Below are 142,795 nucleotides of genomic sequence, written 5' to 3' on the forward strand. Positions count from 1 at the left end.
GAAAGCGTTGTTGCTTTTCTCAGAAAATACAGAAAATAACGACGAGAGCAGTAGGTGTGTAAAACGGTTACACGGGGAACGTGCGGCGGCGACGACGATCGTCGCGCTTACAATTTATCAGTTTCATTACCGTTTGATATGTTATTATAATATGATCATCGCCGTATAAGCGTATTTGTATAGTTTATAGACAATAGTTGTACAGGTACTACGACAGTATTATTACGGTCCAAACGTTTGCCAACCGGTCCTGTTAAATGTTTACTACGTTATTCGTGTTTCGAAATGAAATTTCGACGATCGACTGCAAAAAAAAATAACGCATCGCACACCGCGACGAGCTGATCCGAGCTCATTATTTTAATTAAAAAATTTCGAGTCTGTAATCCACACGAAATCGTCAATTAATAATATACCTACCTAGTGATCGGATTACGATTGTTGGCGGCGGTATTCAGAATAGTAAGTGATGGATATATTTTCGTTCGGTGAACGAATGTCTATAGTAGCTGATGTTACTTGATTTTTCGTTCAAAATGTTCGATTATTTTGATCGGATTTTACATTTGAGCTGCAATTGACTGTTGGCTGTTGACTGTTAACTATTTTAAACCGTGTTAACACTCACTAGCTGTTTCGTAAAGTGTAGCTATCGTCGTGAGAATAATAATAGTGTAAAAAATGGATCTATGTATATCAAAAAAGTTCGAGACTGAGAAAGCTAAGCCATACATATTAGTAAATGGTCATAAATATAGGGAATATAAAATACTTAAAAACGTAGGAAGTATCGGTGTACTAACAAAAATTGTCAACGAGTACCTATATAATGTGTTGACAATAATGTTACGAAAGTTCTTAGCATGCTTAATGAACACAATCATGATATTATTTCGGAAAATATCGTTAGTAGACAAATAATGAATTCTCGAATTAAAAGAAAATGTGAAAACGACTTATTCACAAGGCCGAACAAAATAATTGTAACTCAAAATTTTTAACCAAGCCAACAATTTAATTTTGTTGTCAGTCCTAAGCCTGTAAAGTTGAGAAGGAAAATTATTAAGACTTAAGAGTATTAAAAAAAATTACAAATGTCTATAAACTAAGTCCGTCTGTATTTTTAAATAGTGTATTGGAAAATTTTTAGAATATATATATTAGAGCGCAATCGTGTTGCGTTTTATGCAGGTAAAAAAGGTAAGACGGGCACAATAGTGCTGATTGGTCGAGCGCAATTGTATTGCATTTTTTGAATGGAAAAAGGTAAACTGGGCTCAATCGTGGTTCACCGCCTATTACCGATGTCTTAGGTTATATGTACCGCTACTACTACAATGGTGTTCAGTCAGGGAAGGGAAGTAAGCGCCACATGACCGTTCAAAAAGGCAGAAAAATAAAATAATTTAATTCATCATAATATTATATCAATAAGCAATAAAAGTTTTTTTTTATTTTAGATATAAATGATATAATAGGTAGGTATACTCATCAATAATTATAACTACTTCATTATCTATATTATAATTTTATAGTAATTGGTAAAAAAATTAATAAATTAAGGTCATATACCTATGCTATAAATTGACAGAAGAGCTTCAAATTTCATTACCTGGCTCGTATCTAGTGTGTATAGGATGCGGAGTGACCACGATTTTACGCAGCAGTTGGAAGCGCAATATCGCGCTATACCAAACTTTCGATAGTTGGGATTTTTTTTTTTTTATTAAACACAATATAATAATCCTAGTATTGTTTTATAATACTTCATGATTAGAACCAAAAAAAGATTTAGATTTTTATGATAAAGTTACCAATGTATTTATAAAAAAATATGAATGATTTTATTTATAAATAGGTAAATAAATACTATACATTATAAGAAAACTTTTTTTTTGCTTACCTAAATAATTAATAACTTACCTTTATAAGTAAAGATTTTTTTTACGCTTACCCAGTTTCCAATACTACTACACGCCGCTGTCGCTGTGTTGTAGTATTATTAACTATATAATATAGTAGCGGCTGCTATATAACTACCTTACACCTAAGCATTATAATTTTTAACAATTATCTACAAGTAAAACGTTATTTTATATCATGTATTTTTTTATTATTAAGACGAGGCTTATCACAACGTTTTCTGTTGAATTAAAAATGCATTGGTTTATAAAGGAGTAGCAGCTATGTAGGACATAGGTAGGTTAGACGGAGTATACGCCGCGTTTTCATCCGCGGCGGAAAACGCCAGTCGGCTTACATTTTGGCTGGCGAACGCCGAAGTAATAAAAACGCAAAATCCTTATTTTCCATTGTTTTAAATTAGGCGACGTTTACTATAGGAAATACTGATGACGGAAAATACCGCGGAATACGCTGTGTATAATCTCGGTCTTATTTATTATTCGCTTATTAAATCGTTGAATCATAATTTATTAAAATGGAATATTATAGTAGGAAACCTAAAGTGTATTGGCTGTGTATACAGATCATAACATTTGGGAAAGGTTGAAAAGTATAAGAGTCAAATTTATATTTAATATGTATATTATATGTCTTAATTTTCTGAAGAAAATATCGATACGTTAAATTATATACATATAATTATAAATTGATATAGACTATAAACACATCATACGCAATTATATAGTTATATATTATAATATTATATTATTATATTCGTACATGTATGCCGTATGGGAATACCTATACAATAAAGATAATAGGTAATTATTCTGATCCAACATAATATAAGTATGATTTAAAATATTATAACTAATTACTTCTTAGCTATAGGAAATTTGTCTTTTATCACTGTATCAGCAATAATAAGTACCGAATAAATAATCTCATATAGTAGGTATCCTTAGGATTTACAGTGCACCTATATATTTGACAGCGATACTTAGAAGTAAAAATAATAGAACACTCTCATTCGTACTCCTAAAAAGGTATACGGTCGACAAGGACCGCCCGCAATTATTTTGCACACATACATACAATTTTGATACTGGCTCAGGTAAACATTGCTTAAGGGTAGGTACCACCCGTCCACCCATAATATTAGGTAGACAAAGGCTGGGTACGCACCAATGCTGTGAAAAATTGACATGATCCACTGAATGCGACTACAATAACCTAGACGCCCCTTTTGCAGTGCTTTAGTGTGCGTGTTTCGTATTGCACACAACTATATAGAGATTAGAGACCAAACCACCAAACTAATGTTAGTACCTAGGTATTGGCTTATTTTTTAGAAAATAAAAATAAATATGTAATAATATAATGTTATTATAATATATACTTATATTACACCCACTATTACAGTAATTTATACTATTATTTACGTCTTCCATTATTGATTGATGACAAAAAATCAAAAATAGATAGTTATAATATGTAAGAAATTTTTAATTAATATTATGCCACTGGTATTATTGAATAGTAAATAATAATTACATGATGTACTGTCATTATTAAAACAGCCAACAAGTTATCTATTAGGATAGAAAATTATCTTGATATAATGTTATAAGCCTATATTATGACTGCTGACAATCGCTTTTAATGGTCAAAAATATTAATATAATTGGGCTGCAATTCGGATTAGATCTTTTACTTAGATATTTTTAGGACCCAATAAGTATGCAGGCATCGATTTAAATTTAAACGCGATGTGGGATATACAGTGCGTTTGTTTTATACCTATATATGTTTAGATTCCTAAATACACATTTTTCATGACATAGTGGGTATAAAATAAAAGGACAATTTCAGTAATAGGATAATATTTATATAGAGCAAATGGTATAGGGGCGTCTCGGATTTATAATATGGTACTACAATTTTTAAATATCTCATATAGTATTATTACACATATTATTCTTTAAGTCTAAGAATATTTTACTTACATAAAAATCTAATTCTAATGGTTTTAGTTTTAATTGTTTAAGATGAAAACTGAGTTGATTATTACCTATAGCAAAATCAAAGTTTATATTGCTCATTTACATATAATGATGATATAAAATTAGGTTTTTTAGTTTTTAATAAATCTGAATTGGACATATTATGTATGTATACATGTATACATGTAACCTATGTTGTGATAAACTTTTATAATTTTTGTCTGAAATTATTTTCTCTTAAAATGAAAGAGTTAATCTTATTGGTTTGTTATCAAATGTATAAAATAATATAAAGTTTATTGTTTCGAATTTCTTATCCACCATGTAGGGTTTTCTTTTTTCTTGTACTGTTGATTGGTGCTGCTTGATACACTTTTTTCAACAATTTCTGCCCTTCTGTGGTTGGAATTACCCTAGAATGACTTAACTGTTTCTCTTTGAAATCTAAATTGGAGTTTAATTAATTTTTGTTTACTAACATCCCTATAGTAAATTTAATAGGTGAGTAGGTATACTTACCTAAAAAGTATTGTTAAATTTAAATCTTACTAGTACCAAGTTGTTTATTCAATTACACCATCCTTAAGCTATTCAAATCAAAACTTGCATGTAAAAAATAGTCCATGTTGACAGTAGATGCACGGTTACAGCTGTACTTGTAGCTGTAAGTGCGGTAGTTGCTTTGAGTTAATTTCGAGAACTCACAATTTTGACCGGCGAATGGCAATATGACAACATTTTGAAATATATGGTACACCATTAAGTACTGTCTCATAAATGTTAGAATATAATTGTTTTTTGTTTTGTTTAAGTTCAGCGTAGGAATTGAATATTTATTTTTAATTATAAGAAAAAATTAAATTTTTATTCTAACAGTACTAGTTACAAAGGTGTGAGATAAAAAGTTTTATTAGCAATATAATAATAAAAGTTGTGTAATTTCACACATTACATTGATATGAAATAATTGAATTTTGTAAAATAATATTAAATATAAGACGAGATATATTAAATGTAGTAGTAATAATAGGATTTGATTCAACTGAGTCCCGCCAAAAAAAAGTAATAGGTAAATTGAGTCCCTTGTAAAAAAATTAAAGAGGTAAACAGAGTCCCTTTTAAAATATTTACCCTGATAAATTAAAAATTCTTATAATAATTAGTACCTATTGTCTAAATATGTCAACTTTGAATGAATAGTACATAATATAATAATTATATATTATTATTATATTATTTATATTTTTAATTAATTTTGTCAATAATAATAATAGTCAAAAATAATGTCAAATATATAGGTAATACATAATATAATAATTGTTAATAATTAATATTGTCAATAATTATAATAATATTAGATAGATAAATAATACTCTTGATATTAAACGGGTAAATATTTTAATGATACTAGCTTAATAAAGTCATCAAGTCTACTGATATCATTATTTTTGTACTTCGTCATTTTTGTTCTCTTAGTGACTTAGTATATTCTCCTTTTCTATAGTGTGTTTTAATTTTTTGCATAGTTCTTTACTTCTTATTTGAATATATATGTATTAGATAGTATTTCGTTGAGTACATCAATAAAAATATAAATATTTGGATGTGAAGTATAAAATAAACTATTCAGCTTCGCGTGAAATGATTCACAACTATTTGTTGTTTGATTAAATATTGTCGAAAATTAAGTTCAAAGATTAGGCGGGAAAGTAGAATCTGATGCAATGTATGTTTTCAAAATATAATTGGTAAATAATTTTATATTTTCATTTGCAGGAAGCTTTGGCATAATATCTTCAATGAAACAATGGATGGACAGTTGACCTAATATTTCGTATATTTTTTTTAATATAAGAGCCGTATATGACATGTATTTACGTTTTTTCTTTGTAATTCAGAATGTAAAAGTTTAGATGGCTTAGGTGTTAGGTACTTGAAATATTTTCGACAGCTTTTCGTTTGAGACCATTGCTAATATTTGTTGGTTCAAAGTCCATAGCTAGATTTCATTTTTTAACATTTTATGGAATCGAAATTTGTAACCACTAGAAAAAAAAAATTGTTTTATTGTGTCACTTTTCATTACGTCCTTTAATCATTATAATGTTGTTATAAATGAGCTAGTATGATGGCAATAAGTGATCGTGCACGACTGTATGTAAAGGTAGTATTGTAAACTATAATCTATAGCAATCGTGGCTAAATACGATACGATAAGTATCTTATATTAATACGTGACATTGGTGTGCTAATATGCTCGCAATAACTAAATAATGGTGCACGACTGTACGTATAGGTAATTTTGAAAACTAGTCTAATAAGTTTACGAGGGACTCTATTTACCACTTTAATTTTTTTACAAGTGACTTATAGTTTACCGCTTTATCTTTTATACAAGGGATTTATTTCACCGCTTTTGAAAAACAGTAGGTAATATATAGTTTGGGACTTAATTAACCTACGCCCGTATTAATATTATCTGCAGTATATTGTGTAGCGTGTACTACACAGGTTATACTGCTATTATACGAGCTCCCCTACGCAGTAACGTATTGTGTTAAAGAGGGTAGGTCTCCCTAAAACCGACGTCACCAATCTGTGGAACTCACGACGGTGCCGACCGATGACATAGCATCTGTATGCTTAAAACAAGGATGATGGTCGTGTGTACGTTTTATACTGTGCCTGAATCGTTCAAATAATATTATTTATATTATCATTTATTATTTTCATTTTAGTGTTTAACGTTTATCATTAATACTAAAATACACAAATAAGAATTTAATAGTATCGGCAGACAGAGTATTTTTAAATAGAACCAGTTCTAACTATTAAAAAAATTGTACGGTTTAAATATAACTAATTCGAATTACAATATTAAATTACACTATATTTTACACATGATATTACGTGATTTATTTTAGAATTTTAGATAACTGATAAATAACATAAATTATGCACGTTAAAAATACAATTTATAATTAAGTAGTTTTTTTATGTTTGAAATCAGTGGTTTAGCCATAACTTTGGATTGGTATGAGAGGGAAATCGGTATTATTTTTTAAGTCGAAACGCTTGTAAATATAATAATAATAATATTATACTATAATACAAGGTGTTCTTAATGAAATGTAAAATCAACAAATACGAATTGATGTAATTTTTTAATTTAAACAAAAAATAATGATACATAATTTAATCTAACAATTATATTAATTTTGTGAACTAAAAAAGTGGTAATTGCAAGGTCTCGAAGCTTTTTACAATTACGTGTATTATTATTTCCAAATTCCAATAAATAGTGAAAAACTGCTATAAGCAATATGATTATTCTACCTACCTATTATCATCTTATTATTTGATATTACAGACGATTCGGGTGCTACTTGTTTAGGCACGTTTACCTTTTTTACAATTATTCGTTAGTATATAAAAGCACATTTCTCTTCTCACTGTAGTGATATGTTCACATATTATGATTGTAAATTGATTATTTATTGAGTAAAATAAATAACGGTCAAGTTATCGCACACAGATAACCCTTATAACCCAAATATCTTAAATCACTGATGATAGGAACGATTTATATTATTTGGTCACGTAGGATATTATACGTAGTTGTGACAGTGTGACGTAACACATAATATGTGATCTATTTTGTGTGCCACCGAAGACAAAGGATGGTCCAATGAGGGTCTCTGTCGTCAAGGATAAAGACAATTTTTTTAGAAACATGGAGACCTTTGATGGGACCGCCTATGACTCTGACTGGCTTAACCAAATTGTCTCCTCTCATCAGTGCACGAGCACCCACCTAATCGATAAGTGAATGAGCATCAGCCAACTCCAACACACCGGATCCTGCAAGTGACAACTGGGCCTTTTCTTTTTAACGAAAATATAACAGCGGTGTATTTATTTGAATTCGAGTGTTTAAAACCTTTTTTAATCTTATTAAGTCATCTGCGCAATCAAACACAGTTGCGAATAAAGTAAGGTGCATGCGCATCATATTATCTACATATATATTCATTTTACAATTTAATTATTAACTTTTTATCACTACGATGTACTTGGTCATTCTCGAATTACGACCTTGAGAGCCCTCCGACAAACAGGAGGAAGGTAACAGCGCAAATTTAAATAACTTAATAATTATATATGATAGGTGACTGTATTCTACAACATTTATAAGTGTAAGGAAGATTCCCACAGATTCCGGCATTTATTCAAGGCTTGTGTCTCTTATGTTTGCCTAGCATCTCATTTATCAAAAGTACTTATATACTTTTATTTACTTTATTATTATAGATATTATATTATATTTTTATATTCTTCTATTTTTGCGTTATTACATGACTTTAATATAGGCTTAGAACTATTTGTTTTACACAAACGTGATTAAAAATGTGTGTGTGTATTTTTTCTAAATATATATATATAATATTATACTATTAACAGACAACAGTAGTCTATTATTTCTAATATTAAATACTGCTAAATAAACTAAAAAAATTACTGTACTAATTTCGAGTGGTAGTATTTAAGTCCGATAGGTTTGAATTAATTTCATATATCTATAATGAAAAATGTGAGAGATAGTATTTTCCAGTTCCCGGCGTATTAGTTTATTTGGTTTTATGTGTAAAGCGTTTTGAATTAACGCTTCAAATTACTTCTTTATTACTATACTTCTCGAATAATTGTTCGGTTGTCGTATTTGCAATAGTTATATGCCGTTTGTCATTTTTAAAATTTGTTTTGATTTATTTACTACATTACTCGTTGAACATTTTTAAATACATGAATAAATACAATTGAATTTTGAGTGAAAAAATTAGTGTGAATGAGTTCTTTATTGTTCTATTAGTATAAGCTCAGTTTTTTGTCGTCGTTTAATCATTATTTTCAAATTGAAATTTTTATAAGTTTCCGCTTTTCGGAGGTTTTCCTATTGACAGCAAACACAAAAAATATCAAAGATGCATAACATTTAATAAACAAACTATATAAATATTACTATATCTCTATATGTATAAGCTATTAAATTAATAGCCACATATTCATACAACACTGTTAAATACCTATAAATGATGCAATAGCAGACGGAACTTATTTATATAATCAATTAATTGTGTTAGTTGTGTAATAAGTAATAACTATTATTCTAGTTTTAAAAGTATTTTTTTTCTTAATTTAGATATTAAATTATGATTGTTAATTAGATAGGTACTATAATAAAAATTGAGTATTGATAAATTATTAAAATAAATAGAAATACTTAGTTAATTAAATTTATCAGATATAAATATTACACTCCGTATATTATGCTAAATGTAGGATAATTTTTCCCGCAGCTAAATTTTGTGTAATAATATATTTTTCACATAAATTAAAAAAAAATTATTTGAATATGATTTTTTTGTTTTATGTTTAATTTTGTGTTATTAAGTACAACAGAATAAATTTCTGTAAACTTCGATAAATATGATTATAGATGTACCTATATAATAATTTCGATTGATTATTGTCCATTTGAAACGATAAAAAAAAATAAAATAAATACCTAAGTTATGCTTACAATATTTTACAAAAATCCTTTGCAATTGTAGTACTGTATTAAACAATAAAATTAGATGGTAGTGTAGAAAAATGAAAAATGTAAAGACACTGTAACAACTGATCAAATGATTTAGAACGTAATATCCTGTACCAGGAGTAACCAATTAATATTTTTGGGAGTCCATATTTGGAATTTTGAAAATTTTTGGAGATAATCAAAATTCAAAGAAAATAATTTTAACATGTTATATAATAATGCAAAAGTAACATAGTGGCCAAGTGGTGTTAATAATAATAAATGAAACAAACCATAAAATGCAAATAAATTATAACTCTAAAAATAAATAGAAATTGGGTTACAATTAGTGAGAAATTTGACGTATATGATTTGAGCTCGCTGTATATTTTCATTATAATTTTAATGTGTTCGTCGGTAAATCAGGATCTGAACTTGCACTTAATATATAATATTAATTTTTTAAAAAGCGAACCCAGAGACATAATATTATGTGGAACCAAATATCGTACACATTTTCAGTATCAATTATTTTAGCGTCGGGTCGTATTTCTTTTCACAAATATATGTTAACCAAATTTATCATAAGAATCAATTTCAGTTTATAAATACTTTTCATTATACATATTTTTTAAAACATAATCAGTTTGGAATTATGTTATTTCCATTTGAATAGATGTTTTTTATATTTATTTAAATTTAATTTTTTGGACAAAAAAGTTTAATTAGAAAATAAAACTTCCGAAAATGACGTATTGTCATAATGATCATATTATATTAACATCATTATTTAATAATTGACACTAGTTAATACATACAGGTTTATATACAAACTTTACCTACTTATGTAAAAAAAATATGTATTTCCTGTCTATCTATAGTAAATTCTTCAACATTACATGCACTATTTAATTAAACAGATTAATCGTTTAGAAATTTTGTGTTTATTTTTAAAAAAACTAAATTTTTATCAAAAGTATAAAATTATAAATTATTTACGTACCTCTCACGTAATAAGCTAATACCCAAAAAAGTTTTAGTACGTCCAATATTGTGTATTGTCTTTTCTTCAAAGTCATGTTTATACGATTTTCTTAGTATGAATGTTTTTTATTTACTAGAAGATTATAATTAAATAGGTAAATTTAATTATATGTTTTTATTTTTATATGGTGGGGGCTAAGGATGGCTATATCCCCCCCTAAAATTATGTCAACCCACCTCAGAATTCTATGTCTGGACTCTTGTCAGATTTTCCATAAGGAAAAAAGGCTATAGCTCATCCATATGAATTTATCAGACTACGCCTATGATTCAGTGTGTTTCTAAAAAAATCAAAGTTGAGAAAACCTAAACTAACATTTATCATGATTTTTTTAGTTAATTGTACCTAATTCTTGAAAAATATAATTTTATCGATTTAAATAAAACATAAATTTAAAATTATCTACGAAAAACATTAATACCTACCTATGGTTTTATCCAAGATTCCATAAACCTATTAATCATTTATTAGTTAAATATTATTACAATCAATTAAATTAAATGGTTACAATCAATCATCAACTAAAATATTGTATATGTTTTATTTACCTAGTGGAAAAAATTATCAAAATGTTACAAAATAGTGTTACTATTACCTAGGTATTACGGAGAACAAAAAACATGTAGGTAATAAAAATGTAAAAATAAACAAACCTTCTAAATTATTAGGTGTATAAATAATTACTATTGTGTTAAATCTCAAGTTGTGTAGATATTTTTGATTATTACCTAATTATATTATAAAATTATAATTTAATTGATTAATATAGGTTTAATTACCTATACCTCAAAAACCATTACTATGATATTAATATTGTTAAATATGATCAAATTAAATGTCAAATTTTTTATGATAAACGTAGGTACCTATTTAAAATTGAATTGAATAAAAATGACATAAACTGAGAAAACAATTGTTTTTGGTAAAAAAAAAATTGTGAGATAAGAAAATTGTACTTTTCATATATAGGTATAATATATATGCACAAGTAAAAAACTATTATTACCTCCATATGGCGATGCATATTATGATAATCTTATCATTTTTTTTATTAAAAATTGATAACTAAAAACAGAGTAGGTGACTAAACTATCAGAATTTACAAAAACAAGTTGATAATATTATGATATAATATTGTATTACTAAAATACGGGTTTTAAAATTCTCCACTAGTATAATAATTAGGCGGGTTCCTGCTGAATTCAAATTACCTACGTAACATATGAATTTACATTTAATTTATGCCTATAGTCCAAACGCGACATTCACAATCGTCAACAAATAATGTGATTTTATATAATAATATCATTTATGTCGGATCAACGAAATCGATCTCTCTTATTTTCTCTTAATCCGTTCCCAAACCGTGATATTTAGATGCTTGCACGCATATTATTATTGTAATAACCGCTCGCTGGACTACGGTCGATCATCATGGACTTTTTCATTAGATGCGTAACTGGGATATTATTATTAATCGTAAACATACAACTAACCAATTACATTTGTCAAGGAGAACCAAAGAAACAACCTCATATTGTTCTCATTGTAGCCGACGATCTGGTTAGTATTATAATATTTAGTTTATGTTATAGACAAATAAAACTTCTATATTATGGAGGTAGGTGTAATTCAAACTTAATAAATTAATAAGCAAGTTAAATCTATAGCCTATACGTGTCGACAATTTATTTTTCCGGTGTTTTCGAATGCATGCGAAAATTATTATCAAGATCGAATTACGTGCGCGGTTTTCTCGCGATAGAGCCAAGTTTATGTGTGCCATTTTTTGCGATAGAACTGATTAGTACAAAATATTATGAGCGACATATTTAATAATTAGTTAAACCAATCAGATGTTTGAATACCAACAATTTTGAAATTAAAAAAAAATAAAGTAGTTATTCAATAATCATACGTTATAATGATTTGATAAAATAATTGCAGTACAAAGATTGTAGAAATTGAAAAAAATATAAAAATTTTAAATACAAAATCGAATTAAATTAAAAAAAAAAATACAAGTAGATAGGGAAACTTACAAAAAATTCATCATTATTTTTTTTTTTTTATTTGAATTCTAATTTGTATGTATTTTATTTTATATTGATCGTTATAATTTAATTTTTTATATATATAATGTTATAATCAAATCTAACTGCTATTCAATAATCTCGTATTGAGAAATTTTACTTTAAAGTATACAGAATTTATTAATATATATTTTTACTCTATGACATATTAAGTGTAGATTGGCAATCAATAGTCGTTTGTTCAAACTTTTATACCCGTAATTTTAACCTGACGCGAAAAATACGTAGATGCTATTCGGTTATTGTCGACCAAAATCGCTTTTTCTTATGGCATGCAATTCGGATACGGCCTATTTAGTTTTGTTTCATATGCAATTAAAATAGGTGTAAGTTCTAGTGAATGTATTTAAAAATTTAAATTAAGTGTACCTCGTCATTCAGCCGGTCACTGTAATTGATGTGTTAAATTTGAGTTCAATAATAAGTCATAATAACATATATCAAACTTTTTTTCGACGATTTCCCATTAGATTAATTTTTTTAAAAATCGAATAATTCATATTACTTATGCCTTATAAAAGCTCAAAATAGAAAATTATAACATACATAGGAAATGCATTTATAAACAAATAAATTAAAATTAAAAGTATCTACAGTTAATTATTTTTTAATTACTCCAAAGAAATAAAATTGATTTTGTCGAAAACTATTTTGTATAAATATTTTTGTTATTTTAATGTTATTTTCGAATAACAACGGTAACTCACAAGCATAGATATAAACCTCTCATGCAGAAAATCTATGTTTTTTTACTGCTCCAAAATACACAGCAAAAAATAATAATAGTAAATACTAAATGGTAAAATAAACTTATTTATATACTTTAGTGTTACCGCTCATAATCTAAACGCATTGATATAAATTTTCATTATTTTGAAACGATATATTATAATCAATAGTATTTATTTAGTACCTTGGTATAAAGTATAACGATATACCAGTTCTTAAATATTATCTTGGTATCCATTTATTTCTAATAAAATGATGTAGGTATAATTTATCAACTTATACATGCGGATTCCACATAAAATAATACTATACAACTATACAAGAATCGTCGAACCGACATTTTGATAGTTTATAGGTTTTAGTTTGTTTATTTCGTCATAAATGTATTTAAATAGCTATTTATTTAAACCCTAGGGTTGGAATGATGTTGGATTTCACGGATCTATACAGATACCCACTCCAAATATCGACGCACTTGCTTATAACGGTATGATATTGAATCGTCATTATGTTCAGCCAACGTGTACTCCGTCGAGGGCTGCTTTACTTACTGGAAAATACCCGATTCGTTATGGTATGTTAACATTGTCTATAATAATTCTTAATATAATTATATTTGTTTATTGACTGTAGGAATACAGGTAAGCATGTTTAGGTAATTAAATTATGTCTCAGCCATATCGATTATTTAGGCATTTAAACATTAATTAACATTAATAATTATAATGTATTAATATTAATTTATACGTCGTCAGGCTTTCAAGGTACACCCATTGCTGCCGGCCAAGCTTTAGCATTACCAACGACTGAAACAATTTTACCACAAGTAAACACGACTGTATATTTGTTTTACATTTATTTTTATTTTTGTTATAATTTCATAAGCTTGAGTAGAGTTATTAAAATAATTTTTTAAAATTAATTTTCAGTATCTGAAAAAGTTGGGCTATTCAACACACTTGGTGGGGAAATGGCACTTAGGTTATTACCAAAAACGTTTCACCCCCACACAAAGGGGATTCGATAGTCATTTTGGTTACTGGAACGGGTATATTGGTTATAGAAATAGCATACACGCTACGGTAAGCATAATTTGTTTACGGCTTATCAGTTTAAGTGAAAGTATTTATATAATGTATTTATTTATTATAATACGGTCGTTTCTAAAAATAATAATATAGGATACAATGAGTGGTATCGATGCTAGGCGTGGATTCAAAAGGGCAGGGAATGAAATGGACCACGATAGGTACGCAACTGATGTTTTCACAGGAGAAGCCCGTAAAATCATAGAATCAAGTAAACGGAAAAACACGAAAATGTTTTTAATGGTAAGTCATTTAGCTGTTCATTCTGGAAATAGAGGACCAAATCATTTGGAAGTTTCGAACAAAACCTACAACGACGAGGTATTTGGTTATATTAAAGATGAAAACAGAAGACTTTATGCAGGTGAGAACAATATTGTTGATTGTTGTACTTAGTGTTTATCTTATTTTACTTAAAGATTATTTTTTACACATTTCCCCATGTTTCTTAAACATTTTAGTAGAGTATATATTATATACAACTTACTTATTTATAGATTTTAAAATATTGTTTTAAATTCAAAAGAATCTTTATTATTTCGACTGTATTGACATATAGGTGATTTTAAATAAACAAACGCAGTACAAGATATAATTGATTAAAAAATTATAATTTACGTAGATACACATGTACTCGCATTGTGCGAGTAAACAAAAAAAAAAAAAAACAACGTGCTAATTTAGTTTGTGTGATAAATCTTCCCGTTACAATAATGTAGAAAGCAGATTTAATTTTTACAATTTTAGAATTAGAATAGTTTGAGGTTAATTATTAGGTACTATTAACTAGTTGTGTATATAGGGATTAATTTCAGGTGGGGGGGTTTAGGTTTAAACGGTTGAACCCCCCTATATATGCAACTGCTATTAACAAATTTTATATACTCTACATGTGGCTTGTGGTCAATAATACAATACATACAAATTATAATGAAACATAGTGTATGCATTTTAGGAATGTTGACTTCGTTGGATAACTCTGTTGGAAAAATAATAGAATCATTGGACGAAAACGAAATGCTAAAAGATTCTATCGTAGTGTTTATGTCCGATAACGGTGCACCAACGGACGATCCGTTATGGGGTCATGAAAACTTTGGATCCAATTGGCCTTTGAGAGGAGTATGATTGGTTTTGTGATGTTTTTTAAAATATTATGTACTATGTAGTAACATGGTTTACGTGTTATTTTATTGTTTCTAGTAACATGTGAGAAATTTTTAATCAAAAACAACTGATGATTTAAATAATTATAATTATTATTTTTTTTTTAAATAGTTAGGAAATTCGTAAAATAACAATAACTCGCAATTTAAGATATAAAAAAAACATTAGTTTTTTTTAGTTTTAGAAACAAAAATGATAATTTACCATGAAGAAGAAACGATTAACAAATTAATATTTTGTCAATAACAGATATTTTCTATTAAATTTAGAAAAAAGGATCAGTACTTGAAGGTGGAGTTCGTGGGGTGGCTGCGATGTGGAGCCCATGGTTGAAAGAAAAAAACAATGTTTCTGAAAATTTATTTCATATTACTGATTGGTTGCCCACTTTATATACGGCTGCAGGTAATTAAATTAAATACACTTTGTATTGATTATTTTGTATTTATTAATCTTACAAGGGTACATAATTACATAAAGTTTAAGACTGGGACTGGACTTAACTATATTCCTTCGTGTATGCTGATTAAATAAACCTATGCCACAGCAGATAGAAATAATATAATTGAAGTTTGAAAGTATAATAAAAATCACATAACACATACCAGATATCTAACAGCTAACATTCGATTGATGGATATATTTTTTTTTTTTGTAAATAAGAAGTTACATTTAGTTAATCATTTAACTAATGCAAAACTTAACGTTGCATATTAAATTTATTATTTAACATTTATTCTTTTTATTTAGTAATGCATATAAAATACCTTATCAAAATTATATATACATACAAATATACAAGCAGTTATCTAAGAGGTTAATTATATATTTTTTTTCAAAACATAACATAATACGCACCTAGGCGCTAAAAATATAATTGCCATTTAAACAATATTGCTTGGTTATATTATTTTATACATTATCATATTTTTTTTAACTTGTGTAATACTAACGTTTTTTTAGATATATCAATAAATTTGTCTAACATAATTTTAGTATTATGATGACATACCACGGGTAATAAGGCTAATTTATAAATAATTTAGTCTAACATACCCGAGCGTGATTGTTGGGCTAGCTAAGATCTATATTAATTAGTATATTATTAATTTTATAATTTACAATACAGTAGCCTAGTACCTTGAATTTAATATATACTATTTTAAATTATAATATAGTTGGTACTTAAATTTTAATATCCCATGTTTATTTTCTCAACATAAGGTATTTGAGCAATAATTATTATTGTTGTATGTCATTGATCTCGTTTATACATTTGATTGCCATACTAACTAGTTTTTCTGCATTATAAAAGTTTATTCATTATAGATATCAACCCTCAATATTATTATTATTTTTTTTTATCACAGGTTTTATGATAAAAAGAAAAAAAGACAATATAACAATATGAATAATATATGAATAAGTATATATTATACAACAATGATGTTATGTCATAGGCATATAGTCAAAAATTTAATTTTTATGCAATTTCACAATCTGCCTGGACATTTAGTTAAATGCCTATTTCAAGCCAGACATATAATTAAAATAAAACATTTTGTATTATTTTAAACATTTAACTGTATTTTCTATTAATTATTTATAGATATTTATTATTTATATATATATATATATAAAACTATGTATTTATATTAATATATAAAACACGCGGGCATATAAAATTATATAATTAATTCCATGCCCATCGTACTATTGTTTTTAGACTTAAATCATAAATATATATAGGTACCTAATTGCTAATTATAATTAGTAAATCTATATAATATGTGATAGTCCGAGTATAAAAAATGATTAAAAAGGTTATATTATAATTATAAATGTTTTTTAATTTTTATTTATTACCTACTTGTTGTTACATATACCTACTTACATGTTATTGTTTTGTGGCATTTGCTGGAACATTTAATATTTTTTTTTAAAACATAATTCAAAACTCAATATAGAAAGGTTCTCATACAACCAAGTAGGTAGGTACCTATGTTAATTTTACAAGGTAAAACTAATGGAACTTTTATTTTTATTTAATAAGAATATATTATAGTAATAGTACTCACTATTCACTACTCAGTAAATAGTACTTTATAAGGCTATTTGGTATATAAATATATAATATACTCATACTGTCGTCTACATCTATCATACCTAATTAGTAATTATCTATATTAGCCTATATTAGTACCAATGGATACGAAATTAAACATATTTCATATACCCACTTATTTCAAATATCCATAAATAATCCTACGCAATAATAACGTGATTGATTTTTTAATTTTAGATTCTTAGCAGAACAATGAATATATTGATATTACAATGATGGGTGTTTTTTTCTGTTTTTCATCATCTTTTGGAGCAGTAAAAATGCTTTGATTTTCAATTTTGAGGTGGTGAAGGGGGGAACGGAAAAAATTAAAATTAACAGAAGAAATTGATTTCTTTATTTAGTTAAAATAAATTCTAAAACAAATAACCGAATAAAATTAAAATTTTCAGTGTTGATATTATTATTTTCCATACATGATATAGTTTTCAAAATATTTTAATCCTTTTTAAGCAATTTATGGACAACTAAAAGTAAAAATATAAACGCTAGTTAAAATTCTCACCTGATCTAAATGCTCACGTATATATGAATATGATGAGGTTCCTCATAAGTTGTTCATTTACCAATTAGAAATTATCGATAATACATATTAACAATATTTGTTTATAAGCATCTAAATTTAAAATTTGAAAATTATTTTGTAGTATACAATTTATAAAAAATATTTAAATTTTGAAAATGAAATACAAAATAGGTTATTTGTATTAACTTTTATTTTACATGCATTTTAAATTCAACATCATGAGAAATTACAATCTACAAGTATAAAATTATTTTAAAGGTTAGGTAAATTATTGTAAAATCTACAATTATAATTATAACTTTCAAATTATAAATTTTGACACATTTTTACTAAAAACCACCTTCAAAGTTTAATACCGAATTTTTGAAAATACAATAAAAAGTAAACAAATTTTTTTACTGTCGAATAAATTTATTCTATGCTTCGGATCAGAACCTATAATATATTCTATAATATATATTTTATAAATTATAATTTTAATAACTGTGTTATATAAGTTTATTAAATTAAAATTAGAATGAAATGTTGTGATCTCACAAAAATTCTAATTTTTATAAACAATTGATTCATTTTTAGGTGGTGACTTAGAAGAATTAGGTGATATTGACGGTGTTAATCAGTGGAAAAGCTTAACTGATACTTCAGAGCAAGTAAGATCAAAGGTTTTAATCAATATAGATGAAGCACGAGGAGAAGAAGCCATAATTTTCGACCAATGGAAAGTTGTGAAAAGTAAAAAAATTATAAATAAATAATAATAATATACCTAATTAGTAAATAAAAAAGTAGGTTAAGTAAATAGGTAAATAATAGTAATAAATAAAGTTTATATTAAACGTTATTGTTAAAGTTTTAAAGCTTAATGAAGTAATAGCTACTAAAATACTTTATTTAACAATTGAAATTTTCTAAAAATTAAATAATATACTCAAATAAGTATAGTGCATTGATATTCTAAAATATTTTTGCTACTATGTTCAAAAATTTTTTTTTTAATTTTTAATTTTTTATTTATGTTACTAATACCTATTACTAATATGCGAATCGCAGTCAATTATTGAAAGGTTTTCTTCTATGTATGTTAAACTTAACTTTTGTTTTGCTTTTAACCTGCACCATTACAAGTATAGGCCATAGTTTTGTACGAACACTGTTCGTGTGTAGTGAAGTTATTTTCAGTATTTTATCATACACTCCAATTATCAATTAAGTTTGTTATTTTTTTTCATATACTTCTCACATAACAACAATCTGTTTAACAAACTCGTATTTCAATATTTCATTGTATTATTAAAACCTAAAATTCTTGTACTATTCTAGTGTTCAAATAGTGACAACGAAGAACAATATATTATTCACATAAATCATAATTTAGTTAGGTATTAGGGTTTTCTAAAATACAAATATGTTTATGTGTGGTTAGGTTATCTTTCGCTTATGCTATTACCAATTCATTAAACCTAAGCACTGTGATTAGAATTGACATAAACATATTTTGATTTGTACCTGTCACTCACTTGTGAACGTGTTCATCTCGTGTTTTAACAGGTAACCGTACGAGTAACTTGGCTATCAATCTCAAGTATAGCGGGGATCCTGGTAACGTAGGACCAGAATATGATATGTCCGGCATAATGGGAAGTGCCGTCGGTTTGCATCTATCGAAAATCAACTGTTTGACCGGAGACGTTTGCATGAACACGTCGGCAGCGCGAGATGTATTTTACGTTTCCCGTTCGCGGGCCAAAGTCGACGGTCAAACATGTCCAGAGCGCGTTTCTAATCTCGACCCTGACCAACAGTACGAGTGTTTTGACGGGTACTGTCTTTTTGACACCGTCCAAGATCCCTGCGAGTATCGAAATGTGGCTGAACAGAACCCTCAAATGTTGGACCAGATGATTGACATGCTGAAGCAGTTCAAAGGGGAAATGAAGATGCAAGCACCTAAACGGATAACTGATCCTGATGCGAATCCTAGTCGCTTTTCCGGTTATTGGGAGCCTTGGCTGGAACCCTTCGTCAAAAATTAAATATAATTTCCGTAATCTCAGTATTATTAAAATGCTATTATAATGTGTTTATTTTAAAAATATTATATTTAACGTTTATTATTTGAACGTGATAATTCCTAGAACTGCCATGCTAGTCGGATTTAAAATTTTTTTTTGCATTTTATAGCTATATTCTTCAAGAAGGTTGTAGGCTATTTAAGATCACGCTACGATCATTAATAGCTGAAATAAAATGAAAAAATCTGAAAGAACGCTAAGTGAAAACGAAATAATAAAGTGTGCGGGTGATAAGACGCACTGAGTCGGGGGGTCATAACGACTACAATGCCATTTATGATGTAATAAGTTTTTAAAAAGTCCTTTATAAAAGATTGTATTTTTTACGAACAACGTTGTACAATTTTAAAGATAACTATAAAAAAACTCGTATGTGTAGCGATACCGTTCATCCGAGGCCGTATTGCCGCTTAGGCTGTTTATAGGCTATACAGCCTACTCCCTACAGCTACAACAAAATAGTATATATTATATGATGTAATATAAAGTCTAAAAATAACTTCTTCAAGTCTAAGAAATAAAAAAAAAAACTAAAAATTAAAAAACTTTTTTTTATGGGCAAGCTTTTATACAAGTTTATTAAACCAAGAGCTTGAATCTTTTTCCACCAATTTTGTTATACTTCAAGGATATGAATCTTCATGTTACATCTTTGATATTATTTTATGACTTAGTAAATTCTTTGTTATTTATTATAATTGCTATGATACCCAAAAGTGCAGAATTAATTTGCGTTTTTGAATTATGAACTATGGTAGTGGGTTAAAAGCGCAAAAATAATGTATAGCCTGATACAGTATATTTTACCAATTTCACAACAAATCGCATCAAAAGTTATTGCATTTGTCTGCATTTTATTGTAAGCAAATCTTAAGTCATGTACATTATACAAACATGGAATTTTAAAACACACAAAAAAAATTTCTAGATTGGAATACTTGAAAACTGTGGTCTTCAAATTTTAAATTTAATTTTAAGGGTAACTAATATTATAATCAAAATTGTGATACTAGTAAATTTAAAATGATACCTCTCAAAATTATAATTTTAAATTTTAAAATTTGTTAACTGATTTCAATATTAAAAATATTAATACCATTGTAAATCCCTAATTAATTAACATAAATAAATATTAACATAATAACTACTATTTTAATAAAATACACTTCATTTTAGTAAAATTGATTTAGGCTTATGGTATATTTATTTTTGCGCTTTTGGGTTACGTTTACGCCATATTTTGGGCTCTTAATAAATGAAAAAGGTTTAAATCTTTAAATTCTCTCAAATCTAAGACAATGCATAACGTATAAATAACGTACCCTCTTTGGTGTTTAAAAATTAAGGTGGATAGATAAGTTATATCAAGTAAGTAATAAATATCCAATGGATATATTCATTATTCATTATTCATATGGACATTATCCATTCTTAATCAAAAATTGGAAATTTTATAAAAAAATTAATTACCTAACTCAATTAACTGATATTAGATACTTATTAGAATTAACTAAAAATAATTTAGTCTAATTATTTCCACTCTCGTGTAACTATAAGCAATGAATTCAAGTACTTAATAAGTAGACCTTTTAAATTCCCTAAAACAAATACCATTAAATGATAATAAGTAATTACCTACTCGGAAATTATAAGAGATAAATAACCAAAATATACATCTCCTATAATATATATATATTCCTTCAAGCTTTATTACTATTTACTTATAGTTACCTACAGTATTCCTTTGTTTTATTTGATAGTATACTATCTGTTTTTGGTCCAAATTAACCAGTTCGACAGTAATAATAATTTGTGAATAATTGATAAAACTAGAAGTATGATATTAAAATATTCAAACATAATTGTAATTCGAAAATTTCATTTATTTGTAATTCATCATGATTAAAAATTGACATAAAAAACACTCCAATATACATGTAAAGGTACATAGATTACATAGATTAGTAAATTACATGTTTATAAAATAAAACGTATAGTATAATCACAATATTTTAATAATTAACATTAAGAATACCATAATATGAGTGCAAATTAATCTTACTTTTAGTTATTTTTAAAATTAAAAAGTGCTAAATTTAAAATTATAAAACAAATTTAAAAAAATATATATGTTAGATTATTAGGTACTAGCGCACCGATTTTTGTTATTATTATATAAATACAGTAGAACATCGATTATCTAAACATCAATTTATCGGACTAGAAAATATTTTTATTTGTGTATTAACTGGTTAATCGTAATCGTTGATTATATTATAACCGCCTTAAAATCAATAATTTGTATATTGTCACAAATTTTTAATTTTATTATAAATAATAAATAAAATGTATATAGGTACATATTATAAATATATAACTTTTAATGTGTCATATTTCAATAATTATATGAACCATCTTTGACGATAATTAGTCCAGATAATCGGTGTTATATTTTGTGTTTAAGTATTTATGTTGTCATTTTTGCGAAAATACATACCGAAATATTTAACAAAATATCTTTTTACAGTTTATTGGTTTTTAAAATTTAAATCATTTACAAAAAAAAAAAAAAAAAGTATATTGAATATAAAAACAAACGAACGGAAAAGTTATTTTTGTAAATATAATAGATTGCATGATGGAATGAATCTGTTATAATAATAATAATAGACATGATGAAATCAAAAAATCAATTACCATTTTATTTATTTTTATTGATTACGACGTTCTATAATTTATATTATGATTTAAGATAGTTTGAACTTATTTTATATTTTATACAAAATCTCCTCATCTGAGTTTGGTCCCAAATATTAGGGTCTAATCACAATTCACAGGTAGATACTCTGATACTACAATAGTTAGGACCGGGATTATTTTAAGGAAGTAACAAAGCATCTTAAGTAAATATACAATACGAACGAAAAATATTTAAAAAAATGCTATATATAATAATGTTGAGGTGGGGCTATAGCTCTCATAGATTTTGTGCAAGTTACGCCACTGATTGATGGACACTTGTCATTTTTCTAATTTCTCATAACTTGCTACTAGCTATTTTAGTCGGATTTTACTTTTTTTGGTATTTTCTAATTTGAAAAATATCAGTGGCTCAGTGCCAAATTATTATCTCAGAAAACATAATGAATACCTTTAGAATTAGTACTGCTATAGCTTTTATGCCATGTTGATATATATACGGAACATTTTACATTTCTCGTATAGATATTGAAAGATAACTTTGTAAGAGTTATGGATAGAAAATTTATAAAAAATGTTATTACAGTGTATCAGTATAGTACTCACCAAAAGAAAATTAGGGATCCAATTAGGAAGCAACCCACTAAATAATGATTATTATCAATATGTCAATGAATAGATAAGTATTAAAATACGGAATACCTAATGTAGACATGCAGGTACTTGATGATAAAAATGCAAGGACATTTAAATTTAATATTATTTTTATAAATTTAAACGAAACAGCTCAAATTATTTTTATTTTAAACTAGTATATAAAAATGTATAATAAAGCAAATTTAATTTATAATGTTTATTATAAAATCTAATAATTTAAATAATTGTTATAAGTTTAGTATTAATTTTAATTTTAATAAATTGAAGTAAATATTCATAATAAGTTATTAATATAAATTTTATTAGCTAAATATTATTAAAAATTCTAAAAAAAAAGTAATTTTCTACTCTACTCGTATTTAAAACCATATTATACTTACTTAAGTTTATCATTAATAAATAGTTGTCTTAATATATTTGTACCTTAATGCTCATTAAACGGAACTAATAAATGATAATATGATTTATTATGATATAATTAATGAGATTATTAAATATTTTACATTACAGACGTATAGCAAATAGCAGTGTTATTTGCTATTGCTCCATGTATTAAAATTTGCATACAGAAATTAAGAGTATCATAAATATTAATATAAATAAAGTCATTATGAACTATGTTTAGATACTCGTAAGTCGTATTATTTAAAAATTCAAAATACATGACGTCATACTTAATAACATGAATAATAATGGCAGTATGTTATTATTATTATTATTTTTTTGTTTTATTTTTTTAGTATTGTTCTATATCATTTTAAAATGTTATACAAGTAATCAAGAAATCATATTATCAAAATTAAAAATTATAATTAATTTAGTTTAATTAAGCTAATTATAAGTTTAACTATAAAGGTGTTAATAAGTTTAGTAAGTTTAGTAAGTGTGTGGTTTCTCTTGGATTCTTCGTTGTATATCAACGGATTCAAATACATAGTCTATGTACTCTATGGCATCCATCGTGGTCTATACATTATCGCTGTAAAATTAATAACATACCATATATTATAATTAACAATATTTTCACATTTAAAAATCTTTAAAAACAATTTTTTATTGAATAGATGTTTATTGTATTAATATATCTCCTGAAAAATGTCGAATGCCTATTTATACAATTTTAAATTTATAAAAGAGATGTGTAATAAAACGAAATGTAAGATATCATTATTGAAGATATATACTGTAGGTAATATTGGTTTAATAATGTATTGTTATTTGTTAGTATAATTAAATTATCAATAAACCAAAACAATTGATGTATATTATATATATGTAAAATTAAGACAAAAATAGACTATGATGGCATTGTTCAATGTTTATGTATCACAAGTACGTTTCAAATTTCTGTGTATCTATCTTATAAATAAAATATAAATATATATGCAATTATTTACATATAAATTATGTGAACAATAACAAATTATTCGAATACCGATATATTACATGAGTATTTTATACATTATATTATTAATAAAAATATATTTTCAGTATTTAGAAAAATAAACTAACAACACTGATACAAACATTTTTTTATACAGATACAATTAGATATGCAGAACATAGATATTGTCTTTTTAATAATGTTGGGACTTGGCAACTTATGGCAGGGTATGAGATACTCTGAGGTCATATTATATCAATTTATTTTTGAAGGGTACCTATTATTGCGTTGATTTTACATTATTAAGAGTGTTTTCATATAGTTTTGGGACATTTTAATCCGGACACTAAAGAAAAGTGGTAATTACCTTATGTCGCTCTATCGAATATCACACATTGTTAAGTTATTCCATATTAAATTTCTTTGTCACACATATTTTTCGACTTATTTTTTTAACATTTTTTTTATTATGCTTTAGAGTTTAAATTTATATAAAATAAATAATATAATATAATATATATATAGTATGGACGTTATAATATAAAACGTTTAAAGACTTACGTGGTGGTAGTCGTAGTAGTGGTCGTGGTGGAAATCGTAAACGAAGTCGTGGTGGCATAAAATATGGTGGGGGTGGTCGCATTACAATTACTGATGTTCGTGGGTGGTGTTTTGCAGCCTTGTCTGGATTTTGATGATGTGGTTCTACTGGTGTTAGTGCTTGTTGTTCATTTCCTTGTATTTTCTCTATTTCAGAATCAGACTCGATCTAAGGAAAATAAATATATGAAATTTTAAAAAAGAGAAAAGTACCTAATAAAAAAATGGAATGTTGTTCGTAAACTTTGAAATGTTATGCGAAAGTTAGACTGGGTTTATACACGCTGGTACAACGTCCTCTTAAGAATTTTAAAATATTAATAATATTTAAAAAAAAAGTTATCATAGAAAACTCACTCAGCGATACAGTAGGTAACTACGAGTGTAACTCATCAAAGAATAAGTTATAATATAACTAATTACTAATGAATGTGCTAAATTTGAATTCAATGATACAACATTGCATGTTATACGAAAACGGTTCTGAGCAGAGACTATTATTTTGGAACTTTATAATAAATATTCAATAATTTGTTTGATATTTCAAAATTATGAGAAAATTACATACTTTTTAGTGGTTAAATAACTATTAGGTATATGCTTATGTGTACTGTGTAGTGTGTAGTGTGTACTCACTGTACTCGTAAGTATCACATAACATTTAAGTCGTGTACAGTTAATGCAAAATTTTAATTAACTGCACTACAATATACCTATGGTAATTTAATTCTTTGTAATACATTTCTTCCTATAAAGCTTGCTATGGATATAACTTTATAAATTGAATTAATTTAATGATTTATCGTTCCGTGAAATCACATACATATATCCTTAACTTAATATCTATTGGTTTTATTGCATTATTTAGATCAAGCCAATAACCAAGATTGTACCTATGTATACTTATTGTACAAAGGAAATATAATCATTGTAGATAGATACCTTTCTAATTCTTCTATTCAGATGATCAAAGTTGTAAAATTCAGTATATAATTTCAGTTTTAAAAAAAAGAATAAGTCAAACTACCTATAAATTTAAGAATTGTTACCATATATTTGTAGGATGTGATTAACATCATAAGATGGATAACAAAAAATGTTATGTAGGTATTTGATTTTTTTTTATCAATTCATACAAATTCAATACAATTTGATATTGATAAACCATAATATTGTGCATCTTCAGTTTTGCTCTAGTATTCTTAAATAATGGCACTAACTTATAACTTTAAACTTTATTCAGTTTATTCCGAAAAAATACCTTTAAAAGTAAATTGTATTAACCTCAACTCATATATTTAACACGCATTTAGGTGTAATACTAATATTAGACGTGTATTTAAATAATAATAGTTAGTATCTATATATTTACCTCTCTAATTGTTGCAGTACCTACTAGTACTAGATAAAGCTGTATGAAAACCAGCACGATAATTTGACTATTAATAAAATGGCCACAATAAAATTGTATGAATAAATATATTTAAAATAAAACTATATTTAAGTGGACTAAATTTACCATTTTTTTTTTTACATTATTCCGTTCTTCCTTTATCTTTCTATGTTGTCTATATCTTTTCATACGCTCTTTTCTTTTTAGTTCAAAATCTGATTTTGAAGGGAATGAAGAATGATAATTTCTTTTAAATACATTTTCTTTCCACCTTGGTGATTTATTTCGTGATCTCGATCGTGATTTTCTTCTCATTCTATCTCGTGATTCTTGTTTGTATTTATTTACATTTTCTTTCCGCTTTGGTGATCTCGATCGCGATTTTTTTCTCGTTCTATCTCGTGACTCTTGTTTTTTTTTAAGTGAATCCGTACTTTTAGACTTACATCTTTGTTCATTACATGATCTAGAACGCGATCTATTTCTATTACCATGATGTGTTTTATGACGATTTTCAAATGAATCTGTACTTTTAGACTTACATCTTTGTTCATTATATGATCTAGAACGCGATCCATTTATATTTATATTTTGTGTTTCATGATAATTATTAGTAGGAGACGTAAATTGTTGCTGATGTTTTGTCACAAATGAATGCGTACATCTGTTATCATATTCCTGTTGATCTTGATCACTATATTGCAACGTATTTCTTACTGCACACTGTGTCAGATTATGAGATGTAAAAGTACCAAAATCTGTGTCTTCAGATAGTAATAAAGTAGATGAATAACACGAAGAACTGTTTAATTGTTTTGATTGTATTGGAACATTATAATTAGGTAGATCTCTATTAGGATTTTCAAATAATAGGATCCGATGATTTGTTTTAGTTTCGTAATTGATTTTAATGTCCGATCGTAGTAGGTCGATTGATAAAAAAGCAGATCCATATTGTGGTCTTTCTTTACGGCATACATTTGGGGTAATCACCAATTGACGGTCTGGTGATTCCGAAAGCCTCTGATACGGAAATAAGCTTTCTATAAATTCTAAAATAAAAAAAAATTAAATTTAAGCAAAAATATAATAAATATAATTTAAAACTAGATTTAAATAAAGCATATTTATTAAAACTGAATTAAACAAAAGAATTCTGTTCTATTTTGATTTAAAAATAATAGATTAATTTATAAATTAAAATTACATTTCAATTAAAAAAAAATAATAATAAAAAATAATAATAATATTTTAATTTGAAAAATATATAAAATAACATATTATTAATCTTCAAGTTTTTAATAATGTTTTACGTTTTTATCTCTTTTTCTTCACTATAAAATAAATCAAATTTTTATTTAGAAAATCACATTTTCAAATTAGGTAAATTTATATTCTAAAATCAAATTTTATCAAGAAGGTTAAATTGTTCAAAATTAAAAAAATAGACAACTAAAAAATTATTCATAAAAAAACTTTATTGTGGCTTATGTTAAAAGATACAATTATTAATACCTAACAAAGTCAATTTTTGATCATAATTAGCGGAATCAATATTATGGATTAGGTATTTAGAGTGATGAGTAGGGTTCGGAAGTTATAGAAGCATAAAAAGGCAATATATGCGTGCAAATATGCAAGAAAAAATTATAAAATATGCATAAAAAATATGAAATATGCAAAAAAATTTATTTATATACTTATTAATATACACGAAAAAAATTCTAGACATATATTTAAAAAAATTGTATTATTTAAAACTCTTATATCAGTTAAATATATAAAAAAATTAAAAATATGGCGCGTTACCGATCGGCGTTTGAGATTTTATTGAACTGAAAGAATAGTTATTAGTTAAATATATAATATATTTTCATTATTTGTGAAATACGAAATAAATATAATATGTTGAATAATACCTGTTAAGTTGTTTTTCGCTTTACTAGCGTTGTGTTATGTAACATTATTTAAAATAAATTGGTTAAGAATGAAAAAAAAAATTAATTTTTGTAGAAAATATTAAATATGCGAAAATCAATGAAAATCGACGAAATATGCACTTTTTCTTTAAAGTTATCGAAATATGCAAAATATGCATTTTTAATTTTCAATTTTTAAACTCAACATTGTATAGCTCGGAGTTCTAGCTTGGTCTGTTATAATTCGACAGCATACAGAACAATAATATGCAACTCCTATAACTTCCGAACCCTAGTGATGAGCAATATAATATTTTATCAAAGGCTGAATACATACATGTCTGTATTATACATTGTTATCGACTACCTATTATATTACCACTATTAATATTATATTATTATTTACCACTATTGACCTCTGTGTATACCTACTATATACTTAACAATGATGTGAAATATACTTATTACTTAATAATAATAGTAAATAATAGTAATATTAAAGTACCTACACCATTTTTAATTATTTTGGAAATAATACTATACGATTGAATTAATTATGTTGCAATTAATACATATAATTATACATTATTAATTATTATATATAATTACCTTGAGATAATAGTTCGAAAATTTCTCCGTTATCTGGTAAAGCATTTGTCAAAATCCATTTTAATATTTTATTTAAAACCATATGGCACTCATAGTCTGAAACATATAAATATAAAAGATTTTATAAAAGTAATTTTTATTTTATTACAAAATTAAATTTATACATAGATTAATTTTATACGATTTGATAAGTAAATTTTAATTTTAGATTCTTAACGAAGTGATAAATGTACCTATTGATTTCGCAATGCGATGTATGTTTTTTCTTTTAGTTTAAATTTTGTTAATGCGCCTGTGTTCAGCATAGATAACTTGTCAAAATAATGCTTCAATTTCAAACTTCGGGTGTAGTTTCCGATGGCAAAATGAATATATTTTATGCATTAATAAAGTCAAAAATAAGAATTTTTGAGAAAATTGGGAATAACAAAAAAAAGTGACGGAAATCGGGAATTTTTATGCAAAACTAATTTTCGACAAAATCGATTTCTTTATATGGTTATAACTTGTAACTCAAAAATAAAAACTGTAAATACTTGAAATACACACCAAATTTTTATATTAGTGTAATCTACTTATATACAGTTAAATTTTTAAAATATTTTGGCATTTTTTTGAGTTATTTATAAAGAACTGTAAATTTTAATTGTTCAAAGTATTTTTTTTTAAATGTACATAAAAAAAATTTGGGTGCTCAAAAAAACTCGAAAATTTAATGCAAGGTTTCTTATAAGTTGTTATTATTATAGTAAAAAAAAATCAAAAATTGTAAGACACAATTTTATTTTAAGTGTTTAAATTTCCAATTTTCACGAAATTATAAGTAATAAGAAAACTCGAAACATCATATTATCATAATAGGAAAAATTTTATGTGCGTTTGAATTTTAAATGATTACGAAATCGCGTACGATAACGATTTATTCTTAAATAATTTTAAGAATTTATTATTATTCAAAAAGTATAAGTCGTAGATATTTGAAAATTTCACCAGTTATTTAGATTAGCATTTTCTTTATGTGATTTAATTTTAAAAATGTTTCGCTTATTTAAATGCTATTTATAAGCATTTGAAGTATTCGTTTTTGTTTAGATTTTTTTATTAATATCGATAACATATTTTTGGCTGAGTTAAAATGCTTGAAATTTAATACAAAGTTTTTCATAAGTTAGTCTTATAGTGATTCAAAAATTATAAGAATACATAGGCACAATTTTTCTTTATTAGCGTTTGAAGTTCAATTAATATTAACAACAATTCGTCAAAATCATGAATATTTGTAAATTTTTTTGTTGTTAATATTTATAAATAATGTTGTGTAAGAAGATAAAAATTAAAAATGTAATACAAAATTTTTCATAAGTTTGGCTTATAATAATTATAAGAGAACTTAAGCGTTGACCAATAAAAAAATTTCATTTTAAGTTACAATTTCTACGAAATCCAAAATTTACTAATAAAATAACGATTACTATTAAATAATTTTAGATTTTTGTTATAGTTAAAAATTATTTGTCTAAGATAATTGAAACATACACCAGTTGTTTAAATTGGCATTTTCTGTGCATGATTTAATTTTGGAGTACTTAGATTAGTACAACCATAAACCGTCTTCTTTACCATCCAATGGAAAATATACTTTGCTGACAAATCATCTTCGTTCAAAATTGTTTTTCGTATACAATGTTATAGGTACCTATCATTGGATTCAAATTTAACACACCCATTATAGTAACCTACTCTATGTCCAAGGTCAACTCGATCGGAGATGCTCGATTGCGTCCCGAATACTGATAGTCATATTTTGTCTCAAATATAAATATCCCGATTAAGTCCAGACGGTGTCCCGTCAATAGATGATTAGCGGTCAAATTATTGCGCATAATATGTAGATGCATATGTTTTAAATATAAATAGAATGAAAATAAAACAATATATTATGTTGCAGGGATTTTGAAACCACCATCAAACATTTTTTTATAAAGATGGAAGTGTTAAAATTAAAAACAATAATTGTTTAGATTATGATAATTGAATAATTGAAGATTATCTCAGCAGTATAGCACATAATTTCCAGCTACAGGTATCATATTATCATATACCTAGTTGTCTAACTTATAAATATCGTCAAATTTTTATATTATACCTACTTTTCTTTAATTGTGACTTGTAATATTTATTACTTACTTTAATGTTTGTTTAATTTTTTTTTTTTAAATAATTTATTTTATTATTATTTTTTTTTTTAATATTAGTATTTAGTATTGTAATATATATTAGTATTGTCAAATTGTTTATACAAGTTTTATTAGTTTAACTTTAATTTTAATATTTTTTCTTATAGTATTTTTTTTTAACAATTGTTTGATTATTGAATTCTATACGATGCTCCAAATAAGAATTATGAAAAATCTCTCTCGATAAATTTACGCACTATAAAAATGTAGGTAGATACTATTTAATATTTATACAAACTCCAAATTGGATGTTTCCTTGTTTTTTAATTTTTCAAATTGAATTTGTATAATTTTTTTTTTTATTATTAATTTTTTTAGTTGTTTGTCTTTGAGTACAAATAATTGACTGTATTTTTATTTTAGAATCTGTTTGGCATTGTTTTAAAATTTAAAGAAATTTAAGTATACTCGGATGTGAAGTATAAAATAATGAATTTAATTTCGAATGAAAACATATTTTTATCAAAATACTTATCAGATACAATGGGAATATTTATTCATTTTTATAAACAACTAAAATAGTATTTCCTACCAACTATGTATAAGCCGTAATCAGGATATGTAAAAAGGTAAAAAGGTTACTTTGGGTCGCGATCGGGCGACGCCCAACTCGATACCTACTATGCAGCAGAGTATTACCCATCTGATCACCATTTTTTTTCTTGTGCCAATCTACATAAAATGGTTCAACTTCATAAAAATCCATAAGTATGTACTATTAAATATTGATAGTATAATAAATATATAAGTTAAATTAGTAGTCCGGTCATTTTTATTTACTTATCTACTTACTTATCAGTTTATTAAGTACGTTTTAAACTTTGAAGTTGGTGTCTAGTAGAAAACAGAATTTATTAAATACTACGGGTGTCAAATGTAAAAAAAAAAATCTTTATACTTTTCAAAAAAACCTTACAAAACAAAAATAAGCTAAGAAGAAACGATATTTTTTACAGGAAATTAATTTTGTTTGGTATTTTGTACATGCTATGATATTCAAAATATTTTAATGAAATTAGTCTTATTCTTTTTGAGATATTTTTAGATATTTTAAATTTGATTTTTTTTTCAATAAACATTTTGCTTGGTTAAAAAACTTGAAATTTTATAGAAAATTCCTCTTGATAATATTAAAAAAAATTAAGTATAACTTAATAGATATTTGTTTAAATTTAGAAAAAATTGAAAAAATTAAATATTTAAATAAGAATAACGGTTTTAGGTATTTCGTTATCGTTTAAAAACCTCTAAAAAGCCTCTAATACCGAATACTCTTGGACACTTAAATTGTGTTCATTATTCAGAGATTAGTGTATAAAAGAAAATAGAACTATTTTCTACTTCCACTAATGAATTGGTGTTCATAATTCGGAGATTTTTTCATTGGAAAGTAGTGAAAATGTCTTTATTCCCCCAAAACTATAGTTAGTTGCACTGTATATACAAAAATATATTTAAAATATTTTTTATTATAATTTTGTGTGCTCTAAATCATTAATATGAAAGTCCGGTTTGGACACAGTAAAGAAAATTATATGAGCATCTAAGTAGAAATTAATTATTGTGTGGTTTACTTGTATAAAAAAAATCATAATTTTTATAGTAATAATCATCTGCAATTATGTAACAGTAAGTAGGCAATACACCAAAAAAATATAAAACTTAAAACTAAAAAAAGTTTAATTACTTGTATAAAAAGCAATAAATTGTTTCATAGGCCAGTACTTTATTTTATTTCAGACATCTTTCTTTATCACTAAAATATGAATGGATGATTATGTCCTTTAAAGTATAAATACCTACTTTTTTCCCGTTATGGCGTATTAAAGTCCGGGAGTAGGCCCGGAGGCCTAGTTCGAACGCCTGTTTGGCAGAATTTCTAATGGGGCACCCGTAGGTTTCTGCCATGCCCCGGGGTGGGGGATGGCGGCACTTATTCTTCGGACACCGTGACTTGCCCGAAGAAAAATGCCACCCGGTGACCGCGGATCGAACCAGCGACCGGCTGCGCCGCAACCGACGCCTTAGATCGCACGGCCACCTCGTCCCCCACAAATACCTACTGATAATATTATCATTGGGAATATTGTTTTCAGATATGAAGATACAATTATTTTTTAATATTAATGAATGAATCGATTTGTTGAATTAAATTAATATAAACTAAAGCATTTACAACTAACATTTAAGCAATTTATTAAGGTCTTAATACTAGCGGAATTTCTACAAGCTCATTACAGGTAAAAAAATAAAACAATAGGGTTTACAATCGCCTATTACCAGTACTATATTACTATAGTCAAGACAACGAAAAATGAGTGCTTTCCGTCATGTGCCAAGTGGCAGTTTTTTAGTAGTGGTTATCAATATTTGAAACAAAATGGTATGGAGAGCGATAGCTGCACTATGTTAAGAATCATTGTCCATAACGAAGAATATGAACAGACTCCTTTATCTCTTTTTTCGTTGCTCCCTAAAGTAATACTATAACGCACAGGAATCTGCCGGATAATGGCTAAAAACAGTGGCGCCGTACCCTATATACAGGTGGGGCGACTGGTTGGTGGGTGGTAGGTGAGTTGTTAGGGTGGTTATATGTAGGATATGATTGTGAATATGTGATTTATAAAAATAACTCGTGTATATTGAGTATACTCGAATACCAAAAATTATGTTTTACATTAATTTTACGTTATTAAAGGGCAAATAAGTCAGATGTCTGGGTGGGGTGGGTATAAATATTTGTACTTTGCCCCATCTATAAAAATTGACTTCAGCACTACTGGCTAAAAGCACCCGGTTTTAATACGTCTTCAATTTCCATTACCGATCACTGTATACGATAAAAAAAAATTATTACTTGTACTCTTCATAGCATTAAACAATTCATCAGAATAGGGTTCTGCGTCCTTGATGGATTTTAAGTAAGCGAATGTTAGGTTCTTCCACGATGATAATTTATGAACCAGTTCATCCCATGCAGCTTGTTGCGTTACCTTGTTATGAAATTCCATATTGAATAGCAAGTACACGCACAATTTTGAAACAAAGTTTAAACGGAAGAAAACTAATTTCAATAAGACCAATGTTGAAAAATTTCGACGAGCGTTCGACAAACAAACCACTACGTTCCGCTGTAATTTCAGTCTTTTAAATGCATCGAACGAGCCCCAGTGACGTCATTATTGAGAATAAATCAATAAACCAACTGGTCGTCATGGAAAACACTGGTGATGAAAATTGGAACTATATTCATAAGGACGACAGGCAGAAAACATTGTAGCGGGGGGGGGGGGGGGGTCCGTCTTATCAGTAAAAGAGAGTTATGAATACTGTTGGTAGTGCGAAACAGCTGCGATACGATATTATTATGATATAGTACGACTGAAGAGTCGACGCGGATTCTGCGACCGACCTGCCGAGATTACCAAAGTTGCCACCGCACAGTTTATATTTTTGTGATATATGTATACGTACAACGCAATCTGTCGACGATGAGAAAAGAGTAAACTGTAAAGAAAACGAGCTTCCCGAATATTATTCCAAATATTAAGGGTTGTCCTTACCGAAAAAAATTTAAAAATATCAACATACGATATAAACGCGATTACCAATGATAGGTACTATTATAATGATAATGCGTTGGTTGATTAGTATACTGAAAAGATTGGTAATTATGGATTTAGAAATTATTGTAATGTATGAGAATGGGATCGAAGGCGATTCAACAATAAGGCTATGATACAATTTTTTTTATTAAATTCTGAACGAAGTGATGAATGTATTGATTTTACAATGATGTATGTTTTTTTTGTGTGCATCTGTGTACTTATAATTTGTCGAAATAATGCTTCAATTTCAAACTTTGGGGGTGGTTTCATATGGAAAAGTGAATATCCTTGGTGCATTATAGAGGTCAAAAGTAAACATTTGCCAACAGTTTTCAAAAAAATCGAGAAAAACAATAAAAAAAGTGACGGAAAAACAGGAATTTTTACGCAAAATCAATTTTCGACTAAATCGATTTTTTTATATGGTTGTCATTCAAAAACTGATCTCTGTAAATACTTGAAATTTTCTCCAAATGTTTATGTCAGTGTTATCTATATACAGTTAAATTTTCAAAAAATTTTGACTTTTTTTTGAGTTATCTATAGACCAGAGAAACTATCGATTTTTATGAGAATTTTTTTTAAGTGTCAATAAAAAAATGTTGGATGATCAAAAAAACTTGAAAATTTAATTCAAGGTTCCTTATGAGTTGTTCTTAATGTAGCTAAAAAAAATTAAAAATCGTTAGTCACAATTTTTTTTTTAAGCGTTTATAGTTCAAAATTTTACGATATCTGTCGAAAACGCGAAAATGTTTAAGTTGAAAAATCATAAAATTTTTCGTGTTAATAACAAAGGATTAAAAATACAACACTAAGTTTTCCATAAGTTTTCCTTCAAGTATCTATAGAGAAAACTCGAAGCATCATTATAGGAAAAAATTCAAGTACGTTTGAATTTTAATTTTTTACGAAATAGCGTAACGATAACGATTTATCCTCAAACGATTTTAAATATTTGTTATTATTCAAAAAGTATAAGTCGTCGATACTTGAAAATTTCACCAGTTATTTAGATTGGCATTTTCTTTACATGATTTAATTTTCAAAATATTTTGACTTTTTTTTAGCTATTTATAGACAATTGAAATTTTCAATTTTTCTGAAAAATTTTTTTGCCCGAGTCAAAATAATTGAAAATTGAATACAAAGTTTCTAATAAGGTATTCTTATAGTGATTAAAAAATTATAAGAATACATAGGCACAATTTTTTTTATTAGCATTTGAAGTTCAAATATTGACAAAATTCGTCAATATCATGAATATTTGAAGAATGTATAGAACATTATACAGAACCAAAATAAAAATCATTAAATTGACAAAAAAATACTTATATTCTTAAAATAAAAGATATAGGTGTAGAATTAAAAAATAATGACGTAAAATGTAGAAACAATATAATAACGAACGATGTAGGATTAATTAAACAAAATATTTGTTATATACGTATTACGTACATCAGTTGACCCAAAACTAACAAATAGTATTTCCTAACTACATTTTTTTTCATGTATGTACAAAACAAGAGAATTTTTTATTAGTAAATGACAAACCTAATGTCATAGTTAGATTTTCGGCAAAATCAAATTTAGAAGTATTATACAAAGTACAAAATATTTAAATTGATGGTATATGTAAATTGTGTCCAAAATTATTCATGCAACTTTTTTACAATTTACGAATTTCATAATGATAATTATGTACCTCTTATATTTATTTTTACTACTAAACAAACACTCAGAAATTTATGTACATTTAAACATGTATTACATAATTATAATATAAAATGGTTTCTTGTTTTCATATAGATTTTTAATTCACAATACATATAATGCTGTAAGACTTGTATTACCTACAGCTCTAATTAAGGGATGTCGTTTTTATATAGGGCTGGTGAAAAAAAATAAAGTCTTTTGGCCTAACAAAAGTTTTCAAATAATATAATTCTGAAAAAAGTTAATTTTTAAATTGCTTTTCTTACATCCATAGGTACAAGAATGCTATTGGAATGATTTGCAATCTATTTTACTCATTAAAGACGAACGAATAAATAAATTCATAAACTACATATTCAAAACTTACATCACAACAAATATAAGTTTCCCGCAAAATCTCTAGGTTGAATTTGCAACAACGACAAATCAGACAATCAACAGTTGCGAGGCTTTTCACTCTAAATTAAATAATCTATTTATCGCTAGTCATCCAAATATTTACAAGTTCATTGATGTTTTAAAAAATATTCAGTCTGAAATAAACAAAATAATACGAAGGAATAGACAAAAAAAATCCCGTCAAATTGTCGAAAAAGAAAATTAAATTCAAAAAAAATTATTAAATATAACAATAAATTATTAACTAGGTATATTTAAATACATTAGCCGTTTGAGTTAAATTTTCGCTTGTTTAAAATATATTTTATTTTATTTTTTTACATAAATGATTGACAAATAATTTCAATAATTGACAAACAATTTAACTATTATGTATTTACTTATTATACGAATTATATACTATTTTAAAATTAAAAATAAATAAACTTATTAAACAAAACATCAAGTTATGTTACATCGGGGACGTATTCGCCTAGTTTTATGAAAATGGGACGCAATTTACCTAATGCCAAAAATTCACCCTTGTGTTCTAAGAGAGACAAACAAACACTAAATGTTAGTAATATAAATAGTACTAAATAAAGTACAAAGTATAAATGTACTTACTAATGCATCACAATTTGGGTGTGGAATAAAAATTCAAAAAAGTTGAAGTGGCCTGGCTGCTAACTTTCAGGGATACTAATATAATATGAAAATTGCTGACTGACAAATCCTGATATCGTGCTTACAAATACTTGTAAATGACTTACCTACTAATTAATGACCAAAATATGAAATTGGAATGACAATGTTGGGTGGTTAACTTCACAGGCAGGGTCTACCTATCAGTTTATATCAATTTATCAATAATTACATTTTGTGTTATTTTTTTAGATTCTGAACGAAGTGATGAATATATTTATTTTACAATGATGTGTTTTTTTTTGTCAGTGTACAGAATAACTTGTCGAAATAATGTTTCAATATCAAACTTCGGGGGTGGTTTCCGATGGCAAAGTGAATATCCTTGATGCATTATACAGGTCAATAGTAAACATTAACAGTTTTAAAAAAAATCGAGAAAAACAAAAAAAAAAAAGTGACGAAAAAACGGAAATTTTTACGCAAAACCAGTTTTCGACCAAATTGGTTTTTTTCCATGGTTGTAACTCGAAAACTAATCATTGTAAATACTTGAAAATGTTCACCAAATGTTTTTTACCTATTAGTGTTGTGTATGTACAATTAAATAACAATTTTTTGAGCTATTAATAAGTAATAACTGAAATTTTCGATTTCTTTGAGAATTTTTGTTTTTGAAGAGCCGATAAAAAAATATTTGGTGGCCAAAAATATTTGAAAATTTAATACAAGGTTCCTTATGAGTTGTTCTTATTATAGTTAAAAAAAATCAAAAATCGTTAGTCACAGTTTTTTTTTATAAGTGTTTATAGTTCAAATCACAGTCAAAATCACGAAAATTTGCAAGTAATTTTGTAATTGAAAAATCATAAAATTGTTTGTGTTTATTTCTAAGGTTACAAAAATTCATCACCAAGTTTTTCATAAATTTTCTTTCAAATAGCTATAGCGAAAACTAGAAACATCGTAATAAAAATATGTTATGTGCATTTGAATTTTAAATTTTTAGGAAATCTCGTAACGATAACGATTTATTCTCAAACGATTTTAAGAATTTATTATTGTTCAAAAAGTATAAGTCGTAGATATTTGAAAATTTCACCAGTTATTTAGATTGGCATTGTTTTTGCATGATTTAATTTTCAAAATATTTCGCTTATTTAAATACTATTTATAGGCATTTAAAATACCTATTGGTTTTTGTTTAGTTTTTAGAGTTCCGTATCGTAATACGGGACCCTATTACTTTTGTTCTGCTGTCCGTCCGTCTGTTACCAGGCTGTACCTCATTAACCTTGAAAATTAGACTATTGAAATTTTCACAGATGATGTATTTCTGTTGCAATTATAACAACAAATACTTTAAAAAGTCAAACAGACATTTTATTATTATGTATTCGTAAATTTTTATGGTCATTATAAAAAAAAAAAATCCAAAAAAAAAACAAAACGAAAAATGGTGAAACATTTTGTGAACATTTCAACATACAATACTTAGTAATTATAATAATTGTAGTAATTCGTTTTTAAATTGTACCAAAAAAAAAAATTGAGTAAGTACATAGCAATCCTCGCGAATTACAATTTTTTTAAATATACATTTTAACTCGTGTGATTTATCTTGTTCACAAGAGGTGATTAAATAAAGTGGATTTTTGATAAGTCAAGCGCTGCTGATACACCTTATCGCATGTCGTATACGATTATTAGAATGATAATATGATATCCATTTTTTATATTTGATCGACTTTTATTACTATATTAATTTCGCAACAATAATTCTTTTGAACTAATTAAAAATAACACGACATTAGATCATTAATTGTGTTTACAGTAGTTGCCTTTGAGTACACATTGTTTACATCTGTTCGTACAATAGCCGTCAAGTTTTCCATTCGCTATTAGGCACATAATATCTTGTCATCGTATGAATAATGAAAAATATTCTTAGACGTTTGAAATTTTATTGATGTTGTAAGTCGATTATTTTCTACTAATTGGTGTTAAGTTTCGTTTTCACATTGGCGTTGAGCAATCTGTACAATGATTTCTGAAGGGACACATTATATAAAACGGTAAGGTCTATATTACTTTATCTTAATGTCTTATATCTAGGTACCATTTAAACTTCCAGACGTTTATAACTGTTACCTACTTGTCTAGTATTCACATGGTTTTTCTTAATACAAGACATATTAATTGATTAGATTTTGTTTAATGGACCTTGAATTTTTTTCTAATTTTTGATTCAAAGTATTTATAAACCATCTATAAATTGATTTTATAAAATAATATTTCTTCTATCTAGACTAACTTGTTTTCATCATACTGTTGTTTCATATGAAATAAATACGTATTATAAGCAGTTTGTTAGTAATATTAATGTATTTGCATTGAACATATTCTTGATGATTGACATATTTTTCTATTAACACAGTGTTTTTATACTAATTTGATGCTATTGTGTAGAATTGGAATAAAATAATATGTGTTTACATTTTCATTGACAGCTATAAACTAATTTTAATTTCATTTAAGATTTAGTGTACTATGTGTTACTGTACTATAGTTATAAATTTTAATCAGATTTATTAAGGAAATTTAACATAAAAAACCTATACTAATAATCTAATCTATGTTGAATACCTACATGGAAAATTGTGTATACAGTAGAGACCGGTTATTATAACATATTGGGTGTAATGATCTTAGATTGAAAGTTCCTGCAAAACTCCTATATTAGATGTACTAATTTGTATCGATTATAATGATGTCTGTATAATGACTATACGGATGTTATGATAGTTATTTTTGGTTATATTGGAAAAGTTTAGTCCAAAAACAAATTTTGAAGAACTAGAAAGAAAATAGAGAGTGATTTTTATAAAAAGTTCAATCTAAAATAACAGATTTTTTGAACAAAATGTTTTGAGTTATTTAATTAAAAAAAAATAATTTAATTAAGAGGATATCACCACACTCTTTGTTTTCTCTCTCTGGCCCATACGCAACATAGACAAAACGCATTTACGCAGAATCATTTTTTCTATCTTTTTAAGTAATCTTAAAATAAAATAACCCATTACAAAAAATATAGATAATAATATTTTTGAGGGAATGACATATCAATTTTATATTTTATTGTTATTTGACTTTTAAAATAAGTTGTATATTTAAACTATGTTTAAATTGTTTTGAGACCACTTTTTGACAAATTGATATGTCATTCCCTCAAAAATACTATTCTCTATCTTTTTTGTAATGAGTGTTTTTATTCTAAGATAACTTAAAATCATAGAAAAAATGATTTTGCGTAAATGCGTTTTGTCTATATTGCATGTGGGCCAGGGAGAGAAAACAAATAGTGCGCTGACATCCTCTTAATTAATTTGAATGTTTTTATCTTTACTATTTTTCTATGTGTATAATTGAAGTTAAAATTTTTTCTTTATCATTTTGGTTATAATGACTAACTGTTATTATGACCTATTTTTCTCAGTTCCTTGAATGTCATTATAAACGATTTCTACTTTATAATTAATTAGTCACCAACTTTATTTATTCACCAATTATAGAAGTCAAAATTACTTTTTATTTATTACTATTGTTTGTTTGAAATAGTAAAATAATATCTTTAAAATTATGTAAACTGTTAATTTTTTTTTATGTGCTAATTGATATTACTTGAAAATGTGTATGACATGTTAAAAAAATCTTTTCTATAAGTGTGATGTATTATTTAAGGTTTATATTTAGGCTATTGAAATAATGCAAAATAATTATTGATTATAGATGTAATAAAAATTTTCTACGTTTTTATTTATAGGTGTGTTTATACATAACTGTTATGCATTGGAGTCAATTTTATTTCTTCAGTCATATTATATAATCATTGCAAATTAAAATTATTTATTACATTAATGATCACATATAAATGTGTTTATGATTAACTAAAAGTACATGTATATTTTCACTATTGTTAGCAAAGATTATTAGTTATCGACATATAACATTAAAAGATTAAATATAATAACCTTTATAATAATATAAACTGTTTTTTAAATATCTTAATAATACATTTATTTCATTGTTATCACATTACTTTCACAGAAGAGTTAGATCTGGAGCTGTAGATGCACATCCAACAGAACCTGCCATTGTAGTAAATTATGAATTGGACGCATTTGTCCTTGGTGAAAATGGAGAACCTGTAATAGGTGATCATAAGGTAATATTTTTATTCTTTATTTTTATTTTAATTAAAAATATATCTATAAATGGTCTTAAAAATTAAAATAATTATTTAGGTGTTTTTAAAATGTTAATAAAATTTAATTTCTTTAGATTGTTGTGTAAGAAACAATTTTGATAACAATGTAACTAAACTCTAAGCAGTATTTACTTGGTAATTTAAAAAATGTATATTGAAACAATCATTTAAATTATAAACTGTACCTATTTTACTAATAATAACAACCAGAGCCGTGTCAAATAATTCAGCGTCCTGGGGCAAAATTTCATTTGGGGCCATAGGTAGTATATTAAGCGCAAATAAAGGCACTCCTTACTTTAACAAGATTAAGGCGCCCAGAGGCAATTGCCCCCTTTGCCCCCCCCCTTAATACGGCTCTGACAACAACACTGAATATCAGTTAATGTTTATTATTTCTTTACTCACTAAAGCCTAATGGTTGTGATGTAAGTAGGAATTCATTGTAAGAAATACAATATTATAATATAAGTAACAGTTTTTGTATTAAATATATGTTTAACATAAGGTTTTAAAATGTAAAAAATAAAATTATAAACATTTATAGTATGTATTTATACAATATAAGATTATTATCAAAAGAAAATACTTGAATTTTTAATATTGTGTAAATTTTGCAAAATACAAAAAATTAAAACATACTATTTATAGTGCATTTATCTACAGCTTTTAAAATATTGCTACATTTTTTTTTTTATAGGAATGTCAAAAAGTAATACATTTAAAAAGTTTGAATAGTAATACAGATTGTAGAGCATTAGCAAAAGAAGTAATACATAAATGTAACTTAATACACGAAACAAAACTATATGATGTAGAGCATTTAATTTATTATTTGCAAACTCGTTCAACTGCAAGTAATAAATACCAATAACATAAATTATTTTTAATACCTAAAATTAATTATTTAAATATAGATAATAAAATTAAAGAAGATAAAAATCAATTGGGATTGGAAAATAGTCCATCTAGTATATATCATATATGTGGTTTGATGCCCGAAGATAAAGCTAGTTTGGCTAAAATTGATGAATATATTGAAATGTTGTATGATGATATGCCTCAAAAGGTACGTGGCTCTGGATTCATACTAAAAGTAACCTGTGATAAAGATAACCTTGAAGAACTTTCATCATCAGGTATTATAATTTATAATTAATTAATGCATGCCATAACATGTTGTCTGTGTACTGACACCAATTGGAATCACAAGGTTCGTTCAGGAACAATTGAAGTCATTTGGTGTCCAATATTATTATAATATTAAAATTAACTGGTTCATTATTCCCCCTACATATTACTGAATGTTATTTTATTATTATTTACAGTAATTAAACACATGTTTTATAATATATAATTATTTGCCTTTTGGACATAAGACCATTATAAAAAAAAGTTTTTTTATATTATTTTAGAAAAATACGTACGCGCTAGGTGAGAACTGCAAAAATACATACACAGTCAACATGTTAATAATATTTAATCATATTATACAAAATTTATCGAGCTATTAGCAAATTTTTCTAAATTGTTCAATCATTATAATATAATTAATGATATATTATAATCTATTTCACATATTAAAAATTATTATCCAATGTTTTTGTAGAGCCAACCATGAGTGCTTTAGCAAGAGTTCTCCGAGAAGAATATCGCAAGAGCTTTGAACTGAGTTCAAATATAATCAATATATTTCTTTGTTTTTCTGCATATAAAATATTTCATAAAATGCTTATTGATCACAAAGTTAGTTTTTATTCTATTAATATAGTTAAAAAGTATATTTTATACATAAATATTATTGGATATTCATTAGTATTTTTTATTTTTTATTATATAGATTTGCTTGCTCTGTGTTGAAGTACTAGAATATGAATTAAATCGTTATAATAAGCTTAAAAGTCAAATAGTAAGTGCTCCTCGTGAATCTAAACAATCAAAAGTGCCAACACCTTCTAAATTGCCTGTTCCTCGAAGTGCTCCTATAACATCTAAAATTATTCGAAGCCAAATACCTATTAGTGCTAATACTAATAGTGACAGCCGAAGGCATTCAGCATCTTTTGAAAATGTAAAACAAACTGTAAAAGGTAAAATATTATTATTATTTAAATATTTATAAGACTTTACTTTTATATTATTGTATTATTTATTTTTACTGTTAAAGATAAGACACAAAAATCTTTAGACACAAATAGTATAAAAACAGGAATGATAGCTAGAAGCCCGGATGAATTAGCAATACATCAACTGAGAAGAAATTTATTCAAGTTGGGAAAGAATCAGGATCAAGCATTAAAAGGTCTACTATATTTTATTTATCAATTTATTATATGATATTTTTAAATTCTTAAGCAATATTGGCTTTTAGTGATTATGAATCTATAGGTAGATAACAACTCCTCAAATTTGTAAAATTATGAAGATTTAAGTAACCATTTATGTATACACACAATTTCACAATTCCACATAATTTTTTTTTTATATATATAACGATGCCATTTCATTTACTCAATTTCATTATTATAGATTATTATTTATTATTTAAAAATCAAAGAAATTTATACACTATTAAAATAATATTTTGAAAATATGTGAACATAAAAATGTTTTTCTTTTACTTAAAATTATTATTGTTTTGCAATTCTATAATGTCTATAACTTAATTTAAATATGTTTTTTTTAAATATATATATACGTCATACATATATTATAATATACATGTATGGCAATGTTACAATTTAAACCATGAAAAATTGTGTATAAAAAAAAAAATTGCAGATTTGTAATTGTTTATAAATGGTCATAAAAATCTACACAATTTTGAAGAATTGTATTATAACCAAATCTACTAATGTTAAATAAATATTTTTATGAACTTAATAAAAGAAAATAATAAATATTTTACTGCTACTCTATATTACTAATATAGATTAACATTTACTAAAATAACTAATAAATATACTTGGCTAATACTTTATTGTTATTTATTGAATGCTTAAATTTCATAAATTTCATTAGGTGCTGTTGAACTAATATATAACTTGACAATTGACAAAACTATGGAAGAAAAAGTTGTTCGCAAAGGCATTATTAAGTTGTTATGTCTTCTATTGGATAGGACCAGTACTGATTTACTTTTAATGAGCATTAAATTACTTATTCAACTATCAGTTTATAAAGAACATGTAGATAAAATGGTAAGTGTAATTTGATTGTAATCAGTTATCATATTTATGTATTTATAAAAAAAAAATAGATTATAATTGTATTATATTTTGTAAAATATGATTGAAAATGTCAAGATAAATGTATTTTTTAATATTATTTTCACTTTTTATAATAAAATATTTAACTTTTAAATTTATATTTTAGAAAAAATATTCAGTAGTTGAAAAATTACCCAAAATGTTCATGATGAAGAATCCCAGTTTGGAAAATTATGCTATTAAATTTTTGTACAATTTATCATTTGATGTAACTCTTAGTGATGAGATTTTAAAAGTTGGACTTTTACCAAAAATAACGGATTTAATAGGTATAAACTAATAAATAAATAAATATTAAATTTATCTTTTCATTAAAAACATTTGTGAGTAGCTATATAAATCTAATACATATACTGTATAAATTCATCTCATTACATAACAAATTACTTAATTTTAGGCACAGAAGAAAATAGTGAATTGGTATGCAGGCTATGTTATCATTGCAGCATGGATGATCGATCGCGAGCCTTATTTTCACATACAAATTGCTTATCAAAGGTGGATTTGAATTAACTTATAATTTTTATATATTGTAATAAAATTGTTTATTAATATTTCAGATTGCAGAGTTATTATTAAAATTTAATCAGTACAATTTAATATTGGCTGCATTATGTACAAATTTAACTTTAAATGAAAGAAATTCACAACTGTTAATTGCAAAGCAAGGTTTGAAACCTTTTGTTCAGTTAGCTATTGATACATCAGATTTAATGTATTTTAAAATCCTGCATAACATGTCTAGTCATGAGTCTTTAAAACCTCAATTTGTAGTATGTATTATTATATTTAATTATAATATTATATCATAGGTATATTATAAAAAGAACAGCAGTAGTTAATCTGTGTACTCTGTAAAAAAAAAAAAATTGCTTATCCAACAGAGACAATTAATGACTGAGATCATATTTGTACTTTAGTGTTAGTAAATTGGGTATTTTAGTTACATTTTTAAATTATATTTTAAAACTTAATTTAAATATCTTGAGTATACAAATTTGTTCATTACTTAGAAAATTGCTTCAACAAAATTATGTAGAAGTATAATATTTTTCTAATACAAGCATTACATTATCATCTATTATTGTGTTGTATACAGCACCAAAAATTTAAGTAAAATTGAACTTATTTGGTAACAAGTAGTATGGTTATATTCATAATTATATGTGCTTTTATGCTTTTAATCAAAAAGCTGCTGCCATTCTATCCTTTATAAACTAAATAATACCAATAATAATTAGTAATTATTTATTTTGATTTTTAGGAACTTATTGGTCATTTTGCTCATTTAGTTACTATATTAAAAGATATCGAATGCATAATTGAATGTGTTGGAATTATAGCCAATGTAAATGTTCCAGAAGTAGATTTTAAAGAACTTTTGGAGTCAAATAATTTAATTTCATGGATGGTACAATTTGTGAACAATGGTATAGTATTTTTCAATTATTATATATTGTTTAAATAATATAATCTTGGTTAATTTATATCTGAAATTTAAATATTAATAGATATAACTGATAGCTTATAAATAAAAATGGTTAAATTACTTAGTCGAAACAAATTTTTAAAAAAATATTATAAAATGTTTAATTTTATTATACTAAATATCTGTACTATTTTTAATAATATTCTGATTATTTGTAAATAATTACAAATACTGTAACTAATTATTTCAATGTAACAAGTTTCTAAAAAATCATCATTACGAAATATTGAATTTTTATATTTTTAGCATGTAAACCAAATCAAACAGTAACAGATGCAAGATTATTGATAGAAGTTATAAAACTCTTGGGGACAGTATCAAAGGATGAAAACTGTGGTGAATTACTTTATGAACATGGAACAATTCAACAAGTTATCAATTTATTAAAAAGTAAGAATTCAATATCCAAACTATAGACTAAGTGTCATACTAACATTGAGAGCATTCAACTTACAGACTGCTTTGATTTTGCCAATTTTTTGATTTGAAAAGTTTTTATAACTAATGGCATAATCATATAGTCATATGATACTATGGAGTCTTACTTTATTATTAAAACTTAAATAGTATATAATATATTAATTATCTACAGTAATTTTTGCAGTAGACATTTTTTGCCCTAAAATCAATGATATTTTAAACCATTTTGTTGGAACCAATAAATATGTAATAATATATATATGGAACCAAATATAATTAACAAAATGTTCTAATAATGTTAAATAAATAAAAAAATACATAATTTATTATTTATTTAAAAAAAAATACAATAAATTAATAAAAAAGTAAATAAAAACTGGTTTACATAAAAATTCCTTTTTTTTTAATTTAATTTTTAATAAAAGACTCAGCAACATAGACTTTTGAGTGTACATAGGTTTACTTATTATATATTTTAATTTTATTGTAGGCTAGAAATCGTAATGAATTTAATTATATTGGTGATTAACTGAGGGTGGTTATTAAGTATTTTGGCTATTGATTTAGAAAGATGGTGGTTTATTCTGGTTTTAATATAGATTCTATACTAAGTAATAACTGGATCCAATTCAAAAATCAAAAATTATACTTAAAATTGAAGATCAAAGCATGTTTTTTATTTTCAATATGAATATGTGTAAAAAAATTAGGTTAATAAATGCATTCATTGCTTTTCTTAGAGGATAAAATTTTGTGATCTGTATTCATACTAATTTTTCATATTTATTCAGTATACTATAAATGTTTAGTAATTTTAGTTAGAAAGTTATACATCTTATTATTCAAATCTTATACATGAATATATAACAAAAGAATAATTATAAATGTATTATCATACTATTAAATAATTATTATCATTATGCAGGTACTTTATTTAAATATATAAATTTATTTATTTTTGTTTTTTCAGATCAAAAGGGTGATGATGAATTAGCTATACAAATAATGTACCTTCTATATCAATTAATGTGTCATCCAATTACTGGAGATTACATTATACAAAATACAGGTATACAAAACACTGTTTAATTTATTATGTGTAATAACATATTTCTTAAATATTTGAAAGGTTATACTTATACATTACATTTAATTATAATATTTCATCGAAAATCTAAAATTAAACAATGATTACAATGTTTTGGTGAAATTAATCATATTCCATTATTAAGGATTTTTTAAAACCACCAAATAAATATTCATCATTAAACCAGTGCAGGATAATATAGATCTGCATTGTACTTAAACAATAACTTTCTTATAACAGAATATTTATTTAAACAACCCCAAATTTTATTTAGAAAACTATTTAAAGATATTAAAAAGATTTTCTCTTAACCCTGATCATTTAACTACTGAAATACTCTTCAATCACTGTATAATAAATGAAACACATATTTATTATAGGTACATTGTGCAATAAAATTATATAATAGTAATTTTAAAATACATTAAAATATTGTTTTTATTTTTATCTTGTATTAATTTCACAATTTATTCCCAATAAAATAAACTAGTTTCTATTAAAAATGTTAATTAAAATAAGTTATAAGTTACAAATGCATGTTAATGAATGTTTATTTTTGAAATCTATGCATTTGTTATATTTTTAGTACTTCTAAGCTATAATCATAATTTTGATCGCCACTACTGGTAATAAATAATAGTCACTTATTAGTTAGGAAATCCAATTAAAAAATTTAATTAAAATCTCATACACAAAATTAAACTAAATAATGTTACCATTCTTGTTTTCTAATAAATATATAAAATATTGTTTTTAATTATTCATTGATTATCTATGTCTGTTTAATAATGTTGAGGTTATAAATAACAAATTAATAATATTATAGCTGTTGATCTTCTTTTATTATGACATGTTGTATAGTCACATATTTTTATTTCTCAACAGTTTTAGATTCTGAACGAAGTGATGAATGTATTGATTTTACAATGATGTGTGTTTTTTTTTTTTTTTTTTGTTTTTGTGCCTGTGTACAGCATAACTAGTCGAAATAATGCTCCAATTTCAAACAATGGGGGTGGTTTCCGATGTAAAAGTGAATATCCTTGGTGCATTATAGAGGTAAAAAGTTAACATTTTCCAACAGTTTTCAAAAAAATCGAGAAAAATAAAAAAAAAAAATGACGGAAAAACGGCAATTTTTACGCAAAACCAGTTTTCGACCAAATCGATTTTTTTTATGGTTGTAATTCAAAAACTAATCACTGAAAATACTTGAAATTTTCACCAAATGTTAATGTCAGTAGTATCCGTATATAGTTAAATTTTCAAAAAATTTTGACTTTTTTTGAGTTATTTATAGACCACTGAAATTTTCGATTTTTTTGAGAAATTTTTTTTAAAGTGTCGATAAAAAATTTTTGGATGACCAAAAAGTTTTGAAAATTTAATACAAGGTTCCTTATGAGTTGTTTTTAATGTAGCTAAAAAAAATTAAAAATCGTTAGTCACAATTTTTTTTTATAAGCGTTTTTAGTTCAAATTTTTACGAAATCTGTCGAAAACGCGAAAATTTGCAAGTAATTTTGAAGTTGAAAAATCATAAAATTTTTTTCTTTTATAACTAAGTTTTGAAAATTTGGTACAAGGTTCTCCATACATTTTTCTTCAAATATCTGTAAAAAAAACTCTACCGGATTCAGACAAAAAATTTTTATGAGTGTTTGAAATTTAAATTTTTACAAAAACCGCGTTAAATAACGATTTATCCTCAAGCGATTTTAAATATTTGTTATTAGGTATTCAAAAAGTATAAGTCGTAGATACTTGAAAACTTTACCAGTTATTAAGATTGGCATTTTCTTTACATGATTTAATTTTCAAAATATTTTGAGTTTTTTTGAGCTATTTATAGACAACTGAAATTTTCAATTTTTCTGAAAAAATTTTTTTGAAGTGTCGATAAAATTTTTTTGGCCCTATCAAAATACTTGAAAATTTTATACAAAGTTCCTCATATGTTATTCTTATAGTGATTAAAAAATTATAAGAATACATAGGCACAAATTTTTTTTATTAGCATTTGAAGTTCAAATATTGACAAAAATTCGTCAAAACCATGAATATTTGCAAATTATTTTGTAGATATATTTCATAAAAATTTTTGTATAAGTAGCTAAGAGTTGAAAATTTTATACAAGGTTTTTCATAAGTTTAGCTTACAATTATTATAAAAGAACTTCAATTTTGTTGTATTCAGGCCATTAAAACATAAACCACCTTTTTCACCAACCACTAGAAATTATATCCTAGGTTGACAAATCATCTTCGTTCAGAATCGTTTTTCGTATACAATGATAACTATCATTGGATTCAAATTTAACACTACTATAATATATAATAATGATCCATACGGCACTTAATGTACAGCAGAGCGGTACTCACTTGCCCGCTTTTTTTTTTTTATTTATATACCAAAGTCTATTTTTCATAATTACAGATCTAACTAATATTTGAAAGTTATGTTATTTATTTTATGTTGTTGACTAATAATTAATAAGTTTAACTATATTCTTTTGAAATATTAAAATTGAATATTATTTCATTAATTAGTTACAAAAATATAGTATTTACTTTTAATGAATATGTTTTAATGTGTTTATATTCTATTTTCAGAATGTCCAATTTATATAATTGGTTTAATGCATGACCCAAATATTCGAGTTCGTAAAATGAGCAACTACTGTCTTGATATTATTAAGGTATTAATAATTATACATAAGCTCTATACAGCTACTTAAAGAACTAAATTGATCTCAATAATTATTTATTACAAATAAAAATATTGTAATTTTTTTTTTGTCCTAAAGAAAATTGTTACTATTACTTAAATAAATAAAATCATTAATCTTTATTTTATCTCCAATTTTTACTTATTTTTCTAATTATGCTAAATTATTTAGCATACTGATTTATGTTTTATCATTTTGTAAAATATAACAAAAAATATAGCACTATGTATGAATACAAAAAACAAACATTGATTAATACATTAAAATAAAACAACTAACATTAAACTCTAGTTAGTTTTTAAATACATCCAAACAAATTAATCATTTATTTCACATTAAATTAAAATATGTTTAACATATTTATATAATTTTAAATAATTATCCTTGACTATTTTTTAAGGAATTTGATGAAACATGGACCAAAAAAATAAGAGCTGCAAAGTTTTGTTGGTTTAACGCCTATTGGTTAAATATGATGAAAAATGAAAGTGATGTGCCATGTACAAAACCTAAATATGATCCTAGTAATGAAATAAATGTGTATAGTTATGGACATCAAGCAATATTAATGCCTGAAGATGGTAAGCATATTAGATGCTGTTTAATATTTACTGTATAATTTATACCAATGTATATTTTGTAGATTTTATGTATGACAAAGATGATAATATTGAAATAATGTCAACAAAATCACACACTAATAGTAGTCGGCCAGAAAGCAGAAATCTGGAAGATAGGTTTGTAATTATTTATTTTAAGAATTCTATTTATTCACTATTAATATTGGTTTGTTAATAGATTCGACTACGAACTTGATGCATTTAATGAAGAGCCATACAACATTGATAGTTATGATGATGATATTACGAGTATAGGTGGACATTTGATGCAAAAATTTACTAACAACATAATTCATTTTACAGAATAATTTTCTTTTTTAATTTATTTTGTTATATTACCACATTTTAAATTAACAACATTAACCATCTAAATAAGAAAATAAATCTTAAAAGTAACTACTTAATATGTTATTTTATATTATTTTACTTAAATCAATATATTATATATAATAGAATAATTACTACAGAAAATAATAATTTTCTTTTATTACTAATATTATACATATTATGATTTTAAGATCTTTGAATTAGTAGAAGAATACCATTAATTTATTAAGTACAGTAGTGTTGATATCTGACCAGTCATTTTTATTACTCATGCTAATCATTAATATTATAAATTTGAGATAAATATTATAATAAAATGATACTATTATTAACTATAATTTATAATAGAAGTTAAATTAGTAGTTTTGTTACTGAATTCTTAGTTCTTACTATTAAACAGCATAAAAGATTAAATAGCTTCAAAAAGCTTAATGGTAGTGAGCAAAAATTTAATTTTTATAAAAAAAAAATACATATTTTATTTTTCTATCCATATTTTATAATTTGAGTATATTAATCAACATAACTTCAAAACATTGTCAGAAATATTAACATTTACAATACACACAAAGTATATAATTATTATTTTCATTTAAAATTTAAAATAGATAATTACCATTTTTATTTGATAGACCTAGTATGATATGGGTTTATATTTTATAGATCCCTCCACTGATTTAATTTTGCAGTTTTGTGACCTAATCTAACACTATTATAATAAATTTCTACATTTTAAAAATACATTTAACTCACATTTATAAACACAAATAGTTTTTTATCATATCCACAAGTATTTAAAACAAAATTAATTCATAATATTTATTTGAATATTCATGATCTCAACATAAATTATTGCCAGCCTTATTTGTACTATTATTTTAGAATATGTTTTTCTTTTTATATTCTTGATATCTTATCAAATTAGTAAGAATATTTTTTATTATCTGTGTTTTACAATAAGCTATTATACTTACTAGTAATTATTTATATAAATACTAATTTTATTTCCATTCTTAAAATTATACAAGAAACCAAAGAAAATGTATTTTTGTTATTTTTTGTTTAAGTTTATTTTAATTAAAACATGAGTTAACCAATAATTGAACTTAAATATTCACAGTATTATTATAATTAACTAGAGTACCTACTTTTTTTGTATACTTGCTTGAAGAATTTTGTTTTTATTTTGTTTTTATATTATTTTATATAAGTAATAGAATATTTATAATTGTAATTATTATTATTATTTTGTTTGATATTTTATTAATTGTGATCTATTGCTCTTTTAACATTTGTATGACATAAACATTTTTGAAAAAGAATTTAAAAATAACTTCTTTGTTTTATAGTAGCTAGAGTACATAACATCTATATTTGTTTTATAAAAAATTTATTTGGCTTATTAATTATTTAACTTATTTATTATTTAACTTATTTATTATTTTACATAACATTTGTTTTTACACTATCTATTCTCAATTATACAACATCATAACTCATAATTTGTTTCATTAAAATTAGTTAAAACATTTACGCATAAAATTAGTAAACCTAAGCATTATAATTGTTTTCTTGCAGGCTGTCTAAATATTTAAGCAAATAAGTTTGAATCCATTTGTGTAAGGTATAATATGTATTTTATTGAACAGTGGTGTACAATTAAATTTGTATAAAAATGATTTTATAGTTTTATTACATTGTTTGATTATATCTACTTTCTATCTTCTTTATTTTTTTTCTTTGTATTAAAATCGAAAAATGTGCTACATTTAAGTTTTTACTATTTACAGTATTATACAGTAATCATTTTATTAATAATAATTAGGTAAGTGTATAAAAATATTTAATTAGTAAATTTATATTTATCGATATCTTGATATCAAATTTTGTGATATTCTAAATCATTTAAAAGCTGCCTTTTTTTTTATCTTAGTTAAATCTCAACTAATTGGATTTTAATAGCGATAAAGTACCAATTAAGTAAATTTGCAGTAATCACAATTTTGAGCGATTAATTATGTAAATAAGATAAATTAGCAGTTAGGTTTATTTTATACATAACTGCAATCAATCTATGATTTCTATTTAGTTTGGTTTATTGTGATCATATACCTACAAGTTCAGCTTTGTACGACTACACCAAAAGCTCTTAAGTGATAATAATTAAGGCTCAATATTAATACATTTTACATTTTTCATAAATATTTATAATGTGTGATAAATTGATAAATTGTAAGTACTTACTTGCTGATATTCAAAAGACCAAACCCATACATTTTTATGAAAATCATTTCATGTGAAAAAAACACTTGAATAGCAATTATTATTTTTGAAAAAACAATTAGTTTATACACCAAAAAAATTGTATTGTGTATTTTCAATTTTATTTTCATACTTAATATTCTTATTTTTTCGATATTGATATAATAAAATATATTTTAGTTTAAAAACATAAAAATAACGGATTTTAAAATAATAACTTTTTTGTACTTATGATATGAAAAAATAAAAAAAATGTTATGATACTTATGAATTAGCAAATATTGTCTACTTTATTGAGTGAATTTGGTTTCTTTACTACATTATATGCCATATGGTCTAACTGAATTCAAAATGATTTTATGACATCTAAAATTAGAATTCATTGTTTTTATTAATGTAATTGCTAATAAATAAATGTATAAATGTTGTTTAAAATGTTTAAATTATAGGGATCAAGTAGGTAACTATCCAGCTTATTTTTTGTTTGTAGTTACCTACTTATTATATGTTTACATGTATTAAATACATTATACTATTATACTATTATAGTATTATACTATACGCTGCCCTACATGTCCGGCATCCGCGTTGTGTCAAGGATGTATTTGAGAGGGCGAAGGGGGCATTCGCCCCCCTCCATCACTCGTATTTTTTCTATATAATACATTGATTTAATAATTAAATTGGATACTCATGTTTTTATTTATTTACGCGAAAAAAATAAAAATTAGTTTCCCCCCATGATAACTACTCAAATACGCCCTTGCACTGTGTATCATAATAAAATATCTAGTTCCATTGGCTATTTGGCTCCTCTAATATGTTACGATAATTTTCTTCGACATTGAATAATATATTTATAAAAAAAAAGTGTAATAAAATTTTTATAATTTTGTATCCAAAGTGACACGGTCCCGTCTCCCGAGTTATAGCCATTTGAATTCAAGCGGCCTTTACGCGGAAACCGTGCTAATCACTACTCTAATCAACCACCAGTCGACGACAGACGACGACGACGCGCGACAACCGCGTCTGAAACGGTCGACCAGCGAATACCGCGAACGGCGCGAACCGGTACTGAACAGAGGTATATTGTGATCGACTGATACGCGTTACGTCGCTCTCATGATGCCTCATTTATTTTGTTGTTTTTTTTCCCAAAATCCACAATTGTCAATTGTTTAAAATAAAAACCACAACTCTTTCAACACCAATCGTTTGTTTTTATTTTATTTCCCTTTCTAAATCCTATATTTTATGACATCAACACCAGCTCATCACCAACGCGGCGCCTACCAGGTAGATACGCGTCAAAAGTTATATATAAATATTATTATCATTTATTTGTTAATCAAATGTTATATTCTTCTTCTATTATGCTAATCAATAAGACTTACATTAATAAATTAAAACTTACTATACATAGTATAATTGGTAAATTAGGAATAGATACGATATTTTTTGTTTTTGAATGTAGGTACATTTTTTTCTAACAATCGTGCCTCAAAAATCCATGGCCAAATTACCAATTCACCAATTCGACACTAAAAGTTGAGCAACAGCTTGACGTAAGTACTTATTATCGTTATTGTATACTTGTACATTTGTACCTATCTATATTTGGAATACACGATATAATATGTTAAATGGTAATACATTTTTAATCATAGGTAAATTGGTTTCTCAGTATCAAATAATAAATATACTTCGTACTTAGTAGTAGCTGACTAGTAAGTGCTACAATGTAGATTTCAAAATAAATAATACACACCTAATTCATTTTCTTAAATTATTGTTTTTTTTTTCATTTATCAGTATTTAGTAGTTACCTAATCCGTTTTAATAATGTATATAACTATAATTTTCATTTTTCAAACAAAAAAAATGTATAGGTAAACAATTTTCTGTAAAGGATCAATCGGCATTAACTATCATGGTATCCAACTATCCAAGGTTGTATAAGACGTTTTTAATGATAGCCCTAATAGAATTGTATTTTCAGCTTTTATTGAGTGTGATAACTGATTAGTAAATCCTAGCATTTTCTAATTTTACTAGCGTGGTCGGTCTTTTGATCGAACAGATTTATACATTTGGTGGATAAAATATTTTTATTTAAATTCTTATTTGATTTCGGTGTGAATTCAAATTTGAGCAATGAGCATGCACTCAACTGAAATTGTGGTGGAAATGGTGAGTAGTGTTGTGACGTATATTTTCAGTGTTAGTAAAAACAAATTGAATAGCAAGCTGTTAATTGTTACCTATAGGAAATTATTAAAGTTATAATCATTATTGTGTTGTTTCCAATGTACGCTATACATTTGTTTCAAAATAGATAATTCATTATTATCGTTTTTATTGCTAAATATATTGATATATTGCGTGCTTGTGTTTTCAAGTTTGTTACAAGTAGATATTCTGATTCAAATAACTATAATATAGGTAGGTATATAAAGCTTAACTGCAGTAGCCGGATAAGCTGACCAGTGAAAATTAACGATTTAATCTATAAGTATAAAAATAACAACGAGTTTCATATAACAAATAACAATTCAACCGATTATTGCACTCTGACCACTCACTATAATGACAAAAACAATAATTTTATCTATAAAAAAAATAAAAAAATAAAATGAGCAAACGAATTTTCTATAACACGTCTATAATAAAAATCGTATGCATACTCATAATATCTATCATAGGTTCTGTACATTTATAGTTTATAGTTTATACATACACTCTATTACGATTATCAAAGTAGATACCTACTTACAACCTACTCAAAAATTTTGAAGAACTTTTATATTTATTAACTATCGTTACTCGTCTCATATTTTACGCATTGTACTATGTTAATCTTCATGCGAAATTAATTATTTTGGTTAGAATTTAAAATACATGTATAATAACTATACCTACCCATGTTAGTAGTAAAATACAAAATAACTAATACCTACAGATTCGATTGGCTTAAAAAACCATGTTTAATTGTCAATATCAATATTCTTACATTTAAAAAGTTTTGAACTTAGATTCTTTACAATTTTTGTTATTTTAATATAAGATTTTTCAGTTTTGAAATGCATTTTCTAAGTGCCGGCCCCAGAGTGATTATATAGCTACTTGAAATACTTATTTATATGTCATTTATTTTGTGAAAGAATATTATGATTGATGTGCATTTCCGTTTTTTATAGAAACGCCCTACCCGCATATATTTTATTCAAGTAAAAGTAGGTAGCTCCTATATACATTTTTATTAATTTTAAAACTGAAAAAACGAATAATACGTATAAAGAAACCAATTTTGTATAGTCATATCACATTTTTTTATTTTTGAAGAAAATATAATAATAAAAAACCAATTTGGGTATTTGGTAATTGTATTAGCTTTAATAGAAGTTCATTAAACAAATTATTTCAGTAACTGTTATAATAAGTTGAAATAAATAACAAATTTTCTCGATTTTCCAATTCGAAATAATTCTTCTAACACTTATGAAAAAAAGTATTGTAGTTGTACAGTCAACCTTTTTTTAAATTCTAGTATAAATAAATTATATGAAGAATCTTTAAACTTTTTGACTAAGATAATAATTTGTTATCGATAATTATAGAAAAAAAAGTGTACTATACCTAGGTAGTAGGTTACACCACTCTGCAATAAGCGTGTATTGAGTGTGTATTTTGTCACTGTGATTTATATAATAATTTAGTATAATGATATACCTAATGAAAAACGATTTTGAAGGGAGACGGTCTGTCAGCTTATAATTCGAAGGATATTTCATTGCATATATATAGTTACTACATGTATACGTATATACATATAGACAATATGGTATAAAAAGCTTAATATTAATGGATAAATAAATATTTTTCAAATTTCATATAGTTCAGAATAAATAATAATAATAATAATAAGATACGTAAAGGTAGTACCTAGTGAAAAGTTTTAATTTCCAACGAATAATATTTTTTGAATTATAATAAATTATCGTTTAAACATAACACCATGAACATTTTAACTTGAAATAACAAAAATATGGATTTTTACATTTTTATATAATATAATATATAAAAGTTTTAAAAAAAATCTAATTCTTTTAAAAAAATAGCTTAGATTAGTCCAAATATTTTGCAAAATTCAATTTCGTAAAAAAATATTTATTTGAGTAAAAGTGGAATGTGGAATGTACCTACCTACGATTAATAGGTATACTTTTTAAAATAATTAAAACTGTAGAGTATGTATACATTTTTATTAAATATGTTTAAATATCCGATAAAAATGTAATTGGTTCCTATATTAATTTTTTTAATTTGCAAGTGAAAAAAAAAATATGTATAAGCTCCTCGTCTTGCATTTTCAAACATAAAGCGTAAAACTAATATTTTTTAAAAATTTAAATAAAAACTAAAAAAATCGAAATTAATTTTCTAGCATAAAAACAGCCAAAATATTAAAAACATATTTATCATAGCAAAATAAAAGTTTTGGTAAACAGTTCAAATTTCAACAAAATGAAAAAAACTATTTTAGTAAAATCCACCCTTAAAATTGAATATTAAACCTTTTTATTGTTCCAAAAGATGTTGAAGGTTCCGGAAAAAATATACATATTAAAACCAATGCACCATTCATCGTTCCGTTTAGATTTTAAAATATCAGCTATTGAATAATTATTTTATTTTGATTTGCACAATTACAAATTTACATGTAGGTATGCTGTTTACAGATTATTTATCATACATGTTGTATTTGTTTATTAATTAATTGTAATGCTCCATTAAATAAATTAAATTAAAACTTAATTATGTAACACAATACCAAAAAAATATTACCTCATTAAACTAAATTATTTATGAAATGAAAAAAAAATTATTATAAACTATATTAATTTTAAACGGACGATAGTACCTACTATTCTAGACATATGTATCTGGTATTCTAATTAAGTTAGTACTGATACGTAAATAATAGATAAGTATATACGTGATGTATATTCAAAGATGATGAAATTACTAAAAATTAGTCAACAATTTTATTATATTACCTTTGTTTGGTTTATTATGCTTTATGATCTTCGCGACTTCGTATATGGAATAAACAGTCATTAGATAAATGTATTGTCGAAGATTAATTTAGCATTTACCGGTGGAAATAAAAATATCTATTATCTATACATGTTACTGAATATCGGACGGTAATGCACTTTACAATAATTATTATTATCACGTAAAATACAACAATTTAATCGCAGTCGTCGAGGTTATCAACCTTTTTAACAATGCGGCACACTTCATCTTCTACAAAATTGTCGTGTTCACCAACTCATATAATATCACCTAATATCGATAGTTATATTGGTATATACATATAAAACTATCAATAGATTTTTTGCGGCACACTTCAAAGGCGCTCGTGGTACATCGGTCGAAAACCACTGATTTAATGTCTAAATATATAAAATAATGATATATTTCAAATCGTATTGCTGTCAGATTTATATTATAATATATATGTATATACTTCACTAATGCATAATGAATTTATTTCAAAACTATTCTGTAATTTACTAATGACTAATAAATAATAATATAGGTACCATACTTCCATACAAAAGTCAAACGTGAACTAAATCTGTTGATTTAATATTTGTCAAAAATAAAATATTTAAAATCGAAATTCAATTAATTTGACTGAGCGAAACGAGGAATGTATTGGTTTTACAATGATGTATTTTTTATTGCATACGTAAATATTACGATAAAAGTAGTTGAAAATACATCGATAATCTACGTATTATACTTTTCAGGTGACCTCAGATAATGAATTGGATTTAATTTATAATTTAAAAATAACAAAAATTTACAGCAAATATCTTTCTATATAATTATGGAAAACAAAATATACAGAATTTTTACGAAAATCCAGTTTTCGATCAAATCGATTTTTCTGTAAGTAACTCAGAAGCAAATCATTGAAATCTTCACCAAATGTTTATTTTATTATTATCTATACATAATAACACTTTCAAATTGTTTTGACACTTATTGAGCTATTTATAGACATTAATTAGACATTTGAAATTTTTTATTTTATTTAGTTTTTTTTTTAAAAATTAATGTCAATAAAAAATTATTATTTGAAAAATACATGAAAATATAATACAATGTTAATTGCTTATATTTCAATTAAAATATCTCGTAAATACATAATTACAAATATTTTTTATAGGCGTTTGATGTTAGAATCTTGACTCGTCAGTCTCGTCATTATCACAACAATTTCTCTTCAAACGATTATTTTAATTAAAAAACGAATTATCATAAATACTTGAGACGTTCAGCAAATCTTTGTAAAACCATTTTATGATACAATTCAAAGTACTCTTTTTGAGTCGTTTGAAATTTTACATTTTTTGAATTAAATTCAAGATCCTGTATACATTTTTTTAAACTAAAATTGGTCAAGTTAAATGTATTTAAAATAAATAAAAATGATTGACTTTTATAAGCATTTTAAGCTCAAATTCATGGTCATAATTGTTTTACAACAATCAATATTAGGTACATATTTTTTCTTCCAAAACCCTTCTTTTATACATGTACCTGAACCTATTATGGCTATTCATACTGTCTTACGGATTATGGTAATGTCGTATTAACTCAAAAGTTAACGATAATAGAATATTTCATAAATATAAACTATTATAGAATAATTCAATTAATATATCAATGATATTTATAAACGCAATGTCTTTGGTAAAAATGTCAACTTATAGTAGCCTGTACCTCCTAATTGCAAAATAGATTACTTCAATAGTAATATCAAGAAATGTATCATGAAAATGTATATAAAATATACTGTATCACACATTCACTGACTGCACTACTTAACCACTACTTAACGATATAGGTTGATAGAACTTCTTCACTTACAATCATTTTTCACAGATTATAATGATGTATCATTGAATTCAAATTTAACATATCCATTATTACAGTGACTTACACGTCACCAGACGTACAGCAAAACTTGCAGTCCATCTTCTTATTAATTATTTATAGTTTATATAGGTACAAGTTAATTTAATTGAAATATTTTTAGTAGATGAATATTTTTTAATAACTCAAATTGTATTCATTTTCTAAATTATTTTAAAAAATATTTTATTATTATATTTCATATATATATATATATGTTTATTAAAGATCTTACATTTTTAGATATAATAATCTAATAACTATTAGTGTAATACATATCACGTATATATTATAGTTTCTAGATATAAACTACCTATATACAAATCTCTGTAATATTTTAGTATTTATAATAGGATCTACATATAGAATACCCATCTAAAGATTTTTAACCATACACTCTGTACAGTATACCGGTATATGAAGAATAACTCAATAATAATTAGAATAGAAAACTATTGATAATAATAGTTTGCGTCTAACTTATCAGAACTCACTCAACTTTCTCTTAATTATTGTACGCCGTATGGAACTGCGTATTAATAAAAACAGACGTTGAAATTAGTTTGTGAATTCAGTATTTGCAGTTGACAATTTTTGTTCAAGTAGTTCAACATTATTATCGTAGATTCTGTATATGGCATCGACTTTGCCTTTATAACTATAATCGTATAATATATATAATATATGTATATGTAAATGTACATCAAATCGCTTTTTCAATATTTATGACCGGGGATGATTTTATTATTTCTTTTTTTCTCCAAAGGATATGTCTCGGTTCGCGCTTGCTTAGTCACACTGCACATTGATTTTTGTAGCGTATAGCTATCGGCCGCGCGGAGTTAAAACTACGAATCATATATATGTACGCACATACACATCCACACCCAAATAATATATATATATATATATACACACACACACACATATTACGAGTATATATATATATAATATGTATATTGAGAGCGTTTGTCCCTTTTATCGTTTAACCTATCTCCGTCGTCGTCGGACGCTCATATATTAACAAGATATTATCGTTCGATATAATATTATTATTATCATTATTATTGTTGTTGTCGCCGTCATTATTATTATTATTATTATAATTTAATGACTCGATCGTAGTCTCGCGGTCGCGGGTGTACAACAAACGATTTTATTTTTGTTGGACGCGTAATTTTTAAATTTCCGTTCGGCGAGGTCTAGACGCGCAAATATATGGCGGTGGCGGTGGCTGTTTGACAATCATCATCGCGGGACGACGTGGAAAGGGGGTTGCCATGGATACCGGGGAGTGTGCAAAGGGCGTTAAAAAAAGGAAACTGTCAGTCGCACGCGGGTGGCTATACACACACCAAGCGATACCGCAGGGTACTAAACTGTCTCTATATACTGCTGTGCTCCGCGCCGCCGCCGCCGCTGCTGCTGCTGCTGCTGCTACACTTGAAAAGTGGCTCTACGCGCAACTCGGATTTGACACTAAACAATACGCGTACAAAAGTCGGCGCTTCTCTCCGCGACGCCGAATATAATATTATTATAATAATATAAACGTATCGTTGTCATTATTATTATTATTATTATTGTGCTCGACGCTTTTGTTTTCGATAAGCGCGTTTTTTCCCCTTCATTTCGCATTTTACATTATTCGCGCCCGAGGTCCGGTACTCGGCATTAGCGATTTTTATCGCTCTTTGTAGTTAATGTTTACATCCATTTCGCGATAATATCCGATTTCGTCTTTGGTTGTTCACGCGTCGTACACGCACGCTACCGACGACGCCCGAAATCACGAAATCGCGAAATCCACGACGACAATTTAATATATTATGATCGAACAACAACCGATCGATTTGTCCGGTGCGACATGGTCGTCGTCGACGGTGCCGCCGCCGCCAACGTCGCCGATGCAGCCGCCGCCGCTGTCGATTCGGCAGTACGCGCCACTGCAATAAAAATAATATAACGATAGCGCCGCCGTCGTCATCTGCTTCCGATGGTGCCGAAAACGAGAATATTCCATCCGCGACACCGATGTAGTGATGACGCTCCTCGCGGCTCAACCGTCGTCGGGACCACGTCGTAAACGGACGATTATATTTGTCAACAACCGCGGTTGGCAGCTTCTCGCAGTCACAGGTACACTTTACACATGCCCATAATATTATAGATTTACATAATATGTACTAAGTAACCGCTCAAATAACGAAATAAAATAATTTATAGCTATACTTATATAGTTATGTGAATCACGAATGACGATGGCTGCAAGTATGTGTACTTACTAGTTACTCGTGTATATTGTGTTGTGATGTGTCGTCGGAACTTTACGAAACATTATGTCATTGTTGTACGTATTCGTTTCGATGATCGTTTATTATACTATGTGTAGTATTATGACATAATATATTGAAATTTGGAAATAAAATAAAGTATTATAATAATTCAATGTAATATAATGACGTATAATATATATGTACATACAACTATATACCCGAGTATAGCTAACTATACTATTCATCAGTTTTATTTCAACTAAGTAAATAGTATAATTATTACCTTTTTGTATATATATATTTAGTATAGGTAAGAAGGTGTCAACATAAATATATTCATTACAACTAACTAGCATAGAATGTATCTATTCATTAAAAACGTAAATAGATATGAGATTACACAAATAATAATTAAATAGACGGACAATAGAAGTAGAATAAAAAATATACTTTATAAATTAAAAAATAATCAACGTAAATATTTAAAAAAGTATTGTAACGCAAGTATTAAATTTGAGTTTGATATAATAAATCATTGCCCACGAAAACGATTCTGAACAAAATCGGCTTGTCAGCCTACGTATATGTTACTATGTATTTGTATCACTAATTAAATGTACTATTAGTAGTTCTGTAGGTTAGATTATTTTTTACTGAAAACATTCCATGTATTATATGCTATTAATATTTAATTACTAAAATAGTATATATTTATATCATTTATTAAATTTTGAATATTAAGTCTTCCCATAGATTATTTTAAATAGGGTCGTAGTAAAAATAGACAAGATTATAAAATCAATCAAAACGTTTTTAAATATTACCGTAGTGCGTGCATATAAAATATAATAATGTAGGTATGTAAAATTTCAAATTCCATACGAAAAATATTATTGAATAATAACATAATAACTAAAATAGTTTTTGTATTTTATTCAAATATTGAATTTACAACAAAATTTGAATTTTAAATGTCTATAAAAAAGTTGTTTTTAAAATATTATTTAAAGATTTTATTTCCAGTAACCACTACAATAACTACCTTCTATTATATTTTCTATCTCATCAAATTTATAAATTTTCGTGTAGTGCCCAATGTTGTCAAACTGAACTAAAAATCGTTATAAAAAGCGTGACTTTGTATTTCTAATATTGTATTATAGTTATAATACAATTTATAAGAAATCTTGTATTAAATTTTCGAGCTTTATGAAAAATTAACAAATTTTTTACCAATACCTATCTATCGAAAAAAGAAAGATCAAAAATATTAAATGTCTGTAAATAGTTCAAAAAGAATCAAAGTATTTTGATAATTATACCATATATATAAAATTCTAAGAGAAATATTTTGTGAACATTTAAAGTAGTTATTTACAAGATTAGTTTATGAGTTAAGCTAAAAATACAAATCGATATTGTCGAAAACTGTTTTTCGCTTAAACATTTCTGTTTTTGTCTACCTCCTCAATTATTATTATAAGTACTTTTGAGTTTTGACTCACAAAAGTACTAATTATATTCACTTATCTATTAAAAAATACATTGAAGTTGAAAATTTAAGAATTTTTTGTACCATAAAAAATATATCTTCAGGCATATAAAGAAACTACATAATTGTAAAATCAATATATTCATTGCTCCGTTTAGAATCTAAAAATTACAGATACATTAAAATCAAATTAAATAATAGTATAATACCTATACTTTATTTGATCAGAGAATTATAAAAAATATTTTTTTCGCAATACCTAGTGCAGACATACAGATTTATAGTCGTATTTACATATATGCGATACTTTCGAGTAAAAAAATTAAAGAATTAAAATTAATAATTGGTAATAGGCATCTATTCATATAATTTTTATACTAACTCAATTCTACTGAATTATGTTAGTTATTTTTTTTTTTTAATTATATTATTGATAGTTTAAAATAAATATATTAGCCATTTTAAGATAAAATCTATCTAATTCTAATAAAAATCGTTAGAAAAATTAGTGTTAGAAACAGTACCTATAAATCATGTTTATACTATTATGATAGCCTTCATTGTATCAAAATGAGTACCTATATATTTTTTAAAGTTTTTTTTATACAATATATTATCTTATTCTTAAAATTTGGTATCAATAAGTACCAATGATTTTTAGGCGAATGTTTTTTTCTTCATCAACATTTTCAGCTAATGGTAACTTAATGTTCACTGATTATAATATTATTGCTTTGATTGATCTTCATTTATTTAAAAACTTTTATTTAAGAGCTATTTAAAAGCTCATTGTAATATATAATATACAATTATAAACATTTTGAATCTTATTAGTTATTACTTAGTGTAATACTATAATTTATATTATATATAGATTTTATGTTATTAATAATAATTAATGATTAAGACATTTTCTTTAGTATTTTTCGTACTGAAACCATTTCCCATGATTTAGTTATAAAAACAACATTATATTATGCACTATGTAGAGTATCAAATTTTGTGGTTATGAGTATAAGATAGGTACTTGTCAATGATCATATTTCAAAGACTTTAATACACTTATAATGTAGTGATAAATGACCTGTATAAGATTAAAGATAATGCCTATTAATTAATACCTAGTAAAGTTCTAATGATTTTTATTCATAGTGTGTATCTACTAATTTTATTTAAATGTTCAATGCTCACTTTTACGAGTAGATTAAAATTTTCAATAATTTTTGTGTAAATTTGCACAACCTTATTATAACATGCATTTATATTACATACCTAAGTCTTGGTAAATATAATCTAATTATATAAACGTGACAAATAAACCAACTTTTACATTTTAACATTATATTTATATGCATAGGTACATCTTAACTATTTAACTATGTCTACTATAGTTATTTTTGTTGTCTCCTTATCTATATGAATTTGTTAAATCTTTTTATATCGAAATAAATATAAAAACGTTTATAATATCATACATTATATCTATTTTATTTAATCGTTCTAAAGAATCAACTGTCAATGTAATAGGATAAATGATACCATATTCAGTATGTATACGATAATATTATCACATTAATAATAAAAAGTATATTTTACATAGTAGGTACACCTAAGTTTATAAGCAATATTCACTAATCATCATAAATTGAGACGATTCAGAATTAATAAGTTTTGGTTTATACTGTTTATAGAGATTTTAATAGAACTACTATACATTATAAAAACTTTATTATTTTGTGACATTTTGCATAATAAATCAAAGCTGTAAATATAATTGCTAAAATTCATAAAATATGTATGCGTTTGTTATACAATACCTATTTACACACAGAAGAACAATATTACAGTATACATATACTATTACTTTATTTAATTATTATGCCTATTTGTAATAGTTAAAGTTTCTAGTATAATGTAGTACCATTAATCCATGATTTGATTAAATTAATATAGGTAATAATATAAAGTTTATATTATAATTATTATTAGGTTTTATACTTTTATTCTTGTTAAATAATACCTAATTGTTATTTGTTAACAGTTAACACTAATGTAATTTAATTTGAAAGTTATACATTTCATACTATATTACTGTAATATTAAACTAATTTTAATTAAAATACAATAACATGAATGGATAGAATGATTTGTTAATAGTAATTAATTGATGAATGCGCATGAATATAATAGACTATATTACATAACGTTTAACTTTATTCAAGGGAGTGATGTTTGAAAACGGAAATACTATTCAAGGGATAATAATAGAAATATGATCATAAGTTCGTGTCTTTTGTGTTGAGATTATATTTTATTAACAGTATCATTGAGCAAACTGTATATTTGTATTTGTATACATAAATATATACAGTTATGTACAGCACAAGGTCATGGTAATAGAGAAACGAATAAACGGTTTACGAGAAAATTGTTTGTCTCCAATAGCAGTATAATATAATACTAGTTATTTAAATTGACCAATAAAGTTTTCCATAGATCACATACTTCGTATACCAAGACTAATTATACACTACATTATACCAGTCTAAAAGTAAAAAATATCGATTGTTGACTAACTGAAATAACTAGTAACTATAGTATTATTGAGCGAACATAATTTTTGGATATAATAATAAAATAAAATATGGTTTTCTTATAAATAATAATAAGTATCGGTTTATAATTCCTATACCTACTATATAGTACCTACTCAGTAATGGTAGGTAGTAGATACCTATATAGTACGATATATTATATTTTAGATTTTTAACAAAGTATATTATCATAAAGCCTAAATAGTTGTATATTGATTTTGTAGTAGTATTTTTTTAATATGTTAAAAAGCGCAAATATAATTTTATGTAACACGTGTTTTTGATTGAAAAGTGGATTTAGATTGCGTTTTGTATTAATAAATTGTAAAATATCTATTATTATTTGTTTTTAAAATTGAAAAAAAACTTGTGAAACAACTTCACTTAAAGTAGTTTTGAATTGTGTGTGGTATGAGAAAGGTATTGGTTTTACAATACTTTGTTCTTTATTTTACGGGTTTCTTCTTAAAATACTTTATTGGGTTCCTAGCAAAATGTTCAAAACTTTTTTACGGCATCTCGCATCTCTACTAATTATTCTCTATAAGATGTAATATTTTTAATTTTTCAGCAGATTCTGAAACTGTGTCAAAAAATCTATAAAACAATAAAAATAATAATGAGAAAATGTAAACAATTTCTGCTTTAACTAAATATTGATATTTTTGACTAAACTTAGCTTTTAAAAATTTCTGAAATTGCATCGTTATTAGCTAGTTTAGTCAAACATACTCAAAGTTTTATCAAAAGTCATTTTTTTGTAAATAATAGTGAAAATAATAAAAAAAAATTCCTACGCCTACCTATAGTCACTAACCTATATATATTTAAAATACAATACTCATATACCTATAACCTAAGTATAATGTATAATATACTAAATAATATATTAATTATTATGACTACGAATTATATATAAATTTAAAAATTTTCCCATTTAAAATAAATAATTAACATATTCAAACTACCAAGGAAATAATAAATTACCTCAAATAAATATTTATATTTTATTAGTTACATTTTTTAAACGTTTAAACTAAGTTTAAAGGGTTCATTTGGTATTATTATGCGCATGTTGTAAAAATAAGGTAGTTCAAACGTACAAAGTTCACACAAAAATGTAATCCCCAATATTTTGATAACTAAAACATTCAAAGAAACCATGCAGTAGACTGTATAGTATCTTGTATGTATAATGTAGGTTATGTATGTCATCAAATAAAAAAATAGTAGATACCTATACTTTCATTTTAAGACACTATTACACAATCTAATGACATCGTGATCGAATATTACTATAATAAAGGACGTGAAAAAGAAATAATATCATCACAAAAACCTCTTTTTCAGATAGGACTAAAGTCCATACAGCACTAAAATAGAAAAAACCTTTGTTTCATGAACCTTAAAAACTCTGAAATTGAGGTAAAATATTCTTCTTTTCATTCTCTCCGTCATTTATAAGTGTATCAGTCTATTGTCTCCATCAAACCCATCAAACCTATTGTATATTGTGCAATATACTTTCAAACCTTAATTCTCGTCATGTCTGAGATAAATTTTAGTTGATAGTTTATAGTATGGAGAAGAATTTTGATATTAAAATTGAAGGGAAATAATTCTGAACGCTTTTTTTTTACATAATGAGTTTAAAAATAATTATAAATTATCTTCTATGAATAAATACAAGCCAACTTTTCAGATAAAAGAATGTAATATTATAATATAACCTATTTAAATTGTATTATTAAAAAAAAAACAGTAGAAATCGCTCTGCTGTATAGTTAAATATTCAATATATTTATCATAGACTTTGGTTTTATAAAACAACTACAAAACGCTCATTATATATTCTTTATTAAATAGGGTAATATTTTAGTCATCTAAACATGCATAAAACATCGGTGATATCATTACTTTAAAAATTAAAGTTTGAAATGGTTTTTGTTCCTGATAATTAGAAATAATAAAATAATCACAAATACAACTAAATTTTGTTTTTATGAACTTGAATAACATAATTTTAATATTTTTTTTTCTGTAACAGCTGTAAACGGTTATTTCATAATAAATTGTATAGTACTATTATAGTTGTATATCACTAATATCTGTATCATAGTTATAGAATTAGGATAAATATTATATTAATTACTTAGTATTCGACCTTGTGTAAAATTTATGTCATATGGTACCTAGGTTAAAACTTTATTTTTGAATATTTTTATCTTGTGTTTACACAAGAATATTTATAATCAATTTGTTTTCTTACATATTTTTGTAACAAAAAAGTTAAATAGACATTATGTACAAGTATGTTAACTTAACCTACGTTCTTAATTTTAGAATATTTATGTGTATAGTAGAAGTTCTAATTTTTCTTTTTTAATACGTCAAAGTCATTAAATTGATTTTCTAAGATAACATTTATAAAATGTATGAAGAGAGTTGTAATATATGCATAGGTATATTGTTACGATAAAAACAAGTATTATAATTATCATTCATAATATAATATCCGTATACGTTCTAAACCACGTAAGTATACAAGTATATTTATTAATATACAATGAGTTTTCTAAGTTAAAAATATGGGTCGACATAAAAAAATATGAAAAAAACCTTAAAGTTTCTAATACAAAAAAAAACATTTTGTAAAACACAAATATTGACTGAAAAAATAAGTCTTTATATATAAAAAAAAATACCTTGTATTTAATATTACATTTTGTAGGTATATTATTTTATTATTAAGTTAGGTTTATGAAGTTATTAATACAATTTAATTCTATGGTGCATTCCGTCTACCGAGGTACTTTCCACATGTTTAGTACTCGTAAACTTTTATTCTATATTTCTAAATGACTACATTGCTCGCCTAAGAAAAAAATCGAACTAAACAATGTCTAATATGAATCGTATAAGATCATGAAAAGAAGAAAAACGAAACTTAAAGATTGAACTTTTTATTTTTGTTGGTATGAAAAATCATAAAATATAATTTATATAATATAAATATTATAATATATTATCAATGTTATAAATATGGAATACTAATATAACTACAATGGAATAATAAATCAACTATCAAATAACAAAGGAACGAACATTTTACTTTGCACGTGAAATGCATAATAATAATAAGTCCTTATAGTATATAATGACAATAAAAATGTTAAATAATTTTGAATAATTTAATGAATTTGAATACCGTGATACCTAACTATAATGATATAATTTTATTGTATTTTACTTATTATTTTATTTTAATGTAGTCGTATCAAACAATTTATAAATTCAATTTTGTCACATTGTATGGACTTTATTTTTATTAAGTTTGAGATCTTACCATTTATTTTATGGATTATAATTAAGCTTATTTATGAATTATTGTTATGCTTCGTAATATTTCCAACGAGCTGTTACAGTTTTAAGTCTAAAGAGAAAGATAAAAACGTAGAAATGAACAAAGAATTACAAAAATGTTTACGCCTCGCCAACCCTCTTCCCTCTTATATTACAAACAACAGCTGATGAAATATAGGTAGTGATGAGCACTATACTGAAAAATATAAATTTTACTTCTACAAACGTTATAATGGTTCAATTCATGCTCCAGACATAGTTTTGCAAAAAATAAACTGCATTATATCACGTAAAAATGTTTACTTATCATGTCTGTATTATTAAATATTTTATAAATATTATAATGAAATGTAGGTATCTACTTATGGAATTTATTTTATGAATCGTACAATATAATATGAAATAGGTATTTGTAAAAATATATATATCACTAAAAATCAATAAGGTAAATATCTATATTTTAAAGTAATTTGGTTTTCAAAAGTTAATTTGAAAAATAATCTGTATTCTGTACATTTATAAATAATATATACCTATAACCGTCGCTATTGATTCACAAATATTTTATAAAATATGAAAGTTAAAAAATAATAAATAATAATATGTAAATATGAAATATAATAATCAACATTATAGATGTTTTTGTACTTAGTTATGCTTTATAGATATTACTAGTAGGTATCTACCTAAATATATTTATTAAGTTAATATGTATGTAAATATTAAATAATAATGAATTATTTAATAACAAATGATTGTAAAAACTATCTTTTTATTTTTCCGAATTATAAATATTTTCATTTAAATAACAATGAAATTATAAGCATAATATAATAATTATTAAAAAAACGGGCTTAAGTTCATAAGGATATCCAATAACATTCTTTGCGAAAATAACTGAATGCCATAGTCCATGACGTTATCTTTTGATCTCTACTATTCCGGAGAAAATGTAAAATTTTTCCTTTATTAAACTTACTTACTAGTTACGTTTCACCTTTATTTTGTTTTATACGAATTTACAATCTTATTTACTCACCTTTTATTTTTACATAGAACTACATTATTATAAATTATTAGTAATAAAAATGTCTATAGTTGAGTTATATAATCATTATTGTAATACTATTCAAAGATCACTGTGTTTGTAAAAAAACACAAAAAATACAAATTGATAGTAGATCTATCTCAGTTATGATTTTATAATGAGTAATAATTTCATTTTATGAAATATTAATATTATTAGGTAGGTATATCAATATAAACAATCTTATATAAGATTCTTTGATCATTTGAAATTTGTTTTATTATTAGGTGTAATTATAATATTTATAATTAGATACATTTAGGTTATTATAGAATTTATAAGTTAGAACAGTACTGAATACGGAAAATGATTGGCCGAGATAGAATTAAGGATAGTAAAGGCTGAAAAAGCGTTATTTGCCTTAAGTAAGTTCATACATCAAATTTATTTACAAAAAAAAAAAACCAAAACTAAATTATACATACGACATTAATAAAATCTATTCTTACCTATGGCTGTGAAGCATAAATTACCACCAGTATTACCAAAAGAAATCTTAGGCCTTTGAAAATAATATTCAAACCAATTTATGATAACAAAAAAGGAATGTGGGGAAGAAAATTTAACAAAGAATTACAGGAAGAGAAAGGAATGGTTTCAGTTATCAACTTCATATAAAGACATAAAAATAATTTAATAGTTATGACACGTGATGTAGAGAACAGAGGATGATATAAGCAGAGCAGTTATTGAGTGGAGATGGTTGAATGTTGTGGAAACCTTAACAAAATGAGAACACAGAACGGAGAGAATTAGCTCAGGATCGAGAGAAATGGAGAGAGATGTTGTTGAACATTTTTAGAAAATATTAAATGCTAAAAGAAAAGAAGATACACGATTAATAATATAATTTCTTTACATTCTATTCATCTTAATATATTATACAGATGATTAGATAGTTGTAATTATTGTCAGATTAAATTTTTTGGAAACTTTCAAATAAATAAAAAATGTGTCAATTAAACTTAAAAAAAATATTTATTTATTTACTAAAATAAATTGTGCATTTTTCATTAACAGGCGAAGAAATTCATATGTTCTATTGAGTTGTTCAGTATATCAAATTTTGACAAAATGAAGTCGATTCCTTCCAAAGCACTACTTTCATACGCTTCTGGATCAAAAACTAAAGATTTTATAACATGTACTATAATTCTTCTCCTTTTAATTGGTGGTAAGTACAAAATATATTATTATATTATTATTTAATTATTTCTTAATATAAAATTTGTAAAAACTTCTCAGTAAATAAATTTGAATTATTAGAAGAATTTAAAATTTAAAATTTACTGTTGTATATTTTTATTTGTATACTTTAAATATGTATGTATTATATAAAATGGTCAACATTTTTAAACATTTTATGTTTATACTAATTATTAAATATTATCATCTTTTATATCTATGAGTATTGAGTATTTTTTTTAAAAAGTACCTATAAATTATTTATAAATATAGATATTATATACTATATAGGTACCTATTAATAATAATAAATATATTAATATACATTTATTTTATTTTATTCACTACAAATTTATTTGTGCATTTTCATTTTTTCTAATGATCTAAGAAATCATATAAACAAGTAATGACCCATTTTAACTTGTAAGTACCATCTGTCTCAAATTTAAAATTATAAGAGAATAGGTTGGGCTTTTGGGCTCATCAAACTTTTGGGGTGAGAACTTTATTACTAAAGTTAATTTCTAAAAGAGCAAAATTAAAATACACATGATATTAAATCCTATTGTTTTCTTAATCGTCACTGTCTCTGAGAATTTAAAATAATTATCTATTTAAACTTTCATATATAATAAAAATCTATTTAATTTTTAAAGGTAAGTAAAATATAAATATATTTTCCAACGTAGGTAGGTACTAAGTATTTTATTATATTAAATCGCAAATGTCGTGAGTGACGTTAAAAAAATACTACTTCAACTTAATTTTGTACTTATTTATAATATTAAATAGTGATCAGTAATCATCATAAAAAATATGATTATTGTTATTATTATTATTATTTAATTTTAGTTCATTATTATTGATTTATAGATGGGTAACTTAATAATTTGTTTTTGCTGCATCTAAACGTATTTAATCATTACCAAACGTAATGTGGTATCTATTATCTTTTCTTGTTTTATACATAAAGATTAAAGACATTATATAGGTACCTAATCATATTTATTGAAAGTGATTTGAAGTTGTATCTTACAAAATATATAATATCTCGTCCTAAATCAACAGCTGCAAAAGATCGACGTTTTAAAGTCACGCACTTATATGTATAGTACTTAGTGTCAAAAGTTTTTAATCTACTTTACTCAACTTCTTCTAAACTTTAATTGTATATGGCTCATTAACCTAATTTTTCTGTAACTTTCTTATTCTTCAACATTACCTTTATGTTTCAAAACTACAATTTTTTGTTACTTATTTAGCACTCTATTCTCTCTCTTCTTTAAGGACTCGCTGAAAACATTTTTCTAACTGCTACTCCTATATTACATATTCGTACTTAAAAGTTATTGTTATTCGTTACATTCCAGTATTACACTCTATCAAGTCTATGATACGCGTGTCATATATAAATCTAAAGTCTGGTTATTACGTAAAATATATATTTTTACTAAATACATGTAGTTACTATTTTACAAAATACTGTAAATTTAATCTGGCTTTATAATATATTTTTAAGTTTATATATTTTATTGAAAATAAAATATTTATTTCACTATTAAAAATTTTAAAATAAGTTCGGATTAATCTTATTACTCTTATTGTATATTATAAAGTATACACCACAATAAAATTCAATGTATTGCAATTACGCAACTACTAATTATTTTATTATCTTGATTCTTACGTACTACGTAGACTACACTTTATCCCTAAAGTTCAACCTAAAAGTTATTAAATAGTTTAAAAACTATTGAGATAACAATATATAGCATAATAATCGTATATAAAAATATGTAATAATAATAAATTCATGGTTATGGAATATAAATATAACACCGAAAACCAATTAGGTAATAATGAAATTATATAAAATAATAAAGATGGCCGATCGCTCGGCATTATAGATAACTATTATAGAATTGTAAAAGATTATATACTAAAGTATATTTTAAGTTTATTTAATACAGTTGCAAGGAGAGAGAATAGGATTAATTACTGCAGTTATGTCAGACAGAGATTTAGTTAGTGGAGCCAGTGGAAGATTTAAAATAAACTTGTTATTATTTGAGATTTTGATGATATTAGGATCAGAAGTTAAGGAAGTTAATGAATAATGATGGCTTAGACTTAGTGCTGGCGAAGCGAGATATTAAGAAAATACACGGGGTATGGATATTTGATTTTTGAGTTGGATGTTTAATTTTATGGGGCTTGTATGTAGATTTGAAATTTGGGCAACTTTTATAGTTAGCTGTGTAATCGCCTCCGTATATGGCGCACCTGGCAGAATTAGTTTCTTCTTTGAAAATCAGTCATCAGGAGTATGATAAACATAATTTGAAGTGGTTCCATAATTTTGAGTAATTTGTAGCACTATGTTGACCACTCTTTGATTTATAAAAAAATTCCATTTTTATCTCATAATGTATAGGTAATAATGACGATATTGATAGTATATATTATTAGTAATGGGTTGACCAATTTTTCTAATGTTAACGATGCATTAGCTAGAATTTGGCTAAAGACTGTATATAGTATCGGTCGTAAGAGTGGAGTGGTACAGGTTTTGGTAAAACCAAAGGTAATGGTAATATGGTATAGGAAGGTATGGAAGTTGCTGTTAGTTTTGACTACGTGATCTATGATTAATAATTTTCATGACCACGAAGATGAATAATTAAAAAGGTAGGTGTTGACCTTCATGAAAATCATTGGTATACTCTTGAGTTGGACGTGTTTTTGAAAGTAATGACATTTTTTATTTATTTTTTTAACAAATATTGGCGATGCATGGAAGTTATTAATTTTAAATTGATTATCACAGGCTATCGTTTTAATATTAGATGAGAAAAAATAATCTCACCTTATTTTTTATCAATTGATATAGAGCAGCGACGCAACGATAACGGTTTGGAGAACTAAAGTTTTTTGCTTTTTTAGCATTTTGTCCTGGATAAATAATTGTAATGGATAAATACCATTTTAGATCACCATAATTTGCATGTTTGATTTTTCATTCCGAATCCCACATGGCACATACCGTAAAAATTGTAAGGCATGATGCATTTCAGTATCGATGGACCTTGATTAGTATACTGTACGCAACAGCAGATACGGAGCATGAACAGATGTATGCGTAACTTATAAACTCGAATTGTCACTATTTAAATTATTGCAATGACCAAATTACCTAATGATTTTTAAACTTCAGTATCAACTTAAGTCTAACACACTGTATAGTAGAATTAGACATAAGTAATTTGTTTTAAATTACTTATATTTTAGTACAATACTATAAAATGTATAGCATACATTTTATTATAATTTATAATATTATACTCATCGTGTTGGGTGTACCGGTACAATATAACAGTGACTCAGTGACAATAATAATATAATATATTGCACTGTTTTATGTTTATTTGAAAATCAGAAGTCAGCATTAACAACCACAACGTATTCTCTATTGACTATGCGTACTTACATAAAGACCCTTCTATATCGGCAGATGATTAAGAGCCGCTACATACATAATATAAAGTACTAGCAATAAAACAGCCCCTCGGGGACCCCGCCCAGTAGAGGGATCTCTGCGATAGTCATATTGTCAATACGAACAATCTAAACATCCGTTTTCCAGATGTGACTCAAATGTTTTATTTTATGCTAAACTCATAGCGTAGTGTAGCAAGTACAGTATACGCGCATCAGAGCAGTGAACACTATAAAATACTGTAGATTTTTTACAACGTTTTCAATAGTTACTGAAAAATGTAACGATTTGTTTAAAATAAATTTACATTTATATCTTTTTGAAATAGGTAGTATACGTATAACTGTTTAATTTATTTTTGCAAATTTGTAAATTATAAGTACTATTTTTTTATTACCTATTTAATGTTTGTAGTTTTATTTATTTAAATATTACAGAATATTGGATAATAAACCTATATAGATATAATTCTACTTTTAAATTTCTAATATTCTAAAATATTGTTTATTTTATAAACAATGATACTTACCAGTTTGTTGATGTAGATAGAAGTATTGATTATAAATACTATTATTTAAAATCAATGGTAGTAGGTGCGTATTCAAATACAAGTAGATTTTATATCATATCATTTGAAAAGCTGTGCACTAATTATTATAGTTAGAAAATTAAAGTTAGGTTAGAAAGTTACTTTTAAAGTAATTTTATAATTTAACGAATCAAATTCAATATACAAATTATCAAATATACCTAACGCATTAAAAATAAAAATAATTAGTTATTTTTAAATATTTTTTTGTTACTACAAAAATCTCAATGCTCCGTAAAACGTAGATCTAAAACTATCGAGAAGTGCCGCTGACTAGATAATAATTAATAATTAAATTTTTCGATAATAAATTGATACATTATTCTTATAGGTAATATTATTTTCTGTTAATACTTAATCCATTATATTTCTTGTAATACACTGTTAAAAAATGACTTTATAGTTTATAGTACCTATATAATATAAAATGAATATCGTTAGTACCTACCTAATTATTAATTTAATGAAATACCTTACATTTGAATTTGAACAGACGGGTGTTTAAATTAAAATTTTTAACTTTTTTAAAAAAAATACTAACTATTAACTTTTATTCTAACCTATAAGTTATTATTTTCACCTATTGACTACTAATTAACTAGTAAGAAATTAAGAAATTCTAAGAATTTATGTAACAAACTAATTTATTTAATTTTTATATTATCGTTACTAAACTTTAACCATAGTTGAAAATAATTATCAACTTATCCATCTTTGATACTACGTATTTATTTTATATTACGTATTTATCTCAAATATTGATTAAAATATTACTTATACTCGAAGACTTGGTAACTCTAAACTCTAAAGTCTATGAGTCTATAGTTTCACTTTCACGTGAAATACGTTTTCGCTATTGCGAAATAAAAATAAAATTCTCGATATTAACACATAAGTATGAAGCATTAATTTTATTAAATTTTATTATTTTTGTTTGAGGTTATATTTGAAATTTTCGTTGATTGCCCATTGAATGCAATTTACCTACTTCAATTGTAAAATGCGTTCATAATATGATCCAAGTTTTGTGTATTAACACTAGATTCTCGAATTAAAGTTAGATATATATCTTTGTACATAAATTATTCAAAAATAATTACATGATGGAATACATGTAAAATATATTTAAAATACCTGCATAAACAATGGTATTAAAATAATAAACCTTAATTATAATTAAAATCAATAATTAATAAATAAATAAATAGAATAAATATTATTTTAAATATGGTTAAGATTTTTGTTTTACTTAAGTTTAAAGTATATTATTATAAATTATAATATATTGGTTACCAATTTAAGTGAGTTTGAACTGCCCACAATTCCTTCACATACATTAAACATTTGTTTATGACCACAGTTAGGGCTTATAGTTGAATGTAATCGAAAGCCTATGTAATATTTACGTGACATACATATTTATATAGTATACATCAGATTATACCTAATATTATTTTAGTTATAAACTATAATAACTAAAATGTATATGTATATTAATAAATTTAGAGATTTTATTTTATGATTAATTATTATTAAGTATACCTACCTACCACAGGGTTAAAATTATAATTTTCTTGTATTATAACGCCTAACTACATACTAATTTTCTGTAATTTATATTTTCTAAAATATCCAATTTTAGTTCCAAAGTCCGGTAAATGTAAAATAAAGTTATTTATATGTTATAAAGAAAAAAAAATATAAATACCTATATATATACTTGGGAAAATTCGTTTTAAAATTTGAATTACCTCCAAGGTATATGTATCTACATTGACTATATATATATATATATATATATATAAATTATAGTGCCGTTCATAACGATTATCCGAAATATATTGACTATTTCGTATTAAATTAATAGTTATGAAAAATTGCTGATTCTTGATCTGAAGTAAAGTATCTGTATTATAATCGAGATTGTTTTTATTTGATTAATAATTAATTAAAACATTACACAACGTATTTTATAGATTTCACTTAGGTATACATAAAAAAAAATAATCATAACTATAAAATATTAATAAAATTTATTATATTAGATAGTTATGTAGTACCTACCTAGATTTATGCATATTTTAATGAAAAATTGAATTTTTTTTTTTGAGGTTCCAAATAAACTCGTAACAAAAAATATTAATAATAGATAAAAATAATAATTATCGTACTATACATATTATTGTACCAGTTTTATTTTAGTAATTTTTAATTATGTATGTTTAACATTCTAATTAATGTAAGACTTTTATAAGTTTTTACTTGAATCGCTTATGTAAATGTATTCAACTAGCGCTAATAGTTTTAAGCTATATGTTTGCTAAATGGTATATTCAACATGAAACACATCAGAATTGTTTTAATTATCTATACAACTTTTGCTTACAAAAATTATAATTTCAAATTTTTATTTCAGTTTTTAAAGTAAAAATATTGGTGATTAGTGATTATAATAAAAACTACCATAACAATTATATATAATATATTTTTATATAATACAGAACATAGAAAAAACAGATTTACGCAGAATCATTTTCTTTATGATTTTGAATAATCTTAGAGTAAAATCACCCATTACAACAATGATAGAGAATAATATTTTTGAGGGTATGGCATATCGATTTGTATAAATATTGTCTCAAACCAATTTAAACATCATTTAAATTTACAATATATATATTTTATTTTAAAAGTAGAATTCAAAATCAAATAACAATAAAATACAAAACCGATATGTCATACTCTCAAAAATATTATATCCTCTATAGTTTTTGTAATAGGTGATTTTATTCTAAGATTACTCAAAAATCATAAAAAAAATCGATTTTAGGTGAAAGACTTTTATTTATGTTGTACCTAGGTCTGCGTCGACTGAGAAAGAAAATAAATATTTGTTAAAATCAATAATAATATGTTTATTGTTTAATGAATGATATATTACACCTTATAAATTACAAATAGTTTTATATCATCAGTAACTAGGTCATGTTATTTAAATATCTATATAATTCATATAAAACATTATCATTAATGATTATTATGTGAATCGAATTTTCACTTATTAATAGAATTATGTATATATTTTTAATTAGATACTTGAAAGTTTTTCTGTCATTCTAATAATTTTCAATGTTTTTACAGATGTCAAAACTATGACTCACATCTTGAGGCATCATCAGCAAAGAGACAATACTGGGTTGAGTACTTTAAGCCCTTTAGAGCAATTAACTTGGCCTCATTCAGATGTGAAGTTACCATGCGGAATTGTACCCGCTTTAAATGTTACGTCCAATTGGTTACAAATGAAACTTAAGTGAGTATATTCTTGCAGTACACTACACAAGCTCATAATTAAATTCAAACACAAACATTTACATAAGCACTTAGAGTTTAAAGAAATGTATTTAATTTTAATTAGGAGCTCCCTAATTCCTAAATATACATTTATTAGGCATGGACACAAAATATTGTTCTAGTTATAGGATATAATAGCATTATAAATTATGTTATAATATGCATCAATAGGCAATATAAGTTATTTATTAGAGTAAATCACTAACATTGTCTGCATTGGAAAATATTTTATTCAAACTGTAGGTTAGAGAGGTTCTCACAATAAATAGTTAAAGAAAATCTAAGTTAGTATATTATGTACTATTTTAGAATGTCTTCGGATTTAGAAATAACATCTTAATTAAGTACTGTGAATCAAAATTAGGAACCTCTGCTAATACCAAATAATGTATAAAATAAAATGAATTTAAATAATATTAATTATATTATAAGCTACAAATTACAATGATATTATGAATAATTTATGGTATCTAAATTATGTTCAATTACTCTAAGCTAAGTATATTTATTGGCATTTGTCACAATATATCGTTGTATAGCATTATAATAATATTAATTAAATCGATAGTTGATTTTAATTAATATTACTTAATACCTATCACGTTGGCTATCATAAGATTTAAAATGTGATATTATAATACTTTGACCTACCATCAAGTTTATTTTCCCATATTTAATAAATTTATTTTTAGAAAAAATGTTCATCAATTTTTTTTTTCAAAATGTATCTATGATATTTTAAAATTATATTTTAAAAAAGTTTTTACGGTTTTAAGTTAATTAGAACTAAGATTTCGAAATATATCGCATGACATAGGATGTCACTATCTTAAAAAATAATTAATTTATACTATTAACATGAGATCCCAAATAAAATCTCATACCCAAAAAGTAGGAGCTTTGTATTGTCGGGTGAGTAATACAATTAATTGTTAAGACTTTAAGAGTGACTTATTACGAGGTTTTATTGCTCAGTGGGCGATATGAGACCTTAGATTAAATCTCAACTAATTATTTATTTTAAAATAAAAAATCTTAAATAACCATTTGATTGAAATCTATGGTTATTAAAGTATGACATAATAAGAAAATAAACATCATTTCAATTTCAATTAAAATAATGCTTTATGGGTATTAAGTATGTATAAAATAAATTATGCATACAACCCATAATTTTTTTTAGTGATTTTCATTATTTAATTAGTAATTAGTATATTATTGAACAAAATTCCAAATACCATTAAAAAAAAAATAACGAAAATTCTAGATGCATGCTATCAAGCTGAATTAAAAGGACTACACACAGTACTACACTGTAAATGTCAAATTAAAGTTAAACGATTTATAACTAAATCTTTTAAAAAATACTATTCATTTTGAATGATGTTATTGTAGACATTTGTTGAGTTTTCGAATAAGAGTTCATGGAGAATATAACACTGTGAAAAATCTTTGGTGGTCAACGTGCTATTCACTATTTTATATTGTAAATATATTTCAACTACAGATTATCAAATTATTAATTCTACAATTTATTTATTTTATTTTAAAAAGTAATATATAGTAACACATTACTGTTACTATAATGATGTTATTGTTATGGTTGTTAAATAAAAATAAGATGGTAAACACTTAAAAAAAATACAATTAAATAATAAGTTGCAGATATACCTAAATAAATAACTATTATATAACCTAAAACATGTATGTAATAAATAAAATTAATTTGTTTAAATTACAATAGATGGCTGCACAATGGGAAGAACGTTGATCTTGGACATCGTTATAACCTAAACCATAACACAGGAGTTTTAGTTATTAATAATGTAAGGCTAGATGATAATGGGATATGGCAATGCGTAAACGAAAAACAATTAGCTAGAGCAATAAATTTAGTAGTTTTAGGTATTTTATTTTTATATAATAATAAAAATTATAATTAAAGTGTTGAAATTAATGATTTATGTTTTCGTTCTAGAAATTCCAAAAGAACCTTACTTATTAATCGACGGCCACCGTTTAGACCCAGGAAATTTATTTGTACCAGTAAAAGAAAATATGGATTTAAGTATAGAGTGTGTGGTTGAAGGTGGAAATCCAATGCCATCTCTACATTGGTTACTGTTTCCAAGTAATTCAAATATAGAAAATGAAGCCATGTCTTCAGGATTACTGCAATCCAACGAATCGTATCAAGAGAAAGATATTAGTCGTAGTTCAGCAAAGATTCAAAGAGTACTTAGAGCTCATCACAATGCTACTGTGGCGTGTATAGTTACACATGTTACTCTTGTAAACCCATTGAACACTACTATTCTTCTTGATGTTCAATGTAAGTTGATTTTTTAAAATCGATGCATACGAATAAATATTAACAACTCGCATGAATGCAATGTCGTAATTATAAGGTTTACATTAATATGAGTAACTCTGAGACAATATTTAGGGGATGTACGCAATTTTGAACTATTATTTGATACTAAAGCTAAGTTAATAAAAACTTTTATTGCAATTATTTTTCATAAGAATATTATTAATAATTACTTATACTAATATATTCAAATATAGTTTAAATTACATTATATAAAAATAAAACCATCAGAATAATATTACTAGCAAAGTAAAACATTAAATCGAGGTAAATAATATTATGTTCAAATAATCCTCATCTCTCTAACTAATTACTAATTACGTCACTGCGGGCAGTGTTTTAACCTTTTAAAATGTTTTATTAGACTTGCTGGCTTAAGTGTTATATTTTTAATTTTGCATGTGACTACAAAAATTAATAGGTTATTTCTGACAATAATCTCTCGTAATTTTGTAATCAACAATTTTTTTAATTGAATTTTTGTATTTCTAGATACTCCCTCTTTTGGAATTAGTAGAATTCCTGGATTTGGAATACCTATTAAAGAAAGTATTTCAGTGTCTCTTAAATGTGATGTTGATTCAAATCCACCATCAACTCCCGTCTGGCAAAAAGGTACGTTAATTAAAATTTAAAAATAAAATTTATGATATGTTTAATTATATTTGTTGTATATTTGTATTAGATGATAGTGCGCCACCTGTTCTCCAAACCGATGACGGTTTTTTAAACTTTACGTCAATACGAAGAAATCATAGTGGCTGGTATAAATGCACAAGCAGACATTTGTTATCTGAATATTCTTCAATTGGTTATTTTTTAAATGTTAGATGTGAGTAATGTATTATTATTTATTAGTATAATTTCAACTTAAAATTTAATTAATTTAATTTTTATATTTTAGACGATTTAAATGACCTTGATACAGTGCGCAAAGAATTAATTGAAGAAGACAATTCTGGTTCCTCCGAATCGGTTGAGGTCACTGTTGGTGGCGAAGTTCAATTAGAATGTCCATCAGGACCTAGTGCAGCAATACCATGTTGGGCTAAAACTGGCAATGATAATGATCTACAGCCAATAGGGCCAAGTAGTAATCTTCATATAGATCAGGTTTTATATCAAGAAGCCGGTGAATATAAATGTATTGTGGGAAGTAAGAATGAAAATTTAGAAAAGCTCAGGGTGTATACACTTCATTTGAATGTTGTCGGTCAGTACTTATTTTTATTTATGTATTATAATTTAGAATAACTAATCAGTTATAAATAGAAATACATTAATTAAGAAATATTAATCCTGAAGTAAACATGAATAAAATTCTTAATTTCCAGGTGGTCCAGTAATATATACTGAAAACAGGACTATTGTTGCACACGAAGGAGATGACACCCGATTGTCAGCAGAGTTTTGTTCTAATCCAATGGTAAACAAAGTTTTTTGGATAGCAAGTGATAGAGTTATTAGACCAGGAACCGCCGTAGGACAAATTACAGCTCATAACATAACTGTAAGTATAAAAGAAAAGTTTACGAGTAGGTAATAACTAATAAGTATATTATAGATACATTATTTTTGAATGAATATTGAACATTTTTATTAAATACTTGATTTGTTTTACATAAATTAAAAACCATATAGGTGTTACAATACTCTTTTCAAGTTAAGATTGAACCGTTTTCGCGCACATAGACTGTGGCGAGGATCGCCACCGACCACCCAAAAACGCTATGCGTTTCATCATTTTACTATTTTAGTTATTGACCATCAGTGTCGGTGCTATCGCTGCAGTGTATACGAAAATTCATAAATCGAAATGAGGGTCGTGCAGTGGAAGCACCGTACTGATAAGTTGATAAGTTTTAGTCGACTGAGTAGTTTAAACTTATACTTGAATAGAGTATATACAATGTATGAACTATAAAGATAATATTTTGATTAATTGAAAATGTTGATATTTTAATGCGTTTACTATATTCGAGTCAGTAGTCTAGACTAAGGGAAGCCAAGATTTTTCTATTTTATACCAGTTAATTAATGAGATATGTTCAAATGCGCCATAAAAATTAACACTTTTACATAACTTAAAATTAAGTAATATGTATCTGTTTCTTAGCAAAAATTCAAATTACTAATGTTTTCTTACATTCAGTTTTATTAAATAAATTATAATAAAATTAAGTTTAAAATTATTTTATTTAAATTATACTTAAATAAAATAATGATTTGGGTACCTACTGAAGTACTAAAATTATATTTTTAAAATAACTAAGTTCTAGGTGTTAAGGTAATATTATTCAAACATAGATACAGTGTTTGATTATGATTTTAATGATATCAAATATCAATATTGTATTAATTTATATATACAGGACAACCTCGGCAATCCTTTTTTTGAATAAGAGAACTGACGGATTAATGAATGTGCCATTTGATAAGAAAAAATTAAAAATTGAAACATTACTTATCCAATAAATTAATTGAAATACGTAAACATAAATATTATTATAATTATTTTTATTTTTAAACAATAATTAAAACAATTTACAATTAGGTATTTTGAATTTATATTGAAATACAAAAAATGTTGAAATTTTTTAATGGTCCTCAATTTTTGTATTATACATATTTTTTTCCTTTCTTAATTGTTCAATAGATATTCAGGTTTTTTCGTATTTTTTTTTTTTTACCAATAATAAAAAAAAAGAAATACCGAGATTGTTCTACCTACCTTGTGTTCATTGGCGATTAATCATATTTTACCCATGGATATTATTATATGTTTTAGTCATCAACATCTTCTTATTGCCAAGTAGCTACTCTCACAATACAATCGGTAACACCCATACATAGTGGAGAGTATAATTTGATCGTCGGTTCCGGTAAAACGTTAGTAGAAGCTACAGTCATATTGAGTGTGACAAAGAGTACACGAAACAGAGAGCCCGTCCAAACATCTAGTTCACATTCAGTTTGCTCAAAAATGTTTGATAATTACTTAATTATGTGTTTAGTTACGTCAATTTTTACGCATTTAAAACATTAATTATTATTTACTTTTATGTTATACATTATATAAAAAAAAGAAAAAGAACAGATTGTATAGAAGTTCTTATTGTTGTATAATTGTTGATTAATAATGCATGTCGCACGGATATGTGGTTTAGGTAAAATATTTATATAAATATAATTATACTATTTAATAAAAATATTTTGAAAACAAAAATATGTTTGACACCAAGATATATAAAGATCCGTCTAATATAGAAAACTGTAGTAACGCAAATTCAATAATAAATTATTTTATATTCCTAAAATAAAAGTGATTAGATAAATGTTTGAGATCTATATGTACATTGTCTGCATAATATGCCATTTAATCTAACCTTTATAAAAACGTGTTTTGTGATAGTAAAATATACAATATATAATATCATCTTATTTTTACTTCCTTGATATTATATCGATGTATGTATTTAAAATATTTATTTCCTAATCTTAATATACATACCAAAATATTGGTATCATTCATCAGAGACTAGAGTTGTGTACTACAGTACGTACGTCACTAATCGCTATATATACTAGTAGAGTATACCCAAGCCCGGAATAAGGTAAGAACAAGTTAGGTCTTGGGTCGGATATTTTTCTATAAAATATTTTTTGTGCACATTAAAAACTAAATTAAAAATGTTCAAAGGTATCACAAAAAATTACTAAATGATAGGGATTATAAATGAGTAAAAACGGGAGTGGTATACCGCATACAATAAAACGCAATATAGTACAACTAATACAATAAGGTACTTATAGGTATATAATTCTTGAGTGATAGTAATAATTAATATCTCTAACATATTCAGACATTCAGTTACTATTTATTAATTGATAACCTTCACATAAGGTAACAATATTTTAAAATAATTTATAATTGTATATAAATCTATAGGTATTAATAAAACTATAAGAGACAATTTTTGTGAGTGTGTGTAAGCGATTCATCTGCAACTATAAATCTATCATATATTCATGATTCTGAAATTTTGTGCGTATTCGCAGTGGTACTCTCGTAGTCAAATTGTATTAATCCATCAGCTAAAGTAGCAATGCGTAAACTTTCTTCTGCAAACTTTATTTCTTTAAAGCAAATAATTGAACTCATTATGACAGAAAACATTAAATTTCCATTATTCTTTTTTATTTGGATTGCCCATTCATCGTCACTTAAACAACTTTTAGTCTGTTCTGCTGCAGTCGAAACTTTTACATAATATTCACTTACGGTCTACGGAAAAACAAATTTTCTACATAGTGATTTATAATGGCTCAAAACAAACGAATATATTTTATTTGTTTATAATATAAGATTGTTATTGTTTTTGAGTGAGATAAATTATTGCATACGAAAAACATTCGGAACTGTAACGGTATAAAGTGGCATAAAGATCAGAAGATAACAATTATTTTACTCATTTTCTTCAATCAGCTATGTGGCTTTTCTTTATTTCTTTTATGTGTTTTATTTAAATATATTCATTGTACAATTATTATTTTTAATTTGATAAATTTGATGGCATTTGAGATTATTTATTTTTGCCACTCTCCTCAAAAATCCATCTTGGCTATGCCATTATCAATATTTTAGCATATTTTACTAAAATTACTGTATTATGTATAAATTTTAAAATTTGAACTACAACAATAAAAAATTATGTAAAGAAATGATTTATTGAAAAAAATCCATTTGTAACTTTATTTTTTAGCCATTGTAAATGAAAAACAATAATGAACAAAGACCCTATTACGAAGTAATAAATATATAGTATATTTTGTATCATAATAAAAATTATTGTAAAATGATTTGAATAACTTCGTGATAAGGTAAGCAAAAGTTTCAATTTACCAAAATATTTTTTAACATCAACAAAATGAACTATAATAAAATCGTTACTTTTAATCAAAATTTAAATTTGAAATGCCTAAAAAAATATTTGTATATAATTATTTTTTAGATTTTTAAGTTTTATAAGGACTATATAACTTATGGGCATTGTATTCCATATTAAATCTGAATTATTAACATTTAAAATGTTATATATTTTTACTACAAAATAAATATATAATATTCGTGAATTTGACGAGCTTATTCAAAACTTAAACTTCAATTTCTTATAAAAAATTGTGCTATGCATTTCTATTCTTTTTTTTTTTAATTGCTATAAAAAAATAGATTTATGTGAGATATTATATTACATTTTTAAGGTTATTGATCTCGCCTAAAAAATATTTATGAATAAATTAAAATTAATAATATATTCTATATACCTATAATAATCTAAAATTTAGATAATTTAAGCAATAGCGGTAGATGTTTTAAGTTTCTATAATAAAAACTTTTTGAAATATAATTAAAATAGGTAAGTACTAAAATAATTTTATAAGAGATATTTTTTAGATTCTGAATGTATTGATTCTACAATGATGTGTATTTTTTTTTTTTTTTTGTGCGTGTAGTACAGCATAACTAATAAATAATGCTTCAATTTCAAACTTCGGGGGTGGTTTCCGATGGCAAAGTGAATATCTTTGGTGCATTATTAAGGTCAAAAGAAAACATTTTCCAACAGTTTTCCAAAAATCGAGAAAAACAAAAAAGTGATCAAATCGATTTTTAATATGGTAATAATTAAAACTAATCACTGTAAATACTTTAAATGTTCACCAAATTTTTATATTAGTGTTATCTATATACACAGTTAAATTTTAAAAATATTTGGACGTTTTTTGAGCTATTTATAGACAATTGAAATTTTCGATTTATCTAAGTTTTTTTTTTTGAAATGTCAATAAAAAAAATTGGGTCACCAAAAAAACTTGAAAATTTAATACAAGGTTCCTTACGAGTTATTTGTATTGTAGTTAAATCAAATCAAAAATCGTTAGTCACAATTTTTTTATAAGCGTTTATAATTCAAATTCTTATGAAATATGTCAAAATTGCAAAAATTGGCAAGTAATTATGTAGTTGAAAAATCATAAAAATTTTTGTGTTTATATCTAAAGTTAAAAAGTTCAACCCTAAGTTTTCAATAAATTTTCCTTCAAGTAGCTTTAGAGAAAACTCAAAGCATCATTATAGGAAAAATATTAGTACGTTTGAATTTTAAATTTTTACGAAATAGCGAACCCTAACGATAACGATTTATCATCAAACGATTTTAAATATTTGATATTATTCAAAAAGGATAAGTCGTAGATACTTGAAAATTTCATCAGTTATTTAGATTGACATTTTTGTTTGATTTTATTTTCAAAATATTTTGACTTTGTTTAAGGTATTTATAGACAACTGAAATTTTCGATTTTTCTGAGAATATTTTTTTGAAGTGTTGATAAAATGTTTTTGGCCCAGTCAATATACATTAACATTTCAAGTTCAAATATTAACAAAAATTCGTCAAAATCATGAATACTTACAAATTATTTTGTAGGTATAATTCATAAACATTTTTTTATAAGTAACTAAGAATTAAAAATTGTATATACAAGATTTTTCCATAAATTTAGCCTACAATAATTATAAAAGAACTTAAATGTTGGTGTATTCAGGCCATTAAATCGTAAACCATTATTTTCACAAGCCACTGGAAATTATATCCTAGGCTAACAAATTATCTTCGTTCAGAATCGTTTTTCGTATACAATGATACCTATCATTGGATTCAAATTTAACACTCCTATAATATATAATAATAATCCACACGGCACCTAATGTACAGCAGTACGGTACTCACTTACCCGCTTTTTTAAATGTGAATATCCAACGCCGACACTTCGTCCAACTTAATACTCAAAAAAATATTTTGAAAATTATATTCTATGATTATTTGTATAAATAATAATAATAATAAAAAAAAATAATCTATTTTATCTAAATCTGGTTTTGTGTAAAATGTCTGTTTTTCCTTATTATTAGAAAAGGATTTTTAACTTGAATTTCGGCCAAGAATTACCAAATACTAACTAGGTAGATCTAATTTTTTTACTAGAAAAGATAGGAATTGAATATTGATGCATTTTTTTTTTACTAAAAGGAGATAAGACTAATCAAACAACTATACTTGTGCAGTTTTCTGAGTTTTCTCCCTAATCGTATAAGTATTATTAATAGGACTTTTAAAATTATGAATACATGATTAATCATAGCCCATAAGTATACCTATTTAAATCATGAATAACGATAATATTTATTATTTTGTTATAACTTGAAATTAAAAAAAACATTAGTCATACCGCCGCATCGGGAGATACAAATTATAGGTATATATTATTATATTTTATAGGTACATACAATGATATTTCAAGTGTGATATTTTCGGTTAAAGTTAATTCAACCTACTGAATTATGAACAGTAAAATAATGCATTTTTATGAATTGTATAATCACAATATCACAAAAAATGTCATTTTTGATAGTACTACATATTATATTATAATTTAAACAACGTTTGCAGATCATAAAAACTATACATAAAACCGTAACACCTGCAATGTAATAATTAAATAATTATTTCATTAAACACTATATTAAAAAGTTATACTTAATTCTTATACATACATACATAGTCACGTGGATGTTGTAGGTATATATTGAATTATAACAGTATAATATCGCTTATACGTACCTATCTATATACGTATAATTAGAAACGCGTATAATGAATAAGTTTAAATTACACAAAATAAGTACATAAAATAAAATATAGGTACTACATACGCGAGAACTGCCTATATACACGGAAAATAGAAGCAATAATACTCTTATCGCACAGGTGGCTTTTTACTGGATCGGTTTATATCTAGAAATTGTAAGCACAATAAAATTGTGATAAATTAATTACTAAATTAAAGAGTATAAATTGTACTTCAAATCTATTGCATTTCATCATTCGTGCTTAGACAGCCTCCGTTATTTAATCGTCACGTAAAAAATATATAATATACGTTTTCCCATTTTTTGACTTATTTCAGAGGCATATATTATTTGACAAGATGCATATCATTTCAATGTTATCGGTCTTATTTTATTTTTATTTGTGCCAACAATGTTATTCGGGTAAGTATATACTCAATTGACAATTATCCTTTGACGATAATGATACATATTTATAAATTGCACAATAATGCTTAGAAATAATTTTTTCTCATACATTATCCAATTTTTATTTCGATAGCGGGAAATGATCATAATCATGCAAATGATGGTGGTGAAATCCATACGACCAACATTGATTGGACGTCAGAAGATCATATGTTGCTAAATGGTACATAATATTATTTTATTTATTTTAATCGTACTTATTTTTTCTTCCTATTAATTTTATTTTGACATTTTAGTACATGTTATTAGTTTGTTATAGTTCTTACATTATCTTATATGATTGATCTAAATCAAAAGAGCTTTTATTTTCAGATTCTTTCAAGAGTCTTAGTGAATTAAAAAATCTCCACCACTATCTGAACACATTCGGTGGTGACGTATGTCGCGGCTGGAATAAAGAAGCGAAATCGCAGCTACTGATCCTGGTAGATTCAAACACCAAACATGAGTTCCATAGACAAATAGCTCGGGTCACATGGCTCCGAAACTTCCACGGCAGTCATAGCAAAGTGCGTGCAGTGTTTTTCGTGGGAAAACCACAAAGCTTGAAGATGACTGAACGCCTATTAGTGGAGAACCGAAAATACGGCGACATTGTCTGGACGCACATTCCAGAAACTTCCAATCATCACAGGTCGGTGAAAATGGTATCCGGACTAGACTGGGTGCTCAACAGATGCAAACACGCCAAATTTATACTAAAAATCGACGACAAATCAATCGTCAACATGCCGGCCATCCTGAAATTCATTGATAAACAACAGAACTCGAAAAACTCCATATGGGGATTCAAACACAGCGTTTTGCCGTAAGTAAACCATATTAATTGTTTTTTTGTTATTGCCGAGACTGCAACGGACAAAATTGTATATTATCTGATGAACAGGGTTACGATAGGTCATGTCATAAGCGTAATATGGAGAAAATCAATAACTCCACTCACCACTGACATTTTATACTACCTATATGTGCAAAGACTCACTCTTATTTTAAGCTTTAATTTGTTGTAAAATACAACATATTTTTTTTAATATAGCAGTAAAAAGCATTTTTTTCATGCTTGAAATTTGAATATTATTTTTTTTTTGTGTATTTTATGCAGTTAATAAGTAATTAGCCATCGAAAAATAATATTAAATTATTACATTTACTTGTTGATCATATCATAATATACATACTATAAACTTCAAATTTGGGTACTTGGAAACTTGTTTGTTCCCCACCATTGAACCGTATAAAATGTACCTATCTTCTAAAATATCATCTATCTTAAAATTCGATGATTATGAAGGGTACTTAAGTGTATTAATTATTAAAAATAGGTAAATAGTTCTTATGCAATTTTAAAATAAGTTATTTTATTATAATATATTAAAATTATGTTGGTTTGTGGTCGGTGTCAGCTTATCCCTATATTGTAGGTACTAGGTACCTATCTACATTCTACATGTTATAGTTTCAAGTTTTTATAACAATCTTACAAACGTTACCTATCAACGTATTTATAAATTTTGTTGAAAATTAATTTTAATCATTTAATACTGAACACTGGTATTCAATTTTTATACCGTAAATATTTAATATACCTACTGTTAATATAAATAAAACAAATAATAATGGTAAAATATGACGATCAAATGATTTTTTTATATTTTTTATTTGCATGTAATTATAAATAATAATTATTAATTGCAAGTTGATATCTTGAAATATTAGACAAATTATTCAAATGCAAAAAAACAATATTTTAAACAAGTTTCTCTTCTGAAGAAAAATTATAAAAATTAAATCAGACCACAGATAATATTGAATACACTACTTAGAAGATGGTTCTAATATTTTAACATTAATATAATATAATATTAAGCTATTTTAATTTAGCTTATGTAAAATATAATATTTTATCTAGTCCTGACTTAGATAGTTACTTAGATACTTAGATAATTATAATATTTTAATAGTTAATAATACATATTTCGTTATATACCTACCTAATTCAACATTTTCATAAATACCATCTAGTCGTATACCGTGAATTCTCGATTGTTCGGATGATTTTTATGTAGGTAAATACATACATACACGTACTTTGAGTTCGTGATTTTATCTTTTCAAATAGTGTTTTGAGACTTGAAATCATAATAGATCATACAATGTAATTTTTTACAGGATGAAAACCAATACGAACTATATCAACTACACTTGTGAGCACGCATATATGATGACAAATGACGTAGTTAAAAAATTGTACTTCGGTGCTTTAGAAAAGATCCCCTATATGAGCGACGAAAACCAATTCCTTACTGGTAATTATAAGCTTCTTATAATTGTACCAATATACCTATTATTTGTTCATTTGTCGTATACATACGACATGAAAATGTATGTTTTATCATCCTAATCGTGATTATATTATGGACCATTATTGTTTTATTTGCTTGTAGGAGTTGTAGCAGCTAACCAAGGCGTTGATGTAATACATGATAAACATTTCAAAGCTGTAACATTATCATCAGTTCTCCCAGATAACAGCACTGCGGTTGAAAAATGTAATTATTCGCGACACCACTACATTTTCCTAAAACCCGAGAATAAAGATGAGTGGTCACATATTGTGTCATCATTCAAGATCTGTAAATCTATTTCAACTAAAAATTCAATACATCATAAATCAGTTTAAAAAATTAAAGTTATAATAAACAGTGGTCAGACCATATCAGTTTATAATATTACTATTCTAAAATATAAAAATACTTAAAAATCTTTATTTTTTGTGTATTTTTATGATTTTTATTTCCTAATTTTTCCACTCAAAAATGGTTTTATTTTTTTAAGACTACGGTCCTGGGTATTACGAAGATTATCTAACTATAGCCTACAGGTGTTTGTATAAAATTATTAGATGGAAATGGTTATATAAAATATATTTTGCACTTAGTAATTACTATAATTGTACAATATAAGTTCTGAAATATCAAATTAGTAACATCTCAAAGGACAAATCAAAAATAGTTTATAATATAAACGTACACTGCGTCACTGCACCCAGACTTACAATACTTAATGATTCTAAACGTGTGAAATGGTGAATGCGTGAATGACCAAGTAGGCAACCTAATGTGCATTGTGCATGATAAGGACTAAGCTGTTGGCAAGGAACGAAAGCGATACAGAGTACAGACATAAAATGAGGAATTGAGAAATGTTCAGTTTAGTAAATAGAGGCGTATTTAGAATTTTACTGCTCTAGGTACACATTTTTTTTTTTACAACTGTTTAAATCAGTTAATAAAATAATAAAACCTTCCAGTTACATTTACTGCCTCTCAAACAAGTGCTGCCCGGGGTAATTTCCCCCCTAAATACGCCACTGTAAAGTAGTATAGTAAAGTCGACAAAGATTCGAGAACAAAACTAAACGACGACAAACGAATTAAGCAAATTCATTCAATAGGTTATCCATATCACGTTGACTACTTGACTACGGCACGAGTTAAACCGGGAGACTGTACATACTTTCTTTTACCAATGTTTTGATTATTTACTAAAAACGAAATAATCCAGCGCGACGGTAGTGGCGCGAAGCTAAGTAAAAAAAATAAAAGCGTAGTAGCCACGAACGTATAATAATAAGAGCCAGAGTTTTACCATTGAAAAACTGTCTTAATTTATATTAATCCATTGTCCAACTCTACAGGGAAAACGGCTGAACATATAAAGTCGTATAAGGTATCAATCGATCAGAAATATTGTGCAGATAGGAACAGAGGAATTCCCTCACAGATTGGTTAGATAATTTATATGTTATAACCAGGGGCGGCTCGTCAGGGGAGACTTTGAGACTGAGTCTCCCCCTTAAAAAAACCCAGTTACTTGTAAATAATAATTAATTAAAATAATAATGCATAAAAATATTTTTATTCGAATTGAAAATATAATATTATATATTTATATCGTTTTCTTTGTTTAATATTATAAATGAAAGCAACCAAATCTAAAACCTTTAAATAGTTATTTTAATAGAAATGCTATTTTAGTTTTATCGATGACGGTGACGGTCGCCTTTACAGTGAAACTGCCGCCCGACAGTTTCAATCATAACATGTAAAATGGTATGGCCGGTTCGTTGGAGGGCCGGAGGGGGCAGGGAGAATAAGCTGCGTATTATAGACTCTATTGAGACTGGGTCACGACAATAATGCCGTACCGCGCGCCGTTCTTAGTCGCTGACCGCTGTCATAATTTAATGCATTTTTATGATTTAATAACTATAACCCGTTTACTACAGGGTTTTATACTATCTTCTATTTGATATTTGTTATATTTCTAATTATTTTAAAAATGCAAAAATACAATATAATAGACATATTATTAATTAGTGGTTTTAATACTTTAACTTACGAACAAAAAAATCAAATTAAACTTAAAAATATTAACTAAATATGTAATACTATAATATTATTAGATTTTCAATAGTAGGGTTTTTCTTGTTCGTTGTTGTACGTAGTTTATGTTATATAATTTTAAGTCTCCCCAGAATATTAACTCACGAGCCGCTACTGGTTATAACCAAAAATGTTCAAGTACTTTTAAGACCGATTTTGCTTACGCAACGAAATATGTATGTCCCCCGATCCCCACTACTCTCATCGCAACGGTGACGGCGACGGCGCGGTCTCTCGGATGACGGTGAATATAATAATAATATAATTTATATTATATTCAGTATTTCAGTGCGACCGCGCAGGGCGGCTCATTTTTTTGGAATTTTAGGGACGACATCTTTTATAAATAAAAAATATAAAAATTATTTAAGGGCTGCAATGCAGCATATTATAGGTACCTAATTGGCACAAGAGCGACAAGGCAGCGAAAAATCTAGTACCGGCACTAATTATATTATATATATAATATAATAATATTATAATGCCAACGATGCTAGCTGGATTATTATTACCAATATATATTCATTATAAATTATATAAAAAATTATACCTATATAGTGGTTACTTATTTGTATTTATTTAAGTAGACTTCTACGTCTACCAAATAGTTTAACAATATGTTGACTAAATATTTATCATTACAATTGATCTTATTTGTCGTCATAGGTATTTGTAATATTATAAAATGGCATTTTACTTCGTTTCCATATTATATCACGTATTTTAAAGATTTAATCATTACTAAATGTATTTTTTTTCACATAGAGTTATAACGAAATGTTTTTGGTGTGATAATAAAAACAGCAAATAGATTTACGTATATTGTATAATATAGAAGCTATAATAATTGTACAGAAATATAAGATTAGCAACTATAATATTGGTGCAACATGTAACAAGAAAAACGACGTATAATTAAACATAATATTATTATTTCATTGGTTAATGTGAAGAGAGTAATCAGTGAGGCTCCACGTGAAGTCCACTTTGAATAATTTATAATAATAGTTTAATTAATTAATAATTTAAAATATAAGTAATAATAGTAATGACTAATGAATAACATAAATAAAATGATATAACATAATATAATAATGAATTAGTTATATTCCGAAAATCGACTAATAATAATACAAAAATCCCTGGAATCTATAACCACGACAAATATAACAATTAAAATTTAAAACCTATGCGGACGCGGAGGCTCAAGAAAGATAAATATAGAAAAAATAACAATGTCTTTATTGTGCAGTCATACACCGATGTTGTGTTTTCCTGGTTTATACTTTATACCATCAAATTCTTTCTATAATAATTATACTGAATGATGTATAAATATAATATTATATACTATAACATACTTGATTAACTAACTGCGAAGAGTGTAATAATGGTTTACGTAATGTAACCAAATTTTATCAGTAAATTAATCGTTTATTATTTAGTACACTTAAATATTTAATTAAAAATTCATCAAATAATAACCAATCATCATACTCAAAAGTCTAAACAGTCTAAACATACTATAATATAAACGAAGTCAAAAATCATTGTGTTTGAGCATCTAATTTTTAATGTTTAACATTCCAGATTATTCAGGTCAGATAATAAATATAAGACCGAAATATTACTATAAAAATTAAAAAGTAATACAATAACTGGTTGAATTAATTTTTGGTGAAAACATTTGAAATATAATGGGCGTAAATATAAAATAAATAATCCACGTAAACGATTTATGTCTCCACGAATAACTTTTTTAAACATTGACGTATAGCAATATTATGCCAATATAAGGCATTAATTCATAATTTAAATAGGTATGTACTGTATAGGTATGTGTTTGAACTTAAAATATTTATAGACAAAAAATATGATAATATAAAATTATATTAATGTACATATTTTTGATTTATATTAGGTATATTGTATATAATATATAGGTATAAGGTATATACTATAATTATTTAATTTAAATGAATACTTATAATAGCTGTAACTAATTATGCATCTACTTCCTGCGTAGCTCAAGTACCTATGGGCTATGAGCGAATTTACCTAATACCTACATAATTTAATTTAATGTTGAAATCGAAAACCTACAATAATTATTGTTATCTACATTCGACTTAATTTTTTTTAAGGGGAGGGGGCTGGAATAATCTTACTAAAGTACTACTTTACTACTACTGTACCCCCTCTTACATAATATATGGAAAATAATTTAAATTATTATATACATAATAACTCAAATAACAGTTTTATTTCAAAGCAATATATATCTAATTTTATAAGTAAACGATAGTTTGCTTAGGAATTTCCGTCCACAACGCATTATTAGATTTTACAGTTTCTTTCGACATCTATTTTTAATTTTAAAATACAACAAAAAATTAAAACACTATTTGAATTTATAAAATGTCCACGAGTTGCAGTCGAATCGTTAATAATTGTTATTTAAAAGAAATATAACAAAAACGAAAAGTATTTACATGTATTTTATTCGACGGAGGACGGAAATTACGATTACAGTAATGCAATACGAAACGCATTCGAGAAAAATTCCTTTAATATTGTATATAATATTATTATATTATTATATATAGGTAATCAATAGACGTTAGAATGAGCTAATAAATATAAACAATAACAAGGCCGCTATGAAATGTTGTAAATACTGTACAGAACGTTATTAGATATTTTTAAGTATTAGAAATTTTTATTTTCGTCATTTCGATAAGAATTCGTCACAGCGGTCATTGAATGCGGTCCGATAACCAAAAACGTGTGAGTGCTTGAATAGATTTGGGAAAACGGCATATCACGTCTAATTCAATAATAATTCAAACAAATTATCTTACATTATTTTCACATATTAATACTTGTTTGTTAATTTGTTCTGTATTCATCAATTGGAGTTCAAGAACAAAAATTATTATTTTATTAACAACGTTTCAGGAATAATATTTTTGATAAGTTACATGTTTACTGGTAATTGTTGTAAAGTAAACATTTTGAATTTAACAATATTCAATTTTTATAATTTTAATATTTTATTGAATACTTTAAGGGGGGACTAAAGACTAAGCATCCTTTAATAATAGCCTATGCTGAACACCTAATTTCTGGCTGGACTATATCACTCTGGATATCAGTGTATTCTAATATATCTATCTATTTATAAGAGTAGGTAGTGTGTATGGGTAAAATTGAAATAAGTAATAATTATAGGTAACATTATCGATAGGCGATAACATTATACGATTACGATATCGTCAATTTATGGTCATTTTAGCCAGATTAGGTTAATGCAATCTTAGCTTTTATTATTTTTAATTTAGAAACATTATGCGCCAGTCGGCAGTGGTGGCGTCGCGACGCGTCGTTGACCACCGGTGGAGGTGAAGACGCGGCGCCGTGGCGGTTACCACTTCCTATCGGCAGTGATTATTATTTAATTCGCCGCCACAGCCGGCAGCCGCCACGACCCTGGCGAGCAAACTATTCATGTCCATAGTTCATAGAATTAAGACAATCGTCAATCGCGTCTCAGTCATTCAGTGTGACGGCTGTGACGTTTATAGTCTTGACATTTTTTTTTTTTATTATTTCGAGCCAAACCGATTTTTGATTTTGTTGTTGTTCCTCCCAACATTCTCGTAGTGTCCATTTTGCCGACGGAACATACGTCGTCCGTTCTCCAATACGATTAACGGTGTAACCCGTTGGTCACCACCACTGTTGCCGGTCGGGTATCAACCGAAAACGACGACGTGTTTCGGTCAGTCAAAACTGATAGTTACCGATTCTCATTAGTCATTTGTATCTATCCGTGCCGCACTGTCGCCTTTAAACGGCGTTCTTGAGTATTTCACTTTTATCATCTCGTCTCTTACGCCGTTTGCTCCGAAATTGATTCGCGCCTTCCTTTAAAATGACTGAAGAAATCGAAGAGATCATGTAAGTAATCATAATATTTTTCGTTGACCGACGCCGATTGCCCGAAATCGGTGGCGTTATTTTCGTGTTTAAATAATTGTAGTGCCGACGCCATCGATTTTGCTCTCGAAATGAACGCGTAGGTTTGTAGCAATGGTAGGTATTTTGGTGTAACATTTAATCAGGCAGTACACCGTTATAAATTGTATGTACTTATTTGATGTGAATCCAATCACTTACTGTCATTTTCATATTATTACTGGGCTTGATGTTGTAATAGACACACATTATACCAATAAATTTTGGTGTCTTGAGATGTACAAGCTTAACCCTACAAAACATGTATTCATATTGTGATAATTAATATTTTTGATGGACAATTTATAGTAGGTACCTACTAATAAATAATATGCTATAAAAACTTCTCAAAATTACAAATCAAAAGTAATTAGGTACCATGTTCTAGATATCAATATTAGAGATACTTCATTCTACAAAAACATGTAATTGAATATTGTTGTTCTATATCTATTTTAAGTACAATTTCCTATAATGTGTTGCTGTTCCTCTTCGTTTTATATTTTGCTATTTAGCTAAGTGAGTTCAAATAATTGGTGTGTTTACTGATGGTGGGATCTAAAGAAAGTAGTTCATCCAAAATTAATGGGTTTTTATGGATGGGCTAATAATAGAACCAATCATTGAAGTTTTCTATTATAAGTATTGTTCTTTTCAAAACCAATAATTGAACAGAAACCATTAAAAAGTATCTAAATACACAGTGCGCAATATCAAAACCATAATATTTTAACTGCAATTGTAATTTGTTGTATTAATCATTATGTAAATTAAAATAAATAGAATAATTTAAGTCATTATTTATTTTAATAATAATTTCATTAACAACAATATTAATGTACCTACCTAAGAGACAAAATTTAAAATGCATACTGTAGGTATACACATAAAATACGCAGTTATAATATAGGTACTTATATTGGTTGTTTAGTTTACATATTTTATTTTTCTTTATTGTTTTATGTCCAAACAATGATACATTTTTTTTTCAATTACTTATACACAAGCTTATTCAGTAGAATCTTGGTAATCCGACCATTCGATAATCCGGTATATCCAGTAATCAGGCTATATTAACCTATATTTATCTGGCAAATAACTATAAAATTACATTACTATTTTAAACAAAAAAAAAACCAAAACAAATTGATAACTTTTCCATCAAAAGATTAATTAAACACAGTATGTTTGTATTATTTATATGTTATAATAAAATTCAATAAGGTTATTCTTTTTTTAATATGAGTAAAAATGTAAAATTCAAAAAGTAAAAATGAGTTTTTATGTGAACTCTCCATTCCCCCCATAAATCCACCGTTTTTGTTAATCTAACATTAGTGTGGTTTGATATCTCAAATTACCAACATTCTACTGTATTGAATTTTGTCTTATTTAACTAAGTTGATTTAATCATGATTTTAAATTTTAATTAAATTATAATTTTAGAAAATTTGTTGGGGATGAAGAATGTACTCGCACAGTTCATAGCAACTCAACCAAAGTTTGTTCAAGTCAAGGATCTCATAACAAAGGAAGTTCAAAATTAACACTTAAAAATTTTGTTAATTTTAATTGGAATCAATGTTATTACCATGGGCAATTGATTGCCTTGCATATAAGTGAAAAGTACATAGCTTATGGATTTTCTAATAGTAAGTTATCATTAACTACACAAATTATTTCATTTTTACAAAAATTTAGTTGTATTTGTTGTTATTATTATTTTTATTTTTATTGTAGCTGATACTTTTGAGGGTTTGGTTCGTATTGTCAAAATAGAAAGTAATGAAAGAGTATTAATTAAAGGGTTTTCAAATTTAATTGAAGATTTAAGTTTTGCTCATCTTTATGAAATAATAATGTTGGCCTGTATTGACCAATCTGGAACCACATTTGTGTATGTTATTAAAGAAGAAAGCTGTGCAACTCCAAAACTAAGAGTTTTTCCAGTTTTTCAAATCAATGGGGTTTGTAATTTTTTTTTTTAGACATTTATATGACTGCAATGCTTTAATATATTTATTTAGATTCATTGAACAATTTATTATGTGTAATAAGATTAACTTAAGCCTCATCTTGATGATCATTTATGAACACATTCACTGAAGATGACGCCAAAATTGTTATTAAGAGGTCGTTATACCCGCATGTGTTGTCTCCGTCTTACAATGTACGGCATAGCAAATGTTCATTCACAAGTTGTAATAATGTGCTATTAGTTTTGATATGAGAGTGATTTGACCTATAATAAAATTTAAAAGTAAGTTATGATCATTTTAAAATGCAAAAGTTTCAAAAAGGTCATAACTTACTTAAAAATAATAATATCAATAAAAGCCTATACAGTAATCTTCCCTTTAAATTTTATAATAGGTCAATCCACTCAAATATTAAAATTAACAGCTCACTATTGAAACTAATGAATGAAAATTTGCGATGTCTTAAATATGTAACACGAAAACAATACATGTGGATTGTGGGTACAGAATCCTCTTAAATGCTCTACAATTTGGTCAGCATTAAGATTATACTATTGGTTTTTTGTTAGCATCTCTTTCAATTATTATTATGTACGCACTACGCTTAAACCATACATATGACACTTAATTTTTTTAACTTTAATCACTTTTTTTAAACCTCAATTTTTTTCATTGTCAAATAAATAATAAAAATACACACAAATATGACATGCAGTTTATGTTAAGTATCAATGGTTAAAAAGTGTATTATTCTTAAAAAAAACAAATTTAAAAATGCAAATATGACCAAAAAATTATTTTAAACCAATATATTAATAAATAACAAATAATAGTTTAAAATTAATAAAAATAATTTTTTTTTTTAATTTATAAAATATTCATAAAAATAAGTAGTAGCTTTTGCCATCTACCCCATCTGGTCAATACCAGTTGTGATGGTAAAGGATTATTAGGTGTCATTTCTTTGAAATATTTAACACTATTGGACATTTCAAAAATATTTTTTTGATATTCTATATTATTTTGATCTACTATTGGGGATCTAGAGCCAAACAACTTATGTGTTCCATTTTAGAATACATGATTTTTATACCATATTTCATCAAACAAATGACATCATTCAAGAACAACAAAATATTGTCATGATTTATTCCACGGGGCCATAAAATGTGTTGAGATTTTTCTAATTATTTAGTTATGGTGGTAAGAAACGATAAGAAATAAAGTGATTGTAAATTAGTGAGAATACAATAACAAGATTGGTACATATTATTTGATGAATAATATAACTTAATAATAGATTTTCAATAAACTTGCTATTTTTCTTTAAACTAGTGGAAAATATGTAAAAAAAAAATGAACTCTAATATAATAAAAGCTAGAAAATGTTAAATAAAAAATAGTTATTTAGATTTGCAAGCTATTAAACACATTTTTAGCTAAGAAAGCACCTTCTAAGTAAATAAAAACAAAATGCAAAATGCATCAACTTTCAAGCCATAACATATATTATAATATATGCGTGTGTATTTTACATTCATTATGTATAATTATTTTTGATAAGGTACTTTACAAAATGTGTAATAATAATCCTTTTACTAACCTCATACACGTTTATCGAAATAGTATTTTAACATTTACTAAATGTATTGCTACCAGATCAGCTGTAAATTAATTTATACTTAATACATTTTATATTATATTTTATATATTTACTTTGTATTATTGATAAAACTAATATTAAAATTTTGTATTCTTTATTAATCTATCACTGACGCGCTTTATTAAAGATACAATAAGTTTTATTGTTAATGGTACATAATAAGTAATAGCCATTAAAGTAATAGTAACTAGTTATATCTAAATATATCTTGAGCGTTGAGGTTGGTTGCTTTGTTAACAATAATTTGTTTTTAAAATATTTAAGTTCAATTATTGGTTTTTATTATATTATGCTGTGTTTACAATCTTTTAAAAAAATTACATTTAACAATAACATTAAATTAAAATTAAAAAAAAAATAATAGCCTATACATCTTATTCTATATTTAAGATTTTTTACAATCAATATCTAAAATGGTATGATGAAATTTGTTAATTGTTCAATTAAAAATAATTTTAAATCAGAGTAATTTATTTTTATTAAATGATTATTAATATTATAATATTATTATTATATAAGCATTTGAATTATTAAAAAAATGATTTATTATTCTATTAAAAAAAAAATTAAATTAATTTTCTTGGTGTTTTATTAATTACCATCAATGTGTTTAAAAATTGTTTTTCATGAATTGTGTATACAACTATTATATTAATTAAATATATTTATTTATTTAGGATCCATCATATTGTTTTAAAAATAAATATCTTTTATCTTGGTGTCAATTTATTCCGGAACAAGTTAATCATTTAAAAGAACTTGAATTTGAACCAACTTATAAAGGAAAAATGTTGGCAGTAGTTCGTGCTTCAGAAGTATAAATAATTTTTCTTCATTTTTAAATTAATAATTTATATGTTACTAATATTTTATTAATTTTGTTTGTAAGGTTGAAATATGGCATGTTGGCGTTGCAAGTAATTTTACTTCCGGTCCAGTTTTTACTAATTTTAGTTTGAATACATCAATAGATAAACATGTTTTAAATAATATTAAAAATGCATCAATAAAAATCAATTTGAAAGAAGCAGATATTATTAGCTTATCATTTTCTCCTGATGGTTCAACTATATCATTAGCATTAAGTAATGGATCTATTTATTTCTATCAGGTATGCAATATAACTATTAAAATATAAAACATAATATTTTGAGTAAAAATATTTATTTAATTTAATTATTTTATAATATTTGAGGTATCTTTTGACCATATTCCTGATACACCAAAGCGTGTATTTACTTGGCACCCTCAAGAATTATTTTTGTCTTTGAAATCTTTGGCGTTTTTAGATAATCGTAAAACTGTTGATGGAGAGTAAGTAATTATTCATTCTTATAAAAATATTTTAAGCATTTATTTACAAATTTGATTAGCTTTTTTAGTATAATACCTAATATTTTTAAAAATTTGAATTGTTTATTTATATTTTATAGTGTCGAACTTTGGAAGTATGTCGTGACTTTATCTACTCAGGATGAAATTATTTTATGGTCTTGTGAAACATGGAAACCTCTTCAAAAAGTACAATTTGTTCGACCTTTTAAAAAACTAAATCCGATGAAGCTAACAGTTGATGGAACTGGAAGATATATATTTTTGAGTGACATTGACAATAATGTATGTTAGAAACTATTGGACATATTGTTTGTTTTATACTTATTTGTTACTTTTTTTTCAGTTATTATATGTTATAGAAGTAACTGATGATACTAATTCTGCTAAGAAATATATAAAAATAGTTAGCATTACTGAAGTTTTGCTACAAAGTCCCATGTTAAACATGATAATTGTTGATGCTAAAATTGATTATAACGATTTAGATCTTACAGAAAATCACAATTCCAGTAAGTTTTTTTTGCATTATTTTATTTTATTGATTATTAATGAAAATAATATCATTTTAATTTACAGATAATATTTTACCAAGTTCTACTAACTATACAACTATCATAAATTTATTTGCAATTCAACCAAAGTCACTACAAGAAGGTCAATTAATTATTGCATCTCCAAAATTATCTTCTACGGAACAATATAATGACCAAATTAAAACTGAGTCTACAAATATATTTCCAAAACCACCAGTAATAGATCTTCTTGTAGAATCTGTTGAGCCTACTACTTCTATTAGTAATTCTGAAGGTAATTATAAGGAGATAACAAATGTTAGTATTTATAATTAATTTTAGCAAGCTATAATATACTGATATTAGTACACATTTCACTAAATTGTAAGATTTTTTATCACAACAGTATTCATTTTTTATTAAATTGAAATTTTATGTTTTAAATAAATTAAGTATGAAAATAACTAAAAAAAGAAGTATTTATTAAAATTCATTGTTTTTTTTTTTTTTTTTTTTTTTTTTTTTTATAATTATTTTTGTTTTTGTTGGTTACGTTAGACTTAATAATTTAACTTGATAAAAAATATTTGAATATTACAATTTGTTAATTTTTATATTAGCCATACACAATTAAAAATTTAAAATACATATTTATTAATTTTAAATTAATTTAAACAAAATATAATTTAAATTATAATAATATTTAATATACCCGTTTTAATTATTTCATTTAAATTATATTTACTTGATAAGTTATAACACACAATTAATATCTATAACTTGTTATATTCATGTAAGGATTAACATTTAAATCAAATACAAGTTAACTAAGTGATATATGTGATTTACTACACACATTAAGTTGATTTAATATGTACATTATTAGTCTTTGGTCTATTGGTTTGTATTAATCTCATTTTTTAGAATTATATTAATTATGGTTATATGTTTACATTTTAATTAAAATAATGTTCTTGGGGTTTTTTAGTTCAAGAATTTAATGTACACAAAGAAGATGGCATTTTGCATACTTTATCTCCATTGGAAGTTCACAGTTTAGTAAAAGAAAAATTGAGATTAAAAGGAATAAATCTTAATTCAAAAAACGTTTCTAATTCTTCTAGTTCAACGCAGGTATTAAGTCCTTGGTTTTTATTTTAAATGTCATGATTTGTAATTTTTAAAAATGTTAAATACTATAGATTCAAAATAGGCAAAACAAAAATTATAATAATATAAAACCAATCGTAGTTCAATCATCAAGTACTTTTTCCTACCCACAAGTAACTATATAAAAAATTAATTATTATGAATTAGTAGCTTGTAGTATGAATTAAATTAAATAATTTTAGTTCAAATTAATCAAATATTTAGTTTTACATTTATTTAGTAAAAATGGTTAGTTAAATGTAGCTAATTTTTTTTCTATTTTAGAATCCTTTTGATGATTTGAATGAAGCAAGAGAATGTAGTCCAAGTAATAATGAAGTTCAGACTATTTTACAACAACAAACTGATCAAGAAACACAGTAAATACAATTATATCTATTATCTTTAATTTTTTTTTTTTATTTTAAATTGTTTTATTTGAATATTTATATTTTAGATATAATTATATAGAAACACACAATGATAATTTTGAAACTGTGAGTAATTATTCTAATGGAGTTGATGAAAAAGAAGAAAACAATTGTTATTCAAGTAATTCTGTGTTAAACGGTTCAGAAATTTCTACAATAAGACGACCTTTGGATAAGTCTGGTGTAATAGATGATAGAATTGGTATCCAAATAGATGATATTTTAACAAATTTACAAGAAATGAACGCTCAGTTACAATGGATATCAAATAAACAAAAAAAAATTGATAATCAAATTAATGCTGCTGTGTCAATGAATTCATCTAGTTTATGTAAAAATCTAGAACCAGTTTTAACGAGTAAATTATTATTTAAGTTAGTTACATGAGGTAAATTAATTAATGCAGGATTTTAATATTTTTTTATTAAAGATATGGTTAAGAATGCAAGTGATCAATCACATCGAAAACTTCATATGATGATAGATCATCAGCTAAATACCTCTCATAAGAAAATAACAGAAATTGTCAAAGCTACCAACTCCAATAAAGTATTAAAATTATTATTAAACAATTCATTAACATTTTTGTTTAAACTTGTATAGTCATATAAAAATGATTGATTAAGAAAGTTATTAAATTTATATACGTGTGTTATGAAATAATTTATTTACACTAATCAAATATGCATAATTTATTAATTTAACTGAACATTTTTTTTTAAAAAATTAATTACTTTGATACTTATTTAATTGTAATACCTTCTTGTAGCTACTGAATAATATTAAATTGTATTTTTAATTTTAGGTAGATACTGAATTATTTACAAGGTCTTTGGTTGCTTCATTGAATCCTACTCTTGATGCAATTCTAAAAGATCTTTTTATGAGTACAGTTATACCTAAGTTTGAACATGCTTGTTGTTCCATGTTTAAACAAATTGATGCATCTTTTACTGAAAGATCACTAGAATGTAAGTGTAAAGTGAAAAAATTATACATTTTTTTTTATTTTACTTTCTTTTTTTTTAGACCAAAATGAATTGAAGTCTTTACTCAATGAAGAAGGTAATATCAATAACAAATTAGAATATGCTTTTGATAAATTCAGGGTTGACATGAATAACATTATTAAAAGTACAGAAAAAAAAATATTAAGGTACTATTTGTGTAACTAACTAAATAACGATAATTAAATATTTACTAATGATATATATATTTATTGATTAGCACCCAAAATGACATGCAAAAACAATTTTCAATTCTACTTAAGGAGAAGACACATGTAGAACCATGTGTGAAAGATACGGATAATACTGCTACCCAATATATGATTTTAAGCGATATTATAAAACAGGGAGATTATGCCTTGGCTTTTGAAAAAGTAATATAATTTATATTTTTTTAATCTTTTATAATATAAATTTATAAATTACTATACTTACTAATTACATTTTATATGTAAGTATAAATTATCTTGTAATTTTTTTCTTATTTTTGAAGAAATTTGTTGGCAGTTTTGTCGACTTTCAAACTATATTTGTTTACTATTTCTAAACCTTAGACCAAATTTCAATTATTCTAGTAATCAAATAAAACTAACATATTTTAAATTTTAATGAAAATACCTTAAAGCAATCTTTGTTTGAAACTCAATGATATTCAAAATTTGGTTTTAAAATGTTGAATATCAAGAGGATGTTGTACTCGCATGTGTTGTTGCACACTTATGGCATTGCAAATTTTAGTTCACCAGTTTTTAAAGTATGCTGTTGGTTTTGATATAAGAGTGAATTGACTTATTATAAAATTTTAATGTAAAATTATTATCTAGGACCTCCACATAGTTTTTTATTGATATTATTAATTTAAGTAAGTCATGAACATTTTAAAGTGTAGTTTCAAAAGGTCATAGCTTACTTTAAAATAATAAAACCGATAAAAGGCTACACGGAGCCCTAGATAATAATTTTACCTTTATATTTTATAAGAAGTCAATTCACTTAAATTTCAAGACTAACAGCATACTTTTTAAACTGGCGGAATGGAAATTTGGTATGTCGTTTGTGTGTAAGACGGACACAACACATGTGGGTACGATGTCTTTTTGAAGATTTTATAATGATTTTATCATAGAAATAAAAATAAATTATAATTAACAAACATCCCTGTCCCCTCAAAAAAAAATTGAAATTATTTAGTATTTGCTACTGCTTTAAGAAAAAAATTAATCAAGATCTATAATAATTGTTATGTAACAGCTTTTGATTTTACCATGTGCGTAAATAATTTTAAAACAAAATAATGTCATGATTTTTGATAGTTATCTGTGGTAGGGGTTCACTATTTTCTTCCCCCTCCCCCCCAACATTTTTTAATCATCATTTATTTTCTATTTTAGTTGTTATGACAATTAAAAAATACTGGAAAAAAAACTAGAAAATTTTGTATTATAATGATAAATAAAAATATTAATTGTTTGATAATCTTTATTACACATTAGTTTTTATTTTTTTTTTTTAGGCATTATCTGCATCAAAATTAGAATTGGTGCTTTTTGTCTGTGAAAAAGTACAACCAGAACTACTTTTCGTTCCACCAAATGCTTTAAAAATTCCAATTGTATTATCGTTGATTCAACAGTTATCTCATGATCTAACAAATAATACTGAACTAAAACATAGGTAATTGTTTTGTTTTGTAATTTGTAATCAGTATAATTTAAGTTGTTCTTACTATTATTTAATACATTATGTTTTGTAGGTATTTGGAAGCAGCAATTGGAAGTTTAGACTATACCAATGAACACCACAAAGACAATATAAACTTAGTTTTAGTTAAAACTGATTCTAATGTTGAAAAGTTTGTTCAACATAATCCATTTAATCCTTACTGTCGCAAGTTAAAAATGTTACAGTTAGCCATTAAGACAATGATAAGTTGTTATACAGAAAGCATTTGAGTAAATATCACGTTTTATAATATTTTTAAAAAGAGACTTTAGAATTATAAAGGACTGAAACAATATCCATAATGTTCATTTTAATTATTTTTTTTTTTTTTATTTTTTATTTATATTTCTGTTTTGGTACAAGTAACTAACATGTTTTAAATTTTATTAAAGATAAAATGTTTTTTTTTTTTTTTGTGTTACCGTATGATTCTAAGATTTGAATTCATACGCTAAACATATTTTATTTATTTAATACTTTTTATAAAAATCTCTTACATTTAAATAAAAACTATAATGTAAGTAATTATTATCTGGTCATTATTTTTGTCAGTGATTTTTATTAAAATTACTCATCATTTGTTATCCACATCCAGTTGGAATACAAAAGATTAACTCCATTAAAGTGTTCAAATTCTTTCTATGTAGTTCAATCTGTGAAATGTTATGATCTACTTAAAAATTAGAAATTTCTCAAATAAATTGTATTTAAGCCTATAAAAATATTAATTATTAATAAATTTACATTTTCATTCATTACATTTAAACATTTCAAGTTAAAGATTTGTTTTTTAGTTGTTATAAATTTATTTTCTTCAATTTCCATTAATTGAGATGTATAGAATATTTCTGTTGATATAACATAGATTATAAACTAAATTAAGTAATGCGTGCTGGTGATTGTATGAAATTAATAAATTGTAGGGTCTGACTGTTCTTGCTGTTATTGGATTGCTATTCACAGACATGATAAATCTTTGCTGTAAAATATAGTTACTTTGGAGTCTTATGAAGCAAAATTAATATTGAAATATTTGTTGAGAATCATTGTTATTTTGTCTTTTTCTCTGCTAAGACTTATTGCACCTAGTATTGCAGTATACAACATCTTTAAAAATTGGATATCATATATTTTTTTTTTTTGCTACTTAAAATTAACCTATTAAATTAAATAATAAATTGAATTAATTCTAGTCATATGATTTGATCTGTGAGAATGTTGCATTATTATTAGTATGATAATTTACTATTGCAAATTGAATGTTCAGTCACTTAAAATTTATTATACATTTAAAATAAGGTAAATTTATATTCTCATCTTTATGTTGATGAGATCTCTGTAAAATACAATTTTCGAGTCATGAAAAACAGTGTTCAGAAATTTGAGACTATAAGTCGAGAAATTTATACTCTTTTGAATTTATGATTTATAAAATTGTTTATTCTTGGTCAAGGTATTCTACACAAAACGAGCGTAATGCACAGTCTATATAAAGTCTGTAGGGGTATCCCAAGATTCAAATTTTATTTAGCAAGATTCTGATAGGTTTGGTTGATTTGTTAGTGAAGATACCACACACAGGTTAGAATTAACTTGTTGTTAAATTGGTTGGTCAGTTTTACATAAAACGTACGATTTTAATTAGGTAAATTTTTCCTATGTTCTGTTGTTAATGTAAAATAGTCCTCATTATAGTTACTAAGAAGTCTACTTCATTGTCGATTAAAACTACTAATGTGTTGATTTCATACTGAATAGTGAATTGGCAGTGCAATATGGTGGTAGATTGTATACTACCAACTCGATATAAAGGGTGTTTGGATAAAATAAATTAGATAATTATTTTGATGAAAAGTCGTTATTTTGTAAATATTTAAAAAGTCTGTTAAACAATTTGTATTTAGTTTTAACGGGAGGGCATTTCCTAAAGGTAAGATTGCTCTAGTTTCCCATAGTTCATGAATTATTTTCTGTTAGTGATTGCGGCTGCATGGAATTTTCTATTTAATGCTGAATTTACTAAGATTCTGAGTTTCGTATGCATATTGATTAAGGGTAACTTAAAATATAACAATTGTTCTAGTGATTTCATCAAAAAGGTTAAATTTTAATGTTCCAAATTTATTCTACAATCTTGTTTTTGCAAGAATGTAACTAGGATTTTCTTCAAGTTTCTGTTGATGTTTCATCATAAGCTGAGAAATGTAATTCGTTCCTTTTGATGTTTTAGAAAACGTTATGAATCATCAAGGAAGAGTATTTTTTTTAGATGTTCCGGGTGGTACAGGAAAAACATTCTTAATTAATTTGTTATTGGCTCAAATTAGATCTTCAGGTAAAGTTGCTTCATCTGGTATAACAGTGACTCTTAGTGGTGGCAGAACTGCTCACTCGATCTCAAGTAACCGTTCAATGTATTATTTGATACAGACTGCGTTTGACGGAATCGTAAAAATAAAATAGCCCTCTTGGAAAATTTTTTCAAGAAACCTCATTCGTTGTGTGGGATGAGTGTATAATGAATTACAGATCACATATTGAAGCAGTTGATCGAACATTAAAAGATCTCAAGTGTAATAATAAGCTTATGGGTGGCGTAACATTCGTTTTCGCTGGTAATTTCCGTCAAACCTTACTAGTGATCCCTAAAGGTACTAACAATGTTGAAAAACTTTATTTACGAACAAACATGAGAGTTTATTTATGCAGAAGGGACGATATTTTTCCAGCACAGTTGTTGAAAATTGGAAATGGAACTTTAGAAAATGACAATTGTTCCATTTCTCTCAATCACACGATTGGACGGGTGGTAAATAATGTGGGAGAGTTGATTTCTGCAGTTTATCCTTACATTTTTAATCTGTCCAATATATCTTATCAATGGTTATGTGAAAGAGCTATTATCTCTCCGAGAAATATAATAGCAGAAAAAATCAATGATATCATCCTTTTAAAATTCGATGGACACTCAGGTGAATATCTAACTTAATACAGTTACATCAACAGATGATGCTATTCATTATCTCCAAGAATTTTTTAATTCTCTTTCTCCTTCCTGATTTCCTCCTCATAAGCTAAAATTAAAAATTGGTGCTCCAGTTACATTATTACGTAATCTTCTACCGCCGAATTATGTAACGATACAAGATTACAAATAAAATCGCTATGAAATAATATTATAGAAGCCGTCAATTCTTACAAGGCCAGCAAAAGAAAAAATTGATTTATTCCAAGAATTCCCATGATTTCATCTGACTTGCCGTTTTCTTTCAAACGGCTTCAATTCTCTGTTAAAGTTTCTTTTACAATTACTATAAACAAAGCTCAAAGTCAAACATTCAGTAAGTTGGCGTAGAACTTCGAATAGAGGGCTTTTCACATGAACCGGGATCATCTTATGATTTTAATTTCAACAGGAGATAAACAAAAAACGTTTTTTTTTGTATCTGTATCTGGTTAGGTATGTATCTGTATTCATTTTTAATAAAAATTTATTTGTCATTAATCCCGCTAGAAACTTTTCAATATGTTTTCTCATTAACCGTTTTTTTATATTATCTTGCCGATATTATTAAGCGGTAGAATTTGAATAAAAAATTCTTTATATCATCGTCCGAAGGCAAATTAAACAACCAATCACGAGTGAAGCCGTGACGGGTTGACAGATTGACTAGTAATATTATGAAATATTAGGACATGCAAAAAAGCATAGTTTATACGTAATATTTACGCATCAGGTGTCGTTTATATAGCCTATTATGTAGGTATTGAAAACTATTAAAGCGTGCCACATCAAATATTACAACGCGCGAGAGGATTTCACCGATTACCTGTTTAAGCTATAAAAATACATATATTTGTTGTACATTTCGTCAGCAATATATTTATGTAGAAGCATTTTTGTGATTAAATAAATGATTTTAAAGATAAGGAACCCACAACCAATCTTTCTACAGAGTTTCAAAACTTTTCAATTTAATTCCAGAAAAATTCGTTAAATAATTCGACAATTAATGAGGATGTGGAACTTGAAGTTTTAACCATGATTAAAGATATCTTAATCGTGGTTTTATTGGTTTTAACATACATTAGATTCAATTCACGATCTTCGGTTAGACATCATATTGTTATTGGTAGAGTTTGAAGTGATATAGAACCAATGTTCTAAAAGTTTTCTATCCCGCATGATCAAATCGCTGGGAAACTGACCTGGAGAAGTTTTCAGAAGACGTAGCCACGTAGGCAAGATAATACCACACGTTCAACAATTTTGAGTTAAAAAAGAACATCTTTTATCATAATTTACTGACATCAATATTTTTGCTCTAAAAATGTATAGATCATACAACCATATAAAATATATTTTAAGTTTTTTTTATGAGTAAGAGCTTTTTTAATGATAAACGTTAATGTTGTAGTTGTGTGTAGTGACACCAAAGTGTGTTAATTCTTTATAGTTGTGTAAGTGTTATTTTATAAACATTAAATATTATGATTGTTAACGTGTACTAAAATTCTCCAGATAAACGTGGCATACAATACAAACACTTTAATAATTCTAATAAAAAAATAGATTTACGTATTTACATATTTCTGCGTATGCCGTGGAATTTTTATATAACGTTAAAACTATGTAACTACTTCAAATATACATAAATATCGTCAGACATTGAAATAAATTTGTAAAGATCCAACAGTTTAAACGGTTTCAACTACATAAGTAGTAAGTACCTATTTTTACGGAATTTTTACGCAAAACCAGTTTTCGACTAAATCGATTTCTTTTATATGGTTATAACTCAAAAACTAATCACTGTAAATACTTGCAATTTTCACCAAATGTTTATGTTAGTGTTATCTATTAACAGTTAAATTTTCAAAATATTTTGACTTTTTTTGAGTTATTTATACACCACAGAAATTTTCGATTTTTATGAGAAATTTAAATGTAGATAAAAAAATGTTGGATGACCAAAAAACTTGAAATTTTAATACAAAGTTCCTAACAACTCGTTCTTATTGTAGCTAAAAAAAAATAAAAATCGTTAGTCACAATTTTTTTTATAAGCGTTTATAGTTCAAATTTGTATGATATCTATCGAAATCCCAAAAATTTGCAAGTAATTTTGAAGTTGAAAAATCATAAATTTTTTTGTGTTAATAACTAAGGATTAAAAATACAACACTAAGTTTTCCATTAGTTTTTCTTCAAGTATCTATAGAGAAAACTCGAAGCATCATTATAGGAAAAATTTTAAGTGCATTTGAATTTAAAATTTTTACGAAATAACGTAACGATAACGATTTATCCTCAAACGATTTAAAATATTTGTTATTATTCAAAAAGTATAAGTCGTAGATACTTGAAATTTTCACCAGTTTATTTAGATTGGCATTTTCTTTACATGATTTAATTTTCAATTTTTCTGAAGAATTTATTTTGAAGTGTTGATAAAAATTTTTTGGCCCAATAAAAATACTTGAAAATTTAATACAAAGTTTCTCACAAGTTACTCTTATAGTGATTTAAAAATTATAAGAGTACATAGGCACAATTTTTTTTATATTAGCATTTGAAGTTCAAATATTGACAAAAGTTTGTCAAAATCATGAAAATTTGCAAATTATTTTGTAGGTATAATTCACAAAAAATTTTATAAAATGCATTTGTTTAATTGTTTTAGAACCATAAAATATGAATAGATAAATGGACTATTATTTATGAATAACACGATTGCACGAACAATTGAACAATTAGTTATATAGCTGTAAAATATTCCTGATCTTTACATACTTATTTACATTATTATTGAAATATTACCTACTACTATAACCTAACCTATTCATTTATATGTAAATTATTTTATTTTACTTTATGTACATTTTATTATTTATTTATTTGTTTTGAATTGTGTCTATTAAAAATAACGTGATTGAATTTTTGACAAACTATTTGAATTAAGTACATATTAAAAAAAGTTTTTCAAAAAAATTTTTTTAATTATTTTTAATTGGCGCAAATTACAATTTGTATAGAGCGCATAGATTACACACGTCCATATCAAACACTGAAACTAAAAATTGATTCCCTTTCATTTCTTTAAGCCCTAGTATACCTATACTCAAATATTTTGTCGATATAATAAAATGTTATTAATTTATTAGGTTCATATAGGTATTAAGTACTATAACTGCATCGGTGGTCCTAAATTAATATTTTCTTTTATTTAATTATTTTGTGGTATCACTCAATATAAATGATTTTAAACATGTTCATATTTTTTATTTTAAGTTTGAATGTTTGAATAAATAATTTTTAAATTTATTAGTATCTACACAAGTGGTCTTAACAAGTTATAAAATAAACTAAAAAGCAAAAACATAAAAAAATTATTATTGTAATATATATTCTAATATCTATAAAATTATGTTTATTTTTAAACTATGTATTTTATATTTTTTATATAAAAAAGGTTTGACGCATGTTGTGATTATCTGCCATGGTCGAGCCGATGTCGTTCCGAACGACCACATAATTATTATTGTTTATTTCTTTAAAAAGATAAATGGACTAATGAACAGGTTCGTGTCCATGAGCACAATTCATGTTAATACCATTTACATTTTGATTGTTTTACAATTTTAGACTTATACGATGAAGCTAACTAAGACATAAAATGTAGATGATAATAATTAATATAAGAAGACTAATATATAATACAATGTTTATAATAGCCAATAGGTAACTATAAAAAAAAATAATAAGTTACATTGTGTGCTTTATTAAAAGTATACTACTGTATTAAGTTAAACATTTTGTTCATTCTGCAGCATTTTTTCAAACTATTGAAATATTGAGTTGTTTTGGTGTCTAATGGTAATATACTATATATTTTTGATTCTATATAACTATATAAATAAGTAAGTTAAGTTAGTTTTCTGTACATTAATGGTACAGTTGTGTTTAAATATACTGCCTTGTTTTATAATCGTGTTCAATAATTAAAATTATATTAATAACAAGTGCTTTATAAAACTACATATTTTTTTATTGGTAGTAGATACATTTAATTCTTTGTATAGATATATTCTAAATGATAGATAAATAATAGTGACATCAACTAACAACGCGATAAAAATAGGTCTGGTTCACAGCGCATAAATTATTAGAAATTGTGCTTCTGCCTATATATTTTAAAATAGTTTAAACGCCGTGTTGTAGGTACTGATTACCAATTGAGACACGGTGTTTAACTTTATATAGAAATAGGAATAATTAATTAATAAACGCATTCATCATTGTTGAAAACTGCAATTTTTTTTATTAGCATTTGAAGTTCAAATATTGACAAAAATTCATCAAAATCATGAATATTTGCAAATTATTTTGTAGCCTTAGGTTACCTAGAGCGGTACCCACTTACCCGCTTTTTTTAAATAGTTATTTAATTTTTTTCTAGAAATAAATAGTTATTTTTTGCAAATAGGTACCTACCTATTTTACTGTTTTAGACCTACATGTTTTCATCATAAGTGTAAATATATCAGAGACCTAGTTATTAAATATTAATTCATACACCCATTACTTATATAGGTATAGGTATATAATAATTGTTATAACTTATAAAGAAGGTTGTGAATTTAATGCATTTGCATATTTTTTTTTTTTGCTACACCGTGCCTGGCGTACCTATAACAAAACTGATTCTGCCAAAATTTGTTTTGATTTAGGTAGATATTTATTGTTCAAATACCAAATCTTATTTTACAGATTTTTGCATATTTCATGGGTTTAATATTATAATTTATTTTAGATTCTGAACGGAGTGATGAATGTATTGATTTTACAATGATGTGTGTTTTTTTTGTGTCTGTCGACAACATTTGGAGCAGTAAAAATGCTTCGATTTTTGACTTCAGCCCCTCTTTGAAAAGGAAATTGAATCTAGTTGGTACTTTGGTCGGTCAAAAATAAAAATTTTTCAATATTTTTTAAATGAATCGGGAAAAACCCTAAAAAAATGAGAGAAAAACGGGATTTTTTATGCAAAACCAGTTTTCGTCAAAATCGAATTTTTTATTTTGCTATAACTCAAAAACTAATCGATGTAAATACTTGAAATTTTCACCAAATGTTTATATTAGCGTTCTCCATAGACAGTTAAATTTTTCAAAGAATTTTGAGTTTTTTTTTAACTATTTATAGACAATTGAAATTTTCAATTTTTTTAAGTATTTTTTTTTAAATAACGATAAAAATTTTTTGGCTGACCAGAAAATCTTGAAAATTTAATACAAGGTTTCTTATAAGTTTTTCTTAAAGTGATAAAAAAATATCCGAAATCGTTAGTCACAATTTTTTTTTATAAGTTCTTGAAGTTCGAATTTATACGAAATATGTCAAAATTGCGAAAATTTGCAAGTAATTTTGTGGTTGGAAAATCGTAAAATTTTTTTCTTTTATAACTAAGTTTTGAAAATTTGGTACAAGGTTCTCCATAAATTTTTCTTCAAATATCTGTAAAAAAAACTCTACCGGTATCAGACAAAAAAATTTTATGAGTGTTTGAAATTTAAATTTTTACAAAACCGCGTTAAATAACGATTTATCCTCAAGCGATTTTAAATATTTGTTATTAGGTATTCAAAAAGTATAAGTCGTAGATACTTGAAAACTTTACCAGTTATTAAGATTGGCATTTTCTTTACTTGATTTAATTTTCAAAATATTTTGAGTTTTTTTGAGCTATTTATAGACAACTGAAATTTTCAATTTTTCTGAAAATTTTTTTTGAAGTGTCGATAAAATTTTTTTGGCCCTATCAAAATACTTGAAAATTTTATACAAAGTTCCTCATATGTTATTCTTATAGTGATTAAAAAATTATAAGAATACATAGGCACAATTTTTTTGTATTAGCATTTGAAGTACAAATTTTGACAAAAATTCGTCAAAATCATGAATATTTGCAAATTATTTTGTAGGTATAATTCATAAAAATGTTTGTATAGGTAGCTAAGATTTGAAAATTTAATACAAGATTTTTCATAAGTTTAGCTTACAATAATTATAAAAGAACTTAAATTTTGGTGTATTCAGGCCATTAAAACATAAACCACCTTTTTCACCAACCACTGGAAATTATATCCTAGGCAGACAAATCATCTTCGTTAAGAATCGTTTTTCGTATACCTACAATGATACCTATCATTTCATTCAAATTTAACCTACCCTAGTTTGAGGTCAACCCCACTCCCTAATGTACAGCAGAACGGTACCCACTTTTTTTTTTAAATTAAAAACTTTGTGTTAATGATTTTTATTTTTATAAATATTTTTTTTTCGTAGGTAACATTTACATTTTTTTCGGTTAATCTGTTCGGAAATTGACACTAAAATATGTACTCGTGTAAACTATGACTTGTCTTGTTTTGTTTAATTTTATATCTTATAATTAATTATATGCACAACTATTGCGTGACACGTTATGCATACAAATTTCTAGGAACGACTTGAACCGCGTTCGCCTAGCAATAAAATAGCAACAGCAGCTGCAGCCGCACTCCGAAACGGCAAACACAAAATTAATAACTACCTATTTTGCGTACACGTATCGCTCGAAAACACAAAAACGGAATACAGCACCGACGTAGACGGGCAAACATCGAATAACGTTTTAATAAACGAGATAATAATCAATAATCCGTTTCGTCGGAGCGTAAGCGTAGTCCCGAATTGCGAATTAATTATACCGCGGGCCAGATGTTGCACTAATTTTATTAACGTTTTCCGACGTCTCGGCGTGAGATTACCGAACACTGGATGGTAATCAATTAATATGAATTCAACGCGTATGGAAATTATAATACGATGTATACGCAACACATGCTTGTGCGCAAGTTCTATCTGTACATTATTACGTACATATATTAATATATTATTATAACGGGAACGTAATATCTGCACGGATTAATATTAAATCATAAATATCAACGAAACAGTTGGCAGAAGGGACCGTGTCGTACACGCATACGGCAAATTATTGCCACTGCGAAGCGAGTGGCGAAACGTTGTAAGCGCCAACAGTGTTGTCAGTCGACCGTGTTGAGGTGCAACTCATTAGTCGGCCGATCTCCGGCGTTGCGGACCGTTCGTTCACTGCGAAAACCTTACGCGGTCCTAATCAATTATCATCCGTTTCGCTGCCCTAGCAAATAATATTATCTATACGAGTAAAAACCTCGCCGTCCGTGTACGTTAATAAATAAATAATAATAACAATATCGTCTGTATCGTGCACTTTGTCACCGCATTCTCCTGTCGCCGCTGCAGAGTTCAAACCGTCCGCGGTCGTTGCCCATAGGCAATCCGTCGATCGTTCGTCGTCCGCTTTTCTCTCTTCTGTTCGGGCTCGGACAGTAACGTTTAGTCGTCGTCTGCACCTCGAACTCAGCAACTTGGCCGCCGCCAGATCGTCTGCGACAACTACAATGTTGATGATCGCTCATATGAACGCAGTAAGTGCGCCATGTAATCGTTTGGTACCGTGAATGCATTTCGAACAATTTCAACGATCGGCTTATATACGTCCGTAGGTCACGTACATCCGCAACTGTCATCTAGGTGTCCTGGCTTGGTGACTGTTTGGTTTTTTGATGGCCCTACTCGTATGTCATAGTTTATACTAGGATGACAATGTTGTTCGGTTAATCTATACAAATTCTCTACAATTCATATAGAGTACATCGATTCTTATATTATCTGTAACGTTGGCCAGTATGAGAAATGTGATGAGTTTCATTCAACTGATTGTGTTGTTTCTGCCGTTTGCGTTATCTGCAAGTCCAAATTGGATGTAAGTCATTTTATTAGCTAGTTTCCATTGGCAAAGTGACTGTTGTCACTATATTGTGTTTGCTAAAGATTGCGTTATGTAGTTTGAGTGTCATTATTTTCATTTTTACTAATGTGACGTTTAGCATTTTTTGAATTATTTATTTTATATAATTTTAAAACGCTTTCAATATTTTTAAACAGATTGATTGTTTTAATTGGATTGTATTTTTTATTCATATATTATGCATATATATGTAAATTTTATTATAACATGACGTTCTGTATTTTGTTTATATCAACAGTTATTTAGCCTCTATAGGTACCATGAACTAGGTTTCCTTTCAACAGTAACTTGTAATAGCTTATTTTATTATTATTACTTTTTTTGTTTGTAGTGTATTCTTTGTAAGTTTATATATTTTTCAGGTAATTGCTTGTAGTATACATAATGTGTATGTATAGAAAAGCCTCAGAATCGGTATCTAATTTCATATTTATATATATATACATACATACATAAATTAACCCATAGAGTTGATAATAATTAGTCCCTTCTTTTGTAATTAGTTATTTTGAATACTTTTATAAAATTTCTTAATTTTGCACTAATTTTTAATTGTAGGTATTTAGGTATAATAGGAATACCACCACCTCTTCAACAGCAACAAGCATCACCAGGTTCAGAGATCGAGGATCCAGAAATAGTTCAAGCCAGAGCTGTTTGTGGTGCCTTACCAGGTTTAGCATCAAAGCAGGTGGATGTGTGCATGAAACACCCCAATGCTATATATTCAGTATCTGATGGAGCTAAAAAAGCCATTGAACAGTGTCAACTTCAATTTCGCCATGAACGATGGAATTGTTCAGTTATGGAAAATGAACAAAGTGTATTTGGACCTACACTGGACAAAGGTTTGGAATTATATTATCTATACATTTTATAGTATTGATACTAAAATAAAATATATTGAATTAAAACTATTTTGTGCTTTCATTAATTTTGTTAGACAAATGAATTACCAATAGGTACATTTGTGAAATAATATTTATTCTATGTATCATTATATTTAGTGCTGTAGCTACCATTTATTAAGCTTTTGTTGAAACAAAATGTTGTTCCTCGATAGGCATGTCGCTAAGACATTTAATAGCAAATAAGACTCCATAGACTTCTTTGCCAAAATATTTTATATGTACTTACAATTAATTGTTCCATAAAATACCGATTTCAAATTTTACAGTGTGTGCATTAAATTTTACCCTTAATTTCTTGAAATATTCCTAGCATCTGAAATTATAATATTTTAATTTATAACAAGCGATTTTTTTTTTTTTTATAGTGCTATCATGGTACTGATAACATATTTTAATTATATATAATTGTGAGAAATTTTTTAAAAATAATCAAAAATTATAAATGATTAAAATAATCAGTGTTTAATTGATAAACATGTTATACATTTTAGATTCTGAACGAAATGATGAATGTATTGACTTTACAATGATGTGTGTGTTTCTTTTTTTTTTTTTGTGTCTGTGTACAGCATAACTAGTCGAAATAATGCTTACCAACACAGACTCAAACTTTGGGGGTGGTTTCCGATGGAAAAGTGAATATCATTGGTGCATTATAAAGGTCAAAAGTAAAAAAATTTAACAGTTTTCAAAAAAATCAAGAAAAGCAAAAAAAAAAAGTGACTAAAAATGGCAATTTTTACGCAAAACCAGTTTTCGACTAAATCAATTTTTTTATATGGTTGTAATTCAAAAACTAATCACTGTATATACTTGCAATTTTCACCAAATGTTTATGTTAGTGTTATCTATTTACAGTTAAATTTTCAAAATATTAAATATAAAAATATAAATTTTCGATTGTTATGGATTTTTTTTTTGAAGTGTCGATAAAAAAATGTTGGATGACCAAAAAAACTTGAAAATTTAATACAAAGTTCCTTATGAGTTGTTCTTATTGTAGCTAAAAAAAATTAAAAATTGTTTGTCACAATTTTTTTTTATAAGCGTTTATAGTTTAAATTTGTATGATATCTATCTAAATCGTGAAAATTTGCAAGTAATTTTGAAGTTGAAAAATCATAAAAATTTTTGTGTTAATAACTAAGGATTAAAAATACAACACTAAGTTTTCCATTAGTTTTCCTTCAAGTATCTATAGAAAAAACTCAAAGCATCATTATAGGAAAAATTTTAAGTGCATTTGAATTTAAAATTTTTATGAAATAACGTAACGATAACGATTTATCCTCAAACGATTTAAAATATTTGTTATTATTTAAAAAGTATAAGTCGTAGATACTTGAAAATTTCACCAATTATTTAGATTGTCATTTTCTTTACATGATTTAATTTTCAATTTTTCTGAAAAATATTTTTTGAAGTATCGATAACATTTTTTTGGCCCAATCAAAATACTTGAAAATTTAATACAAAGTTTCTCACAAGTTACTCTTATAGTGATTTAAAAATTATAAGAGTACATAGGCACAATTTTTTTTATATTAGCATTTGAAGTTCAAATATTGACAAAAGTTTATCAAAATCATGAATATTTGCAAATTATTTTGTAGGTATAATTCACAAAAAATTTTGCATAAGTAGCTAAGAGTTAAAAATTTAATATAAGATTTTTCATAAGTTTAGCTTACAATAAGTATAAAAGAACTTAAATTTTGATGAATTCAGACCATTAAAACTGTCGTATACGCCGATTACTCGAACGTATACCAAAATAAAGTTAAACACAAAATAACTCAAAAGAACTTTATTTAAACACGACGTCCGGTGGTGATGGAGTCACACGATCACCACCACTGACCCCCTTTGCTGTCTTAGCCATCTCTCTTATATATTACACTTACAATCGAATTACTATCGAATGTTTTACATTTTTCTATTACTACGTTAAATTTACAGTTTATAGACACTATGACACTATGATTATTATGTAATTGTTATTTTAACCCGATTAATAAATTATTAAACAAATTTATTTACATTTCTTATTATTATATCTTGCTTACTATGCTAACTGTAATATAAAGTTTACTGACACTGAATTGCACAATTGTTATTTTAACCTATTTGTGTGAATAATTAAGTATTGCTTAACTTATTGAATTTTGCTGTTTTACTTATTATCTATAGTTTTTCTTAACTTATTTCTTACGTATTAACATCTCTTATAAAATATTCATACATATAATACAACAAAACATAATCCACCTTTTTCACCAACCACTGGAAATTATATCCTAGGCTGACAAATCATTTTCGTTCAGAATCGTTTTTTGTATACAATGATAAGTGATAACTATCATTAGATTCAAATTTAACACTCCTATAATATATAATAGTGATCCACATGGCAACTAATGTACAGCAGAGCGGTACCCACTTACCTGCTTTTTTATTTTTCCATACAATTATTTATATGAAAATAAATCAAACATAATTTCAGTTGAAAATAATATACGTCATTTTATTGTATCTCTAGTTTCACTGAAAAATAATGAAATCAAACCCAACTAAATTTTAAGTTCTTCAATGGGTGTTAATAACTTATTAATGCCTTATATCCTCTGAAAATTCAAATGACATGTATTTCTTTCTTTTTTAAAATTTTTCTAGAAAGTTTGGTTTGATTTCAAGGTAGGTTAACAGTTAAAATTTGTAGATGTTTTTACTAAGTTCTTAATTGTCTGCATCGCACATTTGTTGCATTGTTATCAATAATTCTTTTAGCATATATTTTTTATTGTAAACAACAATAAATTACTTTATCGATATTGTTACTCAGTTTTTTGTTTAATATATAAGGTTGGAATTTTAATGCTCTAGAATTCTCAAACAATGCAAAAATGGTTTAAAAAAAATCAAAAGATGTATTATAAAAATGCATTTAAATTTCTTTATTATAGCTAAAAAATTGAAAAATTATATACAATAGTGTATTTTTTTTTTTTTTTTAATAGTATTGTACATTAGCTGCTTAGTTGAATGTTTGATAATTATCGATAAATGTAAGTATTAATTAAAGCTAAAATGCCTAGCTATAGTTGATAATTTATTCTGTTGGCTGTTTGTCAAATGTCTTGTTTATCACAACAATTTTTATTTTCATTTTATAAAACCAGTAAAGATATTGTTACCATTGGGTGACTCTTCTCATCTAATTGTTAGTATAAATAACTATTAGCTCATATTTTTTTTATTGTTTCTAAAAGAACAGTAAAGAAAAAAAAATGTATGAACAAATTAAGAAAAATGCATTAAAATTATCAAAAAATGCCTTAAAAATATTTTTAGCACATATATGCTTGTAAAAAAATGAATCTTCATTTAAACATATATAGTTAATAACTATTATTATGTATTTGAGCAGGTAGTAAAGAGACTGCCTTTATCTACGCTATCACTAGTGCAGGTGTAGTGTATTCAATAACAAACGCATGCAGTTCAGGAAGATTAACTGAATGCAGTTGCGACTCTATGCAACATGGTCAAACAACGCCAGAAGGATGGAAATGGGGAGGTTGTAGGTAAATATTATTAGATTAAGATAATAACTTTGTGCTTAAATAAATATACTTGTTTATTATATAAATAATATAATAATTTTTTTAGATAGCATAAATTATATATTATATTATATTAGATGATTGTAAGACATTTTTGCAATGGTATAAAAATTAAATTACACATTTATAGGAGCATTAATAGTATTTAACTCTTCTGGAAAGTGAATGTTGAAGACTTAAATTTTTATAAAAAGCAATATCTCCTTTTACACTATATTTGAGTAGGTAAATTCTTTTAAAGTGTGTCATTACCTGACATTTATCACTAGAATTAAATTAGCATTTGGAAAAATTACTGTTTCAGACATGATTTAGGAGTAAAATTTAATGTTACCTGAAAAACAGATTATATAATTTAATGTATATCTTTTATTTTTTTTTTAGTGATAATTTGCGTTTTGGATTGCAATTCTCTCGAAAATTTGTTGATGGTTCTGAACCTAATCGCCCTGATAATTTCAAAACCACAAAACAAAAAAGAATCTGGTCTAATCGTCTCAAAATGAATTTGCATAACAATGAAGTAGGCCGACAGGTAAGACAGAGTTGTTATTTTGTTTTAAAATGTTCCAGCACATAATATGGTTCTAGTTAGCAATAAACAGTATTTACTTATACTCAATAATACTAATAATAATTACATTTTGAAGGCTATGTTCTTGATTCAGCACCAACTATAAAATATTATAATGATTTTCCACTAAGAAATGTCCCCATTGGTTTGCCCCTAACCTATCAAAAAAATTATACAATTTATATTTATTATTATTATTATTATTGTTTATAACTGGGGTAACCTAACTTTTTTTGGTCACAATCTACTAAAAAAAATACTTCACTTTTGAAGATCGACTTTCATAGAAAATTTTTTTTTATCATTGAATAACTATAGTTATTAAAACATATAGGACGTGTGACCCTAAAAATAAATCCTAACATGATCACTTTGAAATTGTTCGCGATCGACTGTTTGGACGCCCCTGGTTTATAACTATGGAATCATTAATTTACAGTTAAAAGTTTATTAATCTAAATTATTCTATTTTTAGATTGTAATGTCATTAATGAAAATGCATTGTCGTTGTCATGGTGTGTCTGGATCATGTGAACTAAAAACATGTTGGAAATTTATGCCATCGTTCAATGAGATTGGTAATGAACTCAAACAGAAATATGGAAAAGCTATTCTTGTATGTTGTAGATTGATTAATTTAAATTATAATCATCATAATTTTTGATAAGTTAATTATTCATGACAATAGATAAATCATAATGTGAATGATTCACAAAAGAAAAACAATACAATACATAAGAAGAGAGAGCCCAGAGCTTTAAACAGACTAAAAAACCGAATGTTAATTGAATCAAAAGAATTGGTGCATATACAGAAGTCACCAAACTACTGCAAACAGGACTTTGAAAACGGAGTACTGGGTACAGAAGGCCGCAAGTGCAATATTACTTCAACTGGGCCGGATTCTTGTAATAAACTGTGTTGTGGTCGTGGTTATATCACTAAGGTAATCAATAATGTCTAATAACAATAAACGTAAAGTAAAAATGTTTTTTTGTTTTTTCTCAGGTTGTGAAAGAAGAGGAACACTGCAATTGTAAATTTGTTTGGTGCTGTTATGTTAAATGCGATCTCTGCTACAAAAACATTGAACAAAAATCTTGTAAATAAATACATGAAATTGAACGTGTACTTAAATTAAATTTTTTATGATTGCTTCAAAAAAAAAAAAATCTTTAGTCTGTTGATCTTCTAAATAAATGCAAATTTGCATTCAATTAATAGAAATAATATAACAAATTTTCATAAACATATCAATAATAATTAAAATCAAGCACATGCTACAATATTATGAATATTTTTATCCTATTTGTACGTTTCCGATCTCCCCTAATGAAATACACACACGTCTTCCACAATTAATTAACTTTCGCTTGCACTCGCATACTTTGTAGTATACGAAAGCACATTGTGTAGCATTTAGGGCATTATATATTTATATTTAGTATTAAAATGTAATGATGTAAAAGAATGTAATATTATTCTTTCATATATTAAATTATTATTCAACTAAAAGTTGTTTGTATTTTATTTTAAAACTATTTCTTTTTTTATACAGGAATAATGTGATTGAAATATGTATTCAACTTATAATTTATAATTATATAACTTTAATTTTTAGGTAGGACAAAATTAAGAAAACATAGATGTTGATTTATAAATAAAACATTTCACGAGTAATTAAATATTCAAACAATTAACTTTTGTTACTCTCCCTCCTTCACCACACAGACATACCTTAGTCCTGTTATCAACATTGAAAACTGAGAAATTAAGGTTAAGCTTGAAGAATACTACATTAAGAAAAAATAAAACACAGTAATTTTTCAGAATGTAAATTATTATGAAATGTTACAAAAATTGATACATTTTATAACATTAACAATAAAAGAAAATTACATAAAAATAAGTTCTAAAATAACAATATTAACACAATTATTATTCATCAGTGTTTACCACATACCAGTTTAAACTAAACATGTAAATCTGACGGTTTACACGTATATAAGTCATTAACAACATGAGGTGTACATCTATAACCTGCCAGTCATTGAGCTAATATTAAAAGAATACAAATATTAAGTACTTCTTAATTCTATGAACACAGTATTAAGTCCAATTTAAATGATTTTGGTGTCCGTGTTTGTTGTGATTTTGATGTATATTAAAGCTATTTGTATATCACAAATAGGTAAATTTTAAAATTAATTAATCACAATAAATTAAATGTGCAGTTCAAGACCATTAACAGATCCAATAAATTAATATTAAGTACATATAATTTTATAAATTTCCAAATCCCCCCCCCCCTAAAAAAAGAAATACATTCTTAATATCTTACATATTATAATATATTTAAATGTATAAAAACCTATTTTTTTTTTTATTATTATTGAATAATATTGTGTTAATATAAGCTAAATAAACAGTCATGTAAATTTCAGAACTTAACAATATATTAATTGTAACTAAACAATTTTAAAACAGCCAATTATGATTTATTTTATTCTTATAACTATAACTTAAAACTTATACCTGTTATACTCAAATTCACATTTAGGCAGGAAATGTGACAGGTTATTAGATTTACCAATATTGCTGTCATACATATCAGCTTATATAGCTGAGATAAAAAAAAACACAAATTTTTCATGAATTGGATCATCAATATACAATGCAAGATTAAATTACATTATTGCTTTACATGATATTTATGAATATTCAAAAATTTACATAAAATAAAAAAGCTTTTGACCAAATAATATTATTTTATCAGACCAAAGTCATGATAGTTCATATTGTTTGACTATTACTTGCTAGGAAACATAAGTTTAAACAAATTATGATATTATAAAATATTAATAATCCATTATCATTTTGAACATTATAAAATACAATTTTATAATTTTAATAATATAAGAAATAGGTCAAATCTTTTTTTAGTAGGTCACAACATTCCATTAACTAATAAGTTCTAAGTAGATATAAAATAAAATTGAAATTGCTATAAAAAAAAACAATTAATTTATTTTAACAATATCAAATTTGGCGATAATATTGATTTAGAGAACCTAAATTAAATATAATTAATATAAATTTAATCCTTAATAGCCTAGATGATTAATTAAAAATTTGATATTTTGATACTATAAGTTAAGATAAATAAGTATTACATTAAAAATTAATTATTGATTATACAATACAACTCTTTAGTCCGGACAAATTTAGATCAGTGTTGTCTAGTTTGTGTTTAGTCTGAATTACTAAGTTTTTAATGATACTCAATGATCAAGACGTTTTATATCAATAACATAATTTAAAGTTCTGATAAAAATAACAAAATAATAATTTTAAAATTATTACATAGTAAAATAAAGTAAGGTATTCAAGAAAAATCAATTAATTTAGTTTAATCTGTGAAAACATCAATATTCTTTTGGTAATTTCAAAATTATTTTCAATAAAAAATGGACAAGATGCTATAATAAAACTAATGTATTAAAACTAATTTTTTAGTATGCTGTCAAGTTTAAACAAATTCATCAGACTAAGAGGTCTTAAAAATATTAACAAATTTAAAAACGATCTAACTATAAGGAGTTGTTTGATAATTAAATTAATTTTGAGATGACATCATACATCAATTTTATTGATAAAGGTAATTATTAGAGGTTAAAAAATCAAAAAAAAAAAAATTAAAATTAATATATTAGAAAAACAAATGTTTTATAAATATAAGAAACATTGTTGATATAAATTTACTTAACTAAAGTAAATTAAATATCTAATTTATTAATAGTTTGTTCAATTTATTAATTATTTTATGTATAATATGTAACAAGTGAAATTACTACTTCCATATTTGATTTTAGAATTCAAAAATAGAATATGTTGCGTGAAGATAAAGAGATTATATCTTAATAAATCAGGGAAATATAATTTTTAATATAACCTAATGTTATTACAGCATAGATTTATTACAACACAATCATAATATGTAATACAATAATTTATATCTAAATGTATAATACGTACAACACAAAAAAAAAGTTATTACATTAAATTATATTCTATAGCTACGAATTACAACTCTCAAACTTATTAATATGTTTTTTCATCATAAGTAAGTTTTTATTGAGTTTATACACAAAATTACCAGTTAAAAATCAATCAAAATGTAACAAAAACACAAATTTTATTATTATTAAAATATGTACTTTAATCCCCACTAATTTCATTAATTGTGAGTAATTAACTTAACTCTAGTTCTTAAAATTATAATAAATTAAAACGTTAAGAATGTGGTAACATTATTAAGTATATCATTTTTAAAAATTATTAACACATTTAATATCAAAATTGTGTTTCATATTTTCTACCAGAATGATGCAATACTCGTTTTTATTATAACTATTTAAAAATAAAATTAATTTTTATAGTTGATATATATTTATGTATACTAAAGAACAAATATAAGTTTGTTGAAAATATGATACTAATTTATTTTTATTAAAATTGTTTTTAAATAACTGATTTTACTTAATACACCAATTAATCAGATAGATTAAAAAATAAGTTCTTAAATAGTACCAAGTAATAGCAATTTAAACTGTGTGAGTGCAAGTAAAATCAATTTTGAAATTATGAAACAGTTATTTTAAAATAGGTATGCTATGTTGAAATATATTTTTACCACTTGGGGCTATAATCAAACTATAGTTGTTATAATATAATTAAGACAAATGTTGAGCAAAGCATTTAATCCTTGTGTACTTGATATTAAATGTAGGTAAAATGGAAATTAAAGCACCATAACCTCAGATAAAGTTTAACTCGTTTAACTCACAAACATTAAGAATATGAAACATAATTCTGAAATTAGTGTTGTCCAGAGACAGCTGATTTTGTTACCACATACCTTTAGTTTTAAGTAAATTTAATTTCAATATACTACTTTATTTGAAAATTATTGCAATATAATATAAAATATTATGATAATACACAAAACATGAGTACATAAAAAAATATGCACCTAAAACAATTTAAGATTAATTGTATGTTTGAAAATATTATGACACATTTTCCCTGTATTGTTAAATTTATAAATATAACAAAAATTAAAAAAATTTTCCTTCACAGGTAATATAATATTATTGAGAGTGATGGTTAGCTAGGAGAAATATAATAATACAAATTATCTAAATTTTATTAACACATTATGCATAAATACACTTTTAAGTGAATTTATGGGGAATGTTGATACAAAAATAATAGTAAAGGCTGTTCTATCTATATTAAGTGCTTATAAAGATTGAGTAATAGATAATAAATAATGGTATGTAAATTTAAAATTGAATAATTGGCCAGTTATTTTTTCTTAATATTGTCAGATTGTAATATAATATTGATTTAGAATGAAAGCATTTAATAAGTCATCTCAGTTAAATATAAGTATTATACATGTCAGATATTATTTATGTTATATACAATTCTATTTAACTCTTTTCACAATAAATCTTCCAAATAGTACCATTAAAAATAAAATGCAATTTAAATATATATTATAATCTAATATCAAAATAATAATTTACTAAGAATACCTTCTGGACCATCTGTTTTGTAACCATATGTACTGTAACATTTATGAAACAATTCTCTGACAGCAGATAATCTGTTTTCTCGTCTACAAAATTCAAATAAAATAATTAGAAAATTCAAATATTTTATACAATACTTTAACTTACGATGAAATCGGTCGAAATCTATTCTCAGACAAATCATTACCATTCAGGCTACCGGTTTGAGTTACCATTGACCATCTGATAACACGACAAAGATAATTAACAAACAATATTTCTAATTACTTTATTATGTATACTTACTCATCAGTCTCGCTTGAATTTGAATAGGTTCTTATCTTATGTGAAGTAGGCATGTCAACCGGCATAGTTCTATCTAAATTGGATGGAATTTCGCAGTCGTCAAAATCAAAATCTAACTCTGGAGACCTAACTGAACGATGCCGCCTGCGAGGAGATGAACATTTATACCGTTTTGTTTCTACTTCATCAGACATGATAAAATCATCATCATCAATGTCTTCAATGTCTTCCATTTCATAAATGGTTTCTGTTATGAAAAACTTCTCTGCTGGTTTTTTTATTGATTTTAGTTTAGGAGTTGGTTCAAAATCAAATTGTGAATAATTATCTTCCAAAGTATCATAAGATTTACCATTAGTTAAATCTTCATTACTATAAAATCAACATTAAATGATTATAATGATCAAACACTATTTGAAAGATTAACTACATACCTGCCATTACTATTATTTCGTGAACGAATATCTAATTGATCCAAATCAGTTAAGTCAAATTCACTCATGTGTGAAGAGTATTTAGGACTACTTGGTGCAGTAACAGCAGAACTAATATTGTACAAAATAAAAATTTTTTAGTTATTTTATTAATATAATAAATAACCTTGCATTTTTTAACTTACGGCATACTAGGAGTTTTAAAATCATCACTAAAAATATATTTGAGGAAATGAAAACAAAAATGCATTATATCTTCTCCTTTTTCAAGACGATTTTCAAGGTTATGTCCGAATAAATACCAGTCATACCCAAGTGTCAAATAAAGAATTTGGCTAGGAGATAATGATTTATGGATAACACCATCAGCCCATAAGGACATTCTCAATAGTGATATAAACATAGGTGTACGATCCCAACCACTGATGCAATGGATTAAAATACCTTTAGATGAACACCAAACATATTTTAACATCAAACTTAAGTAATTTTCTGTCAGTTGCCGCAAGTCCCACTCCTGTAACATCAAATTTAATATTTATTTATCGTCATAAGAAAAAATAATAAACTAAGTGTCATCATTAGGAAACGGATATTATTGTTAATACAAGTTCTTACTAGAATAAAATATTTTTTATCTCACAAAAAATGTACATGATTAAGATTAATTGAAATAAAACTCATTTACTTTATATATTTTAAAATGTTTCTGTATAGTTACAAATTTTGTGATTTTATACATACTTTACAATTTTCTTTTTAATTAATTAAATTTTAACTGCATTTTCTTAAGAATATATTCACAAACATTAAGTAAAAGTAATTTATTTTATACAACAAAATTATATTTTTTTTTACATTATCCAGACCAGAACTAGTTTTGTTATTGCGTTGATATGTACAGTAATGTGACTATTGTGAAATATAGATGGGTAAGAGTAGAGAATATAAATAAGGAAATAATACACGACAATCATTTTTTTAAGTATTCTTAGTTGGATTTAGTCTAGTGTATGTACACATAGTATGTGTAGTTTTATGTTTTTAAAATACCTAAAGTAGTACAATTGAAAGCAAATTGTTATTTAAATGAGTTTTCTAAAGAAACATTTACAAGTGATGGAGCAATTATGTACTATTCATGCTGTGAAAAGGCAAAACCAACAAATCAATGTTTTTCAGTGATTCAACATAAATCTACATCAAAGCACCAGCAAAATAAAGATCATAAAAATTAATTTTAACAAAAATGTTTAATATCAAAACCAATAACATCTTTCCAAAATGTGTTAGCTTTTAATACCAATTTGTGTCGTTTGTTAATTCAAGCACATATTCCAACTTCAAGCTAAAATATCAAGAATTCATAGATTTTTTAAAAAAATATACCGACAACAAATTCCAGATGAAAGTACCATCTGAAACAATACAATATGTTGTTTGTCATTTTTGTTATTTGCAATACTAATACATTTTTTCTATACTTACATATTTTAGATTTGTATTCTAAATTTTAAGAAAAATGGTAAATATATTTTTATAACAATAAAGTCCGTTCCCTAGTAATCATAAATTTAAAATTATTTTGGCTATTAATATTGTATTTATTTGTAATTAGTATTCTACAAAGAATTAAAATATAAATGTATTCTTTTTCACAAGTTTCTTGTGAACTTCTTGTTTAAGAAAAACTCATTAAGTAATTAAAAAGTGAACATGAAATTAAGTTATAAATAATATTCTAATAGTATATGAACAAAGAAAATAATAATAATAATAACAGATCTACTGATATAAAAATAAAACTGTTATAATAATATAATATTGAACAATTTACTTATTTACCAAATTTGCAGTTTTATTAGTTATTACTTAATATAAACTTACCAAATTTTCCTAAAGTATCAACTATGAAACTAAGATTTTTCTGATCCTACTATATGTCGTGTTTAGTTAGAATTTATATAAAAAATATATTTTGATTTGATTACCAAGACTTATTCTTGTAGAAATATTTACTTATTCTAGATAAATAAAAATGCATTTTAATGTAAATTAATTGAATTTAAGTATGTACAAATGATAGTTCTTATTAAACTTGGAAATAAATAATTGTAATAAATATTACAATTTATAAGTAAACAGCACATTAGTATAAAACTCAATACAAGAGTATGACCATTTTTTATGAAAAGCAAAGTTGATACATGAGGCAAAATTGAAAGTTTGAACACAATTTGATGGGCAATATGGATAAGTACACCATGTATCAAATATTATAATATCTAATACAGCCAATTTTAATAATAAAAATAATTTGATAAAATAAAATAATTATTAATTATTTAAAATATAAATACTCAAAAAAATTAACCTTGTATTTACTCCATTGGATATCCAACTGATCAACAGCAGGATTAGGTTTCACATTAAGCGTTGAGTCAATAGACGGATCAGACCAATCAAACATTAATCCTTCAGAATTATAATTGTTTTTTTTGAAATCGTGGAAAAATTCACATCCTGGATATGGTGTAGGTATAATACGGAACACGGCATATTTTTGAGTATCATCTACTTTTTCTGAAGATGTGACACTGAAAATATAAATTAAAAAAGACAATTAATAAATATTTCGTATTCAATGATACATTATAATAATACATTTAATTAATAAATGATATATTTCAAACTCAGAAAATCAAATAATATGATTTATAATCGAATAAATATAATACATAATGCATAGGTAATTAATAGTACATAAGAAAAAAGGAAAAAATTACCCAAGAAACCTGGGTATTCTATAGTATAACATACTTAACAGGATTCAATATCAACTGTTAAAGAAATACAGGAGTACTCTCTCTAGTAAACGTAGCACATATTAATAACGAGTTAAGCAAATATTACTTTTTTGTTATTCTCTAAATTCATAAAAACTTTACTACTTATATCAAGGTTTTGAAAATTTTAATATTAAGTAATTCATATTAAAACAATAAAATCTAAAAAATACAGACAATTACTTTTTTATAGGTTCAAAATATGACTTACTTAAATAAAACTTACTTATTTAAACAATAAATAACAATGTTAATTAAATTTTTATAATTTAAAAACTTTTTCATGGGAAGTTAAAAATTTAAATATATTATATTATCATGATTCATAAATTTTACTACACGTGATGACATTTTTGATTTATTTTATACTATGAACCTTTTTTTATTTTTTAACGATAATTATAGAAAGATGTAATTAAATTTTTAGTTTAATAAAGTTGATTTAATATAGTATGTAAGTATACAATACTATCATAATGAAATACTAATAATTAAAATATTATTGGAAAAAATGAATTAAACTGGTAAAATAAATTATTTTACTTAATAGGAATAACAAAATACATAACAATAAATATAGATAGACAGCTTTCACTCAGAATCGTTCGTTTATTGTATATGATGATATATCATTGAATAAAAATTTAACACACCTATAACAGTGAGTGACCTACTCAACACCTGGTATATAACAGAGCAGTACCCACTTATCTACCGTCTTTAATTTAAAATCATTTTTACCAATTTCTGTTAACCAACTTAATTTTTCCAATAATACTTTTGAATAGGTACATACATAAATTTGTCAAGAAGTTCATTTAAAAATGTTTACTTATGTTATTGATTGATTTTTTTTTTTTTATATTATTAAAATCTTAAAATTTTTAAAAACAAAATTTAAATCTAATTTAATCTAATTTTGAAGACCTATATAGTTAAATTTCAAAAAAATAACATTGTGTAATATTTTTATGTAAATCTCACGACAAATTTAAATATTTTCAAAAGTTTTATGTGATTATTATTATAGTTGGTACATATATCATAACTCATAGTTTAAAATATTTTTTTGGAAAACACAGTCGAGATACCAAATCTTCTTTACACAACATATTAAATGTTATTTTTGGAATGAACACTTACGCAAATAAATATTTTTGCTTTTCGTTTTCAACCATTAAATCAATAATAGTGCCAACTTTCCAAGCATTAAGTAATTCAACATCGCATTTTCTCTTTTTATCAAGTTGTCTGAATTCTTCAAAAGATAAACCTTTTGCTGTTGCAGTCCCAAGACCTATTTCTGTCATTCTTGCTATTGTTGAAGACCTAACAATTATAGATTAATTAACAAATTAATATACTATTATATTTAAAACAACATTAATTAAATTTTAAAAAATATATATTTTACCGGCAAATATATTTTCCTTGATATAATATGACAGGTACAACAAAACGATTACGACAACGTGCAAATTTGGCTTCATTTATCAAAGTATCAATTAATACTACATCAGTACCAACTGCTTCACTAGTTTTTTTGGGGCTATTAAGCCTTGGTGATTGAGATCGCACATAAGGTTCTGGAGATGAATGATTACTAGGTGAAGGTGCACCTAAACTGTTCCTTTTTCGATTACAATTTCCTTTTGGTGAAATGTCATCAACAGAACTAGATGAAGTTCTTGGACCTCTTGGAAACCTTTCATGTTGTAAAATTGGTATTTTATGTGGATATTGCTCATTTATACGTCCTTTGCTATTATCAATTATCTGAAAAAACAGTTAGGTTGAATAACAATTTGAATACATTATTAAATTTAATATCAAAATGACTCATAATTATTTTATTTCAGGAAAAAATGATTTATCTATTTACATTTTACAATGAATATAGTACTAATACATTAAATAAACTGTGTTTTAATTATTTTTATTCAAACCTCTTATTTATATACAATTATTACTAAAAAAAAATGTTTAGACACTTTTTAACACATAATCTTTTTAACATAGATGAAATACTAATAATTTACTACAATTTATAAAAATACACTAGAAAAAATAAAAAAATTGTTATTCATTATTATTATTGAAAATTTATAATGATTTAAATACAAAATACATTTTTAATTAGAACTTTTGAATATTATAAACGAAATATTTTAATTTGAAAAATAATGCGATTTGTCCAAGTATGTTATCAACTGATAAATTTTTAATTTAAAGTGTAATCTACTAACTTCTTGTAAATACTTTTTTAAAAAGTAAAGTACTTAAAAGACTGATAATATATCTGACATTCATTTCTAATGTATTTCAGTTACAATTATTTTAATTGCTATTCAAAAGTTTTTTATTATTAGTCTTAATTTTTACACGTAATTGTTCACTATACTTAGTGCCATTAATATTTTCTTTTGAGCAAACAATAGATATTATTATGGTCTTTATGGTTGATTCTCACGGAATTTTACTTATTCTATTCTATTATTAACATAGTTGTACTAATAACTAAACTAATCTTGCATTCAATTAATCGAGTCCAGTGATTTATAGGCAATATAACCAACCTGGGTTTTTAACTTTTATGATCACTGAACACAAATAAACCAAATTCAGCATCATCGGATTACCAAATTATTATATTAAATAAATAACATAATGTTTTACTATATACCTATTACATATAAGATTTTATATGCCTAAGAATTTTGTTGCAATTACAGTTATTAGTTCATTATCTTACAATTTTAAGGAATTCAATGTAAATATAGAGGTAACACAAATTAATATGTACATGAATGTTATAATATATAACCAAATGCAATACATTTATTAATTGTAATATAGAGAATTTATCTTACCATAAATTTGTAATCCAGTCGTAATAGATTTAAACATTTTTCCATAACATCAAAACCCTAAAAACAATTAAGTAAATATTTAAAAATAATTAATTAAAATCACTAAAATCAATTTACAAAATCTTTATCACAAAGGATATTATTAAAATACTATAGATAAGAAGTTATATTCAAATTCTTGGCTAAATGCTATAATACAATAAAATGATAAATTTAATTATTTATATATTTTAATTTGGAAGACTATTAATAATTAAAATTTAAAAAAATTAATAGGTAACTATGTTATTTTATAATTTCCTTAATGAAGTCACATTTTTTTTTATCTTGCATAACAAAAAATCATGATGAATTAAGTTACGAATATAACACGTTATTTATGATAATTAAATATTGTTTATCATATAATATGCAATCAAGTTATTAAAAAATAAAATTGCCTACACAAGCAATGATAAAAATGTACATCAGTATTGGCCAATGTTTAATATCAGGTCATATTAAAGGTCGTACTAAGGCCAGCTTTATTGGTTACAAAAATATGATTTAATGTGTTTCAAGATGAGACACTATGGTCGAATTGTTTATTAGCATATATCAAATGGACCATTAAGTACTTGGTATAGCAATTTTTTAGACATATTAATACTAGTAAAAACAATTCAATGTTATTCTGTAATATGATTAACACAATGATCAAAAGGGGCAATGATGTATACATATTCCCTAATGTGTTTGGCAGGCTTCCAATAGCCAAAATTTAATACAATGAAAATTATATTGAAATGTTGTTCTCATGTCATGGATTGTCAAAATAACTATTGTGAATACAAAAACAATGACTACAGAACGACTATGTGTAACAATATTATAAGAATAAATTAGTAACATAGGCAGTCTGTGTACTCACAAACGAATCGCTGTTGGTGCATTTGAACGTCTCTTTTGCGAAATGTCCAATCAACGAACTGATGTCGTCCTCGGACACGACGTTCTTATCCATTTTTGGGGTACTTTAGATCACTGGGACAAGCGGAAAAATCATCGCTTCGAAATCTCTTCGCGTCACGTTTAAATTGATAACAATCTATTGTTACCTCTACATAAGTAATCGCAGATAGCACAGGAGTATGTTCCGCAAATGTACTTGGCTACTGTTTGACTTCGATTCTACACGGCTGACTGCTACTGCTATTGCTACTAATACTACTACACGACGATACAATAGTAATAACAATAATAATGATAATAATAATAATAATGACGATGACGACAATGGCAGTAAATAATATTTTTATTATTGACGACGCGAGCGTGTCTTAGACAACGGCGGAAACTTTAGACAATATGATAATTTAGAGTATTATGCTGCGACCGACAGATGACTTTAAAATGAAGACCGGACCAGAGGGAAACACCGCATAGGCACTACGGTAGTAAAAAACTTATCGAGAAACGCAAAATAAAAAAAAAAACAAATCAACGTGCTTGTCATGAGGTCATGCCGCCGACGTTCGTAAATAAAGTATATACATATTTAATGTATGTAATATTTGTTCCCCAACTACAACTACGTACACATTCGTTGATAAGAATTAATGCGCTTTATCATACGCACGACAAAAAAAACAACAACGATGCGCGTTTATATTATATAGGTATTGTGGTTATGGTAATGGTAATGCAAGCAATGATGGTGATGGAGGTACATGTCATATAATATTATGATATAATGAAAAACGTATTATAATAAATATATTATTATTATACAATATAATTTCAGTTGAATAGTGCATTATAATTTATCAATGTATAGTAATGTAAAATAATTTTATAAATTATAATAATATTTCCAAAATAGGTACCAGAAAACGTTGGAGAAGCGATTCAAGAAAAATTTCAAGCTGTTATAAAGAAAAATAATTGCAATGAAACCAAGGGCGCTCGTAGAAATTTTCACCGGGGGAGAGCAAGATGTATATTATACATATACATAAAATGCTAAGTTAGGTTAGGTAAAATACTGTAATAGGTATACAAACATTGGCAACAAAAGCGGGGGCATGACCCTTCCCGCCCCTCCTGCGGAATAAATAAAACCTTCAAAAAAATGGTATAAATGCAGTTTGGTCCCCACGCGATTTTTTCGATTTCCCCCCCCCCCCCTAGAAATGTGTGTTTTAAAGCACTGAATGTAAAAGTCTAATTAAAAAATGCTCGCAAATCATTACTTTGGAAGTTATATCTTAACAGGTGAAAACCCTTTGTACAGATTGTAAATTGTTTTTCTTAATAAAAAAAAAAAATATCTTACCAAAGTTTACGATTTTACGCATTCACGAAACGCTATATACTTTCAACTTTGCTTTCCTACGTTTGTTAGAAGGTAGGAACCTTAATATATTTAGATTTTACCCTGCGACAGTGTGATCTACATGAGGTGGTTTTGCATAGCAAGTCGAAGGATATTTTAGATTTGCGAAGCGGAGCGACAGCGCCGAGGAGCGTAGCGACAAGTGCCGATTGACGCGTAGTTACATTGTTGGTTTCAAATTTTTAATTAATTAAAATCTATTTGCATGTTTCCATCTATCATAAAAAACATACAATTTAAAGAAAAATCTAAAAGTAGTTTTATTGATATTTTTATCGTGGATATCACGTATTTTTGACGTATTTATTCATACTGTTTTACAGTTTTTTTTTTTTGTATAACATTTTAAGTAAAAAATGTGAGAATTTTTGAATTAGACTATTGTATTTATAATGTTTTAAAACACACATTTTGGGGAAAAAAATTGAAAAAATCGCGTGAGCACTAAACTGCATTTGATCCAAAAAATCTTTACAGCTTGTATTGATTGAACGAATAGAACTTTGGAAAGTACAGAACAGAATTTCAGTTCCAGTAACATACCTATCTCTTTTTAAATTAGTTTCTGTCACATCCGTGGACTTAAAGAAAAGTTTTTCGAAGTTCAATAATTTGAAAACCTTAAAAAACATTCGTCAAACAATGCAATGCGAATGCTTTTGGTATATTTTTTCGTTAAGTCACATAATTTATTTAATAAAAATATTTTTAACATTAATTTTTCAGATTAAAATTAAAATATGTTGAAATAACCACAAAAATTACAACATAAAAAATAATGTAAATAAAAGACTTTTTTGTATATATTTGTTTTATAGGATATAATAATATATATTCCTACAATTATACGAAATAAGAGCATAAATGCATATTTTATATTGCATATTTCTGAGGTTTTAGAACATATAAATACGGGCCTAGTTGTAGTGTTTTTACAGTAGGTACCTATATGCTCCCATGCTGGCCTGCAGTAGTGCCGCTGCTTCGATTTTAAGGCTCTCTTTGACGCCACTACAAAGATACAAAAAAATTTTGACTACAATTTTAAATATAGACCACGGTACTGTCAAACAGTTCCAGCTAGACTGCTTAGATGATCGGTGACCATAGTATGTACCATTTTAAACAGGACAATCCCGTTTTTCAGTTCTCTACTTCTTTATCTAATAATCCCCGGTGGAATCTTATAAGGACACTAACATATAGAACAATATAGAAATGTCATTCAACTAGTTGATCGGATTTTTATTCTAATGGGTTCCCTTTTCAGAAGATAGTGTACTTGGTGCATTTTTACTTTATAATAATATATTAACTAAAGGTGTTATAAATAGATAGATAGATCTTTAAATATAAATGAAGAGGCTAGGAGTGTAGAAGTTATTTTGCCTATCCATTTATTATTTATTAAAGGCCTATAATATATTATTACGATTATTTGGGATCGTGAATGTAGAGTTATAAATAGTTTTTTTTTAGTACACCTGAGTGGCTGAGAGGCTACGTGTCTTTTTTAACTTTTATAGGCGTCGATTTTATTAGCTGTGATTTTTTTATTTATTTAAGTTTTAAACGGGCTAGGCCCAATTACATACATAATAATAATAACAACATTTGATCTTAACAATAATATACAAAAAGAGAAGAGATGAAAGAGAAAAATAATGGTGTACAACATAAATTATGATATAATAATATACTTATAGCTATAAATTTACAAGTGATGTGATAAATTTTATTTAACGACTTAACGTAATACTTATTATTATTTATTAAAATTTTAATAAGTATGAATATAACATTATTATTATTATATACCACCTAAATAAAACTTTGATAACGATGTCATAAGCAATCTATCAACATTTTTGCTATTCACATAATTCATTGGTGTCATAAGCTACCTAAAAATATACGTATCAAATATCAATAATTCATACAAATTATTTAAGTTCACTTTATTAAATATTAAATTATTAATAATCATGTTACATCTTACATAGGTATAATTTTAAAATATTATTAAAAAAAAAAAAACACAAACCATACGAACAAATAATTTATATATAAAAAAAGTAAGCAAGTGGATAACACTTAATTGTAAAATAGGTGTTGAATAAGTCACTGTATAAAGGATGTGTTATTTAGTCAATAATTGTATCTATATGACTAAAAGTCTAAAAACGATTCTGAGCTGAGACGATTTAAAAACTTATATAGTTAATATATATCACTATATCCTATATACATAGGTATATTTCAATTTATGTGTTTTTGTTATTTGTAATAGGTGAAGTAATTTATTTTTCAATTAGTATCTATAATGCAGTTGGTTGAAATTTTTTTTCGAAAACATTATGTAGGTATTTAAAATTATCATTATGAATATTAAATATAATAACAAATAATCAATATACGTAAAAATTGTACGTATCACGAAAAATATTTTTGAACTATTGTAGTAATATTCAGTCTAAATAGGTAAGTGCAATTTCGTACAAATCTA

The 142,795-nt window shown here is 25.5% G+C and overlaps 9 protein-coding genes and 1 long non-coding RNA gene across 13 annotated transcripts; 7 read left to right on the forward strand and 3 right to left on the reverse strand.

Annotated features, from left to right (window-relative positions):
- Positions 1 to 7,927: 7,927 nt before the first annotated feature.
- Positions 7,928 to 20,373, forward strand: LOC114123259 (arylsulfatase B-like). 2 transcript variants are annotated; one of them, XM_050205957.1, is made up of 9 exons: positions 7,928 to 8,033; positions 13,768 to 13,927; positions 14,109 to 14,179; positions 14,283 to 14,435; positions 14,535 to 14,805; positions 15,397 to 15,563; positions 15,878 to 16,013; positions 18,836 to 18,991; positions 19,808 to 20,373. In XM_050205957.1, exons 2-9 carry the CDS (start codon positions 13,843 to 13,845, stop codon positions 20,290 to 20,292), a joined length of 1,524 nt encoding a protein of 507 aa, XP_050061914.1. In that variant the 5' UTR covers positions 7,928 to 8,033; positions 13,768 to 13,842; the 3' UTR covers positions 20,293 to 20,373. The 2 variants fall into 2 exon arrangements, with proteins under 2 accessions (XP_050061914.1, XP_027841964.1); XM_027986163.2 differs by lacking the exon at positions 7,928 to 8,033 and adding an exon at positions 11,656 to 12,094.
- Positions 8,411 to 13,210, reverse strand: LOC126551786 (uncharacterized). The gene is made up of 3 exons (XR_007605670.1): positions 12,994 to 13,210; positions 10,490 to 10,603; positions 8,411 to 8,859 (listed from the first exon to the last, which is right to left on the reverse strand). It is a non-coding gene; the product is annotated as an uncharacterized LOC126551786 (long non-coding RNA).
- A 3,686-nt stretch (positions 20,374 to 24,059) lies between the features above and the next one.
- LOC114123249 (pre-mRNA-splicing factor CWC22 homolog) lies at positions 24,060 to 35,034 on the reverse strand. The gene is made up of 5 exons (XM_027986151.2): positions 34,691 to 35,034; positions 29,594 to 29,689; positions 27,192 to 28,117; positions 25,634 to 25,841; positions 24,060 to 24,667 (listed from the first exon to the last, which is right to left on the reverse strand). The coding sequence occupies exons 1-5, from the start codon at positions 34,842 to 34,844 to the stop codon at positions 24,636 to 24,638; spliced, it is 1,416 nt and encodes a 471-aa protein (XP_027841952.2). The 5' UTR covers positions 34,845 to 35,034; the 3' UTR covers positions 24,060 to 24,635.
- A 4,861-nt stretch (positions 35,035 to 39,895) lies between these two features.
- Positions 39,896 to 54,070, forward strand: LOC114123255 (kinesin-associated protein 3). Its single transcript, XM_027986159.2, has 18 exons — positions 39,896 to 40,255; positions 42,291 to 42,408; positions 43,151 to 43,307; positions 43,368 to 43,589; positions 44,060 to 44,196; positions 44,291 to 44,540; positions 44,618 to 44,752; positions 45,472 to 45,650; positions 45,826 to 45,988; positions 46,117 to 46,217; positions 46,280 to 46,492; positions 46,984 to 47,149; positions 47,455 to 47,598; positions 48,599 to 48,697; positions 51,329 to 51,414; positions 51,845 to 52,025; positions 52,088 to 52,181; positions 52,243 to 54,070. The coding sequence occupies exons 1-18, from the start codon at positions 40,224 to 40,226 to the stop codon at positions 52,370 to 52,372; spliced, it is 2,607 nt and encodes an 868-aa protein (XP_027841960.1). The 5' UTR covers positions 39,896 to 40,223; the 3' UTR covers positions 52,373 to 54,070.
- Positions 54,071 to 62,969: 8,899 nt separating this feature from the next.
- On the forward strand, positions 62,970 to 86,894 carry LOC114123246 (CD166 antigen). Its single transcript, XM_027986148.2, has 10 exons — positions 62,970 to 63,785; positions 73,479 to 73,632; positions 80,870 to 81,041; positions 82,827 to 82,987; positions 83,061 to 83,414; positions 83,946 to 84,068; positions 84,139 to 84,285; positions 84,358 to 84,666; positions 84,788 to 84,963; positions 86,242 to 86,894. The coding sequence occupies exons 2-10, from the start codon at positions 73,533 to 73,535 to the stop codon at positions 86,497 to 86,499; spliced, it is 1,800 nt and encodes a 599-aa protein (XP_027841949.1). The 5' UTR covers positions 62,970 to 63,785; positions 73,479 to 73,532; the 3' UTR covers positions 86,500 to 86,894.
- Positions 86,895 to 91,389: 4,495 nt separating this feature from the next.
- On the forward strand, positions 91,390 to 94,381 carry LOC114123251 (beta-1,3-galactosyltransferase 9-like). The gene is made up of 5 exons (XM_027986154.2): positions 91,390 to 91,569; positions 91,688 to 91,777; positions 91,927 to 92,422; positions 93,784 to 93,920; positions 94,059 to 94,381. The coding sequence occupies exons 1-5, from the start codon at positions 91,506 to 91,508 to the stop codon at positions 94,292 to 94,294; spliced, it is 1,023 nt and encodes a 340-aa protein (XP_027841955.2). The 5' UTR covers positions 91,390 to 91,505; the 3' UTR covers positions 94,295 to 94,381.
- A 5,147-nt stretch (positions 94,382 to 99,528) lies between these two features.
- Positions 99,529 to 110,402, forward strand: LOC114123250 (enhancer of mRNA-decapping protein 4). Its single transcript, XM_027986153.2, has 19 exons — positions 99,529 to 100,019; positions 101,523 to 101,728; positions 101,817 to 102,043; positions 104,396 to 104,533; positions 104,608 to 104,829; positions 104,914 to 105,032; positions 105,152 to 105,335; positions 105,397 to 105,562; positions 105,630 to 105,860; positions 106,554 to 106,699; positions 106,768 to 106,848; positions 107,000 to 107,094; positions 107,172 to 107,503; positions 107,576 to 107,694; positions 107,951 to 108,116; positions 108,175 to 108,301; positions 108,373 to 108,526; positions 109,666 to 109,826; positions 109,906 to 110,402. The coding sequence occupies exons 1-19, from the start codon at positions 99,994 to 99,996 to the stop codon at positions 110,102 to 110,104; spliced, it is 3,099 nt and encodes a 1,032-aa protein (XP_027841954.1). The 5' UTR covers positions 99,529 to 99,993; the 3' UTR covers positions 110,105 to 110,402.
- Positions 110,403 to 112,112: 1,710 nt separating this feature from the next.
- Positions 112,113 to 112,863, forward strand: LOC126552462 (uncharacterized). Its single transcript, XM_050207160.1, has 2 exons — positions 112,113 to 112,288; positions 112,404 to 112,863. Exons 1-2 carry the CDS (start codon positions 112,113 to 112,115, stop codon positions 112,861 to 112,863), a joined length of 636 nt encoding a protein of 211 aa, XP_050063117.1.
- A 6,858-nt stretch (positions 112,864 to 119,721) lies between these two features.
- Positions 119,722 to 127,398, forward strand: LOC114123248 (protein Wnt-16-like). 2 transcript variants are annotated; one of them, XM_027986150.2, is made up of 9 exons: positions 119,722 to 120,392; positions 120,471 to 120,542; positions 120,615 to 120,730; positions 121,334 to 121,623; positions 125,114 to 125,270; positions 125,694 to 125,844; positions 126,359 to 126,499; positions 126,572 to 126,829; positions 126,892 to 127,398. In XM_027986150.2, exons 2-9 carry the CDS (start codon positions 120,531 to 120,533, stop codon positions 126,991 to 126,993), a joined length of 1,227 nt encoding a protein of 408 aa, XP_027841951.2. In that variant the 5' UTR covers positions 119,722 to 120,392; positions 120,471 to 120,530; the 3' UTR covers positions 126,994 to 127,398. The 2 variants fall into 2 exon arrangements, with proteins under 2 accessions (XP_027841951.2, XP_027841950.2); XM_027986149.2 differs by having other exon boundaries at positions 119,722 to 120,542.
- LOC114123253 (myotubularin-related protein 14) lies at positions 121,911 to 139,464 on the reverse strand. Of its 2 annotated transcripts, none has more exons than XM_027986156.2 (11): positions 138,826 to 139,464; positions 137,916 to 137,972; positions 136,460 to 136,821; positions 136,189 to 136,374; positions 134,574 to 134,796; positions 132,385 to 132,716; positions 132,200 to 132,310; positions 131,766 to 132,137; positions 131,628 to 131,702; positions 131,484 to 131,566; positions 121,911 to 121,999 (listed from the first exon to the last, which is right to left on the reverse strand). In XM_027986156.2, exons 1-11 carry the CDS (start codon positions 138,916 to 138,918, stop codon positions 121,974 to 121,976), a joined length of 1,920 nt encoding a protein of 639 aa, XP_027841957.2. In that variant the 5' UTR covers positions 138,919 to 139,464; the 3' UTR covers positions 121,911 to 121,973. The 2 variants fall into 2 exon arrangements, with proteins under 2 accessions (XP_027841957.2, XP_050062015.1); XM_050206058.1 differs by lacking the exon at positions 121,911 to 121,999 and adding an exon at positions 124,709 to 124,948.
- Between the last annotated feature and the right edge of the window lie 3,331 nt (positions 139,465 to 142,795).

This window comes from Aphis gossypii, chromosome X, assembly GCF_020184175.1.
Source record: "Aphis gossypii isolate Hap1 chromosome X, ASM2018417v2, whole genome shotgun sequence".
NCBI lineage: Eukaryota > Metazoa > Arthropoda > Insecta > Hemiptera > Aphididae > Aphis > Aphis gossypii.

Excerpts from the sequence above, each read along its gene's own strand:
- LOC114123249 (XM_027986151.2), bottom strand. The coding sequence starts at position 34,844 with ATGGAATTTCATAACAAGGTAACGCAACAAGCTGCATGGGATGAACTG. Across the intron at positions 28,118-29,593 it reads TTTCGAACTATTATCTCAAG|AATTTATAGAAAGCTTATTT; the intron begins GTAATTATATAT and ends TTTTTATTTTAG. Across the intron at positions 25,842-27,191 it reads ATAATGTAAAAAAAAAAATG|ATCGAGTCTGATTCTGAAAT; the intron begins GTAAATTTAGTC and ends TATTTTCCTTAG.
- LOC114123251 (XM_027986154.2), top strand. The coding sequence starts at position 91,506 with ATGCATATCATTTCAATGTTATCGGTCTTATTTTATTTTTATTTGTGC. Across the intron at positions 91,778-91,926 it reads AGATCATATGTTGCTAAATG|ATTCTTTCAAGAGTCTTAGT; the intron begins GTACATAATATT and ends TTTTATTTTCAG. Across the intron at positions 92,423-93,783 it reads TTCAAACACAGCGTTTTGCC|GATGAAAACCAATACGAACT; the intron begins GTAAGTAAACCA and ends AATTTTTTACAG.
- LOC114123246 (XM_027986148.2), top strand. The coding sequence starts at position 73,533 with ATGAAGTCGATTCCTTCCAAAGCACTACTTTCATACGCTTCTGGATCA. Across the intron at positions 82,988-83,060 it reads AATAAATTTAGTAGTTTTAG|AAATTCCAAAAGAACCTTAC; the intron begins GTATTTTATTTT and ends TTTTCGTTCTAG. Across the intron at positions 84,964-86,241 it reads TTACAGCTCATAACATAACT|TCATCAACATCTTCTTATTG; the intron begins GTAAGTATAAAA and ends TATATGTTTTAG.
- LOC114123248 (XM_027986149.2), top strand. Across the intron at positions 125,845-126,358 it reads ACAATGAAGTAGGCCGACAG|ATTGTAATGTCATTAATGAA; the intron begins GTAAGACAGAGT and ends TTCTATTTTTAG. Across the intron at positions 126,830-126,891 it reads GTCGTGGTTATATCACTAAG|GTTGTGAAAGAAGAGGAACA; the intron begins GTAATCAATAAT and ends GTTTTTTCTCAG.
- LOC114123253 (XM_027986156.2), bottom strand. The coding sequence starts at position 138,918 with ATGGATAAGAACGTCGTGTCCGAGGACGACATCAGTTCGTTGATTGGA. Across the intron at positions 137,973-138,825 it reads GCACCAACAGCGATTCGTTT|GGTTTTGATGTTATGGAAAA; the intron begins GTGAGTACACAG and ends AATTGTTTTTAG. Across the intron at positions 131,703-131,765 it reads AATTCAAGCGAGACTGATGA|ATGGTCAATGGTAACTCAAA; the intron begins GTAAGTATACAT and ends TCGTGTTATCAG.
- LOC114123255 (XM_027986159.2), top strand. The coding sequence starts at position 40,224 with ATGATTTCTGAAGGGACACATTATATAAAACG. Across the intron at positions 40,256-42,290 it reads GGGACACATTATATAAAACG|AAGAGTTAGATCTGGAGCTG; the intron begins GTAAGGTCTATA and ends TTACTTTCACAG. Across the intron at positions 44,753-45,471 it reads TCAGGATCAAGCATTAAAAG|GTGCTGTTGAACTAATATAT; the intron begins GTCTACTATATT and ends AAATTTCATTAG.
- LOC114123259 (XM_027986163.2), top strand. The coding sequence starts at position 11,966 with ATGGACTTTTTCATTAGATGCGTAACTGGGATATTATTATTAATCGTA. Across the intron at positions 16,014-18,835 it reads CACTTTATATACGGCTGCAG|GTGGTGACTTAGAAGAATTA; the intron begins GTAATTAAATTA and ends ATTCATTTTTAG. Across the intron at positions 18,992-19,807 it reads CCAATGGAAAGTTGTGAAAA|GTAACCGTACGAGTAACTTG; the intron begins GTAAAAAAATTA and ends GTGTTTTAACAG.
- LOC114123250 (XM_027986153.2), top strand. The coding sequence starts at position 99,994 with ATGACTGAAGAAATCGAAGAGATCAT. Across the intron at positions 105,336-105,396 it reads TGAGTGACATTGACAATAAT|TTATTATATGTTATAGAAGT; the intron begins GTATGTTAGAAA and ends CTTTTTTTTCAG. Across the intron at positions 108,527-109,665 it reads ATGCCTTGGCTTTTGAAAAA|GCATTATCTGCATCAAAATT; the intron begins GTAATATAATTT and ends TTTTTTTTTTAG.
- LOC126552462 (XM_050207160.1), top strand. The coding sequence starts at position 112,113 with ATGAATCATCAAGGAAGAGTATTTTTTTTAGATGTTCCGGGTGGTACA. Across the intron at positions 112,289-112,403 it reads ATCTCAAGTAACCGTTCAAT|ATCACATATTGAAGCAGTTG; the intron begins GTATTATTTGAT and ends AATGAATTACAG.